At 42.0% G+C, this 125,000-nt stretch overlaps 2 protein-coding genes across 6 annotated transcripts in view; both read right to left on the minus strand.

The window, feature by feature from the left end:
- Window positions 1–12,743: 12,743 nt before the first annotated feature.
- sting1 (stimulator of interferon response cGAMP interactor 1) lies at window positions 12,744–76,995 on the minus strand. The gene is made up of 7 exons (XM_060915266.1): window positions 76,811–76,995; window positions 52,928–53,154; window positions 43,978–44,155; window positions 38,975–39,083; window positions 33,068–33,297; window positions 25,152–25,338; window positions 12,744–13,248 (listed from the first exon to the last, which is right to left on the minus strand). The coding sequence occupies exons 2-7, from the start codon at window positions 53,140–53,142 to the stop codon at window positions 12,974–12,976; spliced, it is 1,194 nt and encodes a 397-aa protein (XP_060771249.1). The 5' UTR covers window positions 53,143–53,154; window positions 76,811–76,995; the 3' UTR covers window positions 12,744–12,973.
- A 44,637-nt stretch (window positions 76,996–121,632) lies between these two features.
- The window catches only part of ppp3cb (protein phosphatase 3, catalytic subunit, beta isozyme), a 197,489-nt gene continuing 194,121 nt past the window's right edge, over window positions 121,633–125,000 (minus strand). For 4 of the 5 annotated variants that reach the window (XM_060915270.1, XM_060915268.1, XM_060915267.1 and 1 more), the window contains one exon: window positions 121,633–124,377. In XM_060915270.1, the coding sequence (XP_060771253.1) occupies window positions 124,199–124,377 (179 nt within the window). In that variant the 3' untranslated portion in view covers window positions 121,633–124,198. The remainder of the gene's footprint in view (window positions 124,378–125,000) is intronic. The other variant, XM_060915271.1, reaches the window with a different exon arrangement.

The raw sequence follows: 125,000 nt of genomic DNA on the forward strand, positions 1-125,000 counted from the left end.
TTTAACCTGCAACAGATATACTCAAACACCCAAAACCAATGTGACATATAATAACAACCATTATAAACATTTATACTGTTATTGATGTATAAAGCACATACAAGTGATTGCACTTTTTAGTATTTTTTATTTTATTGCAAAGTGCTCAGGATTTATGCTGAAATTCAGTCATTCATTAATGGTAGCTCAGTCACTGAGACATTCGGCTTCTGCTCAGACACTGCTTGGCTCTTGAGCAAGGCCCTTAACCCTCAACTGTTCAGTTGTATAAATGAGATAAGAAAGTCTTAAGTCACTCTGGAAAGTCCGTCTGCCAAATGGCATAAACATTAATGCATTTTCAGATCGTCATCAAGTTTTGCTTTTTTCTCCAGACTTCCTGATCACCTCATGTCCTGATTAATATCTGATGATCCAGGTCAGATGTACAATCTTTTATGGTTAATTATTTATGGCTTGTCTGGTCCCAGGAATTTCATCATGGCCTAAATCTAAGTCAGTAAAACTTAACGGCTTTATCTTATTGCTGTTTTCGATAAGCAGAAATAGCTGTCCCTGAAAAAAACATTTCTCCTTTGTTCCCAAAACAATTTATCTCCTTTTTTCCCCCTCTATATGTATGACTTTCACCTGGTGTTTCTCCTTTCTGGTTTAACTGAAGCAAGAAGGCAGATACACTCACCGGCCAGTTTATTAGAAACACCCATTCGCCTGCTGTTTGATGCAGTTCTCTAATTAGACAATCAGCACAATGCATTAAATCATGCAGATACAAATCAAGAGCTTCAGTTAATGTTCACTTCTTCAAACATCAGAATGGGAAACATTGCGATCTCAAAGTGTGACTTTCATTTGGTGCCACACAACAGTCTCTAGAGTTTACACAGAATGGTGCGAAAAACAAAAAACATCGAGTGAGTGAGCGACAGTTCTGTGGGTGGAAACAAACGCCTTGTTGAAGAGAGGTCAGAGGAAAATGGACAGATTTGAGGTGGTTCGAGCTGCCAGGAAGGATATAGCAACTCTTTACAGAAAAGCAGAAAAGCATCTCAGCATGCAACAGCAGAAGATCACATTGGGTTCCAGTCCTGCAGCCAAGAACAGGAATCTCAGACTCAAGCACAAGTTCTTATTAAAGTAGCCGGTGAGTGTGTACTGTAATGATAATCACAGAGCATGTCATGTTTATGCTACATGTCCTCACAGAGCAGATAAATTCTCAATTCTAATTCTGCTGATTAATTTTCTATGACTGCAAATCTGACCATAGCTATGAAGTTGAAAAAAAATCACATTTATATTGATCTCTATACACTCTCAGAAAATAGAGTACTTTATTGTACCTTTAGGGGTATAACGGCTTGTCACTGGGGCAGTACCTTTTAAGGTACTTATTTATACCCTTTATATCCTGCTTGGGAATATATATGTACCTTTTTTTGGCCCTAAAAAGGTACATTTATTTACGTTGAGGTCCAATAATGAGCCCTAGGGAGCACACTAGTGTAGATTGCACCATGGGGTACAGAAATGGACTCCTACTGTAACCCTATTTCTGACAGTGTAGTAACCTATAGGGACTTGAACAGGACTTATGGTACTGTACTTATTACATACAAAAAAATAAGTCAAAACGTTACAACAAATAAGTACTACTAAGTAATCATAGTTTCTTCTTACAGTCTTACATATCATAAGTTTCGATTGCTGTGGTGATCAGTTCATATTGACTTATTAGGGAAACAAATCAAATATTTCACGACATTTCAATTCCAAAAAAAAAAAAGGACAATACGCTGTATAACTGGTCACGACTGTCAATATGGACTCTAAAGAACAAAAATTAAAGATTATTTTTAAGTACACAAACTTGAAAAGGAATTATGTATTAATTAAATATATATACAGTACCAGTCAAAAGTTTGTACACCCGTACTCTACTCATTCATAGGTTTTTCTGTATTTTGACGATTTTCTACATCGTACAACAACACTGAAGACATCAAAACTATGAAATGACATATAGCACATATATGGAATTATGTAGTAAACAAAAGTGTGTTAAAAAAACCTCCATATGTTTCATATTTTAGATTCTTCAGCATACCCAGTGTTTACCTTGATGGCTGTTTACACACTATTGGCATTATCTTAACCAGCTTCATGAGGTCGTCACCTGGAATGCTTTTCAATTAACAGGTGCCTCGTCAAAAGTTAATTAGTGGACGAGTTTCTTGCCTTCTTAATGCGTCTGAGATTAAACAGTAAACAAACAGAAAATAATAAAAATACAGTAAATAGCCCTATTCCACACCACAACTGTAGTAATTCATATTATGTCATGAACCACTCAATTAAGTAAAGAGAAATGACATTCATCAATACTTTACGACATGAAGTGACAATAAAAATAAAGAAAAAAAAACATTAAATTGAATTAGAAGGTGCGTCCAAACTTTTAACTGGTATTGTAGTTGTAGGTATCTGATTTTATTCCATGAGACGAATTAGCATCTCGAAGTCATTTCTATTTAATCTTGTCATCTTATCATTAGAGAAACAAGGAGTGTAGACTGCAGCAATTTTGCACATACAGTACTGTGCAAAAGTCTGAAGCACTCTATTTTTTTCATCCAAACTTTGTTATAGATTTCTATTTTATGACTTCTACATGGGCGACACGGTGGTGTAGTGGTTAGCACTGTCGCCTCACAGCAAGAAGGTCCGGGTTCGAGCCCCGTGGCCGGCGAGGGCCTTTCTGTGTGGAGTTTGCATGTTCTCCCCGTGTCTGCGTGGGTTTCCTCCGGGTGCTCCGGTTTCCCCCACAGTCCAAAGACATGCAGGTTAGATTAACTGGTGACTCTAAATTGAGTGTAGGTGTGAATGTGAGTGTGAATGGTTGTCTGTGTCTATGTGTCAGCCCTGTGATGACCTGGCGACTTGTCCAGGGTGTACCCCGCCTTTCGCCCGTAGTCAGCTGGGATAGGCTCCAGCTTGCTTGCGACCCTGTAGAACAGGATAAAGCCGCTAGAGATAATGAGATGAGATGAAGATTCACCTTGAGCAAACATTTTTGTTTACCATGAACAAGCTTCTGGCAGAATTCTGGTTGGATATTTCACGACTCTTCATGGTAGCATTGCTAGAGTTCATCTCATCTCATTATCTCTAGCCGCTTTATCCTTCTACAGGGTCGCAGGCAAGCTGGAGCCTATCCCAGCTGACTATGGGCGAAAGGTGGGGTACACCCTGGACAAGTCGCCAGGTCATCACAGGGCTGACACAGAGACACAGACAACCATTCACACTCACATTCACACCTACGGTCAATTTAGAGTCACCAGTTAACCTAACCTGCATGTCTTTGGACTGTGAGGGAAACCGGAGCACCCGGAGGAAACCCACGCGGACACGGGGAGAACATGCAAACTCCGCACAGAAAGGCCCTCGCCGGCCATGGGGCCCGAACCCAGGACCTTCTTGCTGTGAGGCGACAGCGCTAACCACTACACCACCGTGCCGCCCTCTGCTAGAGTTCAATTAATTATTATTTTTTTCTTGACATGGACTCGACCTATAAGCACGGTCCATATATTTTCAACAGGGTTGAAGTCAGGACTTGTTTTAAGCTTAATGTTAGCCTGCTTTCTCCTCCACAACCAGCTCTGATGCATGTTTGGGTTCAGTGTCCTGTTGTAAGTCCCAAGTCATGTTCAACTTTCTGATGGTTTATGCTGAAGAATTCTGAGGTAGTCCTCCTTTTTCATTATTCCGTCCACTTTGTGCAATGAACCAGTTCCACTGGCAGCAAAACAGCCCCAGAGCGTGATGATCCTACCACCACCACCACCAGCTGGTACAGTGTCCCTCTGTACATGGTGGTCATTGTGGCCAAACAACTCAATCTTTGTCTCATCTGACCACACAGCTTTCCTCCAGAAGGCTTTTTCTTTGTCCGTGTGGTCAGCTTCAAACTTTAGTTAAGCTTGAAGGTGTCGGTTTTGGAGCAGGGGGTTATTTCTTGGATAGCAGCCTCTTAGTCCATGGTGATCCTTTCTGTGTGGAGTTTGCATGTTCTCCCCGTGTCTGCGTGGGTTTCCTCTGGGTGCTCCGGTTTCCCCCACAGTCCAAAGACATGCAGGTTAGGTTAACTGGTGACTCTAAATTGAGCGTAGGTGTGAATGTGAGTGTGAATGGTTGTCTGTGTCTATGTGTCAGCCCTGTGATGACCTGGCGACTTGTCCAGGGTGTACCCCGCCTTTCACCCGTAGTCAGCTGGGATAGGCTCCAGCTTGCCTGCAACCCTGTAGAACAGGATAAAGCGGCTAGAGATAATGACATGAGATGAGGTTGTTTTTTCCAGCACAAAATTAAATGTTACAGAAAAAAAAGTTTGTATCTGAGCAGCATATTACACAAGAGAGTACTTTCAGCGTAAAAAAAGAAAACATAATGAAGGCTGCTGGGTTTTGGTGCAAAATGAAGACATGAGTGTGACAGTCAAAGTGTCCAGAAGGACTGTGGCTGGTTCTGTAAGATGCTCAGTAAAACCTACAGCTCATTTCCTTATCAAACTGCACTCACTGGACCTCAGACTACTATTTTTTATTTTTTTTTTAAAGCAAAGGCTCATCTCACACCAAATATTGACTTTGTTTCATTTATTATGGCTTACTTACATGGTTTATAGTATTTTTTAAAAAATGTTGAAACATTTCATTTCATTATTTTTTTAAAGCCATTTTTGGTCTACAGCATTTCTTTACGTGTCTAAAACTTTTGCACTTTCATTACTGTTCATAAAGAACCTCAAAACATTTTCAGTTTCACATTGTCCTGTTTTGCAAACTAAAGGTTCCTCATTATATTACTTTTGGCCTTGATATAGACCAACCATTTGTTTGTTATATATAAAACTATGAGGTTTTTTTTGTATAGTGTGGTTCAGTAATTCTCTTCAAGCATAGAATAATCATTACTTAATGTGTTTTTTAAACTCATGCAACATTTTTACACCTTTAGCACTATCAATATACCAAAATATACAGTTCAGAAATGTTCCCATGTTCTCCTGTGATTCTGACATAGCTAGTGGGATTAAAACATGAGTCTCAAACTGCGTTATCATATTCCCATAAACTCAAGAGCTTGTCATTGACTACGTCAGCTAGTTAGGGCCTTTGGTGAAAAATTTCCAGATACTATGTGATGGGTTCAAGCGGTTGAGCCATCATGATGTCATTAGTCCAGTAACACTTCCCAAAATTAGAGCATTTCTTTTTAAAATGGTGGCTTTTATGACTCAAACACCAACCTGCGTAATCTCTATTAGCCATTCAATCTGACATAACTGTTAAAAAAAAAATTAACTTTTTAAGGAGTACGGAGACACAGAGGTGACACACAAGTTATTACTTTTATATATTGGTCAATATTTTTTAACAAGGTCTGGCCCTGGATTAATATATAGTAAGGTTACAGGTTATGTTTCTTATGAACTATGGAGTTCTTCACTATTAGCTACGATTGTATTTAAAAAGGAGTGAGATACAGAAATGAATCAGATTAGACATTGTAATGACAGGAACCTAAGCATGGAGATGATATTACACTTACACTTCACTACAATCTTAGAATAATGCATAAAGACGCTGGAGTCAGTGGTGTTCATGACATCAATATACCATTAATAAACATCACTAGAGGAAGTTTACGCAGTTCATGGCTTTTACTTTGGTAGTTCCTGGCTACAATATCATACTTCATGGCTACATCTTGTGAAAAACTAACCAGAATGTCAAGGATGTAGGAGCTCATCTGGCCTGCCATCAAAACAACCATGATGACCAAAACATCCAACAGAACTGAAGTGTGACGATGTGAGAGAGGACCAACCTCCACGACAAAGTGTTTATAACAGTAAAATCAACAAAAGGACTAAATTTTGTTCCCCAGGGGAAGATCGACCCAAAACAGAGAGGAGATACAATTCTAGTCAGAAGAAAATGTGCTAAGTTGACCTAATTCCTAATGTGTTAGCAAAAAATTGACCAAGTGTTGTGCAGAAGGTCTAGCTCTTTCAAACAAAACAATCAGAACTGAAATCCATTGAGAACTGAGGGAGGAGATAATGACTTAGCTGAAAATAAACAAAGTTGTAAATAAATTGTTTACAACAAGAACATCAACAAACAAACGACCAAATTTTGTTCCTCATGGGAAGATCTGCCCAAAACATTGATCACAACTGAAATTGGGTGAGAAATATGAGACAAGATATAATTCTAATGAGAAGTCCCAAAAACTCGTTAAGTTGACCTAATTAGCAGTTCGTTAGCAAAAATTTGATAAAACAATGACCAAATGTTGTTCAGAACGTCTAGTTCTTTCAAATAAAACAATCAGAACTGAAATCCATTGAGAACTAAGGAAGGAGATATGATCTCATCTCATCTCATTATCTCTAGCCGCTTTATCCTGTTCTACAGGGTCGCAGGCGAGCTGGAGCCTATCCCAGCTGACTACGGGCGAAAGGCGGGGTACACCCTGGACAAGTCGCCAGGTCATCACAGGGCTGACACATAGACACAGACAACCATTCACACTCACATTCACACCTACGCTCAATTTAGAGTCACCAGTTAACCTAACCTGCATGTCTTTGGACTGTGGGGGAAACCGGAGCACCCGGAGGAAACCCACGGGGAGAACATGCAAACTCTGCACAGAAAGGCCCTCGTCGGCCACCGGGCTCAAACCCGGACCTTCTTGCTGTGAGGCGACAGCGCTAACCACTACACCACCGTGCCACTGGAGATATGATTTAGCTGAAAATAATCAAAGTGTAAACAAATTGTTTACAATGGGAAAATCAACAAACCAACAACCAAGTTTCATTCTTCAAGGGAAGATCTACCCAAAACATCGATCAGAACTGAAATCGGATGAGAATTTAGGGAGGAGATACAATTCTAGAGAGAGGCCTGGAAAATTCGTTAATTTGGCCTAATTAGTCACTCATTAGCATAAAATATGACAAAACAATGACCAAGTTTTGTGCAGAGTGATGAGTTCTTTCAAACAAAACAATTGGAACGGAAATCAGTGGAGAACTGATGGAGGAGATACAATTTTAACTGAATTGTGGACGACAGACAGACGACGGATGCCACGCCATGGCGAGAGCTCATCGGCCTTACCCAGTCATTCCTTGGTCTCTGATTCCCGTCTTTACTTGATGATCCATTTAAGAGGAAGGAGCGTTTATCGGCAGGGTGCTAATATTTTCCAAGTAATTGATTTATACATCTTAACACTACTTTGATTTCTTTACACGTGTCTACTGATTTGTGGCCTGATTGCTTGTTCAGGGTTATTTTTAGTAAAAAGGTTTTTAAAAAGTCTCACTTCTGGCAGGTATGATGGTAAGATTGCGTAAGAAAAGGTTCAATATACGAATCCTGCTGGACGTTGGACAAGTGTTTTTGACACATCAGTGGCACGAGGTTTCATGAAATGAATTCCACTTACACCTAGATCTGATATAATACCAAAGAAAAGGTGTGCGTGCATGTGCATGCATACGTGCGTGTGTGTATGTGTGTGTGTGTGTGTGTGTGAGAGATCATAACTGACTTGATCTAACCTGCCTGGTTTTTTTTTCTTATTCTTTTCCTCCAGATCTCATGGAAAAATAAGCCAGTAAAAAAAAAAAAAAAATCATACAAGAAGAAAAACAGACTTCCTCATCTTATATTTGTTTTATAATTATCTCATAATGAGAAATATTATATGCACACACCCTGGCCATTTTATTAGGCACACCTGTACGCATTTTCATTTAACCGGCCAATCGTGTTTCAGCAGTATAATGTACAAACTCATGCAGATACAAGTCAAGCGCCTCGGTTAATGTTCATAGCACATCAAATAGCAGAATGAGGAAAAACGTGATCTTGGTGACTTTTACCATAGTAGAGCTGTTGGTGGCAGACAGGTTGTTGGTGCCAGATTTTCACACAGAAGAGTCACTAGGTGTTAGGGTTTACGCTGTCTGCTCCGAAGGAGGTCGACTTGACAAAGTATGATCTAGGAATGTAGACCTCTGCCGCCTAAGAGAGTTTACCTCATGGCTGTCCGGGAGCAAACAGTCACTGACACAGACACAGCTGCTCGGAGATGTTTCTCACTTTACTGCAGGACAAACATGAGTATATATTCATATTCAAGAGTGTGTTGTAGCTCTGTGATTGGATGATGATGATGATGATGATGATGATGATGTGATTGATGAAGCTAAGCTTTCTAAGTATAACGTAAATGGGTGATGAAGCATTACATCACTGATTTAGACTACACTACTGTATGAAAGAAGAGAGAGACATTATGTACCATTACATCACCTGTCAGGATCATAGTCTTATGAAATGAAGAAAGACAACATAATACTGGTCAACATAACCTTCATTAAGCAGAGAGCAGAATGTGCAAGCAAAGATAAAGCTCAAGGATTTAACTAACCAAAACAAGTAGCAATCAAACCAGCCTGCACCAGGTTCAAGAACAAGTAGCAATCAGACCAGCCTGTACCAGGTTCAAGAACAACTAGCAATCAGACCAGCCTCTACCAGGTTCAAGAACAACTAGCAATCAGACCAGCCTCTACCAGGTTCAAGAACAAGTAGCAATCAGACCAGCCTCTACCAGGTTCAAGAACAAGTAGCAATCAGACCAGCCTGTACCAGTTTCAAGAACAAGTAGCAATCGGACCAGCCTGTACCAGTCTCAAGAACAAGTAGCAATCAGACCAGCCTCTACCAGGTTCAAGAACAAGTAGCAATCAGACCAGCCTGTACCAGTTTCAAGAACAAGTAGCAATCAGACCAGCCTCTACCAGTTTCAAGAACAAGTACCAATCAGACCAGCCTGTACCAGGTTCAAGAACAAGTAGCAATCAGACCAGCCTCTACCAGGTTCAAGAACAAGTAGCAATCAGACCAGCCTCTACCAATTTCAAGAAAAAGTAGCAATCAGACCAGCCTGTACCAGGTTCAAGAACAACTAGCAATCAGACCAGCCTGTACCAGGTTCAAGAACAAGTAGCAATCAGACCAGCTTGTACCAGGTTCAAGAACAAGTAGCATTCAGACCAGCCTGTACCAGGTTCAAGAACAAGTAGCAATCAGACCAGCCTGTACCAGGTTCAAGCATGCCAGATAAATAATTTTATCACTTGGGTTTACCCAGAATGGTGCAAAAAACAAAAAACATCCAGTGATCCGCAGTTCTGTGATCATCAGAAGATAATAGCCAGGCTGGTTCGAGCTGGCAAGAACTCTGCAGTAACTCAAATAACCACTCTTTACAACCATGGTGAACAGAAAAGCATCTCAGATCTCACAACATGTTGAACCTTGAAACGGATTCACTACAACAGCCTCTGGTTCCAGTCCTGTCGAATCTGAGGCTACACGTGGGCACAGACTGACTGAAACTAGACAGAAAATCATTGCCTGGTCTCCTCATATATGACTATATTCAAGATATTTTCACTTGATGGGATATTTTTAAGACTTAAAACAGGCAGGAGTGGCGAAATGTGTGACAAGATTTTAAAAAAAAACATTCACAAACATCACTGGACTAATTATAGAGTTATAAATATACTAATTACACACTTGGTCGAGAGATAGTCTCAGTGCTTTGAATTTCTTTCTGCCACTTCAAGACACAATGCGCTTCCTTCGAATTTCCTGTCAGTGTTAATGACAATCTGGCAGTAAATCAGGCTAAATAGGAAACTTTTTTTAAATACAGACGAGTAAGAAACCTGGCAATCAGGTTAGTGTTGACTCACCAGACCAGACAGGGATATTTTTATGGAATTTCTAAAGATACACTATGAAAGGAAAGGTGCTTCATGATGATGTCATTGTCTGTACGCACCACTTCTGTCTAACAAAACCATTATATCAGTCCAAACATGGTGCTGAACTCAGCATGATATTTCCCACATCCTGTGTGTCACTTGCCACGTATTTCATTAGAAACGGCTCTTTAAATGGGACAATACAATGTACATATCTTGTCTTTAAGGTCAAAGATCCAGTAAGTACCTTAAAAAAAACAAAAATCCATCCTGAATGACTTGCGCATTAAATTCTACAATTATCACGTGTTTTTCAGAGAAACCTGAGATGTTGATCTGTTTTCACTTTGGTTAACAGTTTCTGACTTCACACGGCTTTCCTGATATTGTTGTAGTGGGATTTAGCCTTCTCTTTATGTCTATCCAAAGAGACTGATGCAGCAGCGCTTTAGTCCTTTAGTTTGTCCAGCTGTTCCATCTGTACGCCCTACTCACATCTTTAACTTTCATACTAATGCAGTACCACCAACACTACCATCACACGTCATCTAGTAGCTCGCTAACGAGCCGGGCTGGGCCGAGCCGAGTCTCTGCCATAACTCAGCACAATTGCATTGTAGAGCCGAATTACATTCTGCAACTTTGAGTTCAACATTTGCTGGCTCTATTACTTTTGCACTGCATTTCTCATTAATAGGAAAGTGAACGTCTCTGGAAAACGGTGATCTTTTTTTTTTTTCGTGAACAAATCCCTTATGTTTCCAATCTGTGAAATTGCTTCTTCTATTAAACAATGATGTACTAACTGCGATAGCAATATCTTCTTGTGACATCAGACAACCGCTGGATTCTCACAGGAAGAACGGAAATACAGAGCCATCCAAAAAAATTAGTACGAGAATCATTAAACACATCGCAAATAATTACATCCAAACAACCGAGGGGAACCGTCAGGGCCTTCCAGACGTTCAGAGAAGGCCCAAACAGATCAGTGTTTCAAATGTTATATTTAATTTCTCTCATAATTTCATTATAATTATTTTCTTCTAATTCTAATTTGGCCTCATTTTCTATAAAATGTGCTTCAGAAATGAAAGGGTTACTGTCCTGAAAACATAAAAATCAAGTTATCCAGTGAGATATTTTGTTTGTTGTCTCTGGGCTGGGAAGAGTTTAGAGTTGCTCACTCATTGGTTCGGACTTCATTGCCGGGACAGAAGGCCATGGCAGTGTATGTTTATGTAGGAAGTGACAGATGACTGATTAACCAATCAGATTTTGATTTATAGTGGGAGGGACCAAAAATGTCATCACGGTGGTGTAGTGGTTAGCACCGTCACCTCACAGCAAGAAGGTCCGGGTTCAAGCCCAGCTGCCGACAAGGGCCTTTCTGTGCGGAGTTTGCATGTTCTCCCCGTGTCCGCGTGGGTTTCCTCCGGGTGCTCTGGTTTCCCCCACAGTCCAAAGACATGCAGGTTAGGTTAACTGGTGACTCTAAATTGATCGTAGGTGTGAATGTGAGTGTGAATGGTTGTTTGTCTCTGTATCAGCCCTGTGATGACCTGGTGACTTGTCCAGCGTGTACCCCGCCTTTCGCCCGTAGTCAGCTGGGATAGGCTCCAGCTTGCCTGCGACCCTGCACAGGATAAGTGGCTACAGATAATGAATGGATGGATGGAAATTCATAAATAATTAAAATAAAACTTTTACAAAGCTAACTTATATTGAAAATACAATCTGTAAAAAAAAAAAAACTAGACTTAAAACGTTCAGTGTTAACATGTGGAAGTAGACTTCCCGGATTTCTAAGGCGTTCATATTAAACACAGTTCCTTGTGCCTTAGAAATCTGGGAAGTCATCCATCCATCCATTATCCATAACCGCTTATCCTGTGCAGGGTTGTAGGCAAGCTGGAGCCTATCCCAGCTGACTACAGGCGAAAGGCGGGGTACACCCTGGACAAGTCGCCAGATCATCACAGGGCCGATACATAGACACAAACAACCATTCACACTCACATTCACACCTACGGTCAATTTAGAGTCACCAGTTAACCTAACCTGCATGTCTTTGGACTGTGGGGGAAACCGGAGCACCCGGAGGAAACCCACGCAGACACAGGGAGAACATGCAAACTCCACACAGAAAGGCCCTCGCCGGCCACGGGGCTCGAACCCGGACCTTCTTGTTGTGAGGCAACAGTGCTAACCACTACACCACCGTGCTGCCCTATTTATGCATTTATTATTACTTATTATTGTTTTATATTTAATTTTGGGGGGCGCCATGGTGGTGTAGTGGTTAGTGCTGTCACCTCACAGCAAGAAGGTCCGGGTTCGAGCCCCGTGGCCGGCGAGGGCCTTTCTGTGCAGAGTTTGCATGTTCTCCCCGTGTCCGCGTGGGTTTCCTCCGGGTGCTCCGGTTTCCCCCACAGTCCAAAGACATGCAGGTTAGGTTAACTGGTGACTCTAAATTGACCGTAGGTGTGAATGTGAGTGTGAATGGTTGTCTGTGTCTATGTGTCAGCCCTGTGATGACCTGGCGACTTGTCCAGGGTGTACCCCACCTTTCGCCCGTAGTCAGCTGGGATAGGCTCCAGCTTGCCTGCGACCCTGTAGAACAGGATAAAGCGGCTAGAGATAATGAGATGAGATGAGACAACCCGACCCAGGATCCATAGAAATGTTTGCCATGTTCAGTCCATCTACAGTGAGTTCAAATCCCAAAGGATTTTGTATTCACTATCTATATGTGCTTACTACGTAGAGTATAACGGACTTGAGCTGTAGTACCAATACATTCATTGTTTCTACATAAACAATTTTAAAAAATTCTCATTTGTTTTTATTTTATATTTTTATTGAAATAGAGGATATATAAAGAAATATGTGGAAAAAAATGGGCCATTAATTATGTAAATTTAGCCACAAACTTTAGGAGTTACAATAATAATAATAATAATAATAATAATAATAATTCATACTGCATTAACAATGAAATAAGGTGGTTCTGATAACCTTAATGGCAGTTTCCTACCACTAGTTTACATCTTTAAACACACCATGAACATGTTATGTACAGAAAGTCGAATACGGATCATCACTTTATCGACGTCTGTTGTGGTGATGGTTTTGAGTGTAGTCTGTATTCTCCACAGGTTCTGACCTCAGTGAACATGGTGCGCTAATCATCAGACTGGGCAGGGAGGTGAGTGGCGCCTCCTGCTGGTGGGGATGAAGCGGAGTTGTAAAAACAGTCTGTTCTGGCACGGGTTGGGGCAGTTCCTCTGGCAGGTCCATTGGGATCTCGTGCTCCTGCTGCTGCAAGTGCTTGATGATCTCCGTGGACAGGTAGTGAGGGTCACCGTCAGCTCGTTGGTCTGAATTTAAAAATAAATAAACAATTTGAGTTAATGAAAATGCTTACAAGGAATTATTAGCTTGTAAGAAAATGTTTGTAGAACGTTTTACCTAAAAGTGCAGTGACCTGCGAAAACCTTTCATGTGAAAAGTTCTAGCATTTTAAAAATCACCAAAAGTGAAAAGCACTTGCAAGATATTTAAATCGTGTTTAAAGATTTCATTCTAATTCCACTGAACGATGTAGTGCCTAATCTCATCTACTTACAGGAAAACAACATTACTGCCACATTTTAAAGGTGACATATTATACCCCTTTTCCACAAGTTGACACAATTCCTTGAGGTCTTAAAGGAGAACTGAAGTCATTTTTAAACTTGCTTTATTTCTTAATTAACGTGTTATGCAATTACGTTTTCGGTTTTAGTAACCTTATATCGTGACTCGTATTGGCAACTAATTGCAATTAAATATTATACTTATCGGCCTATTCGGTTTTTAGCCGTGTTGAATTTAGTTCGTTTGGTCCACGGCAGGCGTCGCTTATCTGCGTGATCTTCACGAGACTTGTGCGAGACTTCGAAACGTGAAGCGTCAGCCAGGTGTCAGTGCCGCCATTTTGAAAACTGTTTTCCAAACGAAGTATTGCACAAAAACGAGTTTAAATGACGATTGCTGCCTACTTTTTTCAAACTTTCCTGATTGCTAACAAAACAAACAAAACTTCCGGCTTGATTATATCAGCATTCGAAAGAGGGCGCGCGCGTCTTTTGACAACGTTGGCAGATGTCGGTCACTTTGATTTCTGCTGTATGTTTTACTTCCGTCCTACGATGTCTCGCACAGGTCTCAACGAATCTCGTTTACGGCCATCCCTTTGACATATGGACTGATATATTACAGAGCATATTTCAAACACTCATAACTTGCTATAGCAGCGACAAAATAGTGATCAAAAATGCTTTCCGATATTTAATAAAATGAGAGCAATAGAACTTTGATAATAAAAAATTTGCCTTCAGTCCTCCTTTAATTAAATGTCTGTGACATGCTTCGATCAAAATACCACAAGGATAAAACACCACAGCTCCCTGTCGAAACAGCCCTGATCAAAACAGCTGATTTCACTGAGTGCCTGTTTTTTTAAATAAGTCACTGTTCAGCCCACCCCCTCTTCTGCTCAAGCCATGACTGGAGATACTCAGATGAGGGGGCGGGATCATTCTAATGAGCTCCACTTGTGACATAGAAAGAGGAGCAGAATCTGAACGGCTTGCTGTTTACTGAAATAGGCAGAAAAAAAGAGAAAAGACTGGATAGTCTTATTTCAGTGTTTGTGGGTTGGTAGGCTCCAGATACCCAAATGTATATGTGCTGTGAGGTGCTAATGCTAACCACTGCACCACTGTGCCTGTTAGAACTTCCACCAACTTTCTTGGAGGAGGTTATGTTTTTGCCTCTGTTTGTTTGTTTGTTCCTAACATACTTCAAAAAGTAATGAACAGACTTTGATGACATTTTGAGGAAAGGTGGGCCATGGGCAAAGGAACAATTGATTCGATTTTGATCCAGATCGAGATATGTTTGTAGATCCAAGATTTGTTTGTCTTTTCCCAATGTAACTCAAAAAGTAGTGAACGGATTTTGATGAAATTTGGTGTCCAGCTTTAGTATTATCCTCAGTTCAAGTCACTTGATTTTATTGTTGATAATATGTAGCTTGGTGGAAGTATGCACTCTATCAAGTGCCCTTCTAGTTATTGTCCTTAAATTAAACTTTTAAACTTTGCTGTTGGGTAGCACGGTGGTGTAGTGGTTAGCACTGTTGCCTCACAGCAAGAAGGTCCTGGGTTCGAGCCCAGCAGCCGACGAGGGCCTTTCTGTGTGGAGTTTGCATGTTCTCCCCGTGTCTGCGTGGTTTTCCTCCGGGCACGGGCGCAGATAGAGGGGGGAATTCGTCCCACCCAGATTTAAATTCACCTCGTTCGGTCCCCCCCACTTATAGGGAGGAAAAAAACGTCTATGCTGTCTTTCTTTGCATAAGGCAAACCTCACGGAAAAATCAAAAGACTAATTACCATTCGGTTTATTGAGGTGCACAGCAGTACATACATAGTTGCAACTGCGCAGACTGCACAGGTTGCGAGCTCGAGCTTGGTTGCTATGGTTACCCACAAGTTTGACAGGCATATCGGGGACAGCGCCTCCTAGTTCAGGACCCCAACACGGCATGATGAAGGGTGCCAAAAGGCAAAAAACGATTGCATCGTTTTAAAAAAAAACGACTGTAAGTAAACTGTGCCTTACTTTATCATATCACCTTGCAATTTTTTGATAGTCTGTTCAAAGTAATGTCATAGTGAAAGTAAAATCGTACGGAGTAGAGATGCCTTTCTGGTAGCCTCCTTCTTTCGGTGGTAGCCTGTAGATACAGTGCTCAGAAGGCAGTTTTAATGTTTAATCTGGCGTTCCCTGCCATAATTTCAGCGAGCATATTGTTTCATAAGGAAACTTTGCGAAGAGTTGTTGACTGACTGCCGCTCACGCAACACACAGGCATAGTTAGAAAGCCAGGATGCACTGGTTTACACTTTACACACACACACGTAGCCCAGCCTCTCGCTATGTTTAACAGTTGGAACTTAGCGGTTTTAAAACTAGTTTTGCAGTTTTGCAGTTTCTGTGCGTGATGATAATGTGTAAACTTTGGATTTCCATAGGCTATGTTAAAATGTTATCATTGTCGGGGGGCGCTGTTGAGCAGGATATGGAGTAAGACACGCTTTGGGAAGCTCTGCCAAAATCTAAGTTTAAAATTGTATTTGAAGCGCTTTATACTTCTCATATTGGTCGACTGAAGTCACGTACATGTGGCCAGTGAGCTGATCTGTATTTTATGTCAATGGCGAGGAACCTACGACAATATTCTTACACTCCTGGGCGGAAAACGGCTAATAGCAAACAAGCTAGCATGGAAGATCTCAAGACCGAAGTTCTTGCCTCTCTTAAAGATGACATCTCAACACTAATCAGGTCAGAACTAAAGGACATTCTTACTGGCGAATTCAGCGCGGTAAAAAGTGAAATTCAGGCTGTTAAGACTGAGGTCGTGAACAGTGTTTCTCGACTGCGCACCGACCTAGAAACGGTGACTACCAAAATGGCTGACATGGAGCACAGTCTGACAACGTGCTCAGACGATGTTACAACTCTACAAGCTACAGTCGAACAACTTCAGGCAAATGTGTTGGACTTGCAACAAAAATGCATGGACATGGAAGGCAGAATGAGGAGATCAAACATCCGAATACTAAACGTCCCAGAGGAGGCTGGAACGGGCGACCCGTCATTCGTCACACAGCTACTGAAGGAGGCATTCGATTTGGATAAAGACGTGTTGGTTGACAGATCGCATCGACTCGGAAGGGCTTCGTCATCAAAGAAATCTAAACCTACGCGAGAGAATAGCCCTACTGCAAGCCAGGAGAAGCCCCGGGCCATAATCGCAAAGCTCCATTATTATCAGGATTGTGTGGACATACTTCGCCGAGCAAAGGAAAGAGGTGATGGCTTGCGCTATGGAGGAGTGTCTATTTCCATCTTTCCGGATTATCCTCCAGCCGTCGCGCGAGCAAGATCTGCGTTCAACGAGGTAAAACAGCTGCTGAGAGGCCGCGAGGATGCCCGCTACGGAGTGAAGTTCCCTGCCAAGTTATGCATCACTTTCAAAGGCACCAAGAAAGAATTTTTGGACCCGAGAAAAGCGATGTCGTATGTGAAATCGACAATACTTGTGGAAGACAGGCTTGTATCGTCAGAGTAAACGTTGTAATCATGATGACATGTCCGAAAGGTAGGCTAAAATCTATTTAGAAATTGAAAGTGATCGCGAGTGAGAGAGAATTACTATAATCAATAGAACCACTGATGTTTGGACTGGCTTGATACAATGGACAGTCGACTTAACGTATTGGAAGCGCTTTTCATTACTGCTTAATTGGCAGAGCCCCCTGCTCGAGTTTGAGTTCCCCCATCACAAGCACATAGTCTATGTGTGGATTCCATTGTAAAGGGTTTAGTGTTCACCTCATTCTAGGTGACAAGGGAAGGGACTTAATCGCACCTGATAATCTTTTTTGTATGGTTTTAATGCTTATTTTTCTCACCTTTTTTTTTTTTTTGGAGGAGGACCTTTTTTTTTTTTTTTTTTGCACCAATATCTGGATACATTAATATGCTTTTATATAATGATAAATGGCTAACACACTGTTGAGAGGTAATACAGGATGCCCAGTTAACTTTGTTTCCTGGAATGTGAAATCTTTAAATCACCCTGTTAAACGCAAGAAAGTTCTGTCGCATCTCAGCCAGCTTAATGCTGGACTGGCCTTTCTCCAAGAAACACATTTACGTCAATGTGATCATAGTAAACTAAGAGGCACCTGGATAGGTCAACTCTATCATTCCAATTTCAACAGTAAGTCAAGAGGCACAGCTATTTTGATAAATAAGAATGTTCCATTTGTAATGTCAAAAGTGGAGGCAGATAACTATGGAAGGTATGTTATAGTTACAGGAAGATTATATGAAACCCCAGTTGTCCTAGCTAACATATACGCCCCCAACTGGGATGACGAGTCATTTTTTTCATCCTTTTTTTCTCGCTTGCCAGATATAAACTCTCACTACCTTATTTTGGCAGGTGATCTGAACTGTGCCTTCTCCCATTTAGACCGTAGCTCAACTAGAATGGTCCCTCAAACTAGAGCAAGCCAAACCATTGATTTATTTCTTCAGACTTATGGGATTACAGATGTATGGCGCTTTCAGAATCCTAACTCTAGATGTTACTCTTTTTTCTCCCATGTTCATAAAACCTTTTCCCGCATAGATTATTTCCTAATGGACAACCGCCTTCTCCCCATAGTGAGTAAGTGTGAATATCAAGCAATTATTATATCTGATCATGCCCCATTATTGATGACATTGGATATACCAACCTCACAAGATGTTTATAGACCATGGCGATTAAATAATTTATGGCTCAGTGATCAATGCTTTGTTGATTTTATCTCATCTGAAATATCATCATTTATGGAAAATAATAAAACACCAGGTATGTCATCATCAACAATATGGGAGTCTATGAAGGCATATCTAAGGGGACAAATTATATCTTATTGTGCCCAAAAGAAAAAGGGTGAAACAGCATATCTTAAGAAATTAACTGAGGATATTTTGCATGTCGATAGGTTACTTGCTCAGGCACCATCCCCAGACTTATATAAACACAGGCTCATGTTACAGACAGAATTCAATCTTTTATCATCTAAATATATTACCAACCTTCTCAATAAATCACATCATAAAATTTATGAACACGGTGAAAAAATAGGTACAATTCTTGCACACCAGCTGCGCCAAAGGTCTGCAGCCCAAAGTATAACTGAAATAAGTGATGAGACAGGCAATAAGCATATCAACCACCTTGAAATTAACCAGACTTTCCATAGGTTCTATTCTAGGCTGTACAGTTCTGAATCACATCAGGATAAAAATCTGTTTCAATCCTTTTTTCACAATTTAGATATTCCTTCAGTACAGAAGCAAGTTGCCTCTGAACTTGATGAGCCATTCACTGAGGAAGAATTTTGCTTTGCTGTGAAAACTATGCAAAATGGCAAATGCCCGGGGCCAGATGGATTTCCTAGTGAATTTTTAAAAAAGTTTTCTAAAGAGCTAGCACCTCTTCTACTCTCTGTGTTTGAAGAGTCATTCACAGCTGGGTCACTGCCCCCAACAATGCGTCAAGCTGTTATATCACTTATTCCTAAGAAGGACAAAGATCCCTTAATATGTGGCTCTTACCGCCCAATTTCTCTTTTAAATGTTGACAATAAAATACTTGCCAAAATGTTAGCCTTGCGATTGGAAAGAATACTTCCATCACTGATATCAGAGGATCAGACAGGATTCATTAAAAATAGACAATTATCATCTAATGTACGTAGATTGCTTAATATTCTTTACAACTCCTCACCATCCAAAAGCAAAGAAGTTTTGATATCACTAGACGCCGAAAAGGCCTTTGATCGAGTAGAGATGGACTATCTTTTCTTTATTTTAGAACGTTTCGGGTTTGGACCACAATTTATACAGTGGATTAAGGTATTGTATTTCCTACCTATGGCAGCTGTTCGAACTAATAATAACCTCTCACCTTTCTTCAATTTACAACGTGGCACTAGACAAGGCTGCCCCTTGTCGCCCCTACTATTTGCTTTAACTATTGAGCCACTGGCAATTGCACTGCGTAGCAATACTGACATCAAAGGAGTGTTGAGAGGCGGATTAGAGCACAAGGTTTCACTATATGCCGATGATATGCTCATATATATGTCAGATCCTGAGGAAAGTCTACCTAAGATGCTGGAGGTGCTACATTCATTTGGTAGGATTTCAGGATACAAGGTTAACATGCAAAAAAGTGAACTTATGCCTATTGACCCCTCCTATCAGCTTACTACAAACCAATCATTTTCTATCAAGATATGCACACATAAATTTAGGTATTTAGGAATTTGGATAACACGTAGGTTTAAAGATTTATATGAAGCTAATTTTGCCCCACTTTTAAAAAGTCTAAAGACAGACTTAAGCCGCTGGAACCTCCTCCCGCTATCCCTAGGGGGAAGAATCAACATTGTCAAAATGAATATCATGCCTCGTTTTTTGTTTGTCTTCCAATGCCTCCCCATTTTCTTAACTAAATCTTTTTTTGGAAATATAAACAAACTTATATCTGGCTTTATTTGGAATGGGAAAAATCCACGTATACGTAAAGAAGTACTGCAACGACACAAACAACATGGTGGGTTCTCCTTGCCCAACTTTCAATATTACTATTGGGCAACTAATATTAAAAACATACTTTTTTGGATCCACTCTGCTACTTATGAAAACTGCCCCAGCTGGTTGCAGCTAGAAATAGCATCTTGCAAACAGGTCTCATTACATGCAATAGCCTGCTCCAAAATTCCCCTTGCAGAGCCCATGTCCAAATTCTGCAGCAATCCCATTGTGAAACACACTTTTAAAATATGGGCACAATTTAGACGGGCCTTCTCTTTATTTGACATGTCTAAGAATGCCCCTTTGGTTGGAAACAATATGTTTACCCCATCTATAAATGATAATGCCTTTAAGGTCTGGTCTGAGAGGGGACTGAAGACAATCAAAGATCTCTATGTTGGTGGGGTGTTTGGATCCTTTGAATATTTCCAAACACAAAACCGCATTCCTAGCACACACTTCTACAGGTATCTGCAGCTCCGTAGCTTTGTTTCTACACACTTTCCATCTTTCCCATCACCACAGACAGATTCTCTTTTAGATACATTAATCAAAATCCTTCCTCAATTTAAAGAAACAATAGGAACAGTTTATGGTGTACTTAATACAAGCAACTTAGAACAATTAACAGTGTTAAAAAGCAAATGGGAGGAGGAACTGGATACAAATATATCTGACACACAATGGCAATCCGCTCTCAAAAATATACATTCATCGTCAATTTGCCTCAAGCATGCTGTTATTCAATTTAAAGTCTTCCACCGGTTACATTGGTCCAAGACAAGGTTGGCTAGGATTATGCCTAATATTGATCCAACATGTGACAGATGTAAAGTTGAACCTGCTACACTCGTACACATGTTCTGGAGTTGTCCAAAATTATTTGAGTTTTGGAATTCAATCTTTGTGTTTTTGTCTAAAGCTCTGAATGTGGATATTGAACCCTCTCCATTGGTTAGTATTTTTGGAGTAGCACCTGAAGAACTAAGCGGCATAGGCGACTATGGTAAAATTGTTATAGCATTTACAACACTAATTGCCAGACGTATTATATTAATGAAGTGGAAAGACAAATCGCCCCCTACATTTAAGCATTGGATTAATGATGTAATGCAATATCTGACACTTGAAGATATCCGATTTCATATCCAGGGTAACAGTCTCAAATTCTGCTATATTTGGCAGCCTGTCCTCACTTTAGTGGGAAAGCTTGATTCTAATGACATTGTTATGTAGTAAATTCTATGGAAGTCCTCCTCCTCCTTCCTTCTTTATTTGTGTATTTTATTTATTTATTTATTTATTTATTTTTCATTATTGTTATCATTTTATTATTATTATTATTATTATTTTTATTTTTTTTATTTTTTTTATTTTATCTATTATTATTATTATTTATGTCATATTGTTTTTTCTTGTTGTTGTTAATTACTTTGAATTGGGGTGCGACGGGGTTGGGAGGGTTGAATGTTAATGTTTGTTCTGTACTTAACACAAAAATAAAAAAGACTTGAGATTAAAAAAAAAAATGTTATCATTGTCCTGGCCTGCAGGTAGTTCCTGGTGATGGCAGTGAGGGAGGTGAAATAACATGTATACACTACCGTTCAAAAGTTTGGGGTCACCCAGACAATTTTGTGTTTTCCATGAAAAGTCACACTTTTATTTATTTACCACCATAAGTTGTAAAATGAATAGAAAATATAGTCAAGACATTTTTCTGGCCATTTTGAGCATTTAATCGACCCCACAAATGTGATGCTCCAGAAACTCAATCTGCTCAAAGGAAGGTCAGTTTTATAGCTTCTCTAAAGAGCTCAACTGTTTTCAGCTGCGCTAACATGATTGTACAAGGGTTTTCTAATCATCCATTAGCCTTCTGAGGCAATGAGCAAACACATTGTACCATTAGAACACTGGAGTGAGAGTTGCTGGAAATGGGCCTCTATACACCTATGGAGATATTGCACCAAAAACCAGACATTTGCAGCTAGAATAGTCATTTACCACATTAGCAATGAAATAGAGTGGATTTCTGATTAGTTTAAAGTGATCTTCATTGAAAAGAACAGTGCTTTTCTTTCAAAAATAAGGACATTTCAAAGTGACCCAAAACTTTTGAACGGTAGTGTGTGTGTGTATATATATATATATATATATATATATATATATATATACACACACACACACACACACACACATACATACATACATATATATATACACAAAATGGAATCATTTGCTGACAGCTCAGTCCCCCCCAGTTCAAAAATCCTATCTGCGCCCCTGCCTCCAGGTGCTCCGGTTTCCCCCACAGTCCAAAGACATACAGGTTTGGCTAATTGGTGGCTCTAAATTGACCGTAGGTGTGAGTGTGAATGGTTGTTTTTCTATGTGTCAGCCCTGTGATGACCTGGCGACTTGTCCAGGGTGTACCCCGCCTCTCGCCCACAGTCAGCTGGGATAGGCTCCAGCCCACCTGCGACCCTGTAGAACAGGATAAGCGGCTACAGATTAGAGCCCTACACTCCCGCGGGAGTCCCGGGGGACTCGCCGCAAAGCAGTGTGGCGCGGGACAAATTTTGAAAGCTCATTGCGGGCGTGGGCGGGACCGGAAGTGCACATATGTGGCGCGAGTGGGAGCGGTGATAAGCTGCAGTCCCGCTAACTAAAAACGTGCTTGAAATAAAATTTATAAATTATTAATTTATGTCTATCATATATAATTTGTGCTGGATATTTTATTTGGCATTAATAAAAACATTTTAGGATGCCTAAATTTGCAGAGAATGTCAGATTGAGTGAGAAATAGCATCTTAAACTTGCTATTGATCACTCTAATGACTCGCAGTTCACACCCAGCTAGCAAGAGAACTATGAGTGAATTGATTTACTTGTTGCCTTAGTTTACAACTTTAATCAGAGAGACAGGTTACACAGTGACGGTAGGCTTGACTCAATGCTATCCCAGAAATCCTTCCTGTAATATGCAAATTTGGCTGTCCAATCAGAGGCGGCCAAATTTGCATATTACGGGAAGGATTTCTGGGATAGCATCGAGTCAAGCCTACCGTCACTGTGTAACCTGTCTCTCTGATTAAAGTTGTAGACTAACGCAAGCAGTAAATCAATTCACTTCTTTTACTAGCTGTGCTTTGCAATAAAAAAAAATATAAAAAAAACATTGGTACAAAGCAAGCCCATTCACTTTTTTATGCTGATCAGAGAATTACAGTGGTTTCTCATATGATAAAAATGTGTGATTTGCAATTAAATATTTTAATCGTTTGACAGCACTAGTTATTATTATTAGAGATACTACATGCTGAATTCAGAAACAAGGTAAACAATAACAAACGTGAGCTGTAGATATTTATGCTCAAATCCACTCAAAGTAGGGGGCGGGGCACCATCACGCTGTGTCAAGACAAGAGTTTTCCTGAGAAATAACGCGAACGTCTGCATCATGCGGGATTTGCGGGTGGGGGCGGGACTGAAAATCATAATTTTTTTGTGGGCGCGGGTGGGGGCAGGACTGAAAATCATAATTTTTTTGTGGGCGCGGGCGGGAGCAAGACTGAAAATCATAATTCTTTGCGGGCGCGGGCAGGAGTGGGACTACACAATGCGGGCGCGGGCGGGAGCGGGACTGAAAAATCCGACCCGCGCAGACCTCTACTACAGATAATGAATGGATGGATAGATGGAACTTTGCTGTGGTCTGTACAGAGTGTGTGAGTGCTCTTCTCGGTTTTGATGATGATGATGTGACTGTGCAGAAGCACCACAGACATTTTGAAAAGTGCGTAGTTGCTTTAAATCAAAACAATTTTTGAATTTTTTTAGCACTTTTTCACATAAAAACATGGCGTTAACTTCATTGCACCAGTAAAAATGAACTGGTACAATGTCAATTTGCACTTATTTTTAATACTTTTAAAAGTAGCATCTTTTGGATTTTCATTTGAGTTTACAAATCTCTAAACACACTTGACTTAAAGCTACGGTCACCCTACAACTGACGATGCTTTGCGATGGGTTACTGATGAAAATGAGGCGTTTTGGTGGCGACGCATGGCGATATACAGATGAGCTAAAGTTGTGGTCACACAGCAGGCAAACACTTGATTGTCACACCTACACACGTTCAAGCAGCCACGCTCGCTCACAAGACCCAGTCATTATGGAAAACACCTGATGCTGATTTGAGCGCAATTAGCATGCCCATATAAGGACATAGAGGCTTTGCGAAATATTATCATTATCACTGTCACGTTTGTTTCTAGCCATGTTTATGACTCTTCTTTCGGTTTCGTTTGTGTTTTGTTACTCTGACCTTGCGTCACATTTTGTTTTTGTAAATATCACGCCTGCTAATAAATGCTTTTCCTGCATTTACATCCATCTACTGCCACATACCTGATAGAATACTTCACAAAGTCTCTGTGAAAATAGTGTCCTTACATGCGCATGCTGATTGTGCTCAAATCAGCATTAGGTGTTTCCCATAATGACTGGGTCCCAGGTGCACACACAACATGCTCTGAAGGATCCCTGAATGTAAATGCAAGTTTTAAGCCTCGGCGAAGGTTACGTTATACTGAGCCGCTGTGTTGATGAAGCTCCCGCGAGCATCGGGGACATGGATTTGAGACAAATATACATCTCAAGAGGCTTGACAAAGGTTCTCTGAGCTTTGGGAAGTATTCCCAAATCCGTCTGCAAGCATCCGCTGGTTAGTTTGCTGAAGAAAACATCGCTGCCAAATTTCAATCCATACATTGACATTTTTCGTGACGTTTTTGGCCACTCACGAGGCGGAGACACACCAAAAAACAACTCGTGAAGCTCGGAGAACACGTGGTGTGTATCACACAAGAGGTGGCGATGCTACCAATTTTCATCGCCAAGTATTTGGAAACCCATCATGTAGTGTGACCAGGGCCTAAGGAAGCTAGAGAAATTTTGACACATTATCTATACATTCACTTAAGCATAAAGTCTCAGTACTTTTTTCACTCCCTGGAGCTCAATCTCCAGCATGAGAAGTAAGAGTTACAGTAAGACCCACCATCGAGCAGGATAAGGCGGTAGCGGTTGCGACACTCTAGAGAACATTCCAGGATGTGCCTGAGAGTCTTGTAGAAGAGCAGGACCTGCTGTCTCCTGTCCTGCTCGCTGAGCCCTGCAGTGCTGTCCTGAGACATCTGATAGAGGGTGAGCAGAGGAGTGGCGTACTCCACCACACAGTAATACGGCTGGGGACGGACACACAGACGGGTTAGAGAGACCAGCTAAAGACGTGACACCAGGAAGAGAATCAGAATCAGAAGAAAAATTGAACTAAAAACAAGAGATAATGTTACTGTAATGTTACAAACATAATGTATCGGCAACATTCTAAAAATAATATACCATATTCTAGGTGTGTTAGGACATTTCTCACATAACAGTCCCAGATAGGCTTTAATCATTGGATATTAACAGTTAAAAAGTTGTTGTAAGAACGTTTATATAAAAGATGCTCATAGAGCCAAAGGTTTCGGCTAACTTAATATTGAGCAATTAAGTGACACGTGGGACTCGAACAAAGTGCAGAGTAGAGCGTTAGTTTAGATCTTATCCACACAGTGGTGCTGCTTCTCAAGTTACAAACATTTTAAAAAAGCAATGTCAGGTTCCTCATACAGATTCCTTATTTCTTGACTAATGAATGTAAACAAATGGTTTTACTGATTTTAATGAGATTGTTTGTTGTAAAACATGAACTGTGATTTTTCTCAATTCAGTTTCATCTCTGCTGTGAGGAGCGATGAAATGTATGAAGAGGGATTTATAAATATTCTTATATTACTAATAAATGACATGATCCAGGCTTTCATGCAAGACTGAGAGTTCACGCCAGAGTAAAAATTATCAAAACATTTTTAAAGAATGCAATTATTAACAGTTACAGTGCCTTGCAAAAGTATTCATACCCCTTGAACTTTTTCACATTTTTCCACCTTACAACCACGAACTTAAAAGTTTTTTATTGAGATTTTATGTGATAGGCCAACACAGAGTAGCACATAATTGTGAAGTGAAACAAAAATGATAAATGGTCTTCAAAATTTTAAACAAATAAAAATCTGAAAAACGTGATGTGCATTAGTATTCAGCCCCCCTGCGTCAATACTTTGTAGAGCCACCTTTTGCTGCAATTACAGCTGCAAGTCTTTTGTGGTATGTCTCTACCAGCTTTGCACATCTAGACGCTGAAATTTTTGCCCATTCTTCTTTGCAAAATAGCTCAAGCTCAGCCAGATTGGATGGAGAGCGTCTGTGAACAGCAATTTTCAAGTCTTGCCACAGATGCTCAATGGGATTTAGGCCTGGACTTTGACTGGGCCATTCTAACACATGAATATTCTTTGATCTAAACCATTCCATTGTAGCTCTGGCTGTATGTTTAGGGTCATTGTCTTGCTGGAAAGTGAATCTCCTTCCCAGTCTCAAGTCTTTTGCAGCCTCCAACAGGTTTTCTTCCAGGATTGCCCTGTATTTAGCTCCATCCATCTTCCCATCAACTCTGACCAGCTTCCCTGTCCCTGCTGAAGAAAAGCATCCCCATAGCATGATGCTGCCACCACCATGTTTCACAGTGGGGATGGTGTGTGCAGGGTGATGAGCAGTGTTAGTTTTCCACCACACATAGCGCTTTGCATTTAGGCCAAAAAGTTCAACTTTCGTCTCATCTGACCAAAGCACCTTCTTCCACATGTTTGCTGTGCCCCCTACATGGCTTCTTATACCTGTCTTATACCTGTCTTTCTTCTTGCCACTCTTCCAAAAAGGCCAGATTTGTGGAGTGTACGACTTATAGTTGTCCTGTGCACAAATTCTCCCACCTGAGCTGTGGATTTCTGCAGCTCCTTGAGAGTGATCATGGGCCTCTTGGCTGCTTCTCTGACCAGTGCTCTCCTTGCTCGCTCTGTCAGTTTAGGTGGACGGCCATGTCTTGGTAGGTTTGCAGTTGTGCCATATTTTTTCCATTTTTGAATGATGGATTGAACAGTGCTTCTTGAGATGTTCAGAGCTTGGGATATTTTTTTATAACCTAACCCTGCTTTAAACTTCTCCAGAACTTTATCCCTGACCTGTCTGGTGAGTTCTTTGGTCTTCATGATGCTGTTTGTTCTTCAGTGTTCTCTAACAAACCACTGAGGCCTTCACAGAACAAGTGTATTTATGCTGAGAGTAAATTACACACAGTAGGACTCTATTAATTAATTAGATGACTTCTGAAGGCAATTGATTGCACTGGATTGTATTTAGAGGTATCAGAGTACAGGGGGCTGAATACTAATGCACACCACATTTTTCAGATTTTTATTTGTTTAAAATTTTGAAGACCATTTATCATTTTCATTTTACTTCACAATTATGTGCTACTCTGTGTTGGTCTATCACATAAAATCTCAATAAAAAACTTTTAAGTTCGTGGTTGGTGGAAAAATGTGAAAAAGTTCAATGGGTATGAATACTTTTGCAAGGCACTGTATTCCACGAAATCAAGTTGTACATAAGCTGATAGCTATAACCCATGTACGACGAGATTGAGTGGAATAACTGTTTTATTCTCTCCACATTCACTGGATTTTGAGAAACCGAGCATTTTTATTTTAATTTTTTGCAAATTCGATAAATAAAAACTTTACACAAAACATCCAACAAAATCATTTCCGCTTAGAATGTAAACAAACCGGCGAAATGAGAGTAGCAATTTGTGAAAAATGCGATAATAATAATTCTTGAAAAATAAAAAAAAGATACATTCTTCCCATAAAATACTTTTATTCCATATTTTGCTGTGTTTTTTTTTTTTTTTGGCTTTTGTTTTTGAGTAGAGCTTTCTGTTTCTTTTAAACACTTGATAACAAAGCTGCCATTTTGTTTTTCTCTACTCATAGTATGAGCTGATATCCAAGTAGTAGAGTAGCCAATCAGAGCACACGATTGCTCATATCCAGTGAATGTGGATAGAATAAATAGAGGATATTACACGGTTGCGTGAAGATATGATGTTTATCTTTGAGTGGTGAACATATTCAAGAGTAAGTGAAGCAAACAACTGAAAATATTTTCAACACAAGAAGATAAACGTCATATCTTTGCACCACCGTGTAATGTTCTTTATGTTATATGGACACATCCATAAAAAAAAAAAAACCTGTAAGTTAATCAAAATAATTTTAATTTTGAACTGGTTTGCCATTTTGACAACATGCGTCTAGTCAGCGGGAAAACACTGGGAGTGTGATGAAAAATACAAGTTTTTCAACACGAGAAGATAAACTTCATATGCTCAAGCCAATGTGTGATGTTTTTTTTTTATTATATAGATACATTCACAAACAAAAAGTACCCAAATTTATCAAAACAAGTCATCAATTTCCTCACGAGTGACATATAGAGATTTATGCCACGGTTTTGGTTCTCCATGTCCTGGATGTAGCTCGTGTGAAAAATACGCGTGGTGTATTTCCCAGTAAAATACTCATGTCCATATAATATAAACTAATATTGTCCCATATGGAAAAGCAATACACAGTATTTGTTTTGATGTTTGACATCTTGTATTCTGGGCGGCACGGTGGTGTAGTGGTTAGCGCTGTCGCCTCATAGCAAGAAGGTCCGGGTTCGAGCCCCGTGGCCGGCGAGGGCCTTTCTGTGCGGAGTTTGCATGTTCTCCCCGTGTCCGCGTGGGTTTCCTCCGGGTGCTCCGGTTTCCCCCACAGTCCAAAGACATGCAGGTTAGGTTAACTGGTGACTCTAAATTGACCGTAGGTGTGAATGTGAGTGTGAATGGTTGTCTGTGTCTATGTGTCAGCCCTGTGATGACCTGGCGACTTGTCCAGGGTGTACCCCGCCTTTCGCCCGTAGTCAGCTGGGATAGGCTCCAGCTTGCCTGCAACCCTGTAGAACAGGATACAGCGACTACAGATAATAAGATGAGCGCTTGTATTCTGTTAGTAAACCTGCTTTGAACACCGTGACTACAAACATGAACTCCCTGAACTACAGTTCCCAAGACCCGCAGTGCCCTCTGTCTCCCGATTATTAATCACAGCTGTCACACATCTTCCCAATTACCGCTTCCCCTATTTTAGCCACTCTCTCACTCTACTCCAGTGCGAAGTATTGGTCTGCTCTCACAGTTCATACCAAGCCTTGTATCTTTCTGGCTGTCTTTCGTATTTCTGACTTTTGCTTATCCTCTCATGTTTTCGCTCTTTGTCTCCCCTTTAAGCCTCACTCACAACCCACCATAAGTGTTTTGGACATGCACTTTGGTCGCAGGGTTTGGTAGCTCGCAGCCATGCCGCAGGGTCGCAGTGAACCCGGGGGAAAGTTTGGGGGAGGAGTACAGGCAAAGTACTTGTCAAGTACAGGTTGCACACCTGACTTCCTTGAGGTGTGGGGAAAATTGTGCTGTTCGCTCATGGAAAGTGTATATCTGACGCACGTGATCAGTGTGTGTTCAGTGAGTGTGTGAGACTTGCATTTTACCAGTTTCCTGCGCTACGAACATGGGCCGCACTTGTGAAGCGAGCGTGATGCATGTGATTAGCACGTTACAATCACTCATAACTTGCTTGTGACGCAAGCCAGGGGTGGGTATAAAACCAGCGTATCTGCAGCATTCTGCATCTGTCTTTCGGCTGAAGAACATTGGATATTTTGTGGGAAAAAAATTTTAAATTTTCAGTTTAAAGTTTAGAAAATGGGACCCAAGAAGAAGCGAGCAAAAGTGAAGTAACCCAGCCTGAAACAGCAGAGGGGGAGGAGGAGGAAGAATTTGATGATGACGGTAGCAGCACTGGCGAGCCCTGCACGGACAGGGAGAAGTTTGTCTTCAAGCCGGCAGAAGGCACAGCACCCTGCCAGAGGTATTTTCACACATGCTTTAAACATTCATTTCAGTATCTGATTTTCATGTATGTTTCAGCTAACGACACCCAGAAATGAGGACACTGAAATCCCATCATCGCTGTCAGGCCATTGTGCCATGCTCAGTGATGAGGACAAGGACATCCCGACACCCCGTCCCACCACTCAGCAGGAGCAGGACAGCAGCTCGGAGTCAAAGTGTGTTTCAGTGCTCAAACTGTTGGGCTATTTAGTTGGGATTTTTTACAGTGTAATAAAATGTGTTTTTCCCTTATACTCATGTTTTATTATTAGACGTTTGCATGGTAAATTAAACATATACTCAAATAAAAACAGCGAATGAAATGGTCTTCTTCCTTTCTACAATGCTACATGATCGGTTCCTTGGTTCCTCCCCAATATATATACCCAGAGTCTTGCCCCTCGTGTGTGTGCTGCGTGTACACCACACATAGGGGTAGAAAGCAGGGCTTTGAACCGGTTCAAGGAACGAAAACGAAAAACGGGAAATTTTTCCATTTCACATGGAACAGAAACGAAACCAGAAACTTTATTATTTTTTATGTTCCGGAACAGAAACGCTTATTAAAAATAATGGTAACCGGTTAATACCGGTTTTTATTTTGTTCCTCAAAGTTTCCATAGCCTACAAATAAAAAAGTAATTCTTCTCCTGCACAAGTTTCTATGACCCGCTGGGGTTCACTTCCTGTGTGACGTTCGCTGACTGAATGGAGAGAGCGGGAGGGTGGACTACTATCACGTCTCCACATCTTAAATAAGAGGTAAATATTGCAGTCTATCGTTATTCAAAAATGTCAATTTCAAACACGATATCAATATATTTGTCCACGTTAATGAGAGGCTCGCGAACATTAAATGACGTTAACCTCTGTTAGCCTATCAATGCATAGGGCCTGACTAGCCTTTGGTAACACACTAAACGAATTCTCTTTCATTTTTGGCACTTTTTCTGTTTGTGTAGATGGGAAGACATACTGAGAATCCAAATCGCCAACATTTGAAATAATTGTTTTGAATTATTTCTTGTCTTATTTAATGAAGGTTGTAATAGAATTAGCCTACATTTGGCTTAAGCTGGATGAGACAGAGACATAATTTTAAAGCCATTTGTTAAACAGCTGACAGGGAACGTAATTAACCGTTCCGGGAACGAAATTTTTTTGTTCTAACCGGTTCAGGAATGTCTATTTAATGGTGGAACCCAAAACCGGAAATGTTAAAATTCTGTTTCTGTTCGGAACGAACCAATAGGAAAAAAATTCTGTTTCAAAGCCCTGGTAGAAAGTGAGATGTACTTCTGTCTTGCGCACTGCATAAATAGCAAGTGTGGAATACTTGTGTAGTATTTCTGATGCATGTCACTCATACAATGACCGTGCATCACTCATGAGTCTTATTGTCATCGCAATAAAGCCCCTACTAGCCATGCTGCTGACTTGGTTCAGGAGTACAAAAGGAATATGGGTCCCGTATGTAGTGTATGCGTTCTTGATTTGTCGCAAGACCCGTAGAATTTGCATGTGCAGGACCAAAAGTCTCTACGGGCAGTCTGCAACCTTCTACGGCGAAGTACGGTTTTGCCAATTTTTTTTACCGTAGCAGCACATACGGCGGGTTGTGAGTGAGGTTTTATTACGTTGTTCGCCGATTGCCCGACCCATGCTAGTTTACTGACCATGATTCCTGTCTCTCGTCTTGGCTTTGTTTACTGTTTGCATCCCGTTCTCTTTTGCATTTACATCCGTAAGTGCCTGCACTCTGACATATACAACATATTTGTCATTGACCAATATTTTTATATAACATATATTTTGAGCTATATTTATGAATATTGCAATTATTACAAAATGAATATTTCAAGACTGCTAGACACTGGGATAGCTTTCGTACTTGACATAACAAGCCGCTCTTCAACATTGTCCTCAACGGGGTTCCGGAGCGTGCCCTGTCTGAGAGAACCTTCTTGCACGGATTTCTGCTCCAGAATCGCCGCAGCTCTTGATGCCCGGCAGTATACATCAGCGATCTCGACTATGCAGATGACATTTCTGTCCTTGACAGCAGTATAGATGGTCTTCAAGAAGTGACATCCAGCATCTCTGACATTGGTAAAGAAGCTGGCCTAAAGATCAATGCCAAAAAGACCAACTGCATGCTGATAGGCAAATTCCACAATCAATGTCCCTTTCAGCAGGACAAAGTCCTTGATCTTACAGTGGATAACAAACCTCTGCAGCAGGTGAACCATTTCAGATACCTTGGCTCTATTATCTCCAGTGACGACTCCCTTGACAAGGAAATCAATGTTAGGATCGGCAAAGCATCGGGCGCATTCAAGTCTCTAAATAACATCTGGAGAAACTGTGGGATTACCCTTACCACAAAGGTAAAGATCTTTGAGAGTGGTGTGCTTATGCTGCTGTTGTATGGCTCCCCCACTTGGGCTCTGAAAAACCAGCATGTATATTGCTTTGAAAGCTTCCATCATTCCTGTTTGCGGAGAATCCTTAAAGTACATTGGCAAGATTGCGTCACTAATAGTGCTCGGACTGCCTGTTGTAAGCTTGGCACGCTTATCCATGTGAACAGATTGCGCTACTTCGGGCACGTCGCTTGGATGGAGGCTGCCCGACTCCCTAAATATCTACTGGGCTGGACTCCCTCCCATGGTCACTGCAGCACTGGCTGCCAAACTATTGCTGCTAACATCAGGCAACTGTTTGCCAACTACTGCGACATCTCCACAGCCATTTGTGCTGCTATGGACAGGAGTTCTTGGAGACACCTCCTAAGTTAATTAAAACTAGATTGCGAGCAGGCAAACTAAACATGAAGACCTTACCAAGTACAAGTACACGTAAGTAATAAAAAGCCACATATTCAGTATAACTTAGGCTTAAGCTTGGATTTAAAAAAAAAACAAAAAACAAAAAACCCCATTCCTCAGACCAAATCCTGAAGAATACTATTCAATCAGTGTGTTATATAATGTAGTTGACCAAGTTTAGAGTTTCAGTGCTTTGCTCCTCACCTCTTGTTTGTGGTTGGTGATTTTGTAGATGCTGTGTTTGTAGACTCTTCTCCTGACACCGGCCCGGTCGAGCTGGATCTCCGGAAGGTTCTGGTGGAAACGTATGTTATGGTCCTCTTCCTCTATCTTGGCTGGGGCCACTGCGCTCAGAGGCAGGAGGATGTACAGATGGGAGGAATAGAGAATCTCTCCGGTCTGGTTGTAGTATTTCCTCACCTGTTCCTCCAGCTCTATGAAGACACACACAAGGAAGAACTGAATAACTAGCCAGCTGGAGAAAAATATGCAAAAATACTCTGGTTGACTGGTTTGAGTTGGCAGGAAGGCTACAGTAACTCAAATCAGTAGCTGAAGATTGATATCAAAACAATGTAATGAGCAAGTTGGGTGGCACAGTGGTTAGCACTGTCACCTCACAGCAAGAAGGTTCTGGGTTCAAGCCCAGTGGCTGATGGGGGCCTTTCTGTGTGGGGTTTGCATGTTCTCCCCACGCCTACGTGGGTTTCCTCTGGGTGCTCCAGTTTCCCCCACAGTCCAAAGACATGCAGGTAGTTTAACTGGCTACTCTAAATTGTCCATTGATCAAGCTTGGAGAGGGATGGGCTCTGCCAAGATTAAATGCCCTAGACACACCAATGATGGACTGTTAAAATGTCATCAGTAGGCTATGGGGAAGAAGAAGTATGAGCAAGTAGTACTCGAGACTGGGCTCAAGACCACTTTTTGAAGGTCTTGGTATCGTCTCAGAATCAACCACATTTTTACTCTGTCTTGTCTCAGTCTCAGACATAGAGGACTCTGGATTTTATTTCAAGACCAGTCAAGACCACAACTGTGGGGATTTCACTAAATTGCCAGTGTATTGTCTGATTTATTTAACATCATTACTGTGATTGGATGTAAAATTTTCCATGTCAGATGCGACCAATAACGTGACTCATTCCTAATTTCAAATTTTTACCTCGTCCGGGATAGAGTCCACCAAGGGGTGAGGTATTGTTTTCGGTGGGGTTTCTTTCTTTGTTTATTTCTTTGTTTGCATTACAGGAAAACGGCTGGACCAATCTTCGTGAAACTTTCAGGATACATGAGCATTGGTCTCAAATAGAACCTCAATTCGATTTTTTAAGTCTGTTCTTCATCTTATAATTACAGATGTGCTTCAAATCATTAATACATCCCTAGAGACTGGCATTGTTCCTGTGTCCCTGAAAAAAAGCCGTTGTAAAGCCCCTACTTAAAAAGAATAATCTGGATGCTTCAGTATTAAACAACTACAGGCCAATATCAAATCTACCATTCATCGGGAAAATCCTTGAAAAAATTGTCTTCAATCAATTAACTGCCTTCTTGATATCAAACAGCTGTTTTGATAACTTTCAGTCAGGATTTCGTGCCAATCATAGCACTGAAACAGCGCTGATTAAAGTTATAAATGACATACGTCTTAATACTGATGCAGGCAAAACATCAGTCCTGGTGTTACTGGACCTCAGTGCAGCTTTTGATACTGTTGATCACAACATACTGCTATATCGACTTGAACACTGGGTTGGGTTGACTGGTAAAGTTATCAATTGGTTAAAATCATACTTAAAAGATAGAAGCTTCTTTGTTACCATGGGAAATTGTACCTCAACATCAATGTCCTTGACCTGTGGTGTCCCCCAGGGGTCGATTCTTGGACCATTATTATTCAACCTTTATATGCTCCCACTTGGGCAAATTATCAAGAACAACTCAATTTTGTATCACTGCTATGCAGATGACACCCAAATTTATTTTGCTCTATCACCTAATGATTATACCCCCCTTGAATGTCTCTACCAGTGTATCGACCAAATCAATAACTGGATGTCACAAAATTTTCTTCAGCTGAACACAGATAAAACAGAAGTAATTCTATTTGGGGAAAAAAGATGAAAGACTCAGGATTACCACTATTCCTGACACAAAGGGGATTAAAACAAAAGAAATGGTTAAAAATCTTGGTGTTTTCATTGACAGCGAGCTAAACTTTGACAGTCACATGAAAGCAATCACTAAAATGGCATTTTATCACCTAAAAAACATTTCCAAACTAAGAGGACTTATGTCAAAAAATGATCTGGAAAAACTTATACATGCCTTCATCTCTAGTAGGGTTGATTACTGCAATGGCCTTTTCACAGGCCTGCCAAAAAAGACCATCAAACGACTTCAGCTGGTTCAAAATGCAGCGGCGAGGGTTCTCACACGAACAAAAAGAACAGAGCACATTACTCCAATTCTAAGGTCCCTTCACTGGCTTCCAGTAAGCTACAGAATTGACTTTAAAGCATTGCTGCTGGTGTACAAATCTCTAAATGGTACAGGGCCCAATTACCTCTCTGATATGTTGCAGCGGCCTAACCCATTCAGATCTACCAGATCACAGCAGCAAAATTTACTGGTAAAACCTGTTGTTAAAACAAAGTGTGGTGAAGCAGCTTTTAGCTACTATGCAGTACAGCTATGGAACCAACTGCCAGAGGACATTAAAAATGCTCCTGCTGTTGGCAGCTTCAAATCTAGATTAAAGACCAAGCTGTTCTCAGATGCTTTCTGCTAAATTATTAATATTGTCATCTCTACATGTTTTAAACTCTTAACTTTTACAGTCTCTGCATGTTTTAAATTTTACTTAACTTTTATTCTATTTTATTCTGCTGTTTTTTTTACTGAACTTTTACTTCATTTTATTATTTTATTTCTACTATTGTTTAATTCTTATTATTTTTCTTCCCCATTTATTTTATGTAATTTTATTTTCTATTGTTTACTGTTTTGCTTTTACTTCTGTAAAGCACATTGAACTGCCACTGTGTATGAAATGTGCTATATAAATAAACTTGCCTTGCCTTGCCTCAAACATTTTGAGGGTCATCCGGTCAAGGTCAAGATCACCAAAAAGGTCAAAATTATTTTTTCGCAATATCTTCCTTCATAGTCATCATATTTACTTCAAACCAATTCCACAATATTCATCTTTCAATTCTGCTTCCATTGATATGCTACACGATGGGGTATTTCTCATAGTTTTTTTAGCAGTTAGGAGTCAAATGTCATGGGGGTCAAGGTCATTGCTAAAATTTGCATATTTCCCATTATAACTTGAAAACGGTTAGAGATAGAAAGATGTTTATCATTATCAACATATAGGAAGTCATATATGGGCTTTCATTTGGCACCATGACCTTTGACCTTGTTTGTTTGTTTGTGTGTCTGTGTGTGTGTCTGTTAACAATCTAGCGTCTAGACGGTTGCACCAATTGACTTCAAATTTTCAGGGTAGGTGGGAAATGGTCTGTAGATCACCTAAGTTTTGGGCGTAATTGGGTCAAGGTGAAGGTCAAGGTCACCGGAAAGGTCAACCTTTTGGTCAAAATAACATTTTCCATTATAACTCAAAAACGGTTGCCGATAGACAAATGTTTACTTTTATACACATATACAGTGGTGCTTGAAAGTTTGTGAACCCTTTAGAATTTTCTATATTTCTGCATAAATATGACCTAAAACATCATCGGATTTTCACACAAGTCCTAAAAGTAGATAAAGAGAACCCAGTTAAACAAATGAGATAAAAATATTATACTTGGTCATTTATTTATTGAGGAAAATGATCCAATATTACATATCTGTGAGTGGCAAAAGTATGTGAACCTTTGCGTTCAGTATCTGGTGTGACCCCCTTGTGCAGCAATAACTGCAACTAAACATTTGTGGTAACTGTTGATCAGTCCTGCACACCGGCTTGGAGGAATTTTAGCCCATTCCTCCGTACAGAACAGCTTCAACTCTGGGATGTTGGTGGGTTTCCTCACATGAACTGCTCACTTCAGGTCCTTCCACAACATTTCGATTGGATTAAGGTCAGGACTTTGACTTGGCCATTCCAAAACATTAACTTTTTTCTTCTTTAACCATTCTTTGGTAGAACGACTTGTATCCTTAGGGTTGCTGTCTTGCTGCATGACTCACCTTCTCTTGAGATTTAGTTCATGGACAGATGTCCTGATATTTTCCTTTAGAATTCGCTGGTATAATTCAGAATTCCTTGTTCCAAAAATGATGGCAAACCATCCTGGCCCAGACGCAGCAAAACAGGCCCAAACCGTGATACTACCACCACCATGTTTCACAGAAGGGATAAGGTTCTTATGTTGGAATGCAGTGCTTTCCTTTCTCCAAACATAACGCTTCTCATTGAAACCAAAAAGTTCTATTTTGATCTCATTTGTCCACAAAACATTTTCCAATAACCTTCTGGCTTGTCCACATGATCTTTAGCAAACTGCAGATGAGCAGCAATGTTCTTTTTGGAGAGCAGTGGCTTTCTCCTTGCAACCCTGCCATGCACACCATTGTTGTTCAGTGTTCTCCTGATGGTGGACTCATGAGCATTGGCTAATGTTAATGTGAGAGAGGTCTTCAGTTGCTTAGAAGTTACCTTGGGGTCCTTTGTGACCTCGCCGACTATTACACACCTTGCTCATGGAGTGATCTTTGTTGGTCGACCACTCCTGGGGAGGGTAACAATGGTCTTGAATTTCCTCCATTTGTACACAATCTGTCTGACTGTGGATTGGTGTAGTCCAAACTCTTTAGAGATGGTTTTGTAACCTTTTCCAGCCTGATGAGCATCAACAACACTTTTTCTGAGGTCCTCAGAAATCTCCTTTGTTCGTGTCATGATACACTTCCACAAACATGTGTTGTGAAGATCAGACTTTGATAGATCCCTGTTCTTTAAATAAAACAGGGTGCCCACTCACACCTGATTGTCATCCCACTGAATGAAAACACCTGACTTTAATTTCACCTTCAAATTAACTGCTAATCCTAGAGGTTCACATACTTTTGCCACTCACAGATATGTAATACTGGATCATTTTCCTCAATAAATAAATGACCAAGTATAATATTTTTGTCTCATTTGTTTAACTGGGTTCTCTTTATCTACTTTTAGGACTTGTGTGAAAATCTGATGATGTTTTAGGTCATATTTATGCAGAAATATAGAAAATTCTAAAGGGTTCACAAACTTTCAAGCACCACTGTAGGAACTCCCATATGGCCTTTCATTTGGCACCATGATCTTTGACCTTGAAAGGTCAAACTCAAGGTCATGGATTTTCAGAGGGTTGAAAATGGTTGATGGTAGACAGATACCATTATCAACTTATAGGAAGTGCCATATGGGCTTTCACTTGGCACCATGACTTTTGACCTTGAATGACTTTGAAATTTCAAACTCAAGGTCTTGGATTTTCATAGGACTATAACCTGACAGCTGATGATTGAGAAATATTACCATTATCAACATATAGGTATAAAATAAGTGCTGTAGGGCGAGGTTTGTTTTGCCTGGCAACAATTGTTCTTCCTGTTAACGGTTGTAACCCCTCCCCACCCCCTTCATACACACTGGTGTGGTCCTGGTCTTGACTTGGTCTCGCCCTGCCTTGGTCTTGATCTTGACTTAATCTCAAGTCTTGGTCTTGTTTCAGTCTCGATACACTTTCATCTTGGTCATGACTTGGTCTTGGTTTAGGTGGTCTTGACTACAACACTGGATTAAAGTGACAAAGACAAAACCCTAAGAGGGACCAGACCCTAAAGGATCCTCTTCCAGGTGACATCAGATAGAGTGCTGAGAATTTCATTGTGCAAGAGGACATGTCCTTATTGTGCATATGACAATAAACACTTTGAACTTGATAAAAGATTACAGTGTACAAACTTTAAGCTCTTTAAGTGCATGTTACTGCCCCCTAGGGGTGTCACCAAGTAGTGCTGTTTATCAACACAGCCCTGCTCAAAGAATGTGTGGAAGGGTCTGGTGTACCATTCTCAAAATAGTGTAAAAAAAAAGAGTGTGTGTACCTGGTATCACAAGTTTCAGATAACCTATGTAAAAGGACCAGGCTAAGCCATGAGCTACATTCAGCTTCTTGCTCTCGCACACCTCGGAGATCTCCACTGGTGCAGGGCCCTGAGAGAGAGAGAGAGAGAGAAACAGGAAGGGGAAGGCATTTGTTGATTAATGTACAAAACAGTCATATAGATAAAACTTGTCTGGACATCACATTTTTAGAAACATTGAATAAAATATCTTCAGTAGACTTCAACAATGATCCAAGATTAATAGTATTTTCACAGGGTTCCCTGATTCCAAAACAAGTGAGAGGAAATAAGCATCCAGACACTCTGTCTTTGTTATTTCATATACACTGTACGGCCAAAAGTTTGTGGACACCTGACCATCATACCCATATGTGCTTTTTGAACATCCCATTCCAGATTTAGACCTTTTTGCTCTTATAATGATCTCTACTCTTCTGGGAAGGCTTTCCACTAGGTTTTGGAGCACGACTGTGGGGATTTGTGTTCATTCCATTACAAAAGCGTGAGTGAGATCAGGCACTGATGCTAGGTGAGGAGGTCTGGGGTGCAGTCGATGTTCCAGTTCATCCCAAAGGTGTTGAGTGGGGTTGAGATCAGGGCTCTGAGCAGGACACTGGAGTTTGACCACTCCATCCTTGGCAAACCCTGTCTTCATGGAGCTTGCTTTATGGACAGGAGCACTCTCATGCTAGAACAGGTTTGGGCCTCTTAGTTCCAGTGAAGGGAAATTGTAATGCTGCAGCATACAAAGACGTTCTATTCTAAGACATTGTGTGCTTCAGACTTTGTGGCAACAGTTTGGGGAAGAACCACATATGGGAGTGGTGGTCGAGTGTCCACATACTTTCGACCATATAGTGTGTGTGTGTAGATAGATAGATAGATAGATAGATAGATAGATAGATAGATAGATAGATAGTCATGAATGTCAATGTCTTTTTATGACAAAAATTACAAAAAAAACCCCTACATTTTGTGTATAAATTTGAATTGGATATATGCACTGGAAGTACAACAAAAGCAAAAGTGTCTTAATACTTATTTCCTTTCACTGTACAGAAAGCAGCTTAGCTCTAAATATCACTTCCACCACTGGAATTACTGAGAAACCTTGTTCTGCTGTGTACCTAACCTTGACCTTGTGGTCAGAACTGTTTTTTTTTTTTAATTACACTTTTATACTTGCGTCAATTCCCTTCAAGGCCAAGGCATATCATATCACTTTTATTACCAAGTCAAAACCATGACTCTAAGCTACTACTCAAGTTCAGGTCCATACAGTCGTGTGACCAATCCAGTCCTGTGAATGGGTCAAATACTATATTGCTGATATACACTGGTACTTGAAAGTTTGTGAACCCTTTAGAATTTTCTATATTTCTGCATAAATATGACCTAAAACATCATCAGATTTTCACACAAGTCCTAAAAGTAGATAAAGAGAACCCAGTTAAACAAATGAGTCAAACATATTATACTTGGTCATTTATTTATTGAGGAAAATGATCCAATATTACATATCTGTGAGTGGCAAAAGTATGTGAACCTTTGCTTTCAGTATCTGGTGTGACCCCCTTGTGCAGCAATAACTGCAACTAAACGTTTCTGGTAACTGTTGATCAGTCCTGCACACCGGCTTGGAGGAATTTTAGCCCATTCCTCCGTACAGAACAGCTTCGACTCTGGGATGTTGGTGGGTTTCCTCACATGAACTGCTCGCTTCAGGTCCTTCCACAACATTTCGATTGGATTAAGGTCAGGACATTGACTTGGCCATTCCAAAACATTAACTTTATTCTTCTTTAACCATTCTTTGGTAGAACAACTTGTGTACTTAGGGTCGTTGTTTTGCTGCATGACCCACCTTCTCTTGAGATTCAGTTCATGGACAGATGTCCTGACATTTTCCTTTAGAATTCACTGGTATAATTCAGAATTCATTGTTCTAGCCGTCCTGGCCCAGATGCAGCAAAACAGGCCCAAACCATAATACTACCACCACCATGTTTCACAGATGGGATAAGGTTCTTATGCTGGAATGCAGTGTTTTCCTTTCTCCAAACATAACACTTCTCATTTAAACCAAAAAGTTCTATTGTGGTCTCATCTGTCCACAAAACATTTTTCCAATAGTCTTCTGGCTTGTCCACATGATCTTTAGCAAACTGCAGACGAGCAGCAATGTTCTTTTTGGAGAGCAGTGGCTTTCTCCTTGCAACCCTGCCATGCACACCATTGTTGTTCAGTGTTCTCCTGATGGTGGACTCATGAACATTAACATTAGACAACGTGAGAGAGGCCTTCAGTTGCTTAGAAGTTACCCTGGAGTCCTTTGTGACCTCGCCGACTATTACGTGCCTTGCTCTTGGAGTGATCTTTGTTGGTCGACCACTCCTGGGGAGGGTAACAATGGTCTTGAATTTCCTCCATTTGTACACAATCTGTCTGACTGTGGATTGGTGGAGTCCAAACTCTTTTGAGATGGTTTTGTAACCTTTTCCAACCTGATGAGCATCAACAATGCTTTTTCTGAGGTCGTCAGAAATCTCCTTTGTTCGTGCCATGATACACTTCCACAAACATGTGTTGTGAAGATCAGACTTTGATAGATCCCTGTTCTTTAAATAAAACAGGGTGCCCACTCACACCTGATTGCCATCCCATTAATTGAAAACACCTGACTCTAATTTCACCTTCAAATTAACTGCTAATCCTAGAGGTTCACATACTTTTACCACTCACAGATATGTAATATTGGATCATTTTCCTCAATAAATAAATGACCAAGTATAATATTTTTGTCTCATTTGTTTAACTGGGTTCTCTTTATCTACTTTTAGGACTTGTGTGAAAATCTGATGATGTTTTAGGTCATATTTATGCAGAAATATAGAAAATTCTAAAGGGTTCACAAACTTTCAAGCACCACTGTATATACACATGTAAATATACAGTGCTACAAACTCTGTTGCAAAGCCCTAAATATAAATATAACAACACAACTAAATTAAATAAAACTACAGCATGTATATAACTATAACTGTAACTATGAACAAATATAATTACAACACAAATATATAAATGGGTGACAAACTAAAGAAAAATCCAAAAAACATTCCTTCGTTAGGTGTTGAGCCACCCTGAGCTGTTAGAACAGATTGCACAAGTCTCATGAATGTTACTGGAAGGATGAACACTGTTCTTTCAAATATATATATATATCAAATATATTTCAAATATATATTCCTTTAATTTGATCACGGTGATGGATAGCGCTAAAATGTCAGACCAAAATCTCCCATAGGTGTTAAATTTTTTGAGATCTGGTGACAGTGAAGGCCATAACATATGATTTACATTATTTACATTATTACATCATCGAACCATTCAGTGAGCCCTCGTGCCCTGTGGATGGGGGCGGAGTCACACAGTACTGTGTAAAAGTCTTAGGCACATGTACGGAAATGCTGTAGACCAAAAATGGCTTAAAAAAATAATGAAATGAAATATTTCACTATTTAAAAAAAATACAATAAACCATGTAAGTAAGCCATAATAAATGAAACAAAGTCAATATTTGGTGTGAGACGACCCTTTGCTTTAAAAAGAAAATAGTAGTCTGAGGTCCAGTGAGTGCAGTTTTATGCGGAAATGAGCTGTAGGTTTTACTGAGCATCTTACAGAACCAGCCACAGTTCTTCTGGACACTTTGACTGTCACACTCGCTTCTTCATTTTGCACCAAAACCCAGCAGCCTTCATTATGTTTTCTTTTTTAATCTGAAAAATGCTCTCTTATGTAATATGCTCCTCAAATACAAACATATTTTTTCTGTAATATTTGACTTTGTGCTGGAAAACAAACGTTTGGGACTCTAAAATGTTTTTTCTACTGACTCAATAATGTAGAAGTCATAAAATAGAAATCTATAACAAAGTTTGTATGAAAAAAACAGGGTGCCTAAGACTTTTGCACAGTACTGTATATATAATTGCTCGTGGCAATCAGCAGGGTCCAAGCACCTTTTGTAAATAACACTTCCAGCGGTCAGTTCTTGCTCCCATTATCTGATTGTTAGAGTACCCCTGAACCCCTAAAGGCTATGCCCTACATTTTACACACAAAATCGTGTCATGAATATGGATTTTAACCTTCATATGAACCTGTGCCACCAATTATTAGGTTACAGCATTTTGAGAAAATTAAGTTCTAACAGTCTAGACTTGATTGGCATGTGGTGGCCACACTGTCAGAAATAGGGCTATATTAGGAGTCCATTTCTGTCCCCCAGGGTATAATGTACACTAATGTATCCCCTGGGGCTCATTATTGGATTTCAAAGTACAGTAACTGTGTGTACCTTTTTAGGGTCAAAAAGGTACATATGTGTTTCAAATCAGTATATAAATGGTACAAATAAGTACCTTAGAGGGTACTGCCCTAGTGACGAGCCATTGTACCCCTAAAGGTACAATAATGTGCATATTGCTTACAAATCTCTTCACATTCTGGATAATTATTAAGCTAAACACTCTACTAAATATTTAGAGACTGGTTTTGTGAAGCTATACCAAAAATTCTAGGACTAAACTGCAAATGTAGGTTTACCATATTATGCAAATTAGCTCAAAATCTAAGTAGGCAGAGCCAGAGCATGATGGCCCAAATTGTAAATGTTGATTCTTGGTTCTTTAGATACAGATCTCTAGGTCTCTCTAGCCTGATTAGTACTAGGACCAATTCTTATGTCCATATGACTTGTGGTTTGGTCTGAACCATTCATTTTAGGGCATAAAAAGGAAAGCCCAAGAAAAAAATAATCATTTCCAGCACTAGGTGCTTGGACCCCTAAACACGCCACCAATATGAATATAGTGTAGACATTTGGAAGGGTATGATTTTGAGAAGAATTTGGTGAGATGTAAGTCAGGAGATTGTATAGTGCTGATGTGATTTCTTGTGAGATACATAGCAATCTTTACCAGAACTCCAAGAGTCTTCAGCAGCAGGTAGAAAGCGCTGGTTAAGACACATAAGACACACTTCTCACGTGTCCATTCAAAACGATCCACCCCCAGCAGCAAAATGACCACACACATTCCTGCTACAGTAGTACTGCTGAAACAGGCCCAGAAAATCTGCTGGATGCTGCCACCGTACCTGATAGAGAGCATGGAACGAAAGAGTTGTTTATCTGATTATACATGCATACACATACTGTAAATCTAAACAAGTATTTCTTTAAGAAAGAAATTGTGATTATTTTACTGTATTCTCAATGAATGTGCAGACACCCATACAGTATGATCTGGGGCTGTGTAATTAGTCACATTTTCCATCCATCCATTATCCATAACGGCTTATCCTGTGCAGGGTTGCGAGCAAGCTGGAGTCTATCCCAGCTGACTATGGGCGAGAGGCAGGGTACACCCTGGACAAGTTGCCAGGTAATTGCAGGGCTGACAAATAGAGACAAACGACAATTCATACTCACTGTCAATTTAGAGCCACCAATTAGCCTAACCTGCATGTCTTTGGATTGTGGGGGAAACCGGAGCACCTGGAGGAAACCCAAGCAGACACGAGGAGAACATGCAAACTTCACACAGAAAGGCCCCCGTCAGCCACTGGGCTTGAACCTAGAACCTTCTTGCTGTGAGGCGACAGTTCTAACCACTACACCACCCCAGTCATGTTTTAATCATGGTTTTTGTCTTCATTAATTAATTAGACATAACTGACTGTAATTTTGATAAATTTAGCTAAAAATGGCTAAAGGGATAATATTAGATACTGTTAAAACACTGCTGTGGAAGTCACAAACTCTCCATTTTTACACGAAAATAATTTGGCACGGGCGGCACGGTGGTGTAGTGGTTAGCGCTGTTGCCTCACAGCAAGAAGGTCCAGGTTCGAGCCCCGTGGCCGGCGAGGGCCTTTCTGTGTGGAGTTTGCATGTTGTCCGCGTGGGTTTCCTCCGGGTGCTCCGGTTTCCCCCACAGTCCAAAGACATGCAGGTTAGGTTAACTGGTGACTCTAAATTGACTGTAGGTGTGAATGGTTGTCTGTGTCTATGTGTCAGCCCTGTGATGACCTGGCGACTTGTCCAGGGTGTACCCCGCCTTTTGCCCATAGTCAGCTAGGACAGGTCCCAGCTTGCCTGCAACCCTGTAGAAGGATAAAGATAATGATATGAGATGAGATGAGATTAATAATTTGGCATTAGGAAGGATGGCATTTTTCTCTCCACTGCCAATTAGAACAACACCAGCCAATTGTGGCCATCTGTGAACTGATGTATACAGAACAGGGCAGTCAACGCCTTTTTCCAAGTGTATCCAGCTGCCCTGTCATGTAGTATGATTAGTAATTTGAAAAGATGGCTAGCTTCTTATGATAAGTGAAAGCCAGTTATTCTTTTTTCAGCTGCTCCCGTTAGGGGTCGCCACAGTGGATCTGTTCCGCACATTTGACTTGGCATAGGTTTCACACCGGATGCCCTTCCGGACGCAACCCTCCACGATCTATCCGAGCTTGGTACCAGCACTAAGTATGTTGTGCAACCCGAGTGGCTGGGTAGTTTACCTAATCTGCATTTCTTTGAACTGTAGGGGAAGCCAGAGCACCTGGAGGAAACCCATGCAGATGTTGGGAGAACATGCAAACTCCACACAGAAAGGCTCCCATCTGCCATGAGGCTTGAACCCGGAAGCTTCTTACTGTGAGGCAACAGTGCTAACCACTGCACCACCATCCCACCCAAGTGAGAGCCAGTTAGTGGTTGGAACTGGCCTAAATGACCCTTGTACCTGTTAAGTCAGACCAGGCTCTCTTTGGTGCAAAAGTAATGCAAATGTAGCAGACACGTGGTGACAAGAAGAGGAAGTAGAGTATAAGGCATGTGAATTCTGTCTACCCAGCAAAACAATGTCACGCCCATCACTCTCCATAATGCAACCCTCATAAACATTGTACTGATCATCCCATCAAAGCTCTAAGTAGGTCCCAGAACAAGTCACTCAGCAACCATCCTCGCCCTTTTTACAAAGCCTAAGGTTAAATGTGTTTTTGTTTTTTTGCTATGGCAGAGAAATTCCCCAATTTCCCCAAGAAAATTCTCCCCAAAGAAATTACATCCCGGTTGTCCCTCCTACCAAAAAGAAAAAAGCAAACTCTTACTGAATGGGGACATTCCCTCTCACACATGGGTGTCTATCCTTGGTTATAGCACAGTTCTTCATATTTTGTGCTGCCAAAAATAGTGTCTCCTCCCATCAGACAACAATGTGTGCCATCATCCTGGAGGGAGACTTGACAAACAGTGTTCCCACACCATTTACACAATATTATTCCCATATTTCAGGTAAACACTAAGGTTGCGAAAATCAGCTTTTGGAATAAAATCACTCCTGAAGCTCAGTGTGTCACAACCTGCTTCATGGCTAGATGGTGGTTATTGACTGCTTAGCGATATGCATGTAAATCAACCAAGTGGGTGGTCAAAACAATAACTAGATGCTCTTCTTCTTTTCATAGCCTGCAAGGGCTGTAGGGGCACCAATGATGACATTTTAACAGTCAATCATTGGTGTGTCTAGGGCATTTTAAACTTGGCAGAGCCCATCCCTTGCCAAGCTTGATAAACGAACAATTTAGAGTAGCCATTTAGCCTAACTGTATGTCTTTGAACTGTGGGAGAAACCAGAGCAAACTCATGCAGAGACAGGGAGAACATGCAAACTCCACACAGAAAGGCCCCCATCAGCCACTGGGCTTGAACCCAGAACCTTCTTGCTGTGAAGTGACAGTGCTAACCACTGCACCACCATGCCACCTTAACCAGGGGCTACAAATTGCCAAAAAAATTCAAACTGTTTTACATGACATTAATGGCATTTAGCAGACACTCTTATCCAGAGTGACACCAGAGCTGCCCAGGGAGTAGTTCAGGGTGAAGTGCCTTGCTCAAGGGCACTTCAGCCATTCCTATTAGTCCTGGGAATTGAATCTGCAACGCTTTGTTCCTAAAGCTGCTTCTCTAACAATTAGAGCATGACGTTTTGATTCAGATTCATTTTCAGGTGGCACAGTGGTGTAGTGGTTAGCACTGTCACCTCACAGCAAGAAAGTTCTGGGTTTGAGCCCAGTGGCCAATGGGGGCCTTTCTGTGTGGAGTTTGCATTCCCCGTGTCTGTGTGGGTTTCCTCCCAGTGCTCTAGTTTCCCCCACAGTCCAAAGACATGCAGGTTAGGCTAATTGGTAGCTCTAAATTGACCGTAGGTATGAATGGTTGTTTGTCTCTATGTGTCAACCCTGTGATGATCTGGCGACTTGTCCCTGCCTCTCGCCCATAGTCCAGCTTGCCTGTGACCCTGGACAGGATAAGTGGTTAGGAATAATGGATGGATGATTCATTTTCTCTTGCACCAACAGTAGTTCTGCTCATTTCCGACAGAAGGCTATTTCGTCTTTCTTGAAATAAGGGGCAATTCGGGTGCTTCCCCTCAGTTCAATAGTAACAGGGATTTTAGTCTTGATACAGTATTCCCTTGTTTCCAGAGTGTTGAACAGAGATTTGAGAAAATAGGCTACAGTTTCACAATGTTAATGTACCGGTTCATTTACCAGGACAAATGGCTCACAAAAACAATCTAAATGATGTCTTACTGTACACCTCAGATCCTTTTGTTTTGTCTACACCAGCGTTTGTTACAAAAACATGGTTCTTCTGTTCAGATTTTCCCAAATTCATGAGTGATCTGTCTATGTGTAGAGTTGGGATTCAGCTAAAACTGAATCAGTTTTCACAGATTCATTTTCAGGTGGCATGGTGGTGTAGTGGTTAGCACTGTCGCTTCACAGCAAGAAGTTTCTGGGTTTGAGCCCAGTGGCCAATGGGGGCCTTTCTGTGTGGAGTTTGCATTCCCTGTGTCTGCGTGGATTTCTTCCCAGTGCTCTAGTTTCCCCCAAAGACATGCAGGTTAGGTTAATTGGTAGCTCTAAACATTGCTTGATTAGCAATGTTAAAACTAGCGGGGCTCAAAATCCAGATATACAGTACTGTGTAAAAGTCTTAGGCACATGTAAAGACATGCTGTAAACCAAAAAGGCTTAAAAATAATGAAATTAAATGCTATACTATAAACAGCAGTAAGCCATAATAAATGAAACAAAGTCAATATTTGGTGTGAGACGACCCTTTGCTTTAAAAAGAAAATAGTAGTCTGAGGTCCAGTGAGTGCAGTTTTATGTGGAAATGAGCTGTAGGTTTTACTGAGCATCTTACAGAACCAGCCACAGTTCTTCTGGACACTGACTGTCACACTCGCTTCTTCATTTTGCACCAAAACCCAGCAGCCTTCATTATGTTTTCTTTTTTAATCTGAAAAGTGCTCTTTTGTGTAATATGCTCCTCAGATACAAACATCCATCCATCCATCCATCCATTATCTGTAGCCACTTATCCTGTTCTACAGGGTCACAGGCAAGCTGGAGCCTATCCCAGCTGACTATGGGTGAGAGGCGGGGTACACCCTGGACAAGTCGCCAGGTCATCACAGGGCTGACACATAGAGACAAACAACCATTCACACTCCCATTCACACGTACGGTCAATTTAGAGCCACCAATTAGCCTAACCTGCATGTCTTTGGACTGTGGAGGAAACTGGAGCACCTGGAGGAAGCCCACACAGACATGGGGAGAACATGCAAACTCCGCACAGAAAGGCCCTCGCCGGCCACGGGGCTCGAACCCGGACCTTCTTGCTGCGAGGTGACAGTGCTAACCACTACACCACCATGCCACCTAATGTAGAAGTCTCTCATCTCATCTCATTATCTCTAGCCACTTTATCCTTCTACAGGGTCGCAGGCAAGCTGGAGCCTATCCCAGCTGACTACAGGCGAAAGGCGGGGTACACCCTGGACAAGTCGCCAGGTCATCACAGGGCTGACACATAGACAACCATTCACACTCACATTCACACCTACGGTCAATTTAGAGTCACCAGTTAACCTAACCTGCATGTCTTTGGACTGTGGGGGAAACCGGAGCACCCGGAGGAAACCCACGCGGACACGGGGAGAACATGCAAACTCCACACAGAAAGGCCCTCGCCGGCCCTGGGGCTCGAACCCAGGACCTTCTTGCTGTGAGGCGACAGCGCTAACCACTACACCACCGTGCCGCCCCAAGTCTCTCCTATAACATTTAATAAGGTTGGAGATACAGAGCAGGGCATCTGAGACCATTCCTCTTTACACAATCTCTACAGATCATCCAGGGTCCTCAGCCCGCTCTTGTGTTCTCTCCTCTTCAGCTCAGGGGACTGAGATGGCCAGGGAAGAAGATTGATTCTGTGCTCAATGAACCATTTTTATGTTGATTTGGACATCGGGTCATTGTCCTGCTGGAAGATCCAATGACCACCTAGTTTTAGTTTCCTCTCAGAGGCAGCCAGATTCTGATTTAAAATGTCCTGGTACTTCATGGAGTCCATGATGCCATGGACCCTAACAAGGTCTCCAGGGACTTTGGAGGAAAAACAGCCCCTAAACATCACAAAGCTTCCACCATATTTTACAGTTGGGATCGGGTTCTTTTCATTATAGCCATCCTTCTTTTTACACCAAACCCACCTTGAGTGTTTATTGGCAAAAAGCTCAATTTTTGTTCCATCAAACCAGAGAACACGGTTCCAGTCAAATTTGTCATAGCGTTTCCCAAACTTCAGGTGCTTATGTTTGTGGTTAACTGACAGGCTTTTTTTGGCACACCTTCCAAATAATCTGTCGGCATGGAGGTGGAGTCTGATGGTGGTTTTGGAGACTTGGAAAACCCCAAGATTTTACTTTTTCCTGTAAATTCACCAACTGTGATCCTTGGGGATTTTTTTTCTTTGCCTCCTCACTTCTTTATCCTCCTCACTGAACTGTATGTGGGGGCAAAATAAACTGGGGTTTTCTTCAGGCAAGTTTGTAACAGCTCCAGTTGATGTCCACTTTTTATTATTATTATTCTCATTCTCATTATCTCTAGCCGCTTTATCCTTCTACAGGGTCGCAGGCAAGCTGGAGCCTATCCCGGCTGACTATGGGCGAAAGGCGGGGTACACCCTGGACAAGTATTATTATTATTATTATTATTATTATTGCCCTAACAGTAGAAATGGACATTTTCAGGCGAGTAGCTATTTTTATAACCATTCCCTGACCTTTCAAGGTCAACACACTTCTCCCTCATTGGGTTTGTGTGTTTCTTATCTTTCCCATGTGGATGGATGACTAAGGGTATTTGTCCTCTGTGTCACCTCATATTTGTTCCCCAGTCAATCAGGAAGTCATGGATTACAGCTTGAAAGTTCCTACACACTCCAATCAACTAAAAATACTGTACAATTTAAATGGGAAACATGTTTCATTGTGTTCACTATCATTTCCAGGAGTGCCAATAATATTGGCAGATCTATTTTTGTTGAAAATAATTATTTCTTGATGAGAGACTTGTTTTTCTCTGAATAAATTTATTTCAATTAAAAAGGTTGTAAAAAGTTTTCTCATTTTTTCAGTGTGAAATGAAGCCACTTCATCAAAAGGTGGATTTTTTTCTAACCCTTTTTACTCGTCTTTATACACGGTGTCAATAATTGTGGAGGGCACTGTATGGATTCAAAAGAAACAGGACATTTCAGATACAAGTATATAAATATATACTGTTGTGGTCAGAAGTTTACATACAGTGACCTGAATGTCATCTTGGATATGAATGTCATGGCAATATTTGGGCTTTCAGTCATTTCTTTCAACTGTTCTTTTTCTGGAGCAGAATGATTGTACAGCATACAATTTTAAAAAACCCACTAAAATTTGTTGCACAAGTTTTAATTTTCTTTGGGTTTTCTGAAATCAACACAGGGTCAAAATTATACATATAGCACACCTAATATTTGGGTAAAACATCTCTTCACCTTGAGAAAAGATTCACCTTGACCAAACATTTTTGTTTACCATGAACAAGCTTCTGGCAGAATTCTGGTTGGATATTTCACGACTCTTCATGGTAGAATTTGTAGAGTTCAATCGATCAATTTTTTTTCTTGGAATGGACTCGACTTATAAGCACGGTCCATATATTTTCAATAGTGTTGAAGCCAGGACTTGTTTTAAGCTTAATGTGAGCCTGCTTTATCCTCCACAACCAGCTCTGATGTGTGTTTGGGTTCATTGCCTTGTTGTAACTCAAGTCCCAAGTTTGAGCCCATCTGACCACACAGCTATCCTCCAGAAGGCATTTTTTGTCTGCGTGGTCAGCTTCAAAATTTAGTTAAGCTTGAAGGTGTCAGTTTTGGAGCAGGGGGTTATTTCTTGGATAGCAGCCTCTTAGTCCATGGTGATCTGAACTGTAGACAGTGATCCATCAGCTTCCAGTTCATGGCAGGGCTGTGCCATGGTGGTTCCCAGGTTGTTCCTGACCATCCAAACCAATTTCCTTTCATCTGAGGGTGACAGTTTGGGTTTTCTTGAAGCAAAGTGGCTTGGCAAAGTGACTTCACCTCACAATAACTTGGATACAATTGTTTGAACTGATCTTGGAATTTGCAGTTGTTTAGAAATGGCTCCAAGAGGCATTCCGGAGTTGTGTATATCTGCGATCCTCTTTCTCAGATCTGCACTGAGCTCCTTGGACTTTCCCATTTTACTGTGTGTTGGTCAATCCAATGAGTGCTGTAAACAAAACCTTTTTATGAAGACACAGAGACTAGCTGGAGTCAATCATGATCACTAACCGGAAGTTAAGAGACCCCGGCCTTGGCAAGATAAAAGACATTTTGGAAGTTTCAGCACCTCTGAATTAATAATCTAAGTGAGCGTATGTACACTTTTGACCCTGTATGTAGAATTTTGACCCTGTGTTCATTTCAGAAAACCCAAAGAAAATTAAAACTTGTGCACCAAATTCTAGTGTTTTTTTTATTTTTATTAAAAATGCATGCTGTACAATCATTCTGCCACAGAAAAAGAACAGTTCAAAGAAATTACTGAAAGCCCAAATATCGCCAGAACCTTCATATCCAAGGTGACATTCATGTTCCTGTATGTAAACTTCTGACCACAACTATATATCCTTGTGACAACACAAATGTTCTCTCTTTGTCCCTCTTAGGTGGGTAATCCAACCTTGTGATTGAGTGGGCCAGGTCCACCTTGCCCACCCCTAGCCAGCTGGGCCCCTTGTAGTCTTAGGCTGCTGGGCCATAGAAGGTTCACGCTGCACGCTGCATGCTGCACGCTGCACGCTACACGCGTGTAAAGAAAAGTGGACAAACGTAGCATGACTTGCTCTGGGCCATAGAACGGCGTTCACGTTGCACGCTGCACGCTGCACACTTCACGCGTGAAGCGTGAAATGAACATGCACACTTTTTTCTAGGCGTGAAGATGGAAATTCCAGTCAATGCATGCGGCCACCGCCGCGCCAGCCAATCAGAACGGGTCTAGGGAGATAACGCTATGCTTTCAGGGGAAAACTTCAGAAAAAATATAATTGAATGGTATAATTGAAAAATAGTTCTTCATCGGGATTGTCAAGCAGATTATAGAATGTTCGGTGAAATTCACCACGGGTTTCTCTCAGAAGGAAGTGTTCTCGGCTCCAAATTCTGTTCCTTTTTCTCTTCCTCTGTCTCAGTAAAAGCAGAATGAGGCAATCGTCGTCATCCGAAGAGTCCATATTGTTGGTTACTCGGTCAAAGTAGAACAGACGCAACACGTGAACATCCAAGCATGAAGTTTAATGGCCCAGGGTCCAGTTCTTCACGTGAACGTGTAGCGTGCAGCATGCAGCATGCAGCGTGAACCTTCTATGGCCCAGCAGCCTTATAAAAGCAAACAGGCTCAAATTTAAACCTGCTCACACAGGTAGATGTCTTACCTCTGTTGTGAATGAAACAGCCATTCTTCACTAAGCAGGCAGAGGCTGTGAAGTGTTGCCCCCAGGCTCAGAGCGAATATCAAAAGTCCTGACATCTCTCTCATGAGCTCGGAGTCCAACAACCAAATCATCACCAATGCCAGACTGCTCAACACCACCTCACACATCGCTGGCACACAGCCCCGTGGTCTTGGTACCACACACTCCTCCACCATCTTCACCTGTGTCTGAACACAATTAATACAATCACTCCACAGTGCCATGAGGAATGTCAAAATCCATATTCATGCTACATGGCCAAATGTCATCTGTTTCCACCTGTCCAACAGGATTCTGCTGTATTACTAAATGAAATAAAAACAAACCACATACTGTATGTCCTAACTTGTTCTGCAGGTCTGATCTACTTTAAAAAGAAACACTATCTGTGTAAAACACAGATGTTGAAACACTAATGGTTAACAAGCAATATTGATGGCTACTGGCGTTGGCTACTGGATTACTGAGTTAAAGAAATGAAAAGAAAAACTGCACCATGAAATACATTAAATGTGTTTATGTCAAAATATGTGTGATGTGCTTGGCAATTCTGGCACTAAATTGTTGTATGGTGATGATCGAAATCTTCTGTTCATGTTGATTTAAGCGTGCATTGTGATGATTTTATACTCAGACTGAAGAACTATTCAGGGTTGGCTGCGAGTTGTGCACAAATGAGCAGTTTGGCTAAAAAATAAGGTCTCAGTTATGCACAAGTCTGAACTTGCATAAACTGTAAGCCCATTCCCCTTGTGCAATATCTCCTCCAGTGAGGAACAGTATTAAGTCCAATAAAGCATTAGATGTTTATTTCACTGCTTACCATATACTTATTCATACATCATATATAAGTCTAGATCAATATATAATGGATGGATGGAAGGAAACTGGTTCCTGTTTTTATGTTACATAATATGACATTTAACAACAAAAACTATTTCCTTCTTCAGTTTGCATTTTCTAACCCTGATTTTTTTTAGGGCTGAAAGGTAAGTGAGCAATTCGACATTTAAAGGTGGAGGGTAAACGATTCCGTGTTTAAAGGTGGAGGGTAAACAATTCCACGTTTAAAGGCGGAGGGTAAACAATTCCACGTTTAAAGGCGGAGGGTAAACGATTCCCTGTTTAAAGGCGGAGGGTAAACGATTCCCTGTTTAAAGGTGGAGGGTAAACGATTCCACGTTTAAAGGTGGAGGGTAAACGATTCCCTGTTTAAAGGTGGAGGGTAAACGATTCCACGTTTAAAGGTGGAGGGTCAACGATTCCACGTTTAAAGGTGGAGGGTCAACGATTCCACGTTTAAAGGTGGAGGGTCAACGATTCCACGTTTAAAGGTGGAGGGTCAACGATTCCACGTTTAAAGGTGGAGGGTAAACGATTCCACGTTTAAAGGTGGAGGGTAAACGATTCCCTGTTTAAAGGTGGAGGGTAAACGATTCCACGTTTAAAGGTGGAGGGTCAACGATTCCACGTTTAAAGGTGGAGGGTCAACGATTCCACGTTTAAAGGTGGAGGGTAAACGATTCCACGTTTAAAGGTGGAGGGTAAACGATTCCCTGTTTAAAGGTGGAGGGTAAACGATTCCACGTTTAAAGGTGGAGGGTCAACGATTCCACATTTAAAGGTGAAGGGTAAACGATTCCTGTTTAAAGGCGGAGGGTAAACGATTCCCTGTTTAAAGGCGGAGGGTAAACGATTCCCTGTTTAAAGGTGGAGAGTAAACAATTCCACGTTTAAAGGCGGAGGGTAAACGATTCCCTGTTTAAAGGCGGAGGGTAAACGATTCCCTGTTTAAAGGTGGAGGGTAAACGATTCCCTGTTTAAAGGTGGAGGGTAAATGATTCCACGTTTAAAGGTGGAGGGTAAACGATTCCCTGTTTAAAGGTGGAGGGTAAACGATTCCCTGTTTAAAGGTGGAGGGTAAACGATTCCCTGTTTAAAGGTGGAGGGTAAACGATTCCCTGTTTAAAGGTGGAGGGTAAACGATTCCACGTTTAAAGGTGGAGGGTAAACGATTCCCTGTTTAAAGGTGGAGGGTAAATGATTCCACGTTTAAAGGCGGAGGGTAAACGATTCCCTGTTTAAAGGTGGAAGGTAAACAATTCCACGTTTAAAGGCGGAGGGTAAACGATTCCCTGTTTAAAGGCGGAGGGTAAACAATTCCATGTTTAAAGGCGGAGGGTAAACGATTCCCTGTTTAAAGGCGGAGGGTAAACAATTCCATGTTTAAAGGCGGAGGGTAAACGATTCCGTGTTTAAAGGTGGAGGGTAAACGATTCCACGTTTAAAGGCGGAGGGTAAACGATTCCCTGTTTAAAGGTGGAGGGTCAACGATTCCACGTTTAAAGGCGGAGGGTAAACGATTCCCTGTTTAAAGGCGGAGGGTAAACGATTCCCTGTTTAAAGGTGGAGGGTAAATGATTCCACGTTTAAAGGCGGAGGGTAAACGATTCCCCATTTAAAGGTGGAAGGTAAACGATTCCGTGTTTAAAGGTGGAGGGTAAACAATTCCACGTTTAAAGGTGGAGGGTAAACGATTCCACTTTTAAAGGTGGAGGGTAAACGATTCCCTGTTTAAAGGTGGAGGGTAAACGATTCCCTGTTTAAAGGTGGAGCGTAAACGATTCCGTGTTTAAAGGTGGAGGGTAAATGATTCCACGTTTAAAGGCGGAGGGTAAACGATTCCCTGTTTAAAGGTGGAGGGTAAACGATTCCCTGTTTAAAGGTGGAGGGTAAATGATTCCACGTTTAAAGGCGGAGGGTAAACGATTCCCTGTTTAAAGGTGGAAGGTAAACAATTCCCTGTTTAAAGGCGGAGGGTAAACAATTCCACGTTTAAAGGCGGAGGGTAAACGATTCCCTGTTTAAAGGCGGAGGGTAAACAATTCCATGTTTAAAGGTGGAGGGTAAATGATTCCGTGTTTAAAGGTGGAGGGTAAACGATTCCACGTTTAAAGGCGGAGGGTAAACGATTCCCTGTTTAAAGGTGGAGGGTCAACGATTCCACGTTTAAAGGCGGAGGGTAAACGATTCCCTGTTTAAAGGCGGAGGGTAAACGATTCCGTGTTTAAAGGTGGAGGGTAAATGATTCCACGTTTAAAGGCGGAGGGTAAACGATTCCCCATTTAAAGGTGGAAGGTAAACGATTCCCTGTTTAAAGGTGGAGGGTAAACAATTCCACGTTTAAAGGCGGAGGGTAAACGATTCCCTGTTTAAAGGTGGAGGGTAAACGATTCCCTGTTTAAAGGTGGAGGGTAAATGATTCCACGTTTAAAGGTGGAGGGTAAACGATTCCACTTTTAAAGGTGGAAGGTAAAGGATTCCCTGTTTAAAGGCGGAGGGTAAACGATTCCCTGTTTAAAGGTGGAGGGTAAACGATTCCACGTTTAAAGGTGGAGGGTCAACGATTCCACGTTTAAAGGTGGAGGGTCAACGATTCCACGTTTAAAGGTGGAGGGTCAACGATTCCACGTTTAAAGGTGGAGGGTCAACGATTCCACGTTTAAAGGTGGAGGGTAAACGATTCCACGTTTAAAGGTGGAGGGTAAACGATTCCCTGTTTAAAGGTGGAGGGTAAACGATTCCACGTTTAAAGGTGGAGGGTCAACGATTCCACGTTTAAAGGTGGAGGGTCAACGATTCCACGTTTAAAGGTGGAGGGTAAACGATTCCACGTTTAAAGGTGGAGGGTAAACGATTCCCTGTTTAAAGGTGGAGGGTAAACGATTCCACGTTTAAAGGTGGAGGGTCAACGATTCCACATTTAAAGGTGAAGGGTAAACGATTCCTGTTTAAAGGCGGAGGGTAAACGATTCCCTGTTTAAAGGCGGAGGGTAAACGATTCCCTGTTTAAAGGTGGAGAGTAAACAATTCCACGTTTAAAGGCGGAGGGTAAACGATTCCCTGTTTAAAGGCGGAGGGTAAACGATTCCCTGTTTAAAGGTGGAGGGTAAACGATTCCCTGTTTAAAGGTGGAGGGTAAATGATTCCACGTTTAAAGGTGGAGGGTAAACGATTCCCTGTTTAAAGGTGGAGGGTAAACGATTCCCTGTTTAAAGGTGGAGGGTAAACGATTCCCTGTTTAAAGGTGGAGGGTAAACGATTCCCTGTTTAAAGGTGGAGGGTAAACGATTCCACGTTTAAAGGTGGAGGGTAAACGATTCCCTGTTTAAAGGTGGAGGGTAAATGATTCCACGTTTAAAGGCGGAGGGTAAACGATTCCCTGTTTAAAGGTGGAAGGTAAACAATTCCACGTTTAAAGGCGGAGGGTAAACGATTCCCTGTTTAAAGGCGGAGGGTAAACAATTCCATGTTTAAAGGCGGAGGGTAAACGATTCCCTGTTTAAAGGCGGAGGGTAAACAATTCCATGTTTAAAGGCGGAGGGTAAACGATTCCGTGTTTAAAGGTGGAGGGTAAACGATTCCACGTTTAAAGGCGGAGGGTAAACGATTCCCTGTTTAAAGGTGGAGGGTCAACGATTCCACGTTTAAAGGCGGAGGGTAAACGATTCCCTGTTTAAAGGCGGAGGGTAAACGATTCCCTGTTTAAAGGTGGAGGGTAAATGATTCCACGTTTAAAGGCGGAGGGTAAACGATTCCCCATTTAAAGGTGGAAGGTAAACGATTCCGTGTTTAAAGGTGGAGGGTAAACAATTCCACGTTTAAAGGTGGAGGGTAAACGATTCCACTTTTAAAGGTGGAGGGTAAACGATTCCCTGTTTAAAGGTGGAGGGTAAACGATTCCCTGTTTAAAGGTGGAGCGTAAACGATTCCGTGTTTAAAGGTGGAGGGTAAATGATTCCACGTTTAAAGGCGGAGGGTAAACGATTCCCTGTTTAAAGGTGGAGGGTAAACGATTCCCTGTTTAAAGGTGGAGGGTAAATGATTCCACGTTTAAAGGCGGAGGGTAAACGATTCCCTGTTTAAAGGTGGAAGGTAAACAATTCCCTGTTTAAAGGCGGAGGGTAAACAATTCCACGTTTAAAGGCGGAGGGTAAACGATTCCCTGTTTAAAGGCGGAGGGTAAACAATTCCATGTTTAAAGGTGGAGGGTAAATGATTCCGTGTTTAAAGGTGGAGGGTAAACGATTCCACGTTTAAAGGCGGAGGGTAAACGATTCCCTGTTTAAAGGTGGAGGGTCAACGATTCCACGTTTAAAGGCGGAGGGTAAACGATTCCCTGTTTAAAGGCGGAGGGTAAACGATTCCGTGTTTAAAGGTGGAGGGTAAATGATTCCACGTTTAAAGGCGGAGGGTAAACGATTCCCCATTTAAAGGTGGAAGGTAAACGATTCCCTGTTTAAAGGTGGAGGGTAAACAATTCCACGTTTAAAGGCGGAGGGTAAACGATTCCCTGTTTAAAGGTGGAGGGTAAACGATTCCCTGTTTAAAGGTGGAGGGTAAATGATTCCACGTTTAAAGGTGGAGGGTAAACGATTCCACTTTTAAAGGTGGAAGGTAAAGGATTCCCTGTTTAAAGGCGGAGGGTAAACGATTCCCTGTTTAAAGGTGGAGGGTAAACGATTCCCTGTTTAAAGGTGGAGGGTAAATGATTCCACGTTTAAAGGCGGAGGGTAAACGATTCCGTGGCAGAGGGTAAACAATTCCATGTTTAAAGGTGGAGGGTAGACTTCCGCTTCCGGCCTTGACACGGATGGCAGCATAAAGAAGTTGCTCCCGAGTAAGTTATAATTTTAGCCCTAAATCATCACATATCAAACATCAAAGTAGGAAAAATCTATGAGGGGGCAACGATGGCAGCTAAGGTTAAAAAAGACGGCAAAGAACTTAAAGCACAAAAGCAAACAGGGACTCGAAATGACGATGCTAATCCTGTCGGGGAATCTACAGCTTATTTGGATCTGATACTACGAGAATTAAGAGAATTTCGACAGGACAATAAATCACAATGGAAGAAATCAAAGGGGAAATAACAAAAACTAAACACCAAATTGGAAGAGGCTGAGAGCCGAATCGAAAAGGCAGAAGAAAGAATACAAAATGTCGAGGACATTGTGTCTGAAATGCTAAAACTTCATGCTCAGATGGAGGCAAGGCTAACCAAGCAGGAGAGTCGCTCACAACGTGAAAACTTTCACTTATATGGGATTCCGAAGGGGGCTGAAAGGGACAGTCTGTCAGTGATTGTGTTCGTGGAGCAGCTGATAAGGGATAATCTTGACGTTGCTGATACGGCCCTGAACATTGAGAGAGCTCATTGCTCACTAGGAGTTCGGCCCCCACCAAATGCACAACCAAGATCAATCATTGTCAAATTCGCTAGCTTCCGAGCCAAAGAGATGGTGCTCAGGAAAGCGTGGCAAAAGAAGGGTTTGATGTTGGGCACAACCCGAATTAACATAGACAATGATTACCCACCACGTATTCTACAACAACGAAAAGAATATGCAGAGGTTCGGAAGGTTCTCAGGGATCGAAACATCAAGTTTCAAACGTTGTTTCCCGCCCGGCTTAAAGTGCAATACCAGGAAGGAGAAAAGATCTACAACACGGTTGAAGAGGCAACGGGAGATTTGGCTGAGAGAGGTTTCGACATCACCGCGGTCAGTCAACCTGAGACAATGATGGAGCGCCTTAGGAAATTAAGCTGGCAGAGAAGCGGACGAGCCCGACGACGAGTGGAAAGCACCGGTTCTGGAACCCCAAACTATAAAGAGCGACTGCAGGGCTTCCGAAGAGATGTACCACCCCAAAGCGCAGACAGCGGTTAGTAACTTGATGTAAAAACGGACTCAATCCCCGCTTAGGAATGGTGAGTTTTGCTTGTGTGACTATTTAGCTCATAATAGAGCACAATGTGGCGCTAAACCTAGCTGTAAAGTTATATTTCTAATACTCTGGAAAACAAATGGGCATGGAACTTTATGTGGACACCTGTGAGGGCCCTCCCACTTACCAAGAGGGAGGCTATCCCCCAAATCCACCTGCTTCCATCTGGTGGAGGGTCTTAAGTAAGACTCATATCTTGGAAGACCATTATATGTTTATCTTTTCTTATCTTGTTCAATGTTCACAATATGTTTGTTTGCAGTCGTTCTATACTGTACAGGGGTTATTTTTTACTAAAATGCAGGACTTGCCCAAAGATATAAGCCTTTATGCAGAACATAAGATTAGCCACATATAATGTTAACGGTTTAAATAACCCAGTTAAAAGAGGAAAAATTTTAGCTCAACTTAAAAGAGATAAGGTTCAAGTAGCTTATCTTCAAGAAACCCACCTCAACACCATTGAACATGCCAAACTTAACAGAATGGGCATTAAATATGTATTTGCATCATCTCATAGATCTGGGCATAAAAGAGGAGTAGCTATTCTGATAGCAAGAGGCGTGAATTATGAGCACATATCAGAACTCACTGATACGGAAGGCAGGTATGTGATGATTACAGGCAAAATAGAAGGGACTATGGTAACTTTACTTAATGTTTATGCACCTCCAGGCAGTGGATGGATGTTTTATAGGAAAATGTTTGACTTGATGACAACAAAAGCACAAGGGGTTGTCATTTGTGGGGGCGACTTTAACATACACCTACACCCAACACTAGATGTTTCAAATGGTAAGTCTGAGACAAAACCTATAAGTAGAAGAGTGATTGACATGATGAAAGAATTAGGTATTGTACAACCCCGATTCCAAAAAAGTTGGGACAAAGTACAAATTGTAAATAAAAACGGAATGCAATGATGTGGAAGTTTCAAAATTCCATATTTTATTCAGAATAGAACATAGATGACATATCAAATGTTTAAACTGAGAAAATGTATCATTTAAAGAGAAAAATTAGGTGATTTTAAATTTCATGACAACAACACGTCTCAAAAAAGTTGGGACAAGGCCATGTTTCCCACTGTGAGACATCCCCTTTTCTCTTTACAACAGTCTGTAAACGTCTGGGGACTGAGGAGACAAGTTGCTCAAGTTTAGGGATAGGAATGTTAACCCATTCTTGTCTAATGTAGGATTCTAGTTGTTCAACTGTCTTAGGTCTTGTTTGTCGTATCTTCCGTTTTATGATGCGCCAAATGATTTCTATGGGTGAAAGATCTGGACTGCAGGCTGGCCAGTTCAGTACCCGGACCCTTCTTCTACGCAGCCATGATGCTGTAATTGATGCAGTATGTGGTTTGGCATTGTCATGTTGGAAAATGCAAGGTCTTCCCTGAAAGAGACGTCGTCTGGATGGGAGCATATGTTGCTCTAGAACCTGGATATACCTTTCAGCATTGATGGTGTCTTTCCAGATGTGTAAGCTGCCCATGCCACACGCACTAATGCAACCCCAAAAAAGTCCAAAAAAGTTGGGACAAAGTATAAATTGTAAATAAAAATAGAATGCAATAATTTACAAATCTCAAAAACTGATATTGTATTCACAATAGAACATAGACAACATATCAAATGTCGAAAGTGAGACATTTTGAAATTTCATGCCAAATATTGGCTCATTTGAAATTTCATGACAGCAACACATCTCAAAAAAGTTGGGACAGGGGCAATAAGAGGCTGGAAAAGTTAAAGGTACAAAAAAGGAACAGCTGGAGGACCAAATTGCAACTCATTAGGTCAATTGGCAATAGGTCATTAACATGACTGGGTATAAAAAGAGCATCTTGGAGTGGCAGCGGCTCTCAGAAGTAAAGATGGGAAGAGGATCACCAATCCCCCTAATTCTGCACCGACAAATAGTGGAGCAATATCAGAAAGGAGTTCGACAGTGTAAAATTGCAAAGAGTTTGAACGTATCATCATCTACAGTGCATAATATCATCAAAAGATTCAGAGAATCTGGAAGAATCTCTGTGCGTAAGGGTCAAGGCCAGTAAACCATACTGGGTGCCCGTGATCTTCGGGCCCTTAGACGGCACTGCATCACATACAGGCATGCTTCTGTATTGGAAATCACAAAATGGGCTCAGGAATATTTCCAGAGAACATTATCTGTGAACACAATTCACTGTGCCATCCGCCGTTGCCAGCTAAAACTCTATAGTACAAAGAAGAAGCTGTATCTAAATATGATCCAGAAGCGCAGATGTCTTCTCTGGGCCAAGGCTCATTTAAAATGGACTGTGGCAAAGTAGAAAACTGTTCTGTGGTCAGACAAATCAAAATTTGAAGTTCTTTATGGAAATCAGGGACGCCGTGTCATTCGGACTAAAGAGGAGAAGGTTGACCCAAGTTGTTATCAGCTCTCAGTTCAGAAGCCTGCATCTCTGATGGTATGGGGTTGCATTAGTGCATGTGGCATGGGCAGCTTACACATCTGGAAAGACACCATCAATGCTGAAAGGTATATCCAGGTTCTAGAGCAACATATGCTCCCATCCAGACGACGTCTCTTTCAGGGAAGACCTTGCATTTTCCAACATGACAATGCCAAACCACATACTGCATCAATTACAGCATCATGGCTGCATAGAAGAAGGGTCCGGGTACTGAACTGGCCAGCCTGCAGTCCAGATCTTTCACCCACAGAAAACATTTGGTGCATCATAAAACAGAAGATACGACAAAAAAGACCTAAGACAGTTGAACAACTAGAATCCTACATTAGACAAGAATGGGTTAACATTCCTATCCCTAAACTTGAGCAACTTGTCTCCTCAGTCCCCAGACGTTTACAGACTGTTGTAAAGAGAAAAGGGGATGTCTCACAGTGGGAAACATGGCCTTGTCCCAACTTTTTTGAGATGTGTTGTTGTCATGAAATTTAAAATCACCTAATTTTTCTCTTTAAATGATACATTTTCTCAGTTTAAACATTTGATATGTCATCTATGTTCTATTCTGAATAAAATATGGAATTTTGAAACTTCCACATCATTGCATTCCGTTTTTATTTACAATTTGTACTTTGTCCCAACTTTTTTGGAATCAGGGTTATATTACAAAACTATCCACTTTGAATTATGGGCCACTAAACAACAACATTAAATCTGACATGCAGAGATGGAGCGTCATTCCCTTCCTTGGTCTCTACTCAAGGGTGGAGTGTATAAGAATGAATGTACTACCAAGATTATTATACCTCTTTCAGTGTCTCCCAGTGGACATACCCATAAAACAGTTCATGGGATGGGACAAAATGATATCAAGATCTCTGTGGCAAGGTAAAAAAAACCTAGGATTAGGTATAAAACTCTTCAATTGCATAAAGACTATGGTGGTCTAGGCCTTCCCTGCTTGCGGGAATATTATTTTGCAGCCCAATTAAGACCTTTAGTGTGCTGGAGCAACCCATCATATTCAGCAAGATGGAAAGCTATAGAGAGCAATATGACTCCTCAGATCCCCTTAGCAGCTATAATGGCAGACAATAAATTGATGAATAATATGGTAGAAAAAAACAACCCTTGGATTAACACTACATTGAAAATATGGCAGAAGATAATAAAACTTTGTGAATTGGAACATACAGTACTCTAAAAATATTACGATGGTGCGCTTATGACACGGATTTCTCCCCTAACATTCTGGACTCCAGATTCAAGACCTGGATTAAAGGGGGGCTTACTACTTACCACACATTTGTAAATGAAGGCACACTTAAGAGCTTTGAGTTGTTGCAGCAAGAGAATGGATTACAACCCCAAGATTTTTATAGATACATTCAGTTTAGGCGATACTTTCAGGAACATATAGCTAGAGCAATAGAGGGGCAAAAGACAGGTATTTTAGAAATGTTCCAGGGAGCTAATAATTCAGTAACTTGCAAGAAGGTTGTATCTAGATTGTACCAGGCATTACGTCAAGCTAGTCCAGACAACACTCTATATATTAAGGATAAATGGGAAAAGGAAGGTAATCTTACAATAGCTGAAGAATGGGGAAATCTGTGGAAACTACAATGGGGAACAACATGCTCAAACACATGGCGTGAATATAGCTGGAAAAACTTATCGAGATTTTTTATAACACCATTACAGCAGCGCACACAAATATCTAGCACTGCCTGCTGGAGGGCCTGTGGGGCAAATGAGGCCAATCACTTTCATGTTTTCTGGGATTGCCCAATAATAACACCATACTGGCGAGACATCCACTTTCACCTGAACAAGATTTTTGAAGTAGACATTCCTTGTAGACTTGACATTTTATACTTAGGAAATATTTCACTTGATTGTTGGGACTACTGGGATAAAAAGTTGTTACTTATACTACTGGTGGCGAGTAAAAAAACAATATCAAGAAGATGGTTAAAGTCAGACCCTCCTACAATAGGAGAATGGCTAGATGTAATTCAGGATATATACACAATGGAAAAGTTGACTTACTCCCTCAAAATAAAGACTGACGACTTTTCTAGAATCTGGCTTAGATGGACTGAGTATGTTGAACAAGGGGGTTTAAGATCAGATTTTGCTTGAGGCATCTTCCTGTAATGTATGTATGCATGTCACGTTTCTTTTTCTTTAATTCTTTTCTAAGGAAAACAGTGAAACTTACCCCTATGTTCTAATTGTTTTTATTGTATATAAAAATGTTCAAAAAATGGCCCAGGCACACAATGTTGTGACGATTATGGATGGATATTTTTTGGGTTTTCTCTGCTAGAAATGGTTTTATTTGGGTTTGAATTGTTTACCTATTTTAGTTTTTGCAAAGGAAACTACTGTGTAAAGAAAGAAAGAAATGAGAAATGGAAGGATAATATCCTCTATTGTATGTGACCTGATGGCTAAATAAAAAGAAAATTACAAAAAAAAAAGGTGGAGGGTAAACGATTCCCTGTTTAAAGGTGGAGGTTAAACGATTCCCTGTTTAAAGGTGGAGGGTAAATGATTCCGTGTTTAAAGGTGGAGGGTAAACGAGTCCGTGTTTAAAGGTGGAGGGTAAACGATTCCGTGTTTAAAGGTGGAGGGTAAACGATTCCCTGTTTAAAGGTGGAGGGTAAGCGATTCCCTGTTTAAAGATGGAGGTTAAACGATTCCCTGTTTAAAGGTGGAGGGTAAACGATTCCCTGTTTAAAGGTGGAGGGTAAACGATTCCGTGTTTAAAGGCGGAGGTTAAACGATTCCCTGTTTAAAGGTGGAGGTTAAACGATTCCCTGTTTAAAGGTGGAGGGTAAGCGATTCCCTGTTTAAAGGTGGAGGTTAAACGATTCCCTGTTTAAAGGTGGAGGGTAAACGATTCCCTGTTTAAAGGTGGAGGGTAAACGATTCCCTGTTTAAAGGTGGAGGGTAAGCGATTCCCTGTTTAAAGGTGGAGGTTAAACGATTCCCTGTTTAAAGGTGGAGGGTAAACGATTCCCTGTTTAAAGGTGGAGGGTAAACGATTCCGTGTTTAAAGGTGGAGGTTAAACGATTCCCTGTTTAAAGGTGGAGGTTAAACGATTCCCTGTTTAAAGGCGGAGGGTAAGCGATTCCCTGTTTAAAGGTGGAGGTTAAACGATTCCCTGTTTAAAGGTGGAGGGTAAACGATTCCCTGTTTAAAGGTGGAGGGTAAACGATTCCCTGTTTAAAGGTGGAGGGTAAACGATTCCCTGTTTAAAGGCGGAGGGTAAACGATTCCCTGTTTAAAGGCGGAGGGTAAACGATTCCGTGTTTAAAGGCGGAGGGTAAACGATTCCGTGTTTAAAGGCGGAGGGTAAACGATTCCGTGTTTAAAGGCGGAGGGTAAACGATTCCCTGTTTAAAGGAGGAGGGTAAACGATTCCCTGTTTAAAGGCGGAGGGTAAACGATTCCCTGTTTAAAGGTGGAGGGTAAGCGATTCCCTGTTTAAAGGTGGAGGTTAAACGATTCCCTGTTTAAAGGTGGAGGGTAAACGATTCCCTGTTTAAAGGCAGAGGGTAAACGATTCCGTGTTTAAAGGCGGAGGTTAAACGATTCCCTGTTTAAAGGCGGAGGGTAAACGATTCCCTGTTTAAAGGTGGAGGGTAAACGATTCCCTGTTTAAAGGTGGAGGGTAAACGATTCCCTGTTTAAAGGTGGAGGGTAAACGATTCCCTGTTTAAAGGTGGAGGGTAAACGATTCCGTGTTTAAAGGTGGAGGTTAAACGATTCCCTGTTTAAAGGTGGAGGTTAAACGATTCCCTGTTTAAAGGCGGAGGGTAAGCGATTCCCTGTTTAAAGGTGGAGGTTAAACGATTCCCTGTTTAAAGGTGGAGGGTAAACGATTCCCTGTTTAAAGGCGGAGGGTAAACGATTCCGTGTTTAAAGGCGGAGGGTAAACGATTCCGTGTTTAAAGGCGGAGGGTAAACGATTCCGTGTTTAAAGGCGGAGGGTAAACGATTCCCTGTTTAAAGGAGGAGGGTAAACGATTCCCTGTTTAAAGGCGGAGGGTAAACGATTCCCTGTTTAAAGGTGGAGGGTAAGCGATTCCCTGTTTAAAGGTGGAGGTTAAACGATTCCCTGTTTAAAGGTGGAGGGTAAACGATTCCCTGTTTAAAGGCAGAGGGTAAACGATTCCGTGTTTAAAGGCGGAGGTTAAACGATTCCCTGTTTAAAGGCGGAGGGTAAACGATTCCCTGTTTAAAGGTGGAGGGTAAACGATTCCCTGTTTAAAGGCAGAGGGTAAACGATTCCCTGTTTAAAGGCGGAAGGTAAACGATTCCGTGTTTAAAGGCGGAGGGTAAACGATTCCCTGTTTAAAGGTGGAGGGTAAATGATTCCCTGTTTAAAGGTGGAGGTTAAACGATTCCCTGTTAAAGGTGGAGGGTAAACGATTCCCTATTTAAAGCTGGAGGGTAAACGATTCCACGTTTAAAAGTGGAAGTTTACACACTAATGAAAATCCCTCTCTCTGACACTTCCACTAAAAAAAAAAGAAAAAGAAAAAAGAATCACAGCAGATCAGCCAGTGGTGTCAGGACTGATCACCTACATGATGCATTTCTGCCTTCTAGTTCACACTGAGTCTGAGTCCAGGGCTGTCCAATCTGCCCTCCTTTATTTTTTTATCTCTTTATTGTACTGTACATAAAACCTGTGTGTTAAGCCCGCCTGTGAATTACAGGTATGTTTTTTTCAATTACATTTAATAAGGCTGGATACAAACTGCACCTGGAACCAGCTACTCAATAGTGCATTCCTGATGAAATGTGAACGGCAGTGTAAAGCTTATTTCTGCACCATTTTAATGAGATGACGTCACACTTTTTGCACCATGCCCCATCAAATGAATATATAAATAGTACTTTGCCACATTCCTGGTGCCTAAATTGAGCGTTTAGGCTTGCCTGTTTCATATGTCACACATAGGGTTGTGTTTTTTTTTTTTGCACAGAATACAACACAAACAACTTCTAGCCCTGAAAGAAGTCCATGTACTAGGATACGTATTTATCTTCAGTCATACTCCTGATTACTGCCATAAACAGCATGAACAGCTTGCAGAGCATTATTCTACGATTACAGGATTATTGTCAACAAGTTTATATTTAGTCCTTAATTTCAGTTTTGTTTCAGTTTCAAGAGCGTGTAAGTCATTTTAAGGTGTTTTCCAGGTGATATCTATAGCAAAATATTTGCATACGTTCTCTGATAATTTGACTTGCTAATCTTTAGCTGGTTTCTGTTTCTCTTACAAAATCGAATGTTTGCCTCACACACAATAACATAACCTCATTCCTCCGAACTGAGTTTATTTGTACTGTACAGTCATGCTATTGTCTGCTATAAGTCAAGGCTTTGTGTGAAGCTATCATTATAACAACAGATTCACAGCCTGTTACCTGCCCTAACCAGCATGTGTAAACTCGGTATCATGCTCAGTATCAAAATTCGCTGACTCAACTAACACCTCCATACACAAGCATGAAGCAGGACAACAGTTTATATCATATCCAAAATGCAGTACAACTAAAATATCATGAACATGTGCCTTCATCAAAACATTAGCACTAGTTTTTGGTTGTTTTTTTTCTTCTTTTCTAACTAATCTGTCTGTTGCCATCCTCATAGTTGAGAGTCAGCAATCCAGGATGCCATCGACTAGCTTCCCAGAATTCTCTTGGGTGATTATAGCACACTCGAGGGACCCAAACCATCATCTGGTGGCAGGTACACATACGGGCAATTTATAGAAGCCAATTGAACTAATCTGCATGTCTTTGGACTGTGGGAGGAAACCAGAGAACCCAAAGGAAACCCACACAGGCACAGAAACTCCACACAGAAAGACCCCAGTCAGCCGCTGGGGTGGTTAGCGTGTCCACCTCTTGACTGGGAGATCACAAGTTCTACTTGCAGTTGGGTCATACCAAAGACTGATGCTAGTAGGGAGTCAAACTCCCATGGTTACCAGAGGACCAGGCCCCTACTTGAACCATAGGTATGTAATAGATGAGAGGTCTATGGAAACGGAGATTGGTGCCGCCCAACGGGTCTGGTTAGTACTTGGATGGGAGATTGCCTGGGAAGATCAGGTCCTGGCATAGAGGGACTTTGACCAACAATGAGACCATAATCCATACCCTGTCTATAGGTGGGACTTGTTTGCATTTTTCTGCAAAATAGAAGTGATTTTTTTTTCACAGTCAACAAAACACAGTTGTGAATGGTCTGTGTTTCCACTGAATGATGTTATGTGATTAAAGCTTGGTTTTCTCCTCTCACGACATTCTTGCCAATTAAATATGGTGATGGATCTCCAAGACCTGATAAGTGTTGGCATGGTCTCCCTCATCTCATCTCATTATCTCTAGCCGCTTTATCCTGTTCTGCACGGTTGCAGTCAAGCTGGAGCCTATCCCAGCTGACTACGGGCGAAAGGCGGGGTACACCCTGGACAAGTCGCCAGGTCATCACAGGGCTGACACATAGACACAGACAACCATTCACACTCACGGTCAATTTAGAGTCACCAGTTAACCTAACCTGCATGTCTTTGGACTGTGGGGAAACCAGAGCACCCGGAGGAAACCCACGCGGACAACATGCAAACTCCGCACAGAAAGGCCCTCGTCGGCCACGGGGCTCGAACCCGGACCTTCTTGCTGTGAGGCAACAGCACTAATCACTACACCACCGTGGTGTTGGCATGGTTATTTCATATATCACATGACTTAAATGCAAAAATATTAAATTTCAACAAAATATTGCTTTGTCGGATCATCTGAGAGGATTGACATGTTTCCATCACAGGCGCAGATAGAGGGGGGCACGGGGGGGATTCATCCCACCCAGATTTAAATTCACCTCGTTCGGTCCCCCCCACTTAGACCCCGTCCACACGTAGCCGGGTATCTGCTAAATCGAAGATATTTTTCTACGTTTTGGCCTGTCATCCACATGAAAACACATCAAAAACGAATATTTAAAAAAACTCCGGGCAAAGTGAAGATTTTTGAAAACTCCGTGTATGCCTTTTCGTGTAGACAGAGATAACCGGAGTTTTGCGTTTTAGAACGTCACAATCTGCGCCAAAAAAATGACAACAAATCTGCCCTGACGTCAAACGTGCGACCTTTGTTTACTGCAGAAGCCAGATTAAGCATGGACTTAAGCTAGCCGCACACCACGGCGATCCACGCGGTACCGAACCGACCCATTTCAGAGCCGACTCCCGACAGGGCACGCACATATCCCCCGACTGTTGACGAGTGCAGTCGCGATTGAAGCGACACGTGACAACTTAATAGCTTTGTGATTGGCTATTGGATATCGTTACTGTTAAATCCACTTGAAGATGCTACAGGCTGAATTACAAATGACACAACACGGAATATGTAGCGCACTATCTAGGCTGCATGAGCTATTATTCCCAACCTTAAATAGTGCACTTATATAGGGGAGTTAAAGCGATTTGGAGTTCAGCCACACAACTTGAGCAGAGTGGCTTTCCAGCCCACTGTGTCTATGGATAAAGCTTCAGTCTATGGAATTACAGTATATACCTGCATTAGCTGCTACCAACACGTATTTCTCGCGCTAGAAATTGTGTTTAATGATGTCACGTGTTATATGCGAAAGATATGATTGGCTATTGCTAGCGACTCTCGCCGATCAGTCTGGCTCCCGATTAGTTTTTCGAATCGGCTGTGAGATGAGTCGGTACCATCGAAAACTAGTCTTTACGCCTGACTCGCGACTTCAGTTGGCTCGGTACGCTGAAAATCGGCGTAGTGTGCGGCTAGCTAAAGAGTAATGGATCGGAGTAGTGCCTTGAAAGCGTTAATTATTGTGCAGGTGCTATTTACATGTTTAATTTTAGAAGCCCAACTACTGCTCCAAGAGCACAGGCGATGTGATTAGGGGGTAGGATTTGAGGAAATAGCCATCTACAGGTTTGGAATGCTTATGAATGTGATTGAAAACGCAGATGTTCGATTATGTGTGGAAGGGATTTTTTTCGAAGACGAGGTGGTGTGGATAAAACATTTTTATAAACGGAGGGGGGGAAAATGTTCGGTTTTAAAAATACCCGGCTACGTGTGTACATGGCATTATAGGGAGGAAAAAACGTCTTTCTTTGCATAAGGCAAACCTCACGGAAAAATCAAGACTAATTACTAGGGCTGCACAATTAATCGAATTTAATCGAAAATCGCGATTTTGGCTGCCACGATTAAATTAAATGAAAATCACGATTTATTTCCATCTAAAATGCGAGCTCTGCTGCATATCTGATCAAGCACTTTGACCAGTACTCCGCCAAACCATTAGGGGGCGAACCGACGCATGTAAGGTTTCATTACTCCGCCTAAATAAGCAAGCAAGCCAAGTGCGCAGAGCTTCAGTGCAGCGGTATCTTCTTCAAGGGGTGATAGTGTGAGAGTAGGTAACAGATTGAGGTGAGAGAGAAAAGCTAACTATGTCAGAACAACAGACTATTTAGCACTGGAGGCAATGTTGTGACCTGCCTTCGCTCATGTTTAAAGCCAGAGCATGTTGATAGGCTGCTCTTTCTAGCTAAAAACTTGTAGGCCTCACTCAGTATAATGCTATGTAATTGTTGCAATTGAGTTTTCAGTTCCTTCATCCTTTGGTAATTTCTTGGATAAATTTCATTTATTTGTCATTTGGAAATCAGAATTTCTCTTTTAAATTTCATTCTGCACTGAAAGCTGTTCATATTGTTTGTTTGAATATAGTGAAATAAAATTTAAGTGATTTCCCTAACATCAAGAATAATCATGATTAATAATCATGATTACAATTTTGATCAAGATAATCATGCAGCCCTACTAATTACCATTCGGTTTATTGAGGTGCACAGCAGTACATACATAGTTGCAACAACTCGCATAAAACAAAGACTGATATTCGGTTGGTTGAGCTGCGCAGACTGCACAGGTTGTGAGCTCGAGCTTGGTTGCTATGGTTACCCACAACAAGTTTGACGGGCATATCGGGGACAGCTCCTAGTTCAGGACCCCAGCACAGCATGATGAAGGGTGCCAAACCGAAAAGGCAGAAAACGATTGCATCGTTTTTTTCAAAAAACAACGACTGTAAGTAAACTGTGCCTTACTTTATCATATCACCTTGCAATTTTTTGATAGTCTGTTCAAAGTAATGTCGTAGTGAAAGTAAAATCGTACGGAGTAGAGATGCCTTTCTGGTAGCCTCTTTCTTTCGGTGGTAGCCTGTAGATACAGTGCTCAGAAGGCAGTTTTAAGGGCATCAGAGTATATTCCTCGCACAACACATGTTGGGGTTGGTTTGCTGGCAGCTTTGTCCCCCCCAGTTCAAAAAACGTATCTGCGCCCCTGGTTTCCATGACTCGTTTTTTAGTATGCAGTTTCAAATAACACATTAAGCGGGTTACTGGAAATCCTCCTTATGTAATGCAATGCTTTTTTTGTCTTTTGTCTTTTTGTTTTCTCCTGGCCAAGTTAATAGGGGGGTGGAAATTTCCAGGCTGAAAAAAATAAAAAAATTTAAAAAAGAGCTCTCTCATGTTCTCCCTGTTTAAATATAGGAATAATCTGGGTTCTCTGGTTTCCTTCCACCTCTCAAAAATATGCTGGTAGATCGTTCGGCTCTGCTAAATCACTCCTCAGTGTGAATGAGTGTGTTATTGTGTGTGTGATGCCCTGTGATCCATAGTTTATTATTAGCTCATCCGGCTGTAGGCCTGGCTGGATGCGTTTATGCGATCATGTGTCATCCGTCCCTCATCGTCATCATCGTCTGTCCACAATTTACAAAAATCGCTACTCCTACAGGATTGCTCCGCTTTCAATCAAACTCACATCCAATGTTCCCCAGGTGGGCATGCATAAAAGTTGTCAAGATGGTGGTGCCACCTGTCATATTTACGATTTTATGGCTGTTTGAATATTTTGGGTGACTCGTCACACCAAACACTACTGTTCGTAAACTGCTAGGATGTTTTCACTGAAACTCACCCAGAAGACCCAAACGATATATTCCAACAAGAGTTGTTCACCAGGTGGCGCCACCTGCTATGGATGCAGCTATACAGGGGTCACATTCAATTTCATAAAAATTGCTACTCCTCCCACAGGATTGATCAGATCTCAAACTCACACTCAGCAATAGTGACCGGTATGAGCTATGTTATTTTTCCTGTCTTGTGCCCAGTGTTTCCAGGATAGACTCTGGATCCACCTGATCAACCCAGGATAAAATACATCCTGAAGATGAATGAATAAACAAGGAACGGTAGTTTTACAAATATTAAGAGCTCAAGGTAGGAAAAAGAAATGAATGCAGGAAGATGGGGGGGGTTGAACAGTTTTTCGAGAAACAGATGATTGCAGAGTGGGATTGTGCTCTTTTGATTCATTTAATTACCCCCGCCAGCTTTATTGGATGAGGTTATATTTCACATCCATTTGTTTTTGTCTGTTCCCAATGTAAGTCAAAAAGTACTAAATGGATTTTGATGAAACTTTGAAGAAAGGTGAGCCATGGGCCAAGGAACAATTGATTAGATTTGGATACAAATCCAGATTCAGGATTTTTTTTTTCCCCCCAACATAACTCAAACAGGGGCGGCACGGTGGTGTAGTGGTTAGCGCTGTCGCCTCACAACAAGAAGGTCCGGGTTCGAGCCCCGTGGCCGGCGAGGGCCTTTCTGTGTGGAGTTTGCATGTTCTCCCCGTGTCCGCGTGGGTTTCCTCCGGGTGCTCCGGTTTCCCCCACAGTCCAAAGACATGCAGGTTAGGTTAACTGGTGACTCTAAATTGACCGTAGGTGTGAATGTGAGTGTGAATGGTTGTCTGTGTCTATGTGTCAGCCCTGTGATGACCTGGCGACTTGTCCAGGGTGTACCCCGCCTTTCGCCCGTAGTTAGCTGGGATAGGCTCCAGCTCGCCTGCGACCCTGTAGAAGGATAAAGCGGCTAGAGATAATGAGATGAGATGAGATAACTCAAACAGGGGCGGCACGGTGGTGTAGTGGTTAGCGCTGTCGCCTCACAACAAGAAGGTCCGGGTTCGAGCCCCGTGGCCGGTGAGGGCCTTTCTGTGCGGAGTTTGCATGTTCTCCCCGTGTCCGCGTGGGTTTCCTCCGGGTGCTCCGGTTTCCCCCACAGTCCAAAGACATGCAGGTTAGGTTAACTGGTGACTCTAAATTGACCGTAGGTGTGAATGTGAGTGTGAATGGTTGTCTGTGTCTATGTGTCAGCCCTGTGATGACCTGGCGACTTGTCCAGGGTGTACCCCACCTTTCGCCCGTAGTCAGCTGGGATAGGCTCCAGCTTGCCTGCGACCCTGTAGAACAGGATAAAGCAGCTAGAGGTAATGAAATGAGATAACTCAAACAGTAATGAACGGATTTGGATGAAATTCGGTGTCCAGCTTTAGTATTATCCTCAGTTCAAGTGATTTGATTTTGATGTTGATAATATGTGGCTTGGTGGAGGTACAGTGGTGCTTGAAAGTTTGTGAACCCTTTTAAATTCTCTATATTTCTGCATAAATATGATCTAAAACATCATCAAAGTTTCATCCAAGTCCTAAAAGTAGATAAAGAGAACCCAGTTAAACAAATAAGACAAAAATATTATACTTGGTCATTTATTTATTGAGGAAAATGATCCAATATTACATATCTGGGGCGGCACGGTGGTGTAGTGGTTAGCGCTGTCGCCTCACAGCAAGAAGGTCCGGGTTTGAGCCCCGTGGCCGGCGAGGGCCTTTCTGTGTGGAGTTTGCATGTTCTCCCCGTGTCCGCGTGGGTTTTCTCCGGGTGCTCTGGTTTCCCCCACAGTCCAAAGACATGCAGGTTAGGTTAACTGGTGACTCTAAATTGACCGTAGGTGTGAATGTGAGTGTGAATGGTTGTCTGTGTCTATGTGTCAGCCCTGTGATGACCTGGCGACTTGTCCAGGGTGTACCCCGCCTTTCGCCCGTAGTCAGCTGGGATAGGCTCCAGCTTGCCTGCGACCCTGTAGAAGGATAAAGCGGCTAGAGATAATGAGATGAGATTACATATCTGTGTGTGGCAAAAGTATGTGAACCTCTAGGATTAGCAGTTAATTTGAAGGTGAAATTCGAGTCAGGTGTTTTCAATCAGTGGAATGACAATCAGGTGTGAGTGGGCACCCTGTTTTATTTAAAGAACAGGGATCTATCAAAGTCTGATCTTCACAACACATGTTTGTGGAAGTGTATCATGGCACGAACAAAGGAGATTTCTGAGGACCTCAGAAATCTATTATTATTATTATTATCCTAACATTTTTAGGACACTATTTCTCCCTCAGTTTTCAATCAATCATCAACAAATTTCACATGAAAAACACCTCTGGGCTGAATTACATTGCTATGACTTTTGGTGCTGATCCGGATCACTGATCCGGAATGATCCAAGAAAACTGAGATATTTTTCAATCACTTTTAAGTCTGTCAATTTTCAATCATTTTTTTTTTTTTATTTTGTTTAGGGTAGCAGGGTGCAACTTTTCCTTGACCTTCAATTGACAAAGGTCAGCTAGCGAAAATTACTACGACTTTAGTCACAGTCTCTATCTAGTTTCAGATTTGTTTTTATGTCTGGAATTAAAGTTATAAGTTCTCATGCTATCAGAAAGAGGTACACCAAACGGCATGTAACAGTGGGCAAAGATGGCCAAAAAAGTTTGAAGGGACAAAAATCAGCAATGATTTGCATATTTCATTACATTCACTACTGAATATGTGGGGTTATACATTTCTGCTGCTCTCTTGAACCTTGCATGTGTTTTGAGTGGATATTTGCTCAGTGGTGAAGAGAAAAACACCAAGCACAATCTGTATAACAATGAATTAATGAGTAACCACTCTTTATGAGACCTCATTATAAACCGTTATACACTGTTAAAAAAAAAGATTTGTTGTTTAAACTTAAAAAAAAAGTTAGTAACCAGGCAACCTTAGAATTTTGACTTCATTGAAATTTCAATTCATTGTGCTAACTTTCTATATTATGAGTTTCAACGAAGGTAGCCTGCTTACTAACTTTTTTTTTTAAAGTTAAAACAACAAATCTTTTTTTTTCATTTAATAGTGTAGCAGTTAATCATTAACATGCCCAAACTCCAACTATATCACTGTACTCGAGTGCTTTTACCACATAAAGCAAGCCGTTCCATAGCCTAATGATCAATCATTTTAGGAAAAAAGTGTCTGAGAAGTTCTCATCTCATTATCTGTAGCCGCTTTATCCTGTTCTACAGGGTCGCAGGCAAGCTGGAGCCTATCTCAGCTGCCTACGGGTGAAAAGTGGGGTACACCCTGGACAAGTCGCCAGGTCATCACAGGGCTGACACATAGACACAGACAACCATTCACACTCACATTCACACCTACGGTCAATTTAGAGTCACCAGTTAACTTAACCTGCATGTCTTTGGACTGTGGGGGAAACCGGAGCACCCGGAGGAAACCCACGCGGACACGGGGAGAACATGCAAACTCCACACAGAAAGGCCCTCGCCGGCCACGGGGCTCGAACCCAGACCTTCTTGCTGTGAGGCGACAGCGCTAACCACTATACCACCGTGCCGCCCGTCTGAGAAGTTAATAAATGTAAATAAATGAAATATGCTAAAGTGAGGCAGTTCCTGTTACAGGTTTTAGATAAATCATCATACAAATGTTGATGAAAACAAGCATGTAAATCTGACATCTGACCCATTCCTCATTATATAACAGTGCATCAACATGCAAGAATCCAAAGATATCTTTTTAAATTCTTGCAAGAATCATATCTGGAGATTTTTTTTTAACAATGCCATGATCAAAGAGTACCATGAGTACCAAGAGTACATGTCATGAATTTCATCATATATGGGTCATAGTTTGAAATATCTTGGCAAAACTGTATTTTGAACAATGTAAGGTCATTGAATATCCATGCATAATAAATTGAGTAGGGGCAGCACGGTGGTGTAGTGGTTAGCGCTGTCGCCTCACAGCAAGAAGGTCTGGGTTCGAGCCCCGTGGCCGGCGAGGGCCTTTCTGTGCAGAGTTTGCATGTTCTCCCCGTGTCCACGTGGGTTTCCTCCGGGTGCTCCGGTTTCCCCCACAGTCCAAAGACATGCAGGTTAGGTTAACTGGTGACTCTAAATTGACCGTAGGTGTGAATGTGAGTGTGAATGGTTGTCTGTGTCTATGTGTCAGCCCTGTGATGACCTGGCGACTTGTCCAGGGTGTACCCCGCCTTTTGCCCGTAGTCAGCTGGGATAGGCTCCAGCTTGCCTGCGACCCTGTAGAACAGGATGAAGCGGCTAGAGATGATAAAATGAATAAATGGAGTATGGCATGACTAAGATATACTGCAGTGAAATCAGAAATACTCAACAGCAGCGTGGAAATGTGATGTGATTTTAAATGGATTAAAACTGTGACATTGTGTATTACATTTATTACAGGAGGAAAAATCAGTGTAGTGAAGCAAAAGGATAGAAATGGAGAGACTTACCTCTAGCACTGAGCAGTCTCTCTCTCTCACACACACACGATCTCACTCTTTCTCTCGCTCGTCCTCTCTCTGTCTTTGTTATTTTTCTTATTCTGCTGCTTTCATGTCAGTCCCCAGAGTCTCTACCCCTCTCGTTCTGTCTCACCCACACATTTCACTGAGCACACCACTGAATAATCTTTCAGTTTCATTTTCAGTTGGAAGTCACGTGGCACATTTCTCAGTATTCAAGCTATTTTTTTCATGCTTGGCATCCATTGTCAGTTGTAATTAATGTTGCAATAATCACACACAGGTGTGGACAAGAACATAGTTTCTTTTAAGTAGAAGGACAGATGATGTGCCTGAACCTGTTCCTTATCCACTATATCAGGAGAGAATTTCTCAATTCTCATCAGTATTTATGTAAGCCCTAATGTAAGGACTTAAAAAAACAACACCATTATCTATTAAATTGATTAACACCAATAACTTGTGGGATAGGCGGCACAGTCGTGTAGTGGTTAGCACTAGGGATGAGCGAGTACAGCATTATCTGTATCTGTTAACCATATGAATTATCTGTATCCGTATCTGTACTCGGAGTGGACGGGGCCTAACCCGAAAGTAGGCGGGATTTAACCCAGAAGTGAGTCTGGTTGTCTTGAAATGGGCGGGGCTTTAACCAGTATGTTATTTTAAGCATGCAATTGATATGGGTTGATCAGAAATTGTTATATTTATTGCTGATTAGAAAACTATTTACAGGACAGCATCAGCATTGAGCTTCAGATCAATGGTTTTGATCACGATAGCAAACGAACTATTTACAGAACAAGTTTTGCAACAATGAATACAACACATGCGGTTGCAATTATGAAATGAAATGTAATGAACAAGAGTTATCATACTCAACATAACTTTCTTTTTTTAACTTTTAATTTTTTTTTATGATCAGTGTGATTTGTAAAAAAATTTTTTGGGTTCTTTTTTTTATATTTTTTTTTATTTCCACAGCGTGTGTGTGTGTGTGTGTGTAGCTTAATTTGTAATATTATTTATACCACTAGTACCTAGAAAGTGTCAGACACTCAGTGCGTGAAGTAAAATAAAACTGGTTAGACACTCAATGCGTGAAGTAAAAAAACCTGTTTTTAACTGATGGTTAAAAAAAGAAAAAAAAATCTCCGACAGCCAGAGACGCAATGCGAGTCGCTTTCTACCAAGCACCACGTCTGAACGAACCCACGTTCACCAGAACTCTACTGGTTATAAGTAAGTACAAACTGAAATAAAAACAAACTTGAAGCTGAAGAAGCCCGAAACGTTAACGGAAAAGAGCCGCGAACCTGAGTGACTGAGGGAAAGACAGAGAGCTGTTCTCTGTGTGAGTGAGCAGAGCAGTGTGTGTAGGGGAGGGGCGCTGTGATGCTGTGTGAGGATTTTCATTCAGTCCGAGCACAGATACTGACTCGTATTACTCGTATAATACTCGTACTCGGCAAAAGTGCTTTATCCGTACCGGATACTCGTTTCAGCCGAGTATCCGGCTCAACTCTAGTTAGCACTGTTGCCTGACGGCAAGAAGGTTCTGGGTTCAAGCCCAGTGGCTGATGTGTCTGTGTGGGTTTCCTCCGGGTGCTCCGGTTTTCCCCCAAAGGCATTCAGGTTAGGCTAATTGGTGACTCTAAATTGACCATAGGTGAGAGTGTGAATGGTTGTTTGTCTCTATGTGTCAGCCCTGTAATGATCTGGTGACTTGTCCAGGGTGTACCCCACCTCTAACCCATAGTCAGCTGGGATAGGCTCCAGCTTGCTTGCGACCCTGTACAGGATAAGCAGTTACAGATGATGGATGGATGGAATCCATGGGATGTTTCTAGGAAAAAGGATGGATAACGGGGGGAAAAAGAACGTACATTAGTGCTATTTAGCAGATGCTCTTATCCAGAGAAACATGCCCAGACCAGCCCAGGGATTAGTTGTCTTGCTCAAGGGCACTTCAGCCATTCCTGCTGGTCTAGGGAATCAAATCAGCAACCTTTTGGTCCCAGAGCTGTTTCTCTAAGCATTAGGCCATGACTTCCCTTTGCCTTCAATTCTCATCTCGTCTCATTATCTCTAGCCGCTTTATCCTGTTCTACAGGGTCGCAGGCAAGCTGGAGCCTATCCCAGCTGACTACGGGCGAAAGGCGGGGTACACCCTGGACAAGTTGCCAGGTCATCACAGGGCTGACACATAGACACAGACAACCATTCACACTCACATTCACACCTACGGTCAATTTAGAGTCACCAGTTAACCTAACCTGCATGTCTTTGGACTGTGGGGGAAACCGGAGCACCCAGAGGAAACCCACGCGGACACGGGGAGAACATGCAAACTCCGCACAGAAAGGCCCTCGCCGGCCACAGGGCTCGAACCCGGACCTTCTTGCTGTGAGGCGACAGCGCTAACCACTACACCACCGTGCCACCCTGCCTTCAATTCTATGTTTTTATTTATCAGGGCTGAAATAACAACACATTCTTTTCTCCATGACTGTATCTGTTTTACAAATATTAAAGAAAATGAAATACATTTAGGAAGAACTCACATTGGCCTACATACACATTCTTGCTCCACTCTTCTGTCTTCTCAGACCATCAGCTTTTCTGAACATATATTTGTCCTCAACATTTAAAAACACTGAATCAGACCAAAGGCCAACATCCTACATCCTGCTGACTCAGTTTTAGTAGTGGGTCAAGAGTTGCATCTAAAGTAGCAGATATGAGCAGTCGATTTGAACCGGAGTTGATTTCAGCTCGCATGGCCAGTCATCTCAATGCAAACACTATGAACAATCCATTTCCTACAAGTACCTCGGGCTGTGGCTGGACAGCAAGCTGGACTGGACTCGCAACATCAAACACTTATACAGGAAGGGACAGAGCAGGCTATACTTCCTTAGGAGGCTGCGGTCCTTTACCATCTGCAGGAAACTCCTGTGGATGTTCTATCAGTCTGTGGTCGCCAGTGTCCTGTTTTACACTGTAGTGTGCTGGGGGGGCAGCACATCCAAGAAGGACACATCCAGGCTGGACAAACTGATCAGGCGGGCCGGCTCTGTGGTCGGCATGAAGCTGGACTCTCTGGTGACGGTGGCAGAGAAGAGGACTATGGACAAACTATTGAACATCATGGACGATGCCAGTCACCCTCTGCCCACCTTCATCAGCAACCAGAGGAGTCTGTTCAGTGACAGAATGCTCCTTCCCAAGTGCAGGACGAACAGACTTAAAAACTCCTTTGTCCCTCACGCCATCAGACTGTACAACTCTTCTCTGGGGGGGAGGAGGGGTAACAGGAGGACAGAGGATGGGAAGGAGCAGTAGCCTAGCCTAACAATAAGCAATACCGGACAATGTGCAATATAAAGTGCAATATCACTCCTGCCGCCGCCCCCCCTCTTCCCCCTTCTTCCCCCTCCCCCTTCCCCTCTTCCCCATATCTTATTCTTTTTATATTTGTATATGTAAATACTTAATTTATTTTAATTTATCTAGAAGTTTTCTCTATTTCTTTTCTCTGTTTATCTGTAATGATGCTGCTGGAATCTTAATTTCCCTGAGGGAACCCTCCCAAAGGGATCAATAAAGTTTTATCTAATCTAATTTCCCACAGAGGTGGTGGCAAGAAGTTTTGTATTGGGGAGGCGACGTGTCACGCGCCAAAGGCATGCCAAATCTGGGGGGGGTCCGGGGGCATTTTGAGAGGCAAATTTTGGTGGAGTAAAGCTAAGTTTAATGTCTCTATTAGATTACATTTAGTCCATGTATTTTTTTCTATATGAAACAGAACCAATGATACTATAATGTAATTATGTCTACTTAGTATTGTTGAGAGGATAACACCCTCTTACCATGGGTTTGATCAAGGCAGCAAGCAAATTCATGTAGATCCAGAGCAGCATCAAGTTTTTGGGTGCCCAAAACTGCTTGTACATCTCGTGAACGCTATCTAGCCATTCAGACGACACGAGTTATCAGTCAGATACAAATGTAGTGACACTGTCATAGCCTTGCTGTCACAGGGTCCCCGCTTTGGCATGAGTACCCAAGGAGACCAGACATGTCTAGACAGTTGCCACAGCAATGGATTAATTAATCCACAGAATATTCATAAATCAGCTTGCCTACTAAAAGTGATGGCTTTTGCAGTTCTGCGTAAGCCAAATAAGGAAAATCCCAGAAAGCGGAGGCAATCGGTGACGTCAGGGCCAAGCTACTTTGCATCGGTTTTGGTGTGAATGGGTGCTACCAACCTACAGTACAAAGGAATGCCGCCGGGGTGCTGGGATGAAGGGACACAGCAGGATTTAATAAGGGAAAACACAGGCGCACAGCAGGCTGTTTATTCACACTACTCTCTCCTTTTCTTCCTTGTAAATAGTCAAAGGACTGCCATTGTAACTTGTGTTATGCTTTCAACATGATTACTGCAGATGTTTTCCTGAAGACACTGAATTGCTGGTAAACGTATGATTCATTTCATTCCACATCTCTGATGAAGACAGAGTGCTCGAGGCAATTCCAATCAGCCTTAGACTCAGAAGTTTCTACTATGTTCGTCCAAGTGACACAACATGGTTTGTAACCCTGATGTGTCCTTTTTACCTCCACCAACTATGTTGGAGGGGGTTATGTTTTTGCCTCTGTTTGACTGATTGACTGTTCCCAATGTAACTCAAAAAGTAGTCAACGGATTTTGGTGAAATTCAGAGAAAAGGTGAACCAATGGCCAAGGAACAAATGACTAGATTATGATGCAAGTCCGGATACATGGCTTGGTGAAGGTGTACACTCTACCAAGTGCCCTTCTAGCTGTTTCTGATTCATCCTATTTATGATTCCATGCCAAACTGAAGTACGTCACAGTATTTTGACATTAAGACATGTCTGCAGGACTTCCGGTTAAGTCATGCTCGGGAAAGACGCATAGTCAATTGCTCCGCTCCAGTCGGTATTAAAAACAATTTCCCAACTCGAAAACTTATACAGAAAAACTTCAAGAGGCAAGATATGAGTGGAGGGAAATCACAGAGAGGTTCCAAGACTCTGAGAGGGCGCATTACTGAACAATTACAGCCAAACAAAAAACAAATGGAGTCAACAGACGAAGATAAGGGCTACCTGCTAGCAAGCAGTGAAGTTGATGAACCCAGAGACAAACTGCTACAAGAAATGTTGAACATTTCTAAAAACATCCGCGACTTTAAGCAAGATATACATTCAGCTATTTTTTATTTTAAGGAGGACATAAAAAAGACTTCAAGGATGAATTAGCTACGCTGAGACAAGAGCTAGACCAGAAGCTAACACAAGTCAGGACCATGCTTCAAGCTCATGACCAGGCTATCACTGAGGCGGAGGAGCGTATTTCGGTCATGGAAACAAGCAGCGCTGTACTGAAAGAGGCTCTGCTGTGTCTGCTGAAAGAACAACACAGGCTGCGGGAAAAAGTCACGGATCTGGAAAGCAGGTCCAGAAGAAACATTATTCGGGTCTATGGGGTACCAGAGGGCTCCAAGGGGGACTCGACGATAAAGTTGGTAGAAAACCTGCTGACCACGGAGCTCGCTCTCCCAGATGGTACATCTCTGCAGATTCAACGGGCTCACAGAGCTTTGACACATAAGCCAGGACCTGATGCTACACCTCGGTCTATCGTGATCAACTTCCTACAGTTTGATGTTAAAGAAACTGTGCTGAAGTTGGCTTGGAAGAAGAAAGTCCACATAAACAACAAACAGATTTTCTTTGACCATGATTATGCTTATGAGGTGATGGAGAAAGGCAGAGCCTATGGGGGAATTAAGAAAGCGTTGAAAGAAAAAGGCATCCGCTTCCAAACTCCACTCACGAGGGTCTGAATCCACTGGAGCACCGGTCCACGTACCTACGAGGATGCGCATCAGGCTGCACAGGATATGAGGGCACGAGGAGTCCAGGTGGCTGCTGTCAGGGAGGACCCGGGTCCCATCCTGGAGGAGAGTATACTGAAAGCGTTCCCATGGCAACAAGCAACTAACGGAGGAAAACAAATGGAGACGTGAGTAAAAGAAAGGCTCCAGGAGTTTAGGAGGTCACCACAAAGTTGAAAGACTAGAATCTGCGCAGGACAACAAGCGAGCAGACTGTAAATTAAGGGAAGTAATCTGGTCTTTTTTACTCTCCTCTCTCTTTATTTTAAATTCTAATATTATTTTGTTGAATCTATTATAAATCACTGACTGAGCAAAACAACGGAGTTGGACATATTAGTGGACATGGAGCGCAGCTGTAGATTAATCACTCCACCACTAGGGAGGGCCCCAACCATCGGGGGGGTGGGGTTTCCCTCCCCCCACCAACAGGGACCTTAGGCCAAGTTTACATTAGACCGTATCTGTCTCGTTTTCTTCGCGGATGCACTGTCCGTTTACATTAAACCGCCTGGAAACGCCAGGAAACGGGAATCTGCCAGCGTCCACGTATTCAATCCAGATCGTGTCAGCTCCGGTGCTGTGTAAACATTGAGAATACGCAGATACGCTGTGCTGAGCTCTAGCTGGCGTCGTCATTGGACAACGTCACTGTGACATCCACCTTCCTGATTCGCTGGTGTTGGTCATGTGACGCGACTGCTGAAAAACAGCGCGGACTTCTGCCTTGTATCACCTTTCATTAAAGAGTATAAAAGTATGAAAATACTGCAAATACTGATGCAAATACTGCCCATTGTGTAGTTATGATTGTCTTTAGGCTTGCCATCCTTCCACTTGCAAGTGGTAAGTGATGTGCGCTGGGATCACACACACAGCGGCTCAGTCCTGAATCACTGCTTGTGCACTTCACTCGCGCGCTCTGTGAGCTGCGCAGGGCCGGAGTGCGCACCCTCCAGAGGGCACTCGCTGTTCAGGGCGGAGTGATTTGGAGCGCAGGATGTCTGCGGAGCCGAGCGTATCCGTGTATTGGTGTTGCTGTGTGCACGCAAATCGTGTATTGGTGTTGCTGTGTGCACACTAATCGTTTTAAAAACGTTAATCTGATGATCCGCTGATACGGTCTAATGTAAACCCCACCTCAGAGGGACAAGGGTTCCTCTGTTACTTCTGTTATAAAGAGTGTGAATGTTTGTATTTTAGTTTCAAAATAGGGGAGATCTGGTTTGGTTTTTTTGGTTGTAGTTTTTCAGGCATGGGAAATTTAGCACCTACTGAGGTTGTGGCCTCATACAATTCAGGATCAAAATGTGTGTACACAGGGACCATATGGTTAATGTAATTTCCTTAAATGTGAATGGGCTTCGCAGCCCAGTTAAACGGAACAAAATCCTTGCTAAACTAAAAAGAGAGAACATAGATATTGCATTTTTGCAAGAAACTCACATGGTGGAAAGTGAACATGAAAAACTTAAAAGACAAGGATTCAAATGTTTTCTCCTCCTCGAACAAATCCATACATACGAGAGGGGTAGCCATACTAATTTCAGGAAGGGTGACATATGAACACATATCTACTATAAAGGACAAAGAAAGAAGATTCATACTGATACGTGGGAAAGTTGAAGGAAGTTTGTTCACCTTATATAATGTACCATATATATTCCTCCTGGTTCAGAATCAGACTTCTATACTCAAATAATTGATAGGATTGTAACTGACTCACAAGGGACTCTAGTGTGCGGAGGTGACTTTAATACTACTCTTAATCCGAAACTTGACTCATCTGGGACAAGAATATCTCGCCCGCAAAAAATAACAAAGAAAATTAACTCATTACTATCTGAAATAGGAATGACTGACATCTGGAGACATCTAAATCCATCCGTCAAAGACTATACTTTCTATTCACCTCCACACCTAACATATTCCAGGATTGAATATTTTCTACTATTTGGAACAGACAGTAGTAAGGTACAAAAATGCCACATTGGAACAATGGATTTCTCGGACCATTGCCCGCTATATTTGTCCCTAGAAGTGACCCATAGACGGAAGCCTACACTCTGGAAATTAAATCCTAGTATATTAAATAAAAATAGGACGGAACAGTTTGCATGAGAAATCCAAGAATACTTAGAACATAATGATAATGGAGAGGTGTCTCCGCCTGTGCTCTGGGATGCCTGCAAAGCAGTAATGAGAGGGAAGGTGATTGCAGCGACATCCTTTCTCAAGAGACAAAGAGAAGAAAAACTCAAGATCCTCCAGGCTGAACTTAAAAACCTAGAATCCGAACATAAAGAATCGATAGACCCAAAGGTTAAGATAGAAATAAAAAGGAAAAGAAACCAGATTGAAGAGTTATATACACAAGAAATTAAAAAGAAGCTATTATACACTAAACAAAAATACTATGAAGGGGGCAGCAAATATTCAAAATTATTAGCATACAAATTGAGAAGACAACAGGCAGATAACACAATATTCAAGATAAGAGACCCTACAACTAAGAATATCCACCACCAGATAAAGGAAATTAAAGATTGTTTTAAAGAATACTATGAAAAACTATACTCACAGCCTCAAGTCAATACTGACCAGAAAATGGAGACACTATTTAGATCTTTAAATTTACCAAAACTTACAGAAGGGCAATTCCATGTAAATGTCAACCTCACCATGCAAAAATAAAGCAACATGTAATACATCAAAACCACTCCCAGAGATATCACCTAGGCCTGTATTTTACAGATGTGAATAAGTTGAACCAATTTGTAACCAACCTAATACGTCACTGTCAGTCTTTCTTTCTTATAATGTAAAACCCAAGCTAAAATCAACTTTGATCATGTACAATTCTATATTATTGCCACAAGCCACAGAAATGTATGCTAAAATCCACAAAACAGCAAAACAATAGCCATCCTAAATATTATTTAAGAACTTTGATAGTTTTAGCTGATATTTAGAGAGTTTTTCAAAGGGTTATGGTGGTTAAATTGCTGATTTTCTAAACATATGCCATGTCTATTTCAGACGCGTCACATCCATAACGGAATTTCGTCACATCCATAACGCTGACTTTTCCTTCCGAAACTCTGCATGAAATACAAAATATTTTAAACAAAGATTTTTTAATATTCACCTTGGACCCCTCTATCAAATGGATATCTCCATTTCGACATTAGGTTTACGATTTCACAGAGTTTGATAAAAATGTACAGTCACCCAAGAAAAGTGATACTTTTTCTGTCACATCCATAACGCATCTTTTATTGGCATTTTCTGGCATGCCCTAGATGTACTATGGGAATTGTTCTTGTTCTATCACTTCTCCAGTATGGTACAGCCTTAAAATATGCAACACCTGTTTAAATACTGGGAGACAATAAAACATGCACTGGGTCATTTGTTGCCATTTTGAGTTCAAGTGTCACGTCCATAACGCTGGAATTGCCCAGAAGCGGAATATGCTGAAATCCTTGTCCAGCCGATCACCTCAATCCTGAATAGCAGCTTCAAAGAACAAAAACTCCCATCTTCATGGAAACTTGCTGACGTCATACCCCTGCCCAAGCAGAAACCTGTAGTAGATGTTTCCAAACACCTCCACCCAATTTCTCTGACACCTGCCATATCTAAGCTAGCCGAGGAGTTTGTTGTTTCTGCCCATGTGGGTCCAGCAGTCTTAAACATCATCGACCCCAACCAATATGGCAGTATCCCAAAATCCTCTACGCTCTTCGCATTGACGTCGATGCTACACCACTGGTCCAAGACCACCGATGGATCTGGTGCAGGTGTCAGGGTAGTACTTTTTGACTATCGAAAAGCGTTTGATTTGATTGATCACAATTTACTGGTTCAAAAGATCCTTGCTCTAGACATCCCCGGGTGTGTTACTAATTGGGTGATCGATTTCCTGTGCAATCAAACAGCGCGCCAAACTATCTTCGGATTGTCTGTCTGAGTGGGGGCCAGTCCCAGCCGGGGTACCCCAGGGTACCAAGCTTGGGCCTTGGCTTTTCATACTCATGATCAATGACCTGAAGGTAGACTCTCTGACTTGGAAGTACGTGGACGACACGACGGTAGCTGAGATCGTACCTCGCGGTGATGTTGGAAATGCGCAGAAGGCCGTGTCAACAGTCGCTGATTGGACACTGAAGAACAACATGCAGCTAAATGCTGATAAGTGTAAAGAGTTAATTATTGATTTTAAGAACACTCATGATTTCTCCCCTCTTGTGATCGAAGGTAATCAACTCCCTGTTGTAACATCTGCTAAGATTCTTGGAGTTACCATTTCGGACAATCTCAGATGGAACGATCACATACGAGAATGCATTAAGAAAGCGAATAAACGGTTGTTTTTCATTGTTTCATTGAAAAGGGCCAATGTTCCCGTTAAAGACATTCTGGATTTTTACTCTTGTACCATCAGGCCCATATTGGAATACTGTGTGCCGGTTTACCATCATGCGCTTCCAATATACCTAAGCGAGGAACTTGAACGGGTGCAGAAACGTGTAATTAAAATTCTTGCCCCACACTTGTCGTATAGCGAAGGTATCGCCAACCTCTGTCTCACTATACTCAAGGAGAGACGTTCCAACATCTGTGCCAAGTTCTTCACTGCCATCACCAGTGATCCTACTCACAAGCTAAACTGCCTCTTGCCACCAGTTAACTGCTCAAAGTATACGCTAAGACGAAATAGGAACTTCTGCTTGCCGCGGTTTAAAACGGACAGGCATAGAAACACCTTTATACCTGCTATGTGTGCAATGCAGTTTTCGTAATAGAGAACATCTTATAGAAATTTTAGTTACTCAGACTATTTTCTAAATTTTATGACTTATTCAAATGTATTTATAAATTTGTTGTATGTATATTTATATATATTTTTTCAATTGTCTACATATGTCACGCAATTCAGTCATGTGACTGCTGTGTGAGTTTTTTTTAATAAACTATCTATCTAAACTATCTATCTTCAGAAAACAAAGCACTAGCCTCACAAATAACAAAAGAAATTCTCTCCGCTATTGCCAGACTGAAAGCTAATAAATCTCCAGGCACGGATGGATTTAGCTCGGAGTGATACAAGAGTCTAAAGGAGGTTTTGACACCTATTTTATTAAAAACATTCAACTGGGTTCTGACTAAAGGAGAAACCCCAGCTTCATGGAAAGAAGCAATTATATCGGTTATCCCTAAGGGAGATAAGGATAAATTAGACTGCGCAAATTACAGGCCAATTAGTGTACTTAATCTGGACTATAAACTGTTCACTTCAATTATTGCAAAAAGGCTTGAGAAAATCTTACCCAAAATAATCAATATGGATCAAACAGGATTTGTTCTATCACGTGAAACACACGATAACATCAGAAGATCTTTACAAATTATCAGATATATAAATCAAAATAAAATACAGGCTATGTTAGTTAGTTTAGACGCGGAAAAAGCATTTGACTCAGTGAGATGGAAATTTTTATTCAGAGCTATGGAGAAATTTGGTTTTAACCAAGTAATTATTAGGATACTAGAAGCCGTATATAATAAACCATCAGCTAGATTAAAAATCAACGGGGAGCTCACAGACTCCTTTCTGCTGGAGAGATCCACAAGACAGGGCTGTCCCATAAGTCCACTTCTATTTGCAATTTTTATAGAACCTTTAGCACAATGGATTAGACAGAACAGAGAGATCGAAGGTATAAAAATGCCGGCAGGTGAACAGAAGCTGGCCCTGTTTGCAGATGATGTGCTCATTAGCCTTTCAAACCCAACAGAATCTTTACCAGTGTTGATGTCTGTATTAGATGAATCTGGATCATACTCAGGATATAAACTAAACAAGAGGAAAACTTGGGTCCTTAGTGTTCACTATGATCCTCCTCAATCTCTCCACTCCAGATACCATCTGAATTGGGATAAAAATTCTGTAAAATACCTGGGAGTCCTCCTACCTTTAGACATATCTACACTTGAAGAAATTAACTATGACCCCCTCAAAAAAGAAATTATAGCTGACATAAACAGATGGAGCCTAATCCCTTATCTAAATATTAGTTCTCGTATAGATTCAGTAAAAATGAACATTTTACCGAGACTTTTATATTTATTTCACTCAGTACCAATTGAGAAACCAGAACAGTTCTTCTTGGAGTGGGATAAAGTTCTTTCAAGATTTATATGGGGGGGCCAAGAATAAAATACAAAACTCTACAATTACCAAAGGAAAAAGGTGGATTGGCTCTCCCCGTCTGAGAAATTACTATAAAGCAGCTCAAATTCGGCCACTAGTTGGATGGTGTATACCAAATTATAAATCGACATGGAAAGAAATCGAAATATCTATGGGGAAGGGATTACCAGTTAATACTTTGGTTGGTGACCCCTCATCAACTAATCATCTTTCAGACCCTAATAATCCTTGGATAATGGGCTCCCTAAAAACATGGAATGAAATAGTTAAAAGGTATCATTTGAGAAAAAAGACTGAAATGTTTAAATGGTTTGCATATGATCCAAATTTTATACCCAATAAGTATGATACAAGGTTTAAAAATTGGATAGGGAATGGGCTTACGGCATACTGCACACTTCTAGATAAGGATACAGTTCTAAGCTTCCAGGACCTTAAGGATAAATTTGGCCTACAAAATCAAGATCACTTTAGGTATTTACAAATCAGAGACTTTATGAACAAAAAATTCCAAACGGATGCCACCTCAAGGAGGGAAGAAATTCTGAACATTTTTCAAAGGACTTACAAGAATGGTACCCTCCAAAAAATAATATCTAAACTATATTTGGCTCTCCAAAATCTAAAAAGTGACCACACTTTGTACATTAAGGAAAGATGGGAAACAGAGGGAAGCCCCACAGTATCGCAAGAAGAGTGGGAGAGGATCTGCAAACAGCAGTGGACAGTGACAAGCTCCCCCTCCTGAAGGGAATTCAGCTGGAAGAATGTGACTCGATTCTTTAGCACTCCGGCGCAAAAGACTAACTATTCAAATCAGACTGCCTGCTGGAGGTCCTGTGGAAACACATTAGCAAACCACTATCATATTTTTGGGGGCTGTCCCTCTGTGGCTCCATTTTGGAGAGATGTCCACGGGGTCCTGGAAGCTGTTTTTACAAAGAAAATATACCTAAACTTTAAAATCTTGTATCTTGGTGATCTGAACGGACTAGAATACACAAAGCAGGATAAATACCTGTTAAGAGTGTTATTAGTGGGATGCAAAACAGCCCTGACCAGAAAATGGCTTAAGAAGGACAAACCAACGATAAATGAATGGATTGATATAATCTATAATATATACGTGATGGAGAGGATCACTGTGGCAGTGGGGGCGTGGTCAAGCGTCAGTCTGTGACAGGAGGGCGGAGTCAGGGAAGGTAAGTGGCAGAATCACTGCACCTGATGTTGATTAACATGTGTTTGTGTGTCTTCCCCAGTGACCGTGCCCTATTTAAGGAGAGAGCGAGAGCAGAGGAGAGCTCTCCCCAACCAGACACCTGATGTGTGTGTGCGTGTCTGTATATGAGAAACCACTGAAAAGTGTAAAAATAAAGAGTTATGAAACTCAGTTCTGGCCTGCCGTCTTCTGTGCTCATCCCACTCCTACAAAGTGCCACAGTGGTGCTGAAACCCGGGACGTGGAGCGCAGAAGAACAGCCCCATGGAGTCCTCCCCTTTCGCCAACCTGGTCCACGCCCTCGCCACAGCCCAGCAGAGCCAGCACCAGGCGCTAGTCGCCCTCCGGAAGGAGCAAGAGCAACGGTTTGAGGCCCTGGTGTTGGCACAGCAGGAAGATTGACAGGCGTTCCGGCACCTCCTCACGTCGGCGGGGTCCACCAGCTCCACCACTGCGGGCCCTTCCCCCCTCACCCTAATGAAGATGGGCCTGCAGGACGACCCCGAGGCTTTCCTCATGCACTTCGAGCAGGTAGCAGAGACCTCGGGCTGGCCGGTGGAACAGCGCGCGGCGCGCCTCCTCCCCCTACTAACGGGCGAGGCACAGCTGGCCGTGCTACAGCTCCCTGCTGACCACCGGCTGGTCTACACGGACCTCTGCCGGGCCATCCTCCAGTGTGTGGGGCGCACCCCTGAACAGCAGCGACAGCGCTTCCGAGCTCTGCGCTTGGAGGAAGTCGGCCGGCCGTTCGCGTTTGGCCAGCAACTCCGGGATGCCTGCTGGCGGTGGTTGAGGGCCGACAACCGTGATGCCGAGGGAATCATCGATCAGGTGGTACTGGAGCAGTTCATCACTCGCCTACCAGCAGGAACCACAGAGTTGGTCCAGTGCCACCGCCCAGCGTCACTGGATCAGGCCATCGAGCTGGCGAAGGACCATTTGGCAGCTGTCCCAACGGCAGGACAGCAGACAACCTCTTCTTCCCTTTCCTCTCTCTCTCTCTCTCTCCTCCTGTGTCTCATCTTCACCCTGTTCCCCCACCGCAGAGGCGGGGGCCGGCGCCACTCCAGCCGGCCCGCCACACCCGCGGTGCCCTTTCGTTTCTCCCTTCTGTGTCTGTCTCTCCCCCCCTCAGGTAAGTGAGCCCCAGAGCACCAGTGCAGAGAGGAAGCCCGGGCCGGTTTGCTGGTGCTGCGGGGAGCCGGGCCACCTCCAACAGCAGTGCTCGGTAATGGAGGTGGGCACGCTGGTTCGGATCCCTGACATGCCAGGAGCCACCCTCGATCGGGCCGGAGCGTATCGCATACCGGTGAGTATCCAAGGGGATACATATCAGGTGTTGGTGGACTCTGGTTGTAATCAGACCTCAATCCACCAAAGCCTGGTGCAAGACGAGGCATTGGGGGGAGCACAATTGGTGAAGGTGTTGTGTGTGCACGGGGATGTTCACAACTACCCTTTAGTGTCGGTCCACATTCTTCTTCGAGGGGAAAAATTTAGAGTAAAGGCAGCGGTTAATCCTCGCCTTACCCACTCAATAATTTTGGGGACTGATTGGCCGGGATTTGGGGAATTAATGAGTCATTTAGTGAAGAGTGGGTCCTGCCATAGTTCCGCAGGGGGAGGTCCCGGTGTCGCATTGGCGGGAGCAGCTGTCACAGAGCCGTCTACGTCATCTCCGTGTCAGAGTGAGGAGCCGCAGGCTCCTCCTCCTTCTATTGGGGAATCCCTTGTGGATTTTCCATTAGAGCAGTCGTGAGACAAGAGTCTGCAGTATGCGTTTGACCAAGTGAGAGTAATTGATGGTCAAACACTCCAGCCAAATGCCATCCCGTCCTTCCCCTACTTTTCAATTATGAAGGATAGATTATATCGAGTGACGCATGACACTCAGACTAAAGAACAAATCACGCAGCTTTTGATTCCAAAAAGCCGCCGGGAATTGGTATTCCAGGCGGCTCACTTTAATCCCATGGCTGGACACTTAGGGCAGGATAAGACACTAGCCCGAATAATGGCCCGGTTCTATTGGCCAGGAATTCGCAATGATGTCCGCAAGTGGTATACGGCATGCCGCGAATGCCAGTTAGTAAATCCAGCAGCCATTCCAAAAGCACCTTTGCACCCTCTCCCATTAATCGAGACCCCGTTCGAAAGGATTGGGTTGGATCTCGTCAGGCCATTAGATCGGTCAACATGAGGGTACCGCTTTATATTAGTTCTAGTGGACTCTGCAACGCGATACCCGGAAGCAGTGCCTGTTCGCAATATCTCAGCATGCAGTATTGCAGAAGCGCTCTTCCGCGTCATCTCCCGAGTTAGAATCCCCAAAGAGATTCTGACTGATCAAGGCACCTCGTTTATGTCACAAACACTGAATGAACTGTATGGGTTATTAGGTATTAAGCCGATCCGCACCAGCGTTTATCACCCACAAACGGACGGTTTAGTTGAACGATTCAATTGCACCCTCAAAAATATAATTAAGAAATTCGTAAGCGAGGACGCACGTAATTGGGATAAATGGCTCGAACCCTTGTTGTTTGCAGTGCGAGAGGTCCCACAAGCCTCCACGGGGTTCTCCCCGTTCAAATTGCTATATGGGCGTAAGCCGAGTGGCATTTTAGACGTGCTGTGAGAAAATTGGGAGGAGGGACCTTCACCAAGTAAAAATGAGATTCAATACGTTATTGACCTGTGCGCAAAACTCCACACACTCACCCACCTAACCCAGGAGAATTTGCGGCAGGCTCAAGAACGGCAAACCCGCCTGTACGACAAGGGTATGTGCCTTAGTGTGTTCACACCAGGAGATAAAGTACTCGTACTGTTGCCCACATCGAGCTCCAAATTAATCGCCAAGTGGCAAGGACCCTTTGAGGTCACACAGCAAGTCGGGGACGTCAACTATGAGGTGAGGCGAATGGACAGGGGTGGGGCGCTACAGATTTACCACCTCAATCTACTCAAACTCTGGAATGAGGAGGTCCCCGTGGTGTTGGTGTCAGTGGTTCCAGAGAAGGCGGAGCTGGGGCCGGAGGTTCCAAAGGGAGCATTGGCATCGTGTACCTCTCCGGTCCCCTGTGGAGACCACCTCTCCCCAACCCAACTCACGGAGGTTGCCCAGTTGCAGACCGAATTTTCGGACATGTTCTCGCCCCTGCCTGGCTGCACCGACCTCATAGAGCACCACATTGAGACGCCCCTGGGGGTGGTAGTGCGCAGCCGCCCTTACCGGCTACCCGAACACAAGAAAAAAGTGGTTCGGGAAGAACTCGAGGCCATGCTCGAAATGGGCATCGTCGAGGAGTCCCACAGTGACTGGAGCAGCCCGGTGGTCTTGGTACCCAAGGCCGATGGGTCAGTCCGGTTCTGTGTAGACTATAGAAAAGTCAACGCGGTGTCTAAATTCGACGCGTACCCAATGCCTCGTATTGATGAGTTGCTCGATCGACTAGGCACGGCTCGCTTTTACTCGACACTGGATTTGACAAAGGGTTATTGGCAGATCCCCTTGACTCCATTATCCCGAGAAAAAACGGCCTTTTCCACACCGTTTGACTTACACCAGTTTGTCACACTTCCTTTTGGGCTGTTTGGGGCGCCCACTACATTCCAGCGGCTGATGGATAGGGTCCTCCGCCCCCACGCCACCTATGCGGCCGCATATTTAGATGACATTATTATCTATAGTGATGACTGGCCGCGGCACCTACAACACCTGAGGGCCGTACTTAGGTCGCTAAGGCGAGCGGGTCTCACAGCCAACCCGAAGAAGTGTGCAATTGGGCAGGTGGAAGTATGGTATCTGGGCTTCCACTTGGGCAACGGGCAGGTGTGTCCCCAAATTAACAAGAGAGCAGCAATTGCGGCCTGCCGGAGGCCCAAGCCCAGAAAGGGCAGACAGTTCCTGGGGCTGGCTGGCTACTATCGTAGGTTTATACCTAATTATTCGGACATCACCAGCCCACTGACTGATCTGACTAAAAAGGGGGCACCAGATCCGGTCCAGTGGACGGAGCAATGCCAGCGGGCTTTTTCTGAGGTGAAGGCTGCACTGTGTGGGGGGCCACTGTTACACTCCCCTGACTTTTCTCTCCCCTTTATGTTACAGATGGATGCATCGGACAGAGGGCTGGGGGCTGTTTTGTCCCAGGAGGTGGAGGGGGAGGACCGCCCAGTGCTGTACATCAGTAGAAAGCTGTCGGTGCGTGAGGGGCGCTACAGCACCATTGAAAAAGAGTGCCTGGCGATCAAGTGGGCGGTCCTCGCCCTCCGTTACTACCTGCTGGGATGCCCTTTCACCCTCTGTTCGGACCACACGCCCCTCCAGTGGCTCCACCGCATGAAGGATGCCAACGCGCGGATCACCCGTTGGTATCTGGCACTCCAACCCTTTAACTTCAAGGTGATCCACAGGCCAGGGGTGCAGATGGTCGTGGTGGACTTCCTCTCCTGTCAAGGGGGGGGGGGAGTCGGCTGCAGGCCGGACGGCCACCCAGCCTGATTCGGGCGGTGGGGGTATGTGGCAGCGGGGCGTGGTCAAGCGTCAGTCTGACAGGAGGGCGGAGTCAGGGAAGGTAAGTGGCAGAATCACTGCACCTGATGTTGATTAACGTGTGTTTGTGTGTCTTCCCCAGTGACCACACCCTATTTAAGGAGAGAGTGAGAGCAGAGGAGAGCTCTCCCCAACCAGACACCTGATGTGTGTGTGCGTGTCTGTATATGAGAGACCACTGAAAAGTGTAAAAATAAAGAGTTACAAAACTCAGTTCTGGCCTGCCGTCTTCTGTGCTCCTCCCATTCCTACAAACTGCCACAATCACATTTAGGCTAAGACATCAAAGTGATATTTTTGAAGCAAATTGGTCAAAATGGATCTCTTATGTGTCAGGCTTAAGACCTGATTTTGTATAAATGGCATACCATTAGTAAGGTCATATCCTCCAAATTTGAAATAAACAAACTTGAAATATTGTTGAAATATTGATGAAATTCTTGAAATATTGATGAAATGTATTAAACATTTGATGCAAATCATATAACTATTAATATTATAAATGTTTGCATGAGATTGCGAGAGACAACCTTTTTAACTTGTAACTTAAATTTTTTTTCAAGCCCTAAGGGGGGCTCACCCCCTTTTGTATAGCCGCCCCCCCCCCCCCCCCCCCCCCCCCGCATGGCTGCACCATGCACATCTGACTTTGTCAGACTTTTCAGGTTTTTAAAAATGTTATACTTGCACCCATGTACTCCAGATCCTATTTCTGCAAGATCCTGCTTTTTATGTTGGTTTAAAAAGAAATTTCTAGTCTATATTGGGCGACATGGTGATGTAGCAGTTAGCACTGGTGCTTCGCAGCAAGAAGGTTCTGGGTTCGAGCCTAGCGGCCGGCGGGGGCCTTTCTGTGTGGAGTTTGCATGTTCTCCCCGTGTCCGCGTGGGTTTCCTCCAGGTGCTTTGGTTTCCCCCACAGTCCAAAGACATGCAGGTTAGGCTAATTGGTGGCTCTAAATTGACCATATGTGTGAATGTGAGTGTGAATGGTTGTGTGTCTCTATGTGTCAGCCCTGCGATGATCTGGCGACTTGTCCATGGTGTATCCCGCCTTTTGCCCGTAGTCAGCTGGGATAGACTCCAGCTTGCCTATGACCCTGCACAGGATAAGCGGTTATGGATAATGGATGGATAGTCTATATTGCTTTCCCAATCGCTTCCTTCATTCTTCTTCTTCTTCTCTTTCTTGAATTCCAATCTCTGCATGCATGTAGGATCTTGCGTAAAAACCTGTATTTCTAAATTAAGCCATTTCCAGACTTCAGCTAAGATCATACATAGCTGGTTGATCCATGAGAATCGTGGTTGGGACTACCATGACCATTCTGGCAGATCTTGGAGGTGATCCATTGCATAAATTTGGGTGGAGTAAATATGCAAATGAAGCCACAGTTGCCACAACAGAAGATGCTGGTAAACCAAGACAGCAACATATAGCGACGTATGGCCTTATGACAATGATGGCAGTGTGTACGGTTTTCACGGCTGCAGTACAGCATATTCTTGGCAAGGTGAAATAAGCCACGCCCCCTTGGGAAACTTTTCACTTTCTGCAGAATGTTGTTCCGTGAACATTTTGAGCTCGATGGTTGTGACGGAATGCTACGGTAACCCCTGGTAGCCCACACAAGTCTCACGTATACCTCAAGGATGCTCATGGATGCCTTCCCAGTTGTGACAGATTAATTCATTCAGCGTTTGACATGACCAAACTTTCCGGGGATGGAAGCCACGCCCTCCTGTTTGTCAAGGTAGCTCCATGGCTCTCACGTATTCTGACGGAAAGGCCTGGAACGTGTGCCGGTTGACCCCCGGAAGGCCCAAAATTGTCTTCCAGTGTTTACCCTGAAGTGATTCCAGCTATGTGAGACTGAGGCGTTCCACTTCCAGACCACATCATCCGCCAAAACAGGTTTCACAAACCCTATCATACTGCGAATGCAGTGACAATAGTCTCCAGGATTTATGATGTGTGGCAGCGGGGGCGTGGTCAAGCGTCGGTCTGTGAATGGAGGGCGGAGTCAGGGAAGGTAAGTGGCAGAATCACTGCACCTGATGTGAGTTAACCTCATGTCTTCCCCGGTGACCACGCCCTATAAAAGGATAGAGAGAGCAGAGAAAGGGAGCTCTCTCCCGACCCGAATGCATGTGTGAGAGACTGAATGAGCTGAAAAGCCACACATCATTAAAAATAAAAGTTTCTGAGAACTCAGTTCTGGCCTGCCGTGCTTCTGTGCTCCACCCACCTGCTCTGGTTCTACATGATGTTATTTTTTTTTTTATTACAGTGACAGTCAGTAAATGTAATCTTTGGCCTCGTTTGGCAATATTTATGGCATGGATTGTGTTGAACTGTGCTGACTCACTGATCTTCAAGTCATTATTTACCACAGGTGCATCATTTGTGCACTACGGTATGTGCAGTGTGCCTTTAGAAACGCTATTTTAAAGTCACTCAAACTTGCCAGGATTACCATACGACATTATCAGTAATAAATAATAAATTGTTGAACTTAGCAATTTGACAAAACAGTCAGGATATAACTTGGGTTACGTCGACTACAAGGGGAAATCTGTGTCCATTTCTTTTTTTTCTGGCAGAGCTGTTTTTTTTTTTTTTTTAAAGCTAGACGGCCTTTCGATTTCATAAAATTGGTGAAATTTAGTTCCCTCTGAAATTCAGTCATTGTGATATATGTTTATTTCTGTAATATCTCACAAAATATCAGGCAATTTTGTGGCTGGGAAGTTATTTAATTTGAGGGGATTAAAGCAAATAATGTGCATGAAATTGCTCACTTTGCACAGTCAGACAGACAGAGGAAGTCCGTGTGTGTGTGTGTGTGTGTGTGTGCATGCACAGGTTTACCTTTGACCGTGCACTGACAGTTCCATCATTCTGTCGCTAAACGAACAGCTGATCACACCGAGGTGCTCGCTGACCGCCGATATTTATTAGTTTGGCCCTGCGTTTCCTTTCCTTCGTATATAACATAACGTCTTTTCTTCTCACTTTCCATTACTGTAGTCGGTCTTTCACGTTTCACACGCACACTCACGTCCTCCGTTTTTCTCTCCTGTTTCAAATTTGTATCCCACAATGCCTTGCGCGAACGGGGAAAGCCCACCACATCATGTATGATGTAGTATCTTGAATTGGGTCATGGTGAAGCAGGAAAAAAATAGAGGAGAATTTAGGGCCACATGGCCCTAAATTCATTAATTGTTCTATTTAAAAAAATACTATTAAAATTGGAAGTCTGTAATTCGAGTTCAGTAGCTTTTAGTTCACTAAACAAAAATAATTGGGTGTCATTGAAAATTCTTTTTATGACCTAAACTTGAAAAATCTGAAAGGCGGTCTACCTTTAAGCTGTTCCGTTCAGAAAAGTTCAAAGATTTCAGCCCATCGTCATTTTTATGTTATTTTCACGTCATGTAGGAGAAATCAGAAGGACTTACTTCTTGCTTCCTTCTGACTTGAAAGCTTTCACGCACTGCCATTTTGTTATCTCATGAAACAAAGACAAACAATACACACTTCTTCATAGAGAATGTATCAGTAAGTGAAACCTTTGACTAAATGAATGGGGGTTATGTCAATGACTGTTATGCTTTCAACATGATTACTGCAGATGTTTTACTGAAGACACTGAATTGCTGGAAAACGTATGATTCATTTCATTCCAGATCTCTGATGAAGACAGACTGCTCGAGGCAATTCCAATCAGCCTTAGACTCAGAAGTTTCTACTATGTTCGTCCAAGTGACACAACATGGTTTGTAACCCTGATGTGTCCTTTTTACCTCCACCAACTATGTTGGAGGGGGTTACTGTATGTTTTCGCCTCTGTTTGATTGATTGTCTGTTCCCAATGTAACTCAAAATGTAGTGAACGGATTTTGATGAAATTTGGAAAAAAGGTGGAACATGGGCCAAGTAACAATTGATTAGATTTTGATGGAAATCCAGATGTAGCTTGGTGGAGGTATGCACTCTACAGAGTGCCCTTCTGGTATTTATCCAACATTACCTAGCATTAGCATGTAGCAGGAAGTACAATTTATCAGCTGTAATTCATTCTAAACTCAAAAATTGATATTTTATTTTACACTCACTGGACACTTTATTAGAAACACCCATCCACCTGCTGTTGTTTCATGCAGTTCTGTAATCAGCCGATCCCTTGACAGTAGCACAACGCGTCAAATCATACAGATACAAATCAAGAGCTTCAGTTAATGTTCACAATATTCAAACATCAGAATGAGAAAAATTGTGATCTCAGAGTGTGACTTTCTTTCACTGTGGCATGGGTGTTGGTTTGAGCCAGATGGACTGGTTTGAGTATCAATCCTGAGACCGAGATCCTGACCTCTTCTGTTCCTCGGACCTGCCTGATCCATCCTGATGCCCTGTGTCAGGCTGGAGTCTCATCACATCGCTCCTGTAGAGGACGGCCCCCTATGGACAGTTGAAAGTCGCACTTGGAAGACGCTCTGGACTCTTACAGTCATGCTTTTATGGCTGAGGACTACAGTTGACTTGCTAACTTTAGGACTGCAGTTGTCATGAACAGTTTTGCACTCAAGTTTCCATCAGTGAAGAGTTATAACATCAACAAAAGAGACTTCATGTTAAAACTGTTAAAAATATTATAATCACGCTAACTGTTATCACCCAAATGAGGATGGGTTCCCTTCTGAATCTGATTCCTTTCGAGGTTTCTTCCTCATGTCGTCTGAGGGAGTTTTTCCTCGCCACCGTCGCCACAGGCTTATCATTGGGGATAGATTAGGGATAAAATTAGGTCATGTTTAAAGTCATTAAAATTCTGTAAAGCTGCTTTGCAACAATGTCTACTGTTAAAAGCACTATACAAATAAACTTGACTTGACCATTTCAGAAACTGCTGATCTCCTGGGGTTTTCACACACAACAGTCTCTAGAGTTTATGCAGAATGATGCGAAAAACAAAAAACATCGAGTGAGTGGACAACAGTTCTGTGGGTGGAAACAAACACCTTGTTGATAAGAGAGGTCAGAGGGAAATGGTCAGATTCGTGGTTCGAGCTACCAGGAAGGATATAATCGCTCTTTACAACCGTGGTGAGCAGAAAAGCATCTCAGCATGCAACAGCAGAAGGCCACATTGGGTTCCCACTCCTGTGAAGAACAGGAATCTTAGAATCAAGAACAAGTTCCTATTAAATTGGCCTGTGAGTGTAGATTTCAGTTTAGAATGAATTACAGCTGGTATCTGTTATATTTCCTTAGAAACACATGTCTGTAGCCAGCTGCCTCATTTCTGGTTTCGTTCTGGGTTAGAAACCTTCTTGTTTCTGTTCCCAAGCTCAAGAACACTGCAGGGAAGACTGATCTCCCTTAGCAAAAAGAAGTTTAATCAAGTGTGCTACAAGTATACTTATTTTATACTAAAATCGAGGAAGTGTACTTGAAGGTTACTTCTTATAAACTAATTCTTGATACACTTACAACATAGTACAGGGAAGTATACTTGGTTTATACTGAACCAAGTATAAAAAAGTATAAGTAGACCTATATCAATACTAAGACTTACACTTATACATTACTTTAATACTAAAACTTATACTTGGACCTAAGTATACTTTGTAAATCTTTTTGCCACAAAATAGGAATGCTTAGCATATATCTTGCTTCAAGAGCACAATAAGGTCAACTCATTAATTGACTCAACGTTTAATTTATATATTTATACTATATGTATATATTATATTTATAATTTATATTACATTATATTTTATATATATATTATATTTATAATTTATATTACATTAGCTGAGCTATACAGCTGGTAAGTGATTAGGGAATCCAACCTGATCAGAGGGCCCCTCTCACCCCCTCCATCACTCCTTCCAACTGCTCCCATCAGGCTGGCGCTACAATGTACCACTATAAACAAAAAGTCCTTCATCCCCTCTGCAGCAGCCTTACTCAACAGCACATGATGAACATTACCAGCCAACCCAACCGTCAACATGCATGTCTTGTTTAATGTCTTATTATAATTCTGGAGATTAACACTTAGTCATTATGTGTACTGAATTGCATTATCTTCATGTACCTTACACTTCATCATACACAAAAACAGGAAAACAGAAAAAAGTTTGGCTTGACTTTATTTATTTAACTAGTCCCTTCCAAAAGGGTTTGGCAATGGTGTTATGTACAGTGTGTCAGCTGTTTTCAACAAGGACACATTTTGTTTTGATCATGTCAGGCGAGACAGCATGAACAGTTTCAGTTTTTTGAACATCATATACAAAATGACTTTGTACATTTATTTGCGAATCTTTACATACAGGCCTGCCTGATTTACTAAGTACGTCAACTAAAACAACATAGTTTGCGACATGGACAAAAAGCAGAGATTTCATGTGAACATATTTGTTTAAAAACAACCAATTCTATAATACAACAAAATGTACCATCTTTCAAGTATGCAGCACTGTTGAATCTCTTCTTTAGTCTGTCATAGGTTTTACTGTGGTACGTAACTCCATCAACCAAAAAACGGTTGTAAGACCAAAAGCAGTTACTTAGTTTCCCACACAACTAATGGCAAGCCTATACAGTATGACATTTTTATACTGGTTTCCCTTAGCAAAAAGTAGTATACTTAAAGTTCATTTTGTAAAGTATTCTGAAGTGTACGTATAAGTATATCAAGTGTACTACAGGCCATGTACTTCAAGTGTACTAGAAAGCATACTAATTTAATACTTCTTCGGACTAAATTGGAACATTTTAAGTTTATAAAAGTATACTTCAAAGTTACTTTTAAGTTAGCAAAAGTACTCTTTAAGTACTCTCATCTATACTATATCTATACTGTAAATGTACTTGGTATATCCCTCTTGTATACTTACAGTATATAACTAGTACAATGGCAGTACATAAATAAGTGTACTTATGATATACTTCAAATACACAATAGGGATATACCAAGTGCATTGATAGTATATAAATGAGTATACTTGAAAGTGTACTTTTGTAAACTTAAAACGGACTTGAAAGTATACTTTTATAAACTTAAAATGTTCCAATTTAGTCCGAAGAAGTATTAAATTAGTATGCTTTCTAGTACACTTGAAGTACATGGCCTGTAGTACACTTGATATACTTATACTTACACTTCAGAATACTTTACAAAATGAACTTTAAGTACACTACTTTTTGCTAAGGGCTTCCCAGAAGATCTGAAATTCTGAGCCTGTCTGTGTAAAACACATTAATACCCCATAAAATGCAACTCAAATCTGAAAGAAACATCACGTGTTTGTTATCGTGACGATGTTATAACTCTCACAATGAAAATGAAGTGAACCTTGTCACTCTGTTATCAAGTTTTCGACTCTAAAAGTGATTTAATGCAGAACTGTTTGTCTTTTCTTTCTTTTCAGAAAGGAGTCCCTGCTTGTACTCAGTGCAATATGTATAGTGTTCCTACTTATTCAGGTGACATTGGGCATACCTAACACCCTGTGTTTTCTCTCCCCCCCCCCCCCCCCCCCCCCCCCCCCCCCCCCAAATCTGAGTTACATGTTGGTCCTGGGATCGAGATGCTGACCTCTTCTGCTCCTCGGACCTGCCTGATCCATCCTGGTGCCCTGTGTCTGGTTGGAGTCTCATCACATCGCTCCTGTGGAGGACGGCCCCATGTGGACAGTTGGGAGTCGCGCCTGGAGGATGCTCTGGACTCTTGCAGTGGTGCTTTTGTGGCTGGGGACTGCAGTTAACTTGCTGACTTTGGGACTGCAGTTGACTTGCTGACTTTAGGACTGCAGTTGACTTGTTGACTTTGGGACTATGGTTGTCGTGAAGGGTTTTGCGCTCGGGTTTCCATTGGTGGGGGGTTTATAGCATCAACGAAGCTGACTTTATGTTAGGACTGTTAATGTTATAGTCATGTTGTCTGTTGTTGCCCAAATGAGGATGGGTTCCCTTCTGAGTCTGGTTCCTCTCGAGGTTTCTTCCTCATGTCGTCTGAGGGAGTTTTTCCTTGCCACCATCGCCACAGGCTTGCTCGTTGGGGATAGATTAGGGATAAAATTAGCTCATGTTTTAAGTTGTTCAAATTCTGTAAAGCTGCTTTGCGACAATGTTTATTGTTAAAAGCGCTATACAAACAAACTTGACTTGACTTTAAATAACCCGGCTTCCTTTAGGCAGCTGTTCATCGTTCATGTACTCATCAATGCCATGTGAAGTTAACAGAATATCTCAACAGCATGTGGACGACGTTCTTGATAAAACTCTGCACAAATAAAATTGTATTTCCTTTTACTCAAAATGTTCTTCAACTCTCAGACTGATCCATGCTGTAGCCAATGAGCAACGAGTTTGAACGTGATGTTGAATAAGGACCGCCCCTTTGTTTTGAGTTAATGCAGATTCATTTTTCTGTTTTCTCACTTGATGTTTTTGGAGTCGTTGTTGTGTATTTGGTTTTGCTGTTACATTTCCAGATTTGCTTTAGCCGTCATGTTTTCAAATACGGTTTTATATTTTAATTTTTTTTTTTTTTTTGCTTTTGTGTTTTTGCTTCTGCTGTCATGTTTCCAAATTTAGTTTAGTGTTTTTGAATTTGCTGTGTTTCCGTTTTTGTTGGGGTTTTTTTCGAGCTTTTGTTTGCTGCTGTACCTCCAGTTTTGTGGGAGTTTTTTTTTTATATGTTTTGTCTGAATTTTTGTATTTTTGTTTTCCTTGTGTTTCCTGACTTATGTTTTTAGGGGTTTTTTTTGGTGCATTTTTTCTTTTGCAACTGCACTTTCTGATTTGCTTTTGTGTTTTCTGATTAGTTGTGTTTTCCGTGTGTCCACTGTACACCTGACGTCGTGTTTTTTTTGTTTGTTTGCTTTTTGCTCTTGTGAATATTTAGCCTCACTACAACTTTGGACTGAGAAATTAGTTTGCTGTTAATGAGCTCAGGGGAATTTGTAGACACTTCCGCTTCACAGTCTACAGAACATCTGAGGTTTTCTTTCATTTGGCACTTTTTGTCTTTGAAATTAACCTTAATGTATTATATGGACACTAGTGTTTTACTGGGAAATACACCACTCATATGTATTTTTCATTCAAGCTCCATCTGGGACATGGAGAACCAAAACTGTGACATACATCTCTATCCCTGTGTCCGAAATCACTCCCTACTCACTATGTAGTAGAATATATAGTGAAGTTGCCATTTTTTTTGGTAGACGACAGAGAGGCGGAGTATAGGAGCCTGGTGAGGGACTTTGCTGTGTGGTGCAACAGGAACCATCTGCAGCTCAACAACTCGAAGACCAAGGAGCTGGTCATTGACTTTGGGAGGTCCAGACCAAGGTCACGACCAGTTCTGATCGAGGGAGTCAAGCTGGAGGCTGTGGATTCCTACAAGTACCTCGGGCTGTGGCTGGACAGCAAGCTGGACTGGACTTGCAACACCAATCACTTATACAGGAAGGGACAGAGCAGGCTATACTTCCTTAGGAGGCTGCGGTCCTTTAACATCTGCAGGAAACTCCTGTGGATGTTCTATCAGTCTGTGGTCGCCAGTGTCCTGTTTTACACCGTGGTGTGCTGGGGGGGCAGCACATCCAAGAAGGACACATCCAGGCTGGACAAACTGATGAGGTGGGCCGGCTCTGTGGTCGGCATGAAGCTGGACTCTCTGGTGACGGTGGCAGAGAAGAGGACTATGGACAAACTATTGAACATCATGGACGATGCCAGTCACCCTCTGCACACCGTCATCAGCAACCAGAGGAGTCTGTTCAGTGACAGAATGCTCCTTCCCAAGTGCAGGACGAACAGACTTAAAAACTCCTTTGTCCCTCACGCCATCAGACTGTACAACTCCTCTCTGGGGGGGAGGAGGGGTAACAGGAGGACAGAGGACGGGAAGGAGCAGTAGCCTAGACTAACAATAAGCAATACTGGACAATGTGCAATATAATGTGCAATATAAAGTGCAATACCTCTCCTGCTGCCCCCTTTTCCCTTTTTTTCCCTCCTCTCTCTCCCCCTTCCTCTCTTCCCCATATCTTATTCTTTTTATGTTTGTATATGTACTGTAAATACTTAATTTAATTTATCTGGAAGTTTTTCTCTATTTCTTTTCTCTGTTTATCTGTAATGATGCTGCTGGAATCTTAATTTCCCTGAGGAAACCCTCCCAAAGGGATCAATAATTCTATCTAATCTAATCTAATCTAATCTTTCTGAATGTACAGTGAGAATTATTACACGCTATATAGTGCACTCGTACTATCCCACAATGCATCATGAAAAATAGTGCACAACCGATGGTCACTAACCAAGCAATATATCCCATCATGCATTGTGGTCACGCTGGGAGAAAAAAAAGTGTGTTGGGATAAATGGATGGAGGAAGAAATGCATTATAAATGGACATTTAAGTACAATTAAAAATAGTAAGAGAATAGACAATAAGGTACCAGGGGTTACCGTAGCATTCCGTCGCAACCATCGAGCTCAAAATGTTCACGGAACAACATTCTGCAGAAAGTAAAAAGTTTCCCAAGGGAGCGTGGCTTATTTCATCTTGCCAAGGCTATACTGTAGTGCAGCCGTGAAAACAGTACACACTGCCATCATTGCCGTAAGGCCATACGTCGCTATACGTCGCTGCCGCCATTGGTTTACCAGCGTTTTCTGTTGTGGCAACTGTGGCTTCATTTGCATATTTACTCTGCCCAAATTTATGCAATGGATCACCTCCAAGATCTGCCAGAATGGTCATGGTAGTCCCAACCACAGTTCTCATGGATCAACCAGCTATGTATGATCTTAGCTGAAGTCTGGAAATGTCTTAATTTAGAAATGCAGGTTTTTACACAAGATCCTGCATGCATGCAAAGATTGGAATTCAAGAAGGAGAAGAAGAAGAAGAAGAATGAATGAAGGAAGGAAGCAATTGGGAAAGCAATATAGACTTATCCATCCATCCATTATCCATAACCGCTTATCCTGTGCAGGGTCGTGGGCAAGCTGGAGCCTATCCCAGCTGACTATGGGTGAGAGGCGGGGTACACCCTGGACAAATCGCCAGGTCATCACAGGGCTGATACATAGGGAAAAACAACCATTCACACTCACATTCACACTTACGGTCAATTTAGAGCCACCAATTAGCCTAACCTGTGTGTCTTTGGACTGTGGGGGAAACCGGAGCACCCGGGGGAAACCCACGCAGACACAGGGAGAACATGCAAACTCCACACAGAAAGGTCCCCGCCGCCTGCTAGGCTTGAACCCAGAACCTTCTTGCTGCGAAGCACCAGTGCTAACTGCTACATCACCATGCCACCCAATATAGACTAGAGATTTCTTTTTAAACCAACACAAAAAGCAGGATCTTGCAGAAATAGGATCTGGAGTAGCCTCACAAGATGAAATGTAGGATTAATCAAAAGTCTTCCTTCCACATACGGTATCACACAGTCTTCTACTATCTTACACTGTTCTGTGCAGACATGTCTTAATGTCAAAATACTGTGACGTACTTCAGTTTGGCATGGAATCATAAATAGGATGAATCAGAAACAGCTAGAAGGGCTCTTGGTAGAGTGTACACCTTCACCAAGCCACGCATCCGGACTTGCATCATAATCTAGTCATTTGTTCCTTGGCCAGCTTTTAGCCTGGCGTATTAAGCAGTTGGAAATTGAGAGAACAATAAATACAATTACAACTGATGAGGGTTTAGAAACCAGTGGCCCACAGGAAATTAACAGAACTTTCAAAAAATTCTATGAAGCGCTATACTACACAGACTTTTCATCTACAACTATTGAAACACAAAAGGAATTCTTAGATTCGTTAAGTTTTGCAACTCTGGATGACGACTCTGTAAAATCTCTGGACTTGGAACTAATTGCTGAGGATCTATCCTTGGCCATTTCCAGCATGAAGGGAGGAAAAAGTCCTGGACCTGATGGAATTCCCATTGAAATATATAAAATATTTAAGGATAAACTAATAACTCCCCTATTAGATATGTATAATGAATCTTTGAATAGCGGTTCCCTCCCCCCATCTCTTAACATGGCAGAGATCTCACTCTTATTAAAACCAGGAAAACCATCTGCCCTGTGTACATCATATAGACCGATCTCACTTCTTAACAACGATCTTAAAATCCTTTGTAAAGTGTTGGCTAGATGGCTTGAAACACTCTTGCCACAGATGGTACACCCTGACCAGAACGGTTTTGTTCAAGGAAGACAAGGTTTTCATAATATTCGAAGAGTGCTTAATATACGGTACTCTTTGAAAAATCTGGTTGTAATGACACCGCCGGCGGCACGGTGGTGTAGTGGTTAGCACTGTCGCCTCACAGCAAGAAGGTCCGGGTTCGAGCCCCGTGGCCGGCGAGGGCCTTTCTATGTGGAGTTTGCATGTTCTCCCCGTGTCCGTGTGGGTTTCCTCCGGGTGCTCCGGTTTCCCCCACAGTCCAAAGACATGCAGGTTAGGTTAACTGGTGACTCTAAATTGAGCGTAGGTGTGAATGTGAGTGTGAATGGTTGTCTGTGTCTATGTGTCAGCCCTGTGATGACCTGGCGACTTGTCCAGGGTGTACCCCGCCTTTCGCCCGTAGTCAGCTGGGATAGGCTCCAGCTTGCCTGCGACCCTGTAGAACAGGATAAAGCGGCTAGAGATGATGAGATGAGATGAGATGACACCGCCATTTTGTCTCTGGATGCCGAGAAGGCTTTTGATAGAGTGGAATTGCAGTACCTATTTGAGGTTTTGCAAAGATATGGTATCCAGGGGAAATTTCTTAGTTGGATTAAACTAATCTACGGGTATGCGGATCCACAGGCCATGGTCTTAACCAATGGACTGACTTCCCAGCCTTTCCATCTGTTACGGGGTACAAGACAAGGCTGCCCTTTATCTCCACTGCTATTTACCCTGGCTATTGAACCACTGGCTATGACTATTCATAAAGATCCTAATTTAGAGGGCATAAAGATCGGAGATGTAGAACATCGTATAGCACTTTACGCAGATGATATTCTTTTATTTTGTTCTAATTTGAAATATCCTTTACCCGCTCTTGTAGATCTGATTAGGCTATTTGGTACTTTTGCAGGTTATAAGATTAATGATACTAAATCAGCGATTATGTTTATGAATGAAAATGAGGCACAAAACCTTCCAATACACTGCCCTTTTCTGATTTCTCCAAAAGGCTTCACCTATCTGGGCATTAAGATTTCTCCATGTGTTGATAAGATCGTTCCCAACAACTACAATCCCATGGTGGATAAAGTCACTCAGCTTGTGAGCAGATGGACAAAACTCCCTATCTCTATGATTGGAAGAGTGAATGTTCTTAAGATGTCAATATTACCTAAGTTTTTATATGTCTTTCAATCAATTCCACTCGCACCACCGTCATCCTTTTTTTCTTCACTCCGAAGGCTTTTTTCTAACTTCATATGGAACAATAGGTGCCCCAGGCTCAGGCTATCACTTTTGTATCTACCATATGATAGAGGTGGTCTACAGCTCCCAAACCTTGAGTGGTATTACTGGGCAGCTCAAATCAGAGCAGGGATGTTTTATTTTGAAAAAAATAATCCTCCATCCTGGATTTCAGTAGAATCACATCAAATCAATATCTCCCCAAACTTATATTTATACTCTGCCAGTAAGAACATACTAACTAGTAAGACAAAAAATCCTTTCCTCAAAAATACTATTTCAGTCTGGTTTAAAGTTTGTGCACATTTAGCTGAGCTTCCACACACACTATCACAGTTTTCCCCCATTTATGGCAATAATGCCTTTCAACCTGGTAGATCTGACTCAGGATTTAAATTCTGGGCATCTCAAGGTATAGCTAAGGTTGCTGACCTATACGATGACAGGTCTGTTTTCATGTCATTTGAAGAACTTAAGTCTAAGTACACAATCCCTTCTAAACATTTCTTTAAATATACTCAGCAAAAATAAAAACTTGACACTCATTATTTTTCAAATAGTGTTTAGAAACTTATCTTGAAAGAGTTCTTGTTGTGATTATGGTTAAATGCATTGTCAAGGGCATTACGTCACACATTCATTCTACTGGTCGGGCCTACGTAGCACGTGCGAGAGCACTGCACGCTAAAATCACGTTTCCACGTGACACAAGTGACGTGACCTATTGATACACGTGCAATTGATCTCATGGTAGCAGAGTAGAGTGTCATCTCAGAAAAACAAGGTTTTATGGTTAATTATTCATTAATTTGCAATGCCACGACTGTCAAACATTCAGCGTGAACATGCCATTGGCATGCTGAATACGGGAACATCCGTCACTGACGTTGCGAGGGTTATGGGATGCAGTCGACAGACCATCCATAATCTCCAGACACGTCTCCATCAAACTGGCACCACAGCCGACCGTAAGGAACCCTCCACAGAACTTGCAGGAGCTTGGTGCCATGTTGGTACAAATATGGCAGCGCATTCCCCAAGCTGTGTTCAGACGCATCATCCAATCCATGAGGAGACGTTGTATCGCAGTTGTGAACGCCCATGGAGGACATACCCGATATTGACATGATTTCATTAAGTTGTGACTCACAGTTTTTGATCATGGACATTGTCGTCGCATTTCCGGTGGAACCGATTCCATGACAAACATGATCTGTATGCTATAGCATCTTTAATGACAAGATAATTGAATACAATCGTTATTTCAAACCTATTTTCCAAAATGTTCAAATTATTGACTTTGAAACGAGTGTAAAGTTTTTATTTTTGTTGAGTATATTTGCAATTGAGAAGCTTTATTCTGAGCAGCCAATGTTACAGCTTACAACTGCCCCCTCTTTCTACTTTAGAAAAATTCATTCTCAATTTCTTACACTCCAGAGGACAGGTCTCTATATTGTATAATCTCCTGATAAGTAAATCCTCAGAATCATCACATAACATCCTTCAAGCTTGGAAGACAGACTTACAGGAGAATATCACAGAGGAAGAGTGGTCTGAAGCATATATTTTAGCCCAGTCACAAACCATAAATACAAATTCTAAACTACTTCAATACAAATGGTTGAATAGACTATACATTACTCCAGCCAAGCTACACCGATTTAATCCCAACATTCCAGACACTTGTTTTAAATGTAAACACGACAAAGGGTCTCTATTTCACTGTATGTGGGAGCGTCCACAAACCTTATCATTTTGGAAGAAGGTGATAGAGGTTGTTAGTCAGATAATTGAGGAAGAGGTGCCCCTTAAACCAAAACTATGCCTACTGCACATCTATCCAGAAGACTTCACCCCCTCTAATAATGTACAACACTTGCTGAATATTTGTTTTTTGGAGGCTAAACGCTGTCTGCCCAAGGCATGGAAAACAGAAGTGTCCTGTGTTTTAGCTAAGTGGTTGAAAGGAATGTGCTTTTATTTTGCTTTGGAGAGAATAAGTTATACCACAAAAGGCAAGCTAGACAAGTTTTGGAGGATCTGGGACATATTTTGTGACTTTCTTGAAAATAATAATATTGAAGTAGAAGGCTGGGAAACTGTTGGAATTTGAAATGAGCCCCCCCCCCCCATGTATGTATGTATTTTCCTTTCTTCCCTTCTCAATAACCTTTACAGCACTTCACTGATTGTTTTTGTCTGTGTGTATTTGAGGCTTAGACATATGTGTCTTGGAACATACATGTAGGTTTTTGGGCTACATAATGTGGACTTACTGTCTTCATGAGTATTTATATCTTTACATTAGGTGGATACTTCTACGGAGCTGATGCTCTCAGTTTGTGCCTTGGGATTGTTGTGTGTTTGTACAAAAGAACAAAACCTTAATAAAGAAATGTTTCCAAAAAAAAATTGTTCCTTGGCCCGTGGCTCACCTTTTCTCTGAATTTCACCAAAATCCGTTCACTACTTTTTGAGTTACATTGGGAACAGTCAATCAATCAAACAGAGGCGAAAACGTAACCCCTTCCAACATAGTTGGTGGAGGTAAAATTGAATAAGACATAAAATACAAGAATAAGTTACAGTGCAGAGCGAGGAATTAATCAAAAGTCTCAAATTTTATTTAATAAAAGGCAGCGGCAAAGAAGAAAGGATTCAGCCTTGATTTAAAAGAACTGAAAGATGCGGGTACTTTGTATTGATTAATGTGAAAAACCAGCGCGACGGACTCATCTCATTCATCTCATTATCTCTAGCCGCTTTATCCTTCTACAGGGTCGCAGGCAAGCTGGAGCCTATCCCAGCTGACTACGGGTGAAAGGCGGGGTACACCCTGGACAAGTCGCCAGGTCATCACAGGGCTGACACATAGACACAGACAACCATTCACACTCACATTCACACCTACGGTCAATTTAGAGTCACCAGTTAACCTAACCTGCATGTCTTTGGACTGTGGGGGAAACCGGAGCACCCGGAGGAAACCCACGCGGACACGGGGAGAACATGCAAACTCCACACAGAAAGGCCCTCGCCGGCCCCGGGGCTCGAACCCAGGACCTTCTTGCTGTGAGGCGACAGCGCTAACCGCTACACCACCGTACCGCCCGCGCGACGGACTAGTGTCCAAAAGCGTTTTTTCATTTTACTAATGAGCTCACTCTATAGTCCTCTATATAGTAATTCCCTATACAGGGAGTAGTGAACGAGTGAGCAATTTCAGACACAGGAAAAGTCAATATTTGGTGTGAGACGACCCTTTGCCTTAAAAAAAAAGTAGTCTGAGGTACAATGAGTGCAGATTTATGTGGAAATGATCTGTAGGTTTTACTGAGCATCTTACAGAACCAGCCACAGTTCTTCTGGGCACTTTGACCGTCACACTCGCTTCTTCATTTTGCACCAAAAATTTTCCACTAGCCTTCATTCTGTTTTCTTTTTTAATCTGAAAAGTGCTCTATTATGTAATATGCTGCTCAGATACAAACTTTTTTCCTGTAACATTTAATTTCGTGCTGAAAAAAAACTAACGTTTGGACTCTAAAATGTTTTTGTACTGACTCGATAATTATAAGTGTAACGATTCAGTTTTTTCACGATTCGATTCGAATCTCAATTCACATTTTTTTGTCCTCTATTTTATAACCGATGCCAATCATTGTCAATATTCTGTTAAAGGAGAACTGAAGTCATTTTTAAACTTGCTTTATTTCTTAATTAATGTGTTATTCAATTACGTTTTCGGTTTTAGTAACCTTATATCGTGACTCGTATCGGCAACTAATTGCAATTAAATATGATACTTATCGGCTTTTTTGGTTTTTAGCCGTGTTGAATTTAGTTCGTTTGGTCCACGGCAGGCGTCGCTTATCCGCGCGATCTTCACGAGACTTGTGCGAGACTTCGAAACGTGAAGAAGTGTCAGCCAGGTGTCAGCGCCGCCATTTTGAAAACTGTTTTCCAAACGAAGTATTGCACAAAAACGAGTTTAAATGATGATTACTGCCTACTTTTTTCAAACTTTCCTGATTGCTATCAAAACAAACAAAACTTCCGGCTTGATCACGCCAGCATTCGAAAGAGGGCGCGCGCGTCTTTTGACAACGTTAGCAGATGTTGGTCGCTTTGATTTCCGCTATACGTTTTACTTCCGTCCTACGATGTCTCGCACAGGTCTCAACCAATCTCGTTTACGGCCATTGCTTTGACATATGGACTGATCTATTACAGAGCATATTTCAAACACTCATAACTTGCTATAGCAGCGACAAAATAGCGATCAAAAATGCATTCCGATATTTAATAAAATGACATAAATAGAATTTTGATAATAAAAATTTTGCCTTCAGTCCTCCTTTAATTGTGCGACAGTAATGATGTAAATAACAGCGTGACGGAGTAGTGTCCGAAAGTGTTTTTTCATTTTACCAATGAGCTCACTATATAGTCCTCTATATAGTAATTCCCTAGATAGTCAGTAGGGAGGAGTGAACGAGTGCGTGATTTCAGACACAGCATACATGTCACTCATGAGGAAATTGATGAACTGTTTTGATAAATTTGGGTACTTTTTGTTTGTGAATGTGTCGATATAATAAAAAGAAAATCACACGTTGGCTTGAAGATATGAAGTTTATCTACTCGTGTTGAAAAACTTGCATTTTTCATACAAAATACATCACAGATCTGAGTGACATATTTAAATAATATTGGCTGGCATTGAGCACAGCCGCTACATGCCCCATTACACAATCATCCTCCTCCGTCTTCTTTTCCTACAAGTTACGACACGGAAAAATCCCCAAAGCTGTAATTCATGAACAGCCCACTCCACCTACAATCTGTCAGTCTCAGTTTGATCACAAAACAATAAAGGTTTCCCAACTCAACATTCCAGCAACTTCAAATCAATATTAGTGTCCCCTGAAAAGTTCATCTACTCCGCCAGCGCCGCCATGATTGAAAATCACATGATTGCATTCCTCCATGCTGATTGGCCAAAGCTCAAACGGTGTTGGTGAACCTTACACGCCATGCTGTTTTACTTATCAGTATCCCCTAATCAGCACCCAAATAAACTTGAGAATAATGATTAAAAATCACATAGTGTATCATAAACTTTGACTTTGTGTACTACTTGTTTAATTCCCAACCCATGACATGGTGTGTTGTGAGCCTTTAATCCCGTTTTTGTTACTCATTTTGACATTTAAAACATTGGTGCGTGGTGGTTTCTTAAAGATGAGTTCAACGTCACTCACCTTTCAACCAATCAGCGTGCAGCAATGCATCATGTGATTTCCAAAATGGCAGCACCAGCAGAGTAGATTGGAAGTTTTCTTCTTAGTTGAAAAAAAAATTGAACGTTTGGATCAATATTATCGACTTGAATTGAATAACATGTTGGGATGAGTAATCTTTATTGATTCATGATAAAATAAGGCTGGTAGACTGGCCATGGAGGGTGGCATGGTGGTGTAGTGGTTAGCGCTGTCGCCTCACAGCAAAAAGGTCCGGGTTCGAGCCCCGTGGCCGGCAAGGGCCTTTCTGTGCGGAGTTTGCATGTTCTCCCCGTGTCCGCGTGGGTTTCCTCCGGGTGCTCCGGTTTCACCCACAGTCCAAAGACATGCAGGTTAGGTTAACTGGTGACTCTAAATTGACCGTAGGTGTGAATGTGAGTGTGAATGGTTGTCTGTGTCTATGTGCAGCCCTGTGATGACCTGGCGACTTGTCCAGGGTGTACCCCGCCTTTCGCCCGTAGTCAGCTGGGATAGGCTCCAGCTTGCCTGCGACCCTGTAGAACAGGATAAAGCGGCTAGAGATGATGAGATGAGATGAGACATTCCTTTCGGGTGTTCAACACATCTTTCTCTTTCAAAATTCTCTCAAAATCTTCCGTATTTAATGAAGCAAACCTGGCGGCCATGTTTGCTTACAAATTGTCACAGTCGCTCGCTAGTGCAGAAGTTTTACATCTCCGACATGTGATGTCATGTTGTCTTGACAACCATGCAATATCGTAAACCATATTCAACACTCATTCTCCATTGGCTAGAGTGACGTAATACACGTAGGATAAGCGATATGATAATATTGCATGCTGTCAAACCACATGACTGAAACCCGCTAGAAGGGAACAGAACACGTTTTTATTCCATTGAAAGTGTCTTGTATATATAATAATCACCGATGATTTCACTCCCAGTGTTTTCCCACTGACTGGATGTGCGTTGGCAAAATAGCGATCCAGTTCAAAATTAAAATTCTTTTCTTTTTTTTTTGTGGTTGTGTCCATATAATATAAAGAACATTACACGGTGGTGTGAAGATATGAAGTTTATTTTCTCATGTTGAAAATATTTCATCATGATATATACATTCACCACTCGAAGATAAACTTCATATCTTTGTGTGATCGTGTAATATCCTCTATATACTATATGAGAGAGAATTGTTGTGGTGTGTGGTGCACTGCGCTCTATTCTCTACAAACAGCAGAATGCATTATGGGCATTATTTAATCCTCTAGGGATGTGGTTCTTAAACAGGTTCTCATCAGTGCCTTAGAGTTGGTTCTTAATTTCATCCCAACTCAAACAACAGTTGTTTTTGCGAACTAGAAACCACAATCCAGTCTACTTGGTTTGTCCTGACTCACAAGACCGAAGCTCATGAAGTCAGAAGTCAGTTTGCCCGGATAAAGTTATTTCAATGCGAATGAATCCCTATCAGTGAATTTTATTGGTGTTTGTTTTGACCGGTTTGGTTTGGTTGTCGCAAGCGACAGATCCATGTTCAGCAGCAGTGTCTCATCAGTCTCCTTTGCGGTCGTGAGCCCAGCGACGGCTCACAAGTCCAGTTGCCGATCCACAGATTCGTGGACATTTATCTCAAGGATAACTTCCAGGTGCTGATATTTGTTCCTTTCGACAGCGACGACGCTCCTTCAGTTCTTCGATTCGACTCTCCTCAAAACTAGCCACGCCAGCCTTCACTGCTGTTCTTCACCGGACTCTAAGCTGCAAAAACTACCTGGACACGTTATAGCAAGGGTGGATTGTGCTGGCCCACCGGCGCTCTCTCCATCCTACCAGCTTGGTCACCGGGTCCCAAAAAATTGAGCACACGTTGTCTACCAGTGGAATCGCAGCTGGTTAACCTCATATTGCATATCGGGAAACAGCTCTTTGATAATATGGCTACCAGTTTTTACAGGAGCGGGTTACCAGCCCTCAGCCCAACCTCCAACCTGGAGGACCAGTGGATCACTCTTCATCGGGCCCCTACCCTTTGACCTGTCCGGCTTGGGTGACTCTACCGGGAGTACATGACTCCCGCCGGCATAGCTCTAGGGGGCACTGGGACACACAAACCACCCCACCACGATAAGGTGGTGATCCCACGGGGTAGTGTTTTGACCACTGCTTTAAGAAAAGTACGATTGTCATGTTTCTCACGTATTACTATAGCAAGGCTTCGAATAGCATACACGCTACGACTGGACTGTATATGTTGGGTCCTGTGCTGTAACTAATTACACAAATGTGCACTGATTTCAGTGTGGAGAATCTTTTTATCTTTGTTAATACACAGATTAATGACATGAGTGTGTGTGAGAGGGCAGATACATGAGACAGTAAGCAATGGCTAAAGGTCCATGCATATTTTATTCAAGAGTAAAAAAAGAGATTCGTCCCATGGGGCATGCGTACACTGTGTGTAGATCAAAAGTCAAAATGGCCAAACTAAGAGAAAAATATGAGAGAGAGAGAGAGAGAGAGAGAGAGAGAGAGAGAGAGAGAGAGAATCACAAATAACCCATGAACTGCTTCAATTTTTAGTTGGAAAGTAAAGCACAATGAGTGACTCAACGAGAAGTGAAGCCAAAAACTGCAGAAAGCTAATTTTATCATAAACAAGAAGAATATTGAAGAGAATAATGATGAATATATCTTCTTAAAAACATGAGGATGCAAGAAGGTGCATCCGTACTTACTTTACATTTTTGAATTTCCCATGCAGTCATGCAGCCCGGATGGCTTTTCAAACAGTTATACGATCATTCACGCAACTGAACTGGGGTGAGTTTCCCAAAAGCCTCTTAACGTGAAGAGCATCTTAACTACGAGAGACAGAATGTTCATTGTGATGCTCGGTCTACCATTTAACAATGTGCTACGATGCTTTCAGGAAACCCACCCCTGAACGACTTCTGTACAAGAACGGAGGAGAGAAAAGAAAAACATTTGGAAATCATCAAATCACAAGCGTCCTCACTGAAATATACAGCAACAGTAAACGAGCAAACGGAAAAATTCAAAATGAAAATCAGCATAAATAAATCATGTGCACTTAAGTAGAAAAAAAAATAACATGGGAGGGGGGAAAAAAAAACTTTTACAGTTTATATACAAAGCAAGATCCCAAGGCGTGTTATGCGCAGCTGGATCAGTCTTTTGCAGCTGGACAGGCCAGGACCTGATTGAGACCATACAGTAGGTGTATATTTGCACAAAGAATGTCAGTGTGTGAATGTCCACAAGCGCCAGAACCGCCAGTCCTCCTCCACTGTGACGGATATAAACGTGTGATTTGAATGTGTGTGTCTCTTCTGGAGTCCAGCAGGTGTTCAGGTCCTGTGGCTGCTTACTTACAGCTGTTTACAGAGGTTCCAGTAAAATGCAGCGACAGCAGCGTAATATCGCACAGAGCAGACGAGTAAACATGAACGAAGGAAAAAAAACCTCTTAGAACTGCATCGTGAGCGTCTTTTTGTCAAAGTCCCGGTCTTCAGTGAACACCACTGGAGGCGAATCTGTTAAATGTTAAATACTAGTAGCAAAACATGGTATAGAAGAGCTAGAGATTGTGAAAGTAAATTCTTACAAGTTCATATATATATATATATATATATATATATATATATATATATATATATATATTAGGGCGGTTCCAAAATTTTTTTTTAGAATTTTGTTACGACCACCTTACCTTTTTTTTTTTACATTGCCTAAAAGAAGTTATTGTGCGAAATTTGGTTAAGATTGAACAATGTTTAGAGGTGCCACAAAGCCATTAAAGTTTTCACTCAAGACACAATATAAAATAATGTGGTTTATTAACTGTTTCATATTAATACAAACAATACAGTAATATAACTTCGTGTGTTCAAAGTAACAATAGCTATTACTCGTCTGTGATTTTCTAAACCCTTCGGTATTATGGTATCTTGTGGAGGTAAAAGAACACACTAAGGACTTCCCTAGCAGAAGGAAGCTTTCTCCCAGACAGTTCCTTGGAAGTGGGACCAATTACAGTGGTGCTTGAAAGTTTGTGAACCCTTTATAATTTTCTATATTTCTGCATAAATATGACCTAAAACATCATCAGATTTTCACACAAGTCCTAAAAGTAGATAAAGAGAACCCAGTTAAACAAATGAGACAAAAATATAATACTTGGTCACTTATTTACTGAGGAAAATGAGCCAATATTACATATCTGTGAGTGGCAAAAGTATGTGAACTTCTAGGATTAGCAGTTAATTTGAAGGTGAAATTAGAGTCAGGTGTTTTCAATCAATGGGATGACAATCAGGTGTGAGTGGGCACCCTGTTTTATTTAAAGAACAGGGATCTATCAAAGTCTGATCTGCACAACACATGTTTGTGGAAGTGTATCATGGCACGAACAAAGGAGATTTCTGAGGACCTCAGAAAAAGCGTTGTTGATGCTCATCAGGCTGGAAAAGGTTACAAAACCATCTCTAAAGAGTTTGGACTCCACCAATCCACAGTCAGACAGATTGTGTACAAATGGAGGAAATTCAAGACCATTGTTACCCTCCCCAGGAGTGGTCGACCAACAAAGATCACTCCAAGAGCAAGGCGTGTAATAGTCGGCGAGGTCACAAAGGACCCCAGGGTAACTTCTAAGCAACTGAAGGCCTCTCTCACATTGGCTAATGTTAATGTTCATGAGTCCACCATCAGGAGAACACTGAACAACAATGGTGTTCATGGCAGGGCTGCAAGGAGAAAGCCACTGCTCTCCAAAAGAACATTGCTGCTCGTCTGCAGTTTGCTAAAGATCATGTGGACAAGCCAGAAGGCTACGGGAAAAATGTTTTGTGGACGGTTGAGACCAGAATAGAACTTTTTTATTTAAATGAGAAGCGTTATGTTTGGAGAAAGGAAACCACTGCATTCCAGCATAAGAACCTGATCCCATCTGTGAAACATGGTGGTGGTAGTATCATGGTTTGGGCCTGTTTTGCTGCATCTGGGCCAGGACGGCTTGCCATCATTGATGGAACAATGAATTCTGAATTATACCAGCGAATTCTAAAGGAAAATGTCAGGACATCTGTCCATGAACTGAATCTCAAGAGAAGGTGGGTCATGCAGCAATACAACGACCCTAAGCACACAAGTCATTCTACCAAAGAATGGTTAAAGAAGAATAAAGTTAATGTTTTGGAATGGCCAAGTCAAAGTCCTGACCTCAATCCAATCGAAATGCTGTGGAAGGACCTGAAGTGAACAGTTCATGTGAGGAAACCCACCAACATCCCAGAGTTGAAGCTGTTCTGTATGGAGGAACGGGCTAAAATTCCTCCAAGCCGGTGTGCAGGACTGATCAACAGTTACCGGAAACGTTTAGTTGCAGTTATTGCTGCACAAGGGGGTCACACCAGATACTGAAAGCAAAGGTTCACATACTTTTGCCACTCACAAATATGTAATATTGGATCATTTTCCTCAATAAATAAGTGGACCAAGTATAATATTTTTGTCTCATTTGTTTAACTGGGTTCTCTTTATCTACTTTTAGGACTTGTATGAAAATCTGATGATGTTTTAGGTCATATTTATGCAGAAATATAGAAAATTCTGAAGGGTTCACAAACTTTCAAGCACCACTGTAACCAAACATAATTGTCCTTTCTGGTTTTGTGCTTTGCACCACCGGTACTACTTGTATTACTGTTGCTAGCCATCTGAAAAACATAGAAAGAAAAACATTCACAACTTCATCAGCATATTACGATCAGTGCTCATTGTTTAAGAACCCCTTAGTGCATGAAAGTTAACCTTCTATCTGTCTATAAACTCTTCCTGCCTCTTCTTTTTCATAGAAGTGGCATATTCCCTCTAGAACTGTGACTTTTTGGGGCTTTGAGATCTTCTCTGCAACAGTCTATGCACCAACTAATGTTAATGGCTTAACCCGATTTGCAACCTCGTGTGGCACCTCTAAATATTAACCAATTTTTCTGAAATTTTGCTTGTTGCCTTCTTTTAGCCTATGTAAAAAAATGGTAGGGTGGTCGGAATGTTTTGGTAAAAAAAAAAAAATTCCCATACATTTCGGGACCATCTATATAAAAACAGTTATTCCACGAAATGGAGTTGTACATGAGCTGATAGCCGATGAGGCGCGTAGCACCGAGTCGGCTATAATCCATGTACAACGAGATTGAGTGGAATAGCTGTTTTATTCTATCCACATTCACTGGATTTTGAGAAACAGAGCATTTTTATTTTTAGCAAATTCGGTAAATAAAAACTTTATACAAAACGTCCAACAAAATCATTTCTGCTTAGAATGTAAACAAACTGGCGAAATGACAGAAGCAATTTGTAAAAAATGCTATAATAATAATACTAATAATAATTATTGAAAAAAAAAGATACATCCTTACCATCAATACTTTTATTCCGTGTTTTGTTGCTTTTTTGTGGTTTTGTTTTCAAGTAGTTTTTATTTAATCCTCGGTTGGGTCAGCAACACGCTCTGCCATCTTGTTTTTCGCTACTCACAGTATATGAGCTGATAGCCTAGTAGTAGAGTAGCCAATCAGAGTGTGCGATTGCTCATATCCAGTGAATGTGCATAGAATATACAGTATATAGATACACACACACACACAGTACCAGTCAAAAGTTTGGACACACCTTCGAATTCACTGTTTTTCTTTATTTTTATTAATTAAAAGACACTTCATGTCTTAAAGTAATGATGGATGTAGTTTCTCTTTACTTAGTAGAGCAGTTCTTGATATAATATGGATTACGACAGTTGTGGATAGAATAGGGTTATTTACTGTATTTTTATTATTTACTATTTACTATTTGATCTCAAACACGTTAAGAAGGCAAGAAACTCGTCCACTAATTAACTTTTAACAAGGCACCTGTTAATTGAAAAGCATTCCAGGTGACTACCTCATGAAGCTGGTTAAGATAATGTCGATAGCATGCAAAGCGTCATCAAGGTAAACGCTGGATACTTTGAAGAATGTAAAAAATGAAAGCTCTCCCCCCCCAAAAAAAAATCTGTCTGTCTCTCTGAGTTACATGTCGGTCCTGGGATCGAGATGCTGACCTCTTCTGCTCCTTGGACCTGCCTGATCCATCCTGGTGCCCTGTGTCTGGTTGGAGTCTCATCGCATCGCTCCTGTGGAGGACGGCCCCATGTGGACAGTTGGGGGTCGTGCCTGGAGGACGCTCTGGACTCTTGCAGTGGTGTTTTTGTGGCTGGGGACTGCAGTTGACTTGCTGACTTTAGGACTGCAGTTGTGAACGGTTTTGTGCTCGGGTTTCCGTCGGTGGGGGGTTTATAGCATCAATGAAGCTCACTTTATTTAACAATATACTATATATACTAACTATACTATATACTAACAACCTGTGTTTTCTTTCCCTCCCCCCAAAAAAAAAAATCTGTCCCTCTGAGTTACATGGGGTCAACAGGAAATCTTTTGGTGGAGAGGGTGGAGACCTCGACTGGCTATGGTAGCCTGCAGGGAATCGGCCGTCAGACATTCTGTCGCATGTCCCAGACCCGGTGAAATGTAACTGAATTGTCTTGGCCAGCCCTAAGGGTCCCATCTGCATCTCATCATTGCTGAGGAGTGTGCTCCCATCACCCAATCAAGCATCCAGCCAGAGCAGGTCATGATATTTTTAACCATATTCACATGCCATTGTTGTGTATTATGCCTGATATGTCAAGACTCTCGTCTCTGCGAGCCTACCACACAGATTTATTACTTGTGTCATTTTTAGGGCATACCTAACAACCTGTGTTTTCTCCCCCCCCCCCCCAATCTGTCCCTCTGAGTTACAGTACATGTTGGTCCTGGGATTGAGATGCTGGCCTCTTCTGCCCCTCGGACCTGCTTGATCCATCCTGGTGCCCTGTGTCTGGTTGGAGTTTTATCGCATCGCTCCTGTAGAGGACAGCCCCATGAGGACAGTTGAGGGTTACACCTGGAGGATGCTCTGGACTCTTACAGTAATGCTTTTATGGCTGAGGACTACAGTTGACTTGCTAACTTTAGGACTGCAGTTGTCATGAACAGTTTTGCACTCAAGTTTCCATCAATGAAGAGTTTATAACATCAACGAAACTGACTTCATGTTAAAACTGTTAATGTTATAGTCATGCTGTCTGTTGTTGCCCAAATGAGGATGGGTTCCCTTTTGAGTCTGGTTCCTCTCGAGGTTTCTTCCTCATGTTATCTGAGGGAGTTTTTCCTTGCCACCGTCGCCACAGGCTTGCTCATTGGGAATAGATTAGGGACAAAATTAGCTCATGTTTTAAGCCATTCAAATTCTGTAAAGCTGCTTTGCGACAATGTTTATTGTTAAAATGCGCTATACAAATAAACTTGACTTGACTTTATGTTAGGACTGTTAATGTTATAGTCATGCTGTCTATTGTTGCCCAAATGAGGATGGGTTCCCTTTTGAGTCTGGTTCCTCTCGAGGTTTCTTCCTCATGTCGTCTGAGGGAGTTTTTCCTTGCCACTGTCCCCGCAGGCTTGCTCATTGGGGATAGATTAGGGATAAAATTAGCTCATATTTTAAGTCGTTCAAATTCTGTAAAGCTGCTTTGCGACAATGTTTATTGTTAAAAGCGCTATACAAATAAACTTGACTCGACTTTTGTTTACCACATAATTCCATATATTATTTCATAGTGTTGATGTCTTCAGTGTTGTTCTACGATGTAGAAAATAGTCAAAATACAGAAAAACCTATAAATGAGTAGAGTGGGGTGCACAAACTTTTGACTGGTACTACACACACTCATATATGCATACACTCTTGCACACAGTAGGGCTGTTGGCTCAAATTTCACCATTAAAATTTTCATAATTTCCAAAAAAAAAAAAAAAGATGCACGTTAGATTTTTTAAAGACCCCATGGTATACGTTTAGTCGCCGAACTAAAACGTATCGAAACGTTACATTACTAAATGATGTTCATGTTAGAAAAAGGGATTTGAAATAAACACGTCATTTCACAACTAACTTTATTTTCACATATTCAAAGCTATATATCAGGGACGTAATTAGGGACAGTCCCAGATTTATATCTGAAGTGGGCGTGGCTAAACCAGTATGTTTTTTCCCCCTTTATTTTTAATTTACATATGAAATCTAAAACCATGTGATTATTATTATTTTTTTAAAATCCTACTCACAAAGCTATTCTTTTTGTACTTTATACATGTACGATATTTTCGAACAAATGGAAACGAACTAGTTACTGAATTTAAACCTCCTCCACCCTGACGACGTGGCTTCGAACTCGATGCCGCGCGAACCTTTCTGGCAATCCGAAGAACCGATTTGCATTGGGTTACATCTCAATTATGATGTTTTTTGAATGAATTTCCACCAGACTCCCAGTCAAGGTCATGTAATGTACTATATATAGTCTACAATGGCTGTGTGTTATACCCTTAGTAGTAAGCATAGATAGTGACGAGAACGCTGTTTAGGATTAAAACGAAATGAATGACGGATTTTGCATAACTGAAAACCTTTTCATCATTTCCTGTTATTTTGATTATAGTTTTTCGCTAACGTTTAGCTAGTATTCATGCTAAGCACGATTGTAATCTGGGGTGAACACACAGCACGTCCATCACAAACAGCACTTCCTGTACGGTGTGGTGTAGCGTGATACGCTGTCTCATCTCACTATGTACATCAACACGGTTACTGACGCCTGAAACCTCAAGAGCTCTTTCACGTCTGGGTTTGTTTTGAGAAATCAGAGAAGTCCCACTGTACGCTGGGGAGAGTCCGGTGTAAAATGTTAATCACGGTGAATCCCATGGTGTTGATCGCGAATATTAGTTCTTAAACCTAAACGCTGGACATGAAAGTTGAATTTAGTATCAGCAAATGTGCCGAGAAAATATAATATAATATCGTCATTAAGCGATTAAAAGTTTAAGCTCAAATTGAAATCTAGACCTTCTCTAAATTTCTTGGCATAACAAAGTGACAATTATTTTAATGTTTCATTGCTAATCCTAGAAATGATTGCATTTTTTAATGAAATTGACAGCCCTAACACACCCGTACACACTCTCTCTTTCTCTCTCTCAAGCACACACACACACACTCCTCTGACAGTGAATGAATATCAGACACTGTAGTATTCAGTTTCCAGCAGGCAGGAAAAGACGAATAGTCTTCAGTGAAAAGCCTAGTCCCTTACAAAGTCAACCACCCACACACACACACACACACACACACATCCAAGAAAACAGCGCTCCAACATCCTATTATCAGTCTGCAGTTAATATGTCATTATACATCCCACACACACACCACTCTCATCTCCCTCTTCCACTTCACTAAAACACGACCAGACCGAGCTTCAAAGCTGAACTTCCTCCTGCACTTCCTCCTGCCATCCCATGCTCTTTACGTCCTCCTTTTCAAAGGCGAATAGAAAATCCTGCCTCATCCGTAGTTCACTCGGGCCGTGTCTCAAATCTCAACTCGTCCACTGTGAAGAGGGAGAGAAAGAAAGAGCAGCAATGCAGACGAGCGGAAAGAGGGGAAAGAAAGAGGGAGAGCAAGAGCACGGACAGGGATGAAGAGGAGGAGGAGGAGGAGGAGAAGGAGTGGGGGGTGATGATTAAGAGTCACTGAAGGTTGCTGTTGTCGTCGGTGCCGTTGGACTCGGTCATGTTCATGCGGCCCATCGACAGACCCACGCTGTTGAGCACGTCGCGGCGCGGCGGCATGCGCTCGTTTATCCGGTCCAGACCCTTCGCCTCCTCAAAACTGCTGATCTTATGCTGCGGGGAGAAACCACGGATAGCTGGAGGGAGGGGGAGAGAGCGGGAGGAGGAGGAGGAGGAGGAGGAGGAAGGAATGGAAGGAAGGAAATAATTAAAGGAAACGAGAGGAAAGGAACAAGGAGAAGTGAAAAGTGAGCAAAAGGGTAAGAGAGAAGACAGAGACGAAAGGATAAAAAGAAATGAAGGAAGATGGAGGAAAAGAGAATGAGGCAGGAAGAGGGACAAAAGGATAGAGGGAGAGATGAGAGAGAGAAAGAAGACAGAGGAAAAGACAAAGATATAGAATCAGCGCTCTGCTTAAACACTGTTTTGTGTTGTGCATCTCACACACACACACACACACACACACACACACACACACACACACACACACACACACACACACACACACAGTCTTTAATAAACCACCCACCCTTTCTTTAATACTCTGCCCATGCTTTCTTTAATACCCTGTCCGCTCTCTTTAATACCCCTCTCACCCTTCATTCAATACCTCGCCCACCCTTCCTTCAATACCCTGCCCACCCTTCATTTAATACCTTGCCCACTCTTCCTTCAATACCCCGCCCACTCGTTCTTTAATACTATGCCCACGTTCTTGAGTACCCTGCCCACTCTTGAATACCCCGCCCACTCTTTAATA

This window comes from Neoarius graeffei, chromosome 2 (genome assembly GCF_027579695.1).
Source record: "Neoarius graeffei isolate fNeoGra1 chromosome 2, fNeoGra1.pri, whole genome shotgun sequence".
Taxonomy (NCBI): Eukaryota; Metazoa; Chordata; class Actinopteri; order Siluriformes; family Ariidae; genus Neoarius; species Neoarius graeffei.

Bases quoted from the DNA above. Each gene is read 5' to 3' on its own strand.
- sting1 (XM_060915266.1), bottom strand. From the start codon at position 53,142: ATGGTGGAGGAGTGTGTGGTACCAAGACCACGGGGCTGTGTGCCAGCG. The intron at 39,084-43,977 runs GTAAAGATTGCT...TCTCTCTCTCAG, and splicing joins TGAAGACTCTTGGAGTTCTG to GGCCCTGCACCAGTGGAGAT. The intron at 33,298-38,974 runs GTACACACACTC...GTGTCTTCATAG, and splicing joins TCTGAAACTTGTGATACCAG to AGCTGGAGGAACAGGTGAGG.